Here is a 144,179-nt window from a genome sequence, read left to right on the forward strand (position 1 = left end):
AGCTAGCAGTGTAATTAAAAGTCTTATTGAAACAAGTTCTCAGAACAATATTTATTTCCCTTCAAATAACCTAGAATTTCCGATCTCAAAACGTTATTAAAAACGTCCCAGGAAAACTTTCAGGGAAAAATAATAAAACATTCTTATAACCTCCCAGCAACCTAAAATGTAAGGTTCCCAGAACAGGTGAAATTTTCATTTACGTTCTCAGAACATTCAGGTAACTTGTGGCTTCATTCCTAGAACCAATTGGAAACCAACTCCAAGGAACCAAATGTGCTATCTGGGAATAGATCTGAATAGTGGGAATTCAAATTATGTTTAATCTTTCTTTGTTGAGAGTCAATAGTTTAGGTGCTGTAGCTGGCTGCAGAACTCCCCATGCATGCCTGCGTTTACAGTGACTGAGGACCAAGGAAAAATGTCTGGAGTTCAACAGGTCAGAATAATTACATTTCTGAACCAATGGCTTAGATGCTGCGGTTGTCTGCAACATTCCCATAGAGTCCACACTGACTGAAGAGGAAGGATAGGTCCTGAAGCATTCAAACAATAGGTCCAACTGTAGGAATGCTCATTTATAATCTCTCTCAGAGACCAAACAACTAGAACATTGGATATGCATGGTACATTTATAATATTCATTTTGGAAGGAAAAAAATCTATGTTTTATATCCCTAATGCAGGGGAGTTAGTGTGAGTGTTGGCCGGTGGTGTTTGTCTCCCTCCCTCCCCCTCCTTCCCAGCCGCCTCTCGCAGAGGAAGGAAATGTGAGCGTGAAATAAGGCCGGCTTTGATCTTCCCTAATCCTCAGAGGAGAGGCCTACCTCAGCTCCCTTGGAGAAACGGGTGGACCAAACATTAGACTTTTGGAAAGATGTTGTGTGTGTGTGTGTGTGTGTGTGTGGTGGGCTGTAGGTACAGTGCCTTGCGAAAGTATTCGGCCCCTTGAACTTTGCGACCTTTTGCCACATTTCAGGCTTCAAACATAAAGATATAAAACTGTCTTTTTTGTGAAGAATCAACAACAAGTGGGACACAATCATGAAGTGGAACGACATTTATTGGATATTTCAAACTTTTTTAACAAATCAAAAACTGAAAAATTGGGCGTGCAAAATTATTCAGCCCCTTTACTTTCAGTGCAGCAAACTCTCTCCAGAAGTTCAGTGAGGATCTCTGAATGATCCAATGTTGACCTAAATGACTAATGATGATAAATACAATCCACCTGTGTGTAATCAAGTCTCCGTATAAATGCACCTGCACTGTGATAGTCTCAGAGGTCCGTTAAAAGCGCAGAGAGCATCATGAAGAACAAGGAACACACCAGGCAGGTCCGAGATACTGTTGTGAAGTTTAAAGCCGGATTTGGATACAAAAAGATTTCCCAAGCTTTAAACATCCCTAGGAGCACTGTGCAAGCGATAATATTGAAATGGAAGGAGTATCAGACCACTGCAAATCTACCAAGACCTGGCCGTCCCTCTAAACTTTCAGCTCATACAAGGAGAAGACTGATCAGAGATGCAGCCAAGAGGCCCATGATCACTCTGGATGAACTGCAGAGATCTACAGCTGAGGTGGGAGACTCTGTCCAAAGGACAACAATCAGTCGTATATTGCACAAATCTGGCCTTTATGGAAGAGTGGCAAGAAGAAAGCCATTTCTTAAAGATATCCATAAAAAGTGTTGTTTAAAGTTTGCCACAAGCCACCTGGGAGACACACCAAACATGTGGAAGAAGGTGCTCTGGTCAGATTAAACCAAAATTGAACTTTTTGGCAACAATGCAAAACGTTATGTTTGGCGTAAAAGCAACACAGCTCATCACCCTGAACACACCATCCCCACTGTCAAACATGGTGGTGGCAGCATCATGGTTTGGGCTTGCTTTTCTTCAGCAGGGACAGGGAAGATGGTTAAAATTGATGGGAAGATGGATGGAGCCAAATACAGGAAACCTGATGGAGTCTGCAAAAGACCTGAGACTGGGACGGAGATTTGTCTTCCAACAAGACAATGATCCAAAACATAAAGCAAAATCTACAATGGAATGGTTCAAAAATAAACATATCCAGGTGTTAGAATGGCCAAGTCAAAGTCCAGACCTGAATCCAATCGAGAATCTGTGGAAAGAACTGAAAACTGCTGTTCACAAATGCTCTCCATCCAACCTCACTGAGCTCGAGCTGTTTTGCAAGGAGGAATGGGAAAAAATGTCTCTCGATGTGCAAAACTGATAGAGACATACCCCAAGCGACTTACAGCTGTAATCGCAGCAAAAGGTGACGCTACAAAGTATTAACTTAAGGGGGCTGATAAATTTTGCGCGCCCAATTTTTCAGTTTTTGATTTGTTAAAAAAGTTTGAAATATCCAATAAATGTCGTTCCACTTCATGATTGTGTCCCACTTGTTGTTGATTCTTCACAAAAAAATACAGTTTTATATCTTTATGTTTGAAGCCTGAAATGTGGCAAAAGGTCGCAAAGTTCAAGGGGGCCGAATACTTTCGCAAGGCACTGTATATGCTCCAATCTACTCCAACATTTTCATGGGGCTACAAACTGCCACTGCAGTACAATAATAATCAGGCTGGATTTAGGATTGTGGAGGGGATACATGGTATAAAGAGGTGCATCAAACCCATCCACCAGAAGGTTTCATTGGGCCATAAACTGCCTGCCAGGGCATTTTAAAGACCACCACCAGTCAGCATTTCACATAAATGTCAGCCGGTGGCAGAGGAAGCTGGCCTCTCTCTTTGTTTCCATGCTGATCATTTAATTGAGAAAGTCTCATTAAATAGTGCTGCCAGTGGCAGCTAGTGCACAGATACATGCTGAGGCTGAACTTTCACCAGAAGAACAATTAACATGACAGGGCGCTCGTTTAATCAGAAGGGTGTTTTTTCATATCTTTATTAGAACCCATACATCATGGTTACAATCAGAGCCTGTTTGCTTCAATGTCGTTGCTTTGGTACTGAGGTGGCCACAGAGGAAATGCAGCACTCTAATTGGCTGTGATCTATGAACCAAAACACATATAATCAAATCTAGGGCCCTGAGTGTTTCTGACCATTTGACATCACCAGTCAGGGGGGGGGTCCTGTGGTCCGGAAAATATTCTGGCCCTATGGATAACCATTACAACAGAGACAGGAGACAGGAAGGAGGAGAGAAGGGTTTGTTACTTCTACACAGAGATGCACTCCCTTTTTGGTGCTCTTAACTTCTTTGCAACAGTGCTCTGAATACAGCGAGGCCTTAATTGAAGCGTAATGTGAATAAATAGAAATATGTCTCCAGTATTTCTCAGGGATGAACTGGTCATCTTTTCCTCTCCTCCTCAGTGGGCCAGATGAGATGAGTGGAGTGCGTCTGCATGCATATCTCCACCATCTGTTTGCCTGCTACGCTATCAGCCAACCAGGACCCTGTTTAGGTAGAGAGCAGCCCAGCACCAGGCTCATTAGAAACATTGTTAGAGAGTGAACTTTGCAAGAGGTTCCTGCTGTTGAAAGGGTGTGGGTGTGACTATGCCACCCACAGGCAAGGCTCAAAGAAGGACTGAAGAAATTGCAGAGCCCTGGGACACACACATTCACTCAGTCAGTCAAACTCATTCCCCAGGCATCCAGCACTCTGAGGGGTGTCACAAAATAGAAACAGATTAATTCCGTCACCCATAGACAAACCCTTATGGGCCTCTCTCTAGAAGAGACATTTCAAACAGAAAGCAGAAATTATTATGTGGTATGTCACCTTATAGTAAAGAGTGGAACAACATTTGGCCCTTCTGACATCACATGTATGATCTATATGTTTGTATTGAGAATACAGCCTTGAAGAGCAAAATCTCCTATTTCCCAACTAGCCCTGGGAAAGTCCTTATCATCCAGCACTGATGGCACATACAGCTCCCCCTTAAAAAGCTTCCCTACTCATAGTGTCCCCATTCTTTACTTTCACTCCCCACACTGGCAAACCACCACCCTTTCAAAGTTTATTTTGCTGTCATCTCCCTGTCTCTCGCTCCATCTCCTCCTCCCTCTCTCTCTCTTCCCAGAATGAGTCATTCTATGTCTAGACTGTTACCTCTGCCATTCCTCCAGCTCCTCACACCCTGCCTTCACACTGTCTGTCCCTCTCTCACTCACACCTAATACTTGTTTATTTCTGTTCCCTCTCTCTTTCTAACACTTTCTCAGTTTCAGTGCAAAAATACAGTCTCTACATACAGGCCTGCATGTACAGTGCCCTCTGGGACAGTGCATTTTTTTTCTTTTGGCTCTATACTCCAAACAAATTGAATTGAAATCAAACAATGACTATGAGGTTAAAGTGCAGACTGCCAGACTTAATTTGAGGGTATTTTCATCCATGTCGGGTGAACCGTTTCTAAATTACAGCACTTTATGTACATAGTTCCCCCATTTTAGGGAACGAAAAGTATTGGGACAAATTCACTTACATGTGTCTTAAAGTAGGAAACAGGGAAGTGTTTGTTCCCATATTCCTAGCACGCAATGATTACATCAAGCTTGTGACTCTACAAATTTGATGGATGCATTTGCTGCTTGTTTTGTTTGTGTTTCAGATTATTTTGTGCCCAATAGGAATGAAAGGTAAATAATGAATTGTGTTATTTTGGACACTCTTGTATTGTAAATTAGAATAGAACAGAGTAACTTCTACATTCATGTGAATGCTACCATGATTATGAATCATCCTGAATGAATCACGAATAATGATGAATGAGAAAGTTAGTCGCACAATATCATACCCCCACAAAAAACAAACCTGTTTGAGCGTCTAACTTTCTCTCTCATCATTATTTACAATTATTTCTGGATTATCAGTAATCATGGTAGCATCCACATTAATGTAGAAGTGTTTAGAAACATATTTTACTCTTATTTACAAAATTACACCATACATTATTTACCAATCATTTCTATTGGGCACAAAATAATCTTAAACACAACCAAAACATACAGCAAATGCATCCAACAAATTTGTAGAGTCACAAGCATGATGCAGTCATACACTCACATTTAAAATTGACAGTGTGCATTCATAGTCATTGTTTGATTTCCCAAAGAAATGCTTCACTTTCCCAATAACTACAGAGGGCAATGTATGTCCATGTAGTAGAATAGGCTAGTGGTTCACATTTGAGAAAGGTCATTTGTGGGATAACTTACAATCTTTTTCACAAAGATAAGCTGAAGCCTGATGGTAGGTCTAATACAGGTACAATGGTAGACAGTCAAAGGCCTAGGCAGTTTTTTAGATGTAAGAACTAGACCGGATAAATAGCTGTCTTCTGGACCATGTGGGGCTCCGGTCAAAACTAGTGCACTATATGAGACTGGGTATTGCTCTATATCAGGAATAATGTGTAGGGAGCACACACAACCATGGCCAGACTATGTATACAGTATATTTCCTGCCTGCATGCAGCTGTGCTTACCAAGGTGGATGGATTCATCAAGCCAGATGCAGATTGCTCAGCTCAGTGGGTGAATGCTTATCCATCAGTGGTTTGTTTACCAGAGTCTCTTCCTCAGTCATCCCAGCATCACTGTTGCTGCTCCTAGCAGAGAATCAGCAGTGGTTATCATAAGGACATCTACAGACATCTACATGTAAACGTTTTATCATCATCACCCAAATCCAATTAGGATCCACTTTTTTATCCGCCCGTCATCTTGATTAACCGGTTGCCATGGGAAGAGTCTGAGAGAAAGAGAGAGCAGAGTACCAGGATGATGTACAGTAGGAGTGAGTGGGTGGAGAGGCTCAAGGCCCGAAAATAATAATATATGACAGATAACAACAACAGGACAAGATCAACCCAAGGTGAGACAAGGGTGAGACAATGTTGGACACATGCTATTTCATTGCTCAGCATTTAGTTGACACTCATGATGCGCAAAATGACTGTGACAATTAAAATTTTCTAGAAAGCTTGATATTATACAGCTTGAAGTTTTATATTCCTGTATTTCAATCGGAAAGCCAATTGGAGCCACTCAACATGGAAAGACAATGACTGCATAATTTCAACTCTGTGAGATGGCATTTAAGTCTTAACAGGGTCATTATATCTTTGAAGTCACTTTAAAACCACTCCATTTCTGCTCACTTAGCAGATGCTCTTTACCAGTGTGACTGAGTATAATTCCATCCCCGTCATCCTGAATCTCAAGTAAGAGCAGAATGTTGAAGTGATTGAAAAACCCTCCTTCCCAAGTTTGTTTTATTCACTGCTTTAGTACACTCTGCCAACCCAGATGTCCTAGCCATGTCTGAATCCTGGCTTAGGGGGACCACCAAAAACAAACAGACTTCCATCCCTAACTATAACATTTTCCATTCTGCTCTTAGCCTGCAGAATTCTGTCACACTATCCAGGTCTGTGCCCAAAGAATTCGAGCTTCTAATTCTAAAAATACACCTTTCCAGATACAAGTCTCTCACCATTGCCACTTGCTATAGACCACCCTCTGCCTCCAGCTGTGCCCTGAACACCATATTGATATTGATTGCCCCCCATCTATCTTCAGAGCTCATGCTGCTAGGTGACCTAAACTGGGACAGGCTTAACACCCCGGCCAATCTACAATCTAAGCATGATGCATGATTATCAATGAACCTACCAGGTACAACCCCAAATCCGTAAACACGGGCACCCTCATAGATATCATCCTAACCAGCTTGCCCTCCAAATACAACTCTGCTGTCTTCAACCAAGATCTCAGAGATCACTGCCTCATTGCCTGCATCCGTAATGGGTCGGCGGTCAAACAACCACTTCTCATCACTGTCAAAAGTAGGCCTTTCTAATCGACCTGGCCCGGGTATCCTGGAAGGATATTGACCTCATCCGGTCAGTAGACGATGCCTGGTTATTATTTAAAAGTGATTTCCTCACCATTTTAAATAAGCATGCCCCATTCAAAAAATGTAGAACTAGGAACAGATATAGCCCTTGGTTCACTCCAGACCTGACTGCCCTTGACCAGCACAAAAACATCCTGTGCCATTCTGCATTAGCATCAAATAGCCCTCGTGATATGCAACTTTTCAGATTTCAGTGATATGGAACTTTTTAAGTTAGGAACCAATATACACAAGCAGTTAGGAAAGCTAAGGCTAGCTTTTTCAAACAGAAATTTGCATCCTGTAGCACAAACTCAAAAAAGTTCTGGGACACTGTAAAGTTCATGGAGAATAAGAGCACCTCCTCCCAGTTGCCCACTGCACTGAGGCTAGAAAACATTGTCTTCACTATAAATGACAATTTCAAGAAGCATTTTTCTACAGCGGGCCATGCTTTCCACCTGGCTACCACTACCCCGGTCAACTGCCCTGCACCCCCCACAGCAACTCGTCCAAGCCTCCCCCATTTCTCCTTTTCCCAAATCCATATACCTGATGTTCTGAAAGAGCTGCAAAATCTGGACCTCTACAAATCAGCCGAGCTAGACAATCTGGACCCTTTCTTTCTAAAATTATCTGCCAAAATTGTTGCAACCCCTATTACTAGCTTGTTCAACCTCTCTTGAGATATGAGATTCCCAAAGATTGGAAAGCCGCTGCAGTCATCCCCCTCTTCAAAGGGGGGGACACTCTTGACCCAAACTGCTACAGACCTATATATATCCTACCCTGCCTTTCTAAGGTCTTCGAAAGCCAAGTCAACAAACAGATTACCGACCATTTTGAATCCCACCGCACCTTCTCTGCTATGCATTCTGGTTTCAGAGCTGGTCATGGGTGCACCTCAGCCACGCTCAAGGTCCTAGACAACATCTTAACCGCCATGGATAAGAAACAATACTGTGCAGCCGTATTCATTGACCTGGCCAAGGCTTTCGACTCTGTCAATCACCACATCCTCATCAGTAGACTCGATACACTTGGTTTCTCAAATGATTGCCTCGTCTGGTTTACCAACTTCTGCTCTGATAGAGTTCAGTCTGTCAAATCGGAGGGACTGTTGTCCGGACCTCTGGCAGTCTCTATGGGGATGCCACAGGTTTCAATTCTCGGGCCGACTCTCTTCTCTGTATACATCAATGATGTCGCTCTTGCTGCTGGTGATTCCCTGATTCAGCGCTACGCAGACTGTTTACAGACAGATTATTTCACTTATAATTCACTGTATCTCAATTCCAGTGGGTCAGAAGTTTACATACACTAAGTTGACTGTGCCTTTAAAGAGCTTGGAAAACTCCAGAAAATTATGTCATGGCTTTAGAAGCTTTTGAAAGGCTAATTGACATCACTTGAGTCAATTGGAGGTGTACCTGTGGATGTATTTCAAAGCCTACCTTAAAAGCAGTGCCTCTTTGCTTGACATCAGGTGAAAATCAAAAGAAATCAGCCAAGAAAAATTGTGGACCTACAAAAATCTTGTTCCTCCTTGGGAGCAATTTCAAAACACCTGAAGGTACCACATTCATCTGTACAAACAATAGCGTGCAAGTACAAACACCATAGGACTATGCAGGCGTCATACCGCTCAGGAAGGAGACACATTCTGTCCCCTAGAGATGAACGTACTTTGGTCCAAAAAGTGCAAATCAATCCCACAACAGCAAAGGACCTTGTGAAGATGCTGGAGGAAACAAGTACAAAAGTATCTATATCCACAGTTAAATGGACATAACCTGAAAGGTCGCTCAGCAAGGAAGAAGCGACTGCTCCAAAACCGCCATAGAAAATGCCGGACTATGGTTTGCAACTGCACATGGAGACAAAGATCATACTTTTTGGAGAAATGTCCTCTGGTCTGATGAAACAAAAATAGAACTGTTTGGCCATAATGACCATTGTTATGTTTGGAGAAAAAAGGGGGACGGCTTGCAAGCCGAAGAACACCGTCCCAACCGTGAAACACGGGGGTGGCAGCATCATGTTGTGGACAGTGCTTTGCTTTCAGGAGGGACTGGTGCACACCACAAAATAGATGACATCATGAGGCAGGAAAATTACGTGGATATATTCAGGAAGTTAAAGCTTGTTCGCAAATAGGTCTTCCATATGGACAATGACCCCAAGGACACATCCAAAGTTGTGGCAAAATGGTTTAAGGACAACGAAGTCAACGTGTTGGAGTGGCCATCACAAAGCCCTGTCCTCAATCCTATAGAAAATGTGTGGGCAGAACTGAAAAAGTGTGTGCGAGCAAGAAGGCCTACACACCTGACTCCGTTACACCAGCTTTGTCAGGAGGAATGGGCCTCTTCCATTTAACCACAATACCGAACTGTTTCAATACGCAGAAGCAATATACCTAATCTTACCTGTTTCAATACGCAGAGGCAATATACCTGATCTTACCTGTTTCAATACGCAGAGGCAATATTCCTGATCTTACCTGTGCACATAGCGATCTCTTGCTTTTAGGTAGGTTATACATAATATGTCTCTCACACACAAATTCATCCTTAATCAAACAAAAGCTTCTCAATTTGGGTTTATGATTAATCTCCTCCCTCCATTTCTTTCATATTGTATGAACAGTTTAAAAATAATAATATCTATGTCTCCCTTAATTTGGTTTTCATACAGATGTTCACAGTCAGACTGTTGAAAAGGTCAAACATTTCAGTTGCCCAGGCTCCCCCTATAGATAGATCCCATTGAAAAACTTTTCTAGCTATTCTGGCAGTTGGCATATCCAACAATCTATTCCAGTCTCACCATACACACCTTCCATCTCACGTCACAGGATTCCCAGCCCATGTCCCCAGTTATTGCAAATATAGGTGCAAACTTGTGGACACTTTAAAAGTAATGTACTGCTCTGTTATGGACATGTTCATTTTTGAGATACCTCTTAGCACCCCACACTACTGCTGAATAGTCCAGGACAGGGCACACGCATGTCTGATACAGTTTGGAATATGTTGCATAACCAATATCTTTGAGTGTTTTTGTTTTTCCTTTAACTCCCCCAAGAGCTCTACTTGATGAGTCGGCCAGGTCAGATGTTGCGTATAGAAGGGTAATATGTTCATCAATAGAAAGACCCAAATATTTATAAATGCTAGTAAACTCAAGAATGTCTTCACCAAACTGAAAAACAGTTTCTGTGTTTTTGTCTGGTTAATGATGAGTCTCCATCTTTTACACCAATTTACTGCACATAATAACATGGTCTGCAGGTCTTGTTCAGTTTCTGCCATCAAAATAATATCAGCAGCATATAAAAGGATACTTAGCATTTCATCATATCTTACTCCAATATTTAACTGTTTAATTTATCTTGGTAAATAATTTATAAACAAAGCAAACAAAGTCGGTGATAAGGCTAAGGATAAGGGTTTTACACCCGAGGGTGTGGGAAACCAATCTGTACGATATTAATTAAAACACACACAAGCAATTGGTACTTTGTAAAGAGACTGGATTACGTGATAAAATTTCCCGCCAATCCCTGTTTTTAACAAACTACAGGCTAGAAGATCCCTATTTGCAAAATGAAAGCTTTCTGGAAATCAATGAAAGATGCAAAGTAGTCTTCTGTTCGTGTAATCTATTACTGATTACTGTACAGACCGAGAACATATGATCTATACAGGATCTGGATTTACCAAAACCAGAATGTTCTTCCACCAGAATGTTTTGGTCCTCCAAAAATGTAATTTGCCTATTGTTAAGGATGGATGAATATAATTTATAAAACGTAAACCTCTATAGTTCAGTGGCACTTTAGTGTAAATGTTTTTGAAGATTCGGGAATGGGATTAACTATAGACTTATAGCAAGTGCATGGCAGTACACTGTACTCAAAACAAATTTGGAGCAAATCATATAGAATGTAAATTTATTTAGGGTATTTTAAAACCTCATTAGGCAGTTCATCAATGCCAAATGCTTTCCCATGTTTTGCAGTGACAATCACCTTCTCAACTTCAGCCACAGACAGCTCCTCATTTAAATTGTATTTTGTGCATTGTATTTTCCATGTGCCACATTTTCGTTACCTGAGAACAAACTAGCAAACCCCTTCTCCCACTCCTTAAGTACCTGTGTAATATCAGTGTTCAGCCCCCCCTGCTCTTCCCTGACTTCCATTGCAATTTTCTTATGTTGTTTTGGTCCTAACTTGTTTATCTGGCTCCAAAACTGTTGAGTACCTCTTGTCTGAAACTCCTCAAGGTGTATTAACTGCCCTCTCTGATATCTCAGTTTAAATAGACGCAGTCCTTTCTCAAACACATGCTGTTTTTTCTTAAATTAATTCCAAAACACTGTTCTCTTGATTCTTATCTTTACACTGTAAAAATAAGTACTCAGCCTTGCGCATTACTGACCATAGATCCCTTAACTGATCATTCCAATAAGGCTCGTTCGGCTTGTACACTTTCCTGGACTAGGGGTGTATTCTTTATTCACATGTTTTCCCATTTCAGAATGCATAATATCAAAAAATGTTCATATCACAAATGTTGTTTCTTGGCATCTTTCCAGAGTTTCAATGAGTTCCACCAGAGCTCTACATGCCATTTCAGAACATAAAAAGTCATTTGGCACATTTATTTTCTTACATTTATGCCTATGCGGGATATGTATATTTTGCCCCGTGTGATGCACAGTAATACCTGGTTGAGAAAGTTTGTGGCCAACAGAAAAGATCATAAATAAAAGAGAATGGTCAGGGAGTCTACTTTTTTTTCCAATTAAGTCAAAACATCCATGCTCTTCAACCATCTGTGTAGGAGATAACACCTTCAATTCCAAACAAGTTTCTAGACAGTCGTGGAGGGTAACTATATGGTCCACCACAGCTTTTCATTTGTCAGATATGGATGTAAAGTTATTGATTAAGGGGCATATCCTTCCATTAATGAAACACATTACATAGTCCTGAGGATTTCTAACAGGGTTTCCCCATGATGATTAACAAAGCCATCCAAAGCAACACGCGATGGAATATCATCAACATCATTTATATAGTCATCTAATCTCCCAATTCCACTGTTAAGATCCCCGCATATGTAAATAGCATCTGCTTCTGTATATAGGTATACTTGACTTAACAAATGACAATAGAAGGAGGATGCATCTCTTCCCCATGTGGACTGTTCAGGTGGCAAATAGCATGAAAACACAACAAAACAATATTCTGACTCCCTATGTTCAAAGCGCAAACCTAATATGACTTTATCGATAATTTCAATTTTATATGCTTTCATCATATCAGACTTAACATATATTCCCACTTCTGCAGAGCCCCTGGGGGCTTTCACATGAGTGTTCCTGTTGGGTCCACACCATACATACCCTTCAATATCAATAGTTTCTTGCCGACACAAATGCATTTCATTTATTGAGATAATGTCTGGGTTTAAGGATTGTACTATTATTATTCGTAATTTATTGTTCAGTGTAGTCCATCCGTTAACATTCCAATTGAAATTGAATGTTGTAGGGATGGGAAGCCCCTCAGTATCTAGTAGGTCTGTCCACCCCATGTCCTTGTCTGCGTTGTCCTTCTGGTTGATCTCGTTTCATGACCCGTCCACTTCCCGTGACAAAATAGTAATTTCCTCCTGGTATTTCCCTCAGCAGCGTCTTGAAATTCAGTTCTATAAGGCGATCGGTGTGGGACTTGGCTGATCGAAGGAAGACTCGCAGCTTTTGCTTTGTACCGTAACAGAGCCACTTTCTCCTCCACGGACACTTCACCTTCACAACCCTTGGACCTTAACCTCTCGCCCTCATCCTCTCAACTGCAATCACCTCTGTTTCGCAGCCTAGGCCTACCGATATCAACTGGTTCACTTTGGAGATTAGGTTTAGGTCCTCGTTTTCATCAGCTATGATAGACACGTCTGGGTTGAACTTCGTTGTTTTGGCAGCGCCTATTCTCCCAGATTCTAGGAATTCTACACGGGACTCCAGACGTCCAACTTCAAGAGCTGCTTGTTATTATTCTCCAGTTGAGAGTAAAGCTGTATGATCATCCTGAATGACTTTCTCCAAAGATGCACGTACGCTGTCAACTTTACTATTCATTCCTTTTTCAATACTCAGCTTCATTTCGTCCATCTTTTTTTCCATTTTTGTATCTAGACTCCTTATCTCCGTCATGAGATTAGCCATGCTATTGGCACTTTCTTACTTTGATAAATTTCACCACTGCGTACATTTCTATCAGAATCCATATGTTTCAGCGGTTAAGTGTTTCTGTTATTGCTGTTTAAGGTAACGTTAGATAGCCAGCTGAATGTAACCTTATAGCTAGGCTAGCCAGATTACTCACCAAACAATCCCCAACAAGATATTGACTGTCGGGACTCACGGGATTCAGACTTCAGCTGCCTCCATTTACGATCCGATCGCTATGTTTAAAACTTTGAAAACGTTAAAATGAAAAAAGTTTGGACATAGTTTGGTCCCATAAAGAAAGAACAGAATGTAAAGTAAGAACAGAATGGTAAAGTATGGTAAAGTAAGAACAGAATGGTTTGAGTGACAGTTATAAGCATAGGTAGCAAACTGGCATACCTTGAGCTGACAGTCCTAACAAGGTATCTTAGGCCTTTAACTGTCCCTGAAAAGGAAGAAAGAACAACCTTTTCATGTCATCAAACAGAAAGCAGATGTGATGTGACAGAGGAGGGCAGGGCCTGGGGGCAGGACAGAGGCCATGTGGCATACCCTGAGCTGCCACGCTGCCCCCACACTACTAGACAGAGCAATTAGACCTGCTGACTCAAACACTGTCCTGTGTCGCCACCGCAATTAACAAGCTCTGGAGGAGCCTGGACAACAACAGAGTGACAGACCGCATATTCAGAGTGAGGGAAGAGAGGAAGGAGGGAGGAGGGAGAATGGAGAGAACACGTGCAGGAGGGTGGACATGCTGGGTTGCCAGGTTGTAGTGAACAGCTGGTGTAGGCGGGTGGCAGAATCCTCACAACAACCAGCGCTGTTCTCTTTCTGAGAAAAAGAAAAAAAAAGAAACATGTTTTAAATTCTGAGTCGGATGCTCAACTTTCTTCCTTGACACAAACATGATGCAACTGTTTTTGGGGTGAGCCTTTTCATGTACCACTTTGATGATGCAATCCAGAGTTCTATTGTTTTGCTGTTACCTGTACCTGTGGGATAACAGATAGAGAGAGAGAGTTTGAAGAGAGAGAGTTTGGAGGGAGAGAGTTTGGAGGGGAGAGAGAGAGCGATAGAGAGAGAATGTGCTACAGCTCCCAGATAGAACACCAGCAGGATGGGTAACTGCCGCAGGATCACATTTTATTCACACACACGTACCGTTTTCACCGACTGAGAAGGAATCAAGCATCTCTACACACACATACACGCTCCCAGTGACAGACAGACAGATTGAATGGGTTAACAGACCTGGCAGCAGACAGGCAGAGACAGACAAGTTCAATCAAATCAAATTTTATTTGTCACATACACATGGTTAGCAGATGTTAATGCGAGTGTAGCGAAATGCTTGTAGTGTAGCGAAATGCTTGTCTAGAGACACAAACTGATCCAGAGCCAGGGAGACCTAGACAGACCTACAGACAGATAGGTGGACGAGAGGTCACGTTGGCAGACCTGGGGACAAAGGAGTGATGAAGACAGTGGGAGATGGATTTCTGGGCCCTCTCATTTCCACACAGTCATTGTTCATCAGTGTGTGTTGCCTGACACCTGTCTGTCTGTGTCACACCTGACAGATGCCACCTGTCACTCAGTCTGGGATGGGCCAAAATCTCGGACACAGCTGTCCATCTTATTGTCTCACACACACAAGCGCACACACACACACACACACACACACACACACACACACACACACACACACAGACATTGGACACTGTTGTTACTGATGATTTAGGTATGAGCCTCCTTCTGCAATGGAGTACAGGCAGTTTCACTATTCATCCCGTCATCTTCAGATGATGATGTTGATGAGCCAAACCCAGTACCAAAAACCACCCTCTGATTCAGAGCTCAGACCACAAATAGGCATTTTAGTCCTCTGTGTTTTTAACTAGCCCAGGCAGGCACAGAACTAATCAATCTATTGAAGCTGTCCACTTCCAGGTTTTCACTTAGAAAACCACAGCATTAAGGAACATTGCCTTTTAAAGCTGCTCAATTAATACTAGGGCTGTCAAAGTGAAGGTGTTAAAAACATTTTAATGAGTTCAATTTTTTATTCCACACATGTTTTAGACACCATTAATTACATCTCAATGTATTTACTGCAGGGACCCTTTTTAAGCATATACAGTGTCTTCAAAAAATATTCAGACCCCTGGACTTTTTCCACATTTTGTTACATCACAGCCTTATTCTACAATTGATTAAATAGCTTTTTTCCCCATCATCAATCTACACACATTACCCAATAATGATAAAGCAAAAACATTTTGTGTTAAAAAAAAAGGAAATGTCACATGTACATAAGTATTCAGACCCTCTACTTATTACTTTGTTGAAGCGCCTTTGGATCTCTCTGTGCTTTGCTCCGTCCATCTTTGCCTCGATCCTGACTAGTCTCCCAGTCCTTGCCGCTGAAAAACATCCCCACAGCATGATGCTGCCACCACCATGCTTCACCGTCGGGATGGTGCCAGGTTTCCTCCGGATGTAACGCTTGGCATTCAGGCCAAAGAGTTCAGTCTTGGTTTCATCAGACCAGAAAATCTTTAGGTGCCTTTTGGCAAACTCCAAGCGGGCTGTCATGTGCCTTTTACTGAGGAGTGGCTTCCATCTGGCCATTCTACCATAAAAGCCTGATTGGTGGAGTCCTGTAGGGATGGCTGTCTTTCTGGATGGTTTTCCAATCTCCACAGAGGAACTTTAGAACTCTGCTTTTTGGTCACCTCCCCGACCAAGCGCAACACATAACACAGTGTGCACTTGATAGCAGCAGCTGTTATGTAGCTATGGAGTGAAATGTTGGCCATTCAGGTCTCATATGTTGCTTCATTACAATCTTTTATCATAATACATTAAATCTGTGTTCAGTTTATGTTTAACTGCTGAAAATGTTGACGTGGTGCGCATGCTTATTGATTAGGAGCAGGTTTACAGAAATCTATGCTAAGTCAATGGGACAAACAGGCTAATTTGGAAGCTAGCTAGCCAGCCATGTAGATTTTACATTGCACATTTGATTTTAGATCATTTTTTTGTATGTTTAACTAGCTGACTAGCTAGATGAATCCCATTTACACTCCCTCGTTTAGAATTGTGAAGTAAAACGTTTGCTAAATCTAGTTATCCTTATGTCTGCAATGCTATTGACTTAACAGGGCAGGGGCAACACCTCTTTGTTGCATCTCGTTTGTTAGCTGATCAATTCCAGTACAGATGTGTCAGTCAACAGGCTATAGGAGATAAGTAAATAAATGGGGAAATGTAGTTTAAAGTTGATGTTCCTCATTGCTCCAGGGTCTTATACCCCACCCCGTTGCTAGCAACATTGCTCTGCAATAATGCCCAAAAAATTGCAAGTGTATCATCAGTTTAATGATTTTAATTACAACAGGACATCCATTCCATTTAGCTACTTTTTTTTGTAGTAGCTTGTGACTAGTTCATCATGTTGAAGAACATGGATAAGTAGCCTAGGCTAGATCTAATCAGAAATTGGGAGAACTCAAATTTAGAATGCCTGAAGTTTTAAAACTTCTTCAGGATAGGGTCTATTTTTCTCTTTTTCCCCCTGACCGACGTGTCCAAAGTAAACTGCCTGTTGCTCAGGCCCTGATGCCAGGATATGCATATAATTGGTACCATTGGAAAGAAAAGACTGTGAAGTTTGTAGAAATGCTAAAATAATGTAGGAGACTATCACACAATAGATATGGTAGGAGAAAATCCAAAGAAAAACGAACCGGAAATGTTTTTTGAGAGCCCATGCTCTTCCAATGGAACGTATAGGTAAAACATGTAATCTAGCTCCCAGGATGCAATTCCTATTGGCGTCCACTGGATGTCAGTAGTCTTTGTTCCAGGTTTCAGGCTTGTTTCTTCCCAAACGAGGAAGAATAATGAGTTTTGATACAGGGACACAGACTTAGAAATCAGTGTATTTAGAGGACACGCACCTGCTAATATCGTTTTCCTATTGAACATACTTCTTTCCGTATGAAATGTTATAGTTTAATTACATTTTAGGGCATCTGAGGATTTAATAGAAACGTATTTTGACTTGTTTTAACAAGGTTTAGAGGTAGCTTTTGGAATCCTTTGTCTGCATGTTGAACGAGTGGATTACTCAAATTGATGGCGCCAACTAAATAGACTTTTAAGGATATAAAAAAAGTATTTTGATGTAGGGCGCTGTCCTCAAACAATCGCATGGCATGCTTTCACTGTAAAGCCTACTGTAAATCGGACAGTGCAGTTAGATTAATGGCTGTATTATAGTGACTTTTGTGTTGGTTATGATGAAAATGCTATTATAAACATTCTGATACAGAATGTTTTGTGTTTCTCTCCCTTACACTAAAAGCATAGTATGCCTGTAACTCAATGCACTGCTTTTTAAATTGATTAATTGTGATTAACTACAGAAAATCCTAAAATTAATCGCAATTAATTATTGTAATAGTTTGACAACCCTAATTCAAACTAATCACTATTGTATCCAAGCTTCTCAGTGATCAACAACACGTGAATAATGTTACTGTTTTGATATTCAGCCTCTTTTATTAAAAATGGTTGTTGCATTCTGAACAATTGGTGAATTGATGCAGTAGGAAAAAGGACTTCATTGTCTGTAGAAGCAGGGTTCAAGAGCCAAAGGAATGCAGGGTGGAATCCTGCTGTTGATCCTTATCTCCCGAGAATGTGTGTGTGTGTCTGCTCAAGGGGGCTGGGGAAAGGTGAATCGGAAAGTGCATTTACCCTGAGACAGGCAATACATTCCCTTCACCTGTGAGGCACTATGCAATCTAGGCAGAGGTGGGTCTCCTCAAATAAACGGCTCCTATCTTAGACAGGACATCACGCACGCGCAAACACAAATGTGCAGCCGCATATTGAAAAGTGCAGCCGTACAACCAGGTTTGAGCCTCTTGCAGTGTTTGGTCTAAACATTGAACATAATTACCATTTCCTCCTGCTACTCAAGGCTTGATGCCAATAAGCAGAATCATTAAAGCATGTCAAAGTGGGAAGGTGGGCGTCTGAGCTGCTCTGCTACTCTGAAACCACAGCCTACAGATTTTTTTTAATGACATAGAGAGACAAAGGGTCTATTAAAAACAGTAATTAAAGCCACCCACCACTAGCATCCCCGTCACGTAGCTAATTTAATCTTACAAAATAATTCATTATTGTCAATACAAACACACATATTCTCTATTTTGCCTGTCGGGAAGACAGAGGTCTAATGGATGTGTATGTGTTTGTGTGTGAATCTGTCCTGGTGTGTGTATCCGTGTGTGTGTTTGTGTGTGAATCTGTGCCGGTGTGTGTATCCGTGTGTGTGTTTGTGTGCAGGCATGCATGTTTAGCTAGGTGAGTCCAGCCTGGGAGAACAGGTGTAATTGGGTGTGGGAACCTTGTGGTCTCTCTCGCGAAATTAGATCAGACTATCTTCTCCTCTCCATTTCCTCCTCAGGCCTGTTATTATTGCTTTGATCACGTCGGAATCTACGATCGAGGAAACACGTATGACAGGCTAATGATTACGTGTTTGATAGCATGAAAACCCCTCTCCCTCTATGTGTTTTCTCTGGCCAAAATCTATTTAGCAGAGGAAAAACGTCCCCACTAAAAGGGTTTGAGTGCTTTGGTCCACTGACACTCAGCAGTGGTTTAGCCAGGCCTGGGGATCAATGCCTCCTACAGTGAGTCATTAAGGCCCATTATTTCTATAAAGGGAAACAGGTGAGGAGAGAGAATGCAGAACCGCATACACTCCAGCTCCAGCTAACCATAACCAATTGTTAAATGAGTTTCTAGCCGTCGACATCTCAAAGCAAAGACATTGGGAGGTCTGCTGAGACAGCAGCACCACACTTAATGGAGCGTTCCATCTCCGCTTGAAAGCAGGTGTGAATCCGCAGTGCGTGCTGCGCCCCGATTATGTGAAGGCATAAAAAGGAAAGTTGGGGGAGCGAAAGATGAGACAGTGTTTTTGATTACGGCTGTGAGGGGATGAGAGTGGTTCCTTCTTGGCGAGGTCTAAGGGAATCTCTCCCTGGCTGTTGACTGCATTTAAAAGGTGCTAGCAGCTAGAAGACAGAATTTAAGAGAACCTCTCCTTCTCCCATTTCCTCCATTCACCCAACCCTATCTGAATGAAACGGTGCCATGAATCTTGAAAAAGGAAAGACTCACCCAGCTCATCTACTCCTTCCTCTCTCCCTCCCAAAGTTTGCTTATCATGTGCGAGAAGGAATGGCCCTCACATATGCTGCAATAGTTTATGTGTCGGGGGGCTAGGGTCAGTCTGTTATATATGGAGTATTTTTCCTGTCTTATCCAGTGTCCTGGTAAATTTAAGTATGCTCCCTCTAATTCTCTCTCTCTCCCTCTCCCTCCCGGAGGACCTGAGCCCTGGGACCATGCCTCAGGACTACCTAGTCTGATGACTCCTTGCTGTCCCCAGTCCACCTGGTCATGCTGCTGTTACAATTTCAACTGTTCTGCCTGTGGCTATGGAACCCTGACCTGTTCACCGGACATGCTACCTTGTCCTGAACCTGATGTTCTCGACTCTCTCTACCGCACTTGCGGTCTCTAACTCCGAATGCTAGCCTATGAAAAGCCAACTAACATTTACTCCTGAGGTGCTGACCTGTTGCAGCCTCCACAACCACTGTGGTTATTATTATTTGACTCTGCTGGTCATCTATGAATGTTTGCCCATCTTGGCCATGTACTGTTATAATCTCCACCCAGCACAGCCAGAAGAGTACTGGCCACCCCTCAGAGCCTGGTACCTCGCTAGGTTTTGTCCTAGGTTCTTGCCTTTCTAGGGAGTTTTTCCTAGCCACCGTGCTTCTACATCTGCATTGCTTGCTGTTTGTGGTTTTAGGCTGGGTTTCTTTACAGCACTTTGTGACATCAGCTAAAAAGGGCTTTATAAATACATTTGATTGATATTGGACTGGAAGACACCTCTTCACAGGACTCAGCTTGCGTAACACATTACTAAGGGAGACAATAGGCTTCTGAAACCATTATATGTATTTCATTTATTCATTAATTTAAGGCAACAACAAAAATGTAATCATTTTAATGTCTTGACTATTTTCCTTTCACCCTCTTTACTCTTACCATTATTGCTGAATAGAAACAATCAATGCATCTTTTTCTATAAATCATTATATGACTGCTACAAAATAACATGATCCCATTGGGTAGGGCTGAGTCTTGTTCACAACTCAAGTCATATTGATTAGGTCAAAGGTCACCTTCTCCTTTCACATTAAGACTTGTCTCTAGATCACATCACAAACAAAACACACACACACACACACCCTCTGTATGTGAATATTGAAAGACATGATGGAGTAAGACAATACTGAGTGAAGTTAGTCATCAGGAGTCAGGACTGTACTGTCTGTGCAGATTGTCTCGGGTAATGAGGCATGGTATTAGAGAATGCTGACACTGCACAGAGGAATATTACTTACAGGCAAAATACACTTTGATTTTCACCTAGCATGTACTCTGAGGCTCTCACAAATTAATTATGTGTCAATGCTTCATCTGATTGATCTGACAAACACAAAGAATTTGTAGGAGAGGTAGAAGAAGAAGAGGAGAGGAGATGAGAGGTGAGTGCTAGCTTGTGTTTATACGTCAAGGAAGATTTTCGAGACACCTGTAATACATTTCCCTTTAGAGTATAAAACAGGAACACCCACCTTGTCCTGTACATTCTATATTTCTCCTCTGATCTAAGTCCTGTCACCAGTCAACTTTTCTATTTTCAAGGCTGCTTGTCAAAACAAAATATACAGAAGAAATTAAAGTAAAGCACAGCGTGTCACATTCAGGATTTCATGTTCTATTCAGTTGGGTTTTAGCAGGCACTCAGCCGCTATGCTTTCCTACCCACAGTCCTCTCTAAGCCAAGCTCACCAGCCAAGGATCTGATTGGGTGTGAAAACTGACTCTGATGGAAATTGATTGCATGGATATCATGCTCCTCAATTAAAATAGTTATTGTAGTTTTAAAAGTTCTGAAAGCAATAAGATCCATTTTGTTATACCACCAGCAGCCTTCTTCAAGGTCACTCCAACGTCAGCAGACATGCAGAGGAAAGGAGACTCTCTTCTAGTGTTGGTCTCCTGGACAGAGGTAGGAGGAGAGAGAGGTGTGGGAGTTGATTTGTCAGGGGGCGTGTCCCATTGAGGATCCGGACCTGCCCTCTCCGTAGTCCCTGGGGTCTCGTCTCGGCTCAGGGAGTCTGATGGAACAAGACACGCAAGAACATCTTCGTGAGAAGAAAATCTCTCTCTTTCTCACACACACACAAACACACACAGACGCACAAACTACATGTCACCAATCAAGTCTTAATTTTTACATTTTGTATAGAAATCTTTCTACTTAGTGGCTGTCGAGTGACGCAGATAAAGTGATTGCCAAATTGGTGGAGCCTGTAGTAATCAGAGAGAGTGTAATAGATTCCATTCCAATTGGGACAGGCTGCACTAATCATATCCCTTAATTGGACAATGTTCAGAGGGTGATAGAACGACAGAAACGAGAGAGAAGGGAGAGCAAAAATACTTAGTTCTCCCCTCCTGCTCTCATCCTTCTGCTCTCATCCCTCCTCTTACCTCTCCCTGTCCTCCCTGAGAGAGAGAAGACAAGAAACAGACATACTCCTCCTCACGTCTGCACACTTATCCTCCTCTTTTTCTCTCTATCCTTTCCTCCCTTCCTTCTAACCACTTCCTACTCCTACTCCCCTCAAACGTTCTATCTCCCCACTCTGCTAACTGATCTTTCTCTGTACTTCTAACCATTCTCTCTTCTTACCCCCTTTCCCCTCCCAAAGACCACATCTCTGCTGGCGCTTACTCTGTCTGAATCCAAACATCCCTCTCTCCCCTCTCTCTCCTATCCTCTCTTGTTGGGATCTGGTCAAAGAGCCTATCCCCTGTTCTCTCCTCTTTTAACGACCTGTACCACCCATTCCTCTGTCCTTCCTCACTCTCCTGCTCCCCAGTCTTAGACTGAGGTGCTGTCTCAGGCAGTAGAGCACCACATCCATTAACCAGGAGAAGGCATGCAGCTACCTCTGAGCCCTACTAAGCCCACCTGTGTGTGTGTGTGTGTGTGTGTGTTTGTTTGTTTTTCTCTGTAGTGAGTGTATGTATGTGTGAGTGCGCATGTGTGTATGCTCTGCAGTGTTTGTGTATGTTCTGTTATGTTTATGTGCATACTTCTCTTCTGGCTGCAGATATAAAGCCCTCTGGTGCTGCACCTCAACCCACCTCTCAGCCAACAAGGGCACATCATCAAAGAGTAGACACTCAAACAAACACACATATGCACACGCACACACAGACACACACACACCATTCCCTCATGTCAGACATGAGGGGAGAAGCTGAGTTAAGGGAGAAACTCAGAAAGGATTTTTTTTGTGTTAGGCAATTTCATCTTTTATCTCCAGTCAACCAAAAAGTCTCCCTGCTGTTTGACATAATTACAAATATATTTACATGGCTCCCCTACGTTGATAAATTAACTATTTCTATTGCAATTGTCCTGGCTCAACCCTAGGCGCCATGGATGTAATAACTTATACAGTATATTCTATCCGACCCGCAGGAGAGAGGCCATTTTGTCCAGAGAGAAAGAGAGGAAGCAGGGATAGAGTTAACATGGAAGAAATGTCAGAATAAAGAGATAAATATTCCCTACAAGGTTAGAATACCTCTTTCTTTTTACCTGTCTCTCCCTGTTTCTCTGGAAATGCACACATGCACATGCAAGCACACTTCCCCATCACCTCTCTGTCTCTCTCTCTCTTTCTCCACCACCTCTCCATCTCTCCATCTGCTCTGCCCTGGTTAGAACAGTCGAGTTGTGGGGAAGTGCTATCTTAAAGAGGACTTTCCGGGTTCTTACCAGCCATTTCTTATTTATGGGCTTTAATGTAGTCGATGCATTATTGATCACAACCAATCATTTCCTCCTCCCCTTGCTTGTGACCGTGGCCCATGGATAGGGGGCAGGTTGAGCTGAAAAGCCCAATGCGGAGCTCACTGCAGAGTGTGGGGTTGGGACAGTCCTGGGGCTCCTGGGTGATGGACGGAGAGATGAGGTCTAAATGGGTGGGGTCGGATGTGTATCTTGTGTGTGTGTGAGAGACAATGCTGAGAGAGAGAGTGCTGTAGGGGGAAAAAATAGCTGAAAGTGTCAAACGTCTCCAAATCATACTAATATCCACTGACTGGTTAAATTGGAAATGCCTAGCCAGTCACCCCTAAAATGAACCCATCACTAATTTTGGAAAACTTTAGGTGCCCCGCGAGGAACCAGAGAGGAGGATCAAGCACCATGTTGCCGACACACTTTTCTCTCTCTGTTCTTTTTCTGGCGTTGTTGCTGAGGTCTATAGAGACAGACAGAGAGGGAATGGGGGAGGGAGAGATGCAGAGAGGGAGGAGGGGAGCGAGCTGTGCCCTGATTGAGTTTGAATTCCCTGCTCTTGGCCTAGAAACCGCAGGGCTTCTAAGTCATCATCCGGAAATGCGCCCATCACGCTCCAGCCTTGCCTCCTCAATCTTGTCACAAGTGTAGAGAGAAGTAGGCAGGATGCAGTCGCAGGTTTAGAACTACTGAGATTTATTAAAGCACCATATAGAAAAGCGTGACGAAACCCAAAGTGCAAAATAATAAAGTACTCAGGAAAAACTAGGAGAGATTCCTCTCAGGAAAACAAGCAACATATACAATGACTGAGTATATATACAGTGATAGAGTGGGGATTGGAACCAGGTGCGTGTAATGATGACGAGACCAGTCTGGAGTTGATGACTGTAGGGCGTTTGCCAGCAACAGGTTCGGCAGCAGCTAGAAGGCCGGCGACGCTGAATGCTTGAGCTGGACAGGAGGGGCAGCCAAAGCGAAGGTTGGTGTGACAAATCTAGCCTTATTGCACCAGGCATAATCAATCAGAATGCGGTACTTCGGATGGTCTTAATGGGACGGGTGAAACAGCGATGAGGGGGGTTGAGACCGTGGCTGTGCCAGTTAGTGACCACTCTGCAGAACTGCCTCCAGAACAAGATTCATGATGAAAAATGCTAACCTGTGTGAGGGAACAGAGATGCAGAGGAAAGGCACTCATGGCAGTCATCCGTGGGTTAAATAAATATCGCCATTTGCATTTCCAAAAGGAAGGGCCGCCGACTGACCCTACTTGATAACTTTAGGCAGAGAGAGAGAGAGGCCCATTTCTCAGGGGCCCCAAAACCCTGCGAGGAGGGGGGGCGTAATGAGAGAGGATCCTTAACGGATATTGATAGGGCCCCCAGGACAGCCTCTTATCCTAACTCTCCAGTAAGCAGTGCACTCTGCCACGACTTAATTAAGTAAAACTTGTAGCTTCCCCGGGAGGATTTAACATCACAAACAGCTCTGAGACATGGACCGATCGAGAGGGTGAGTGGTAGAGGGAAGGAAGGAGAAAGGGGGAGAGAGAGAATGAGAGAAAGCATGAGTGATGAAGAATGAGTGCGGGTTATCAAGAGAACAAGAAAAGAAAGAGTTAGTCCACCCTCATAAAAAACTAAAGTTTACTATAGAATATTACAGTACTTACTATAAAATGTTGTAGTAAACTGTAGTATATTGTAGAATACTATACTACACACTGTAGTATCCCCCAATCATGTGTAGTATTTAGTATATAATTTTGTAGTATACTGTAGTAAATACTACAGAAATGTCCACAATAACACTACAGTCCGCAAAAACACTACATTTTTAAAAACTATAGTAAATACTACATTATTCAATTTGCATATACCCTGCCCATTCCCCTCCCCCATATCCCAATGTGTGCAACCCATAACTGAGAAACTTACATGCCAAGTATATGTCATATTGTGTTCCCTCGAGAAGCCCTGAACTCTCCATTCACAACCTAGTCCTAACTATAGGCTATGGAACAGTTGCTCTTTTAGTCTTTCTCCAGTAGGTTTCCTCAAGGAGAAAGCCCCCCACTTCTACATCAAAGATCATAAAACACTTTAGTAAATGTACCCCAAAACACTACAGTAAAAACGAAAGTCAGCAAAAACACTACAGTAAATCCTATCAGCGCTGCGGATTTTGCAACAAAAGAGAATCACGAGGTCACTTGTTTTGGTACTGCCCTTATGTAGCTTGTTTTTGGTCACAGGTTCAGGAATGACTGAAGAATTGCAACATTTACCTGGAGCTAACTCTGCAAATAGCACTCCTGGGTGTGTCTTAATCCATTATACAACAATCTTAGCAAAAATGTTTATCTGTAGAAACTATGAGAATAGAAAGGTTTTTTAAACTTTTCTAAAACATCACAGCACAGTTGAAAAAAGATGGCAATTAGAAATCAAAATTGGATGACCTTCAGAGATAAATGGGAGGGGTTGAGGATAGCTGAAGGGTGCGATTAAAAACAGTAAATTCAACAGTATACTGCAGTAAATACTACAGCATTCACTATTGTGTTTTTGCAGACTTCAGAGGCACTATAGTATTTTTTACATTGGGCAGATGGCGGTCCCTTGTGGAAAACGGAACCAGGGGTATGATGGGTAATATGTCTTATCACAGCGAATGCTCCACTGGGTCTAATTGACCATTGTCCTGCAGGACACCATCTCTCTTTTCCTCTCTCGGTCTCTTGATCTTCCTTTCTCTGTCTCTCTTTCCCTCTCCTTTCCGCTCTCTTCCACTCACCATCCCAATCTCTCTCTCTTTTCTGGTTAATGTCAGTAGATCAGTCCTCCACCATTCATCCGACAGCTGTTCTTTGGAAAATTTGTAATTTAGAAATGGCCCCTGCTCATCCACCTGTCCCTGGGAAACCCTGTGCCAGTCCCCAGCACTTTCTACTGCAATCATCCTGCCATGGAGAATCTCAGCTGGGGATGAAGTGTGATGTGAAGAAATGCAGAGTGGAAGGAGTGGATGGAGGGAGGGAAGGGAAGGATGTAGGGAATGAGAGAGAGACATCACTGCTTCACATGAACCCTGAGGAGGAAATGGATTCTCTGTCAGAGTGATTCAGAGGAAGCAGGAGGAACTGCTATGATGTCAATTGGAGATTGTGTGTGTGTCTGTGTCAGCGCGTAGAGTTTCATATGTTGAAAAGGAAGAGAGGATTTTGTAAATGTATGCTTCCACCACATCGCCTCTAGATAAGAGCTGTGAATAGCTATTCAGTAAGTGGATCTTTCTACATACAGCTGTTATTGACGTTAGAGTGTTTATTGTAAACTGAAGCGGCTTGCTGAGGCAACCTTCCCCGACCTGACAGGGAGTGAACACCTGCCGGCCAGTCCACTCACTCATCATCATCTCACTCTTCACTTCACAGCAGCCACCACACATACACATACTGTATGCACAGTACACACCCACCCACCCACGCACACACCCACTAAAATAGAGACAAAGACAGAACAGACGGCCTTAAACAAAGCCGCAGTGGGAAAAAAGACATGAGTAGAGTTACTATTCCATGATAAAGGAGATATCAGCGCAAACCATTCAGAGCGTTGCTTGACATAATTCCCAGAACATTATTTTCAACAATTCCTTTGATAAAGCTATCTGAAGACTGAGTTGCAGTAGAGAGAGAGAAAAAACAAAAAGCTGTCTAGCCACCAATCACATCCTGAATCTACAAGGAGTCTCAGAAACATGACCCTAGGCTTCAGTGGTGATTAGGGTCTGGTTTCAATGACGGACACTTTTGGCAACTTCAATAAGGGTAAAAAATACATCTGGGGTGGGCCCTCTTCAGACAAACAACTCTCCCAACAAATCATGAAGCAGACATGTCAGAACTTTGCGAAATGCAGTTATTAAAATACTAAGGTTGGAGCGAAAACCTAAAGGACGATAACTCTCCAGGAACAGGGTTGGGGAGCCATGCTCTATGCCAAACTGACGTTCTATTACTGTTCAGCCGGAACATTTGAACATTGTGGGAGGCAACCCAGATGGGAGCCTGTCATATGATGTAACACATACAGTATCAGTCAAAAGTTTGGACACACCTACTCATTCAAGGGTTTTTCTTTATTTTACTATTTCCTACATTTAGGAATAATAGTGAAGACATCAAAACCAGGAAATAACACATATGGAATCACATAGTAACCAAAAAAGTGTTAAACAACTAATACAACTTATATCTGAGAGTTTTACATTGATGACAGCTTCGCAGACTCTTGGCATTATCTCAACCATCTTCACGAGGTAGTCACCTGGAATGCATTTCAATTAACAGGTGTGCCTTGTTAAAAGTTAATTTGTGGAATTTCTCTCCTTCTTAATGTGTTTGAGCCAATCAGTTGTGTTGTGACAAGATAGGGGTGGTATACAGAAGATAGCCCGATTTGGTAAAAGACCAAGTCTATATTATGCCAAGAACAGCTCAAAAAAGCAAAGAGAAATGATAGTCTGCCATTACTTTAAGACATGAAGGTCAGTCAATGCAGTCGCAAAAACCATCAAGCATTATGATAAAACTGGCTCTCATGAGGACCGCCACAGGAAACGAAGACCCAGAGTTACCTCAGCTGCAGAAGATACGACCATTAGAATTACCAGGATCAAAAATTGCAGCCCAAATAAGTGATTCACAGAGTTCAGTAATGTTATATTTTAGATTTTTCAAAGTAGCTACCCTTTGCCTCGATGTCAGCTTTGGACACTCTTGGCATTCTCTCAACCAGCTTCATCTGGAATGGTTTTCCAACAGTCTTGAAAGAGTTCCCACATATGACGAGCACTTGTTGGCTGCTTTTCCTTCACTCTGCAGTCCAACTCACCCCAAACCATCTCAATTGGTTTGACATTGGGTGATTGTGGAGGCCAGGTCATCTGATGCAGCACTCAATCACTATCCTTCTTGGTCAAATAGCACAGCCTGGAGGTGATTTGGGTCATTGTCCTGTTGAAAAACAACTGATAGCCCAACTAAGCGCAAACCAAATGGGATGGCGTATCGCTGCAAAATACTGTGGTAGCCATGCTGGTTAAGTGTGCCTTGAATTCTGAATAACAGTGTCACCAGCAAATGACCCCCACACTATCACACCTCCTGCTCCATGCTTCACGGTGAGAACCACACATACAGAGATCATCCGTTCACCTACTCTGCGTCTCACAAAGACACAGCGGTTGGATCCAAAAATCTCAAATTGCTCGTGTTTCTTGGCCCAAGCATGTCTCTTCTTCTTATTGATGTCCTTTAGTAGTGGTTTCTTTGCAGCAATTCAACAATGAAGGCCTGATTCACGCAGTCTCTTCTGAACAGCTGATGTTGAGATGTGTCTGTTACTTGAAATCTTTGAAGCATTTATTTGGGCTGCAATCTCAAGTGCAGTTAACTCTAATGAACTTATCCTCTGCAGAAGAGGTAACTCTGGGTCTCCCTTTCCTGTGGCCGTCCTCATGAGAGTCAGTTTCATCATAGCGCTTGATGGTTTTTGTGACTGCACTTGAAGAAACTTTAAAAGTTCTTGAAATGTTCCATATTGACTGACCTTCATGTCTTAAAGTAATGATGGACTGTCATTTCTCTTTGCTTGTTCTTGACATAATATGGACTTGGTCTTTTACCAAATAGGGCTATCTTCTGTATACTGTACCACCCCGACCTTGCCACATCACAACTGATTGGCTCAAACGTATTAAGAAGAAAATAAATTCCACAAATTAACTTTTAACAAGGCACACCTGTTAATTGAAATGCATTCCAGGTGACCTCATGAAGCTGGTTGAGAGAATGCCAAGAGTGTGCAAAGCTGTCATCAAAGCAAAGGGTGGCTACTTCGAAGAATCTCAAATATACTTTGATTAGTTTTAACACTTTTTTGGTTACTACATGATTCCATATGTGTTATTTCATAGTTGTGATGTCTTCACTATTATTATACAATGTAGAACATAGTCAAAATAAATAAAAAAACCTTGAATGAGTAGGTGTGTCCAAACTTTTGACTGGTACTGTACACATATATACCAATCTATTTTACTAGCCATGTTATCACAGCAATATTGATACTGCATTCCCTCATACATACATGTATACAGTACTGTACTGTTAATGGTGACTGAAGTCTATTCCAGGAGAACATCTTCACATAGGTAAATAATGCACCTATGATTACACTGGCACGGTGCGTGTAAGATATAATCTGTTCGCTACAGGCAGAGAAGCAGAGGGAGCTGCTGCTTCTTATTACCTGTAGTTTACATTGCAAGTGATTGATGTGTGCAAAACGCGGCTCAGTATAGTAGGGAAAGAATCCATATCATTAGCTTACTGATCCACAGCCTCCAGCGGCCCTGATTCCAGCTCATGTTCATGCATGCCATTACGTAAAAATGTACATTATAAATGGATACTACCACTCACTTGCCCAAGAAGATATCCATGCAATCTACCCACCACATGTAGCATACAATAGCCTGAATATGCCTTTGTGTGCTACCGGCTCTAAACCACAACGCTGGAACACATAAGGTCAGTGATGTGTAATTAAATCAAGCTTAGTTGATGTTCATCCAATCTGAATATTCATTGCGGAGATAGATTGTGTGAAGCAGTGTTACAGCTGTTATCAACCAAGAGCCAATTTCCTGTGTGCGTCGACAATGTACGCACCTGCCTTAATCGTTTACAGGAATGAACAAAGAGATATTCTGATAAGAGTATTAATCATGGTAAAGAGTCAATCTGACATAGGTTCATTTAGTGCTTTATCAATCACTGTTGCCACAGGGGCAATTGAGGAATTAATTGAGGAGAGTTGCATCGAGAAATGCTGCCGCCTGCGTAGGGTGAAGAAATAAAATCGCTCATTAATTAGTAATGTGAAATAGAAATTGGGGCTAAACAGAACGACACAAAGCGGCCAAGCGGCTCAGCAGGGAGGGCTGTTTGTGTTGCATGTGTCACGTGGCTGATAATTCCCCCATAAAGCCATTCTTCACAGAGATGTAAATAGACGATAAACAATTAGAGTACATCCTGGGCTGAGCCTGCGCCTGCCTCCCATACCACCTCCAGAGTCGTTAAAATCCTATTTGCCGTCATTAGTTTCTAAAGAGCTTCCTATAGAAGAGCGGAGAGGGGAGAGAGAAAAACAACATAAAAGTGGAGGCCTAGGTATAGAAAGAGGAGGAGAAACAAGAGAGAGGAGAGAGAGAGAGAGAGAGAGAGAGAGAGAGAGAGTCTCTAATGGAAGTTGTGGAAGAGGCCTGAAAAGAAGATGAGATTCGTTTCATTCTCCACCATTATTCTATCTGGGGCCAGATGGAGAAATGGAGCATATCAGTGCCTACAGTATTGCTGTAGTTTAATGTAGGCCAATGTGCCGGGATCCCCCAAGCAAGCAGCCTGCAGAACACACCAGGCAGACAGGAAATAGGGAAGTGAAGGACCCATAACAACCAAGGCTTTGCATAGTACTGGAGCCCTCTGTGTTCACGATGCACTATAAAGACTTGTCCCCGGAGTGTGCAAAGCCATTTGGTCCTGGGTTTCATTGGGACTGCATATGGGAACAGGGCCTGGAGTAGTATGGTATTGTACCACTCACCACCTCCCAGACGATGACTGTAAGCTGCGTCCCAAATGGTACTCTATTCCCTATTTGGTGCACTACTTTTGACCAGAGCCTCATGGACCCAGGTCAAGAGTACTACACTATAAAGGGAATAGGGTACCATTTGGGACACAGCCGATGACTGTAGAGTGTAGAGTCCCACCCTGTGTCAGAGGGTAATAGAGCAGAGGCTATAACCAGCTTGGACAAGTCACTCTTATGGAACTGCTGGGAGGTCACAGAACGGTCACACTGGGTTCTGGAACATTGTGGAAATGATAAGCTGTAGCATGTGGTTGAATGGAGAAAAAGTTATTTGGAGTGACGAGGGGGTCATGGGAATTCCAATGTGACCAAGTGCCGGTGTCGCAGCCCAATGCTGCCAACTGTGTTGTAGTGTAACCATAGCATTTGATCATAACTTTAACCATTTAATTATAGCAGAGATGGACCTTGATTAGCTGAATCAGGTGTTTCGGAGAAGCACTGGAACAAAATCCTTCACACTCAGTTAGCGCTCCCTGAATGTGAGTGTTTGTGTGGGCAGCATACCTGAAATGGGTGGCAAAACGTGTCAGAAGAAAGTCTTATGCCAATCAGGAGTAAAATAAAGTATTTGGATCTTTCTGCGGTTAACTTTGACATTTCTCCCGAGGAGAGCAGAGTTTGGAGGAACCTTTGTCTTTTTTCTCCAGCTTCTTGCCAAGGATCCAAACTTTAAACCAGGTTTATTTTCCTCATCTCAGTTGAAAAAGCCTCTTTCTTCACCACTGCTCTAAATATATCTTAAACTTCTCTCCGAAAAGTTTCAGATTCAAGGACAGCAGAGAGAAAAACAGAATGGAGATAAACTTGTATCTATCCCTCTATTAAACCACACCTCTGTTGTGCTGAGAAATCAATAGCTAACAGGGGATAGATAACAGTAAAACCATCCCCCATCCCCACCCTCCCTCCTCTCTTGAATGCGCTTCTAAGAGCCATCAATCTTGCTCTACTAGAGGGGAACTCCCCCTGGTGTGATATGAATATCAGGCCCATGTGATGTATGTTATGAGATGTATAGGCGCCGGGCCATTATGAAGAGTGATTGGTCACAGCGTCCTCCCGCCCACAAACATGGTACGCACTTACTCACGCACTCACTCACGCACACACACACACAGAGAAAGGGGTAAGAAGACTGGCACATCTGCCTCCCTCCCTCCATCCTTCTCTAACGGCTGATCACTGGCGCCACCACCATTGAAGAATCACCCAGGTGCAGAGGCAAGCTGTCCGGGAATGCTTAGGAATGCTGTCTGAGTGGACTCTCTCGGCTCGATGTTATGGAAATCACTTTCTCACCTTCTCTCCCTTCGTCAGAGATGGAGAGATGGCAGAGGCACATATGGTTGCAGAAAAGGGAGAGGGAGAGAGTTAGAGAGAGAGTGTGGCGGAGAAGTGACAGCCTGGCTATTAGGCAAAGCCTTCTGTCATGTGAATACTCCCCCCATAGTCCTGTCATCCACACGTACATAGCCCTAGTCTGAAGGACACACAGGAAGCCTATACCATCTTCTCTGCCTGCCTGTGTGCTGCTGTCAAAATGTTCTTCTCCTGATAAATGTCCCCTGTCCCTCAGTGCCACATGTCCTCTCATAAATATATATTTTTAATCGACTGACAGAATTTGCCCTGAATACTAACCACTGGGGATATCATTGATTACATAACTTTTCATGTTTGAGCATACAATCCATGCCCTCATAATGAACCAGACAGAACAGAATAGAGCTGTGAGAATATGTATATGCCTGGTCCCAGTGTCTGTGGTTCCTGTAGTAGTAGCTGAGACAGGAACAGAAAGAGAAACATGCAGAGACACTGCCACTGGGACCTGACAGCTCCACAGTGTTAGCTGCTAGCTGGATGACTAATAAACTTTTATGTGTGCTAATGCATCTTGTAAAGCGTGTGTCATAAAAGCATGCCAACTCCTGCAGTTAACCCCCCCCCCCCCCCCCAATGATATTTCAGGATAGCACTGGACAGAATGCAATTGAAGTGTTTTGAGAAATCCAGTGGCCTGTCCATCCATGCCTGTTAATAAAAACACACCCCTACTACCAGGACACAACCACATAAATACCTTCAGTGGAGGCTAGGGGGGAAAGCAACCAGAAAACATTCACATCTACAGTATAAAAACTACCACGATAACAACCTCACCTCAAACATGTCATTCAAACAAAGAAAAACGAATCAGCAATCTGCCTCAACGGCCCTGCTCAATCCAAAGCGGGAAAAAAACAACACACAAAGTGAAAATAGTAAAAAAATAAAAAAGTTGTCTGGATGTTTGACTAGTGAGAGGATGTGTGCTATGTGGTGCGCATATTAACACACCCTCTATGGCAGGGTAATTAAGAACAGGCTCCCTCCACTCACTCTACTCCTCCCTGCCCCTACATTCCACTCAAGGTTGCCTTCTCCCTCCACCGCCGAATGCTGATGCTGAGGTGGGAGGCAACACAACGCCACGACAACACATAAATCGCCACTGTGACAGTGACTGTCGGGAGGCTGCTGAATTAAACATGCCATGACAATCGTCACGCTGTCCCTCTCTCTCTCTCTGGGTGGAGGGAGGGAGGAAAGGAGAGGAGGAACAGACGTCTTCTACCTTTTTACCTTGCTGAAGTGTGTGTTGTAATGCCACGTGATTCGGCGGGCCCCTGCCTGCAGTGGGACGGGAGTGGGGCTGCGGCTGGGGGATGAGGAGTTGTGATGTGGCACTGCGGTGGTGCTGGGTGATAATGTCGCTCTGCTGCTGCCGCGTTGACAGGTCATACGAGGGGCTGGAGTTTGATAAGCAGCTGATTCATCAGCCTTTGTTCAGCTCACCACTATCACCCTCCAGCATCTCCACTGAGCTGACACCAAACCTAGAACACTACCCCGGGGTGTCAAGGTTTGTTGCACTGTGTGTTTCGATCGGTCGCAGTGTGTGTATGTGTGAGTGAATGTGTGTGTGTGTGAGAGAGAGAGAGAGAGAGAGAGAAATCGAGAGAGAGAGAGAAATTGAGAGAGAGAGAGAGAGAAAGACAAAAAATGAGCATGAACACTCCTGTAGTGTTTGTGCATGTTGTGTTCAGTCTTTTGACTGTTTGCATGAATAATGTTTCTGTGTGCAGTAATTTCTAGAGTGTGTATGTGTGGGAGTACTCTCTACAGAGATACAGGGTGGAAATCTGCTTTGGGAAGCACACCGGCACTCAAAGAAAGAAAGGAGAGAGAGAGATTGTGCACTTGCTCTTTTCTGTATCTGTTTCTGTATGTGTGTGTTTCCACAGACAAAGGAGGAGGGAGTGTTATCCCCAGGTACCGAGTCCCAGTGCCCAGTTATTCCAACTTTAAAAAAACTCTCTGTCCCAGAAAACACCAAAGCAGACATCGACTGTCTTTTCACAACCAATAGGTCTGCCTTGTGTAAGACCCACAATTCTACCAGCCTGGAGACCGCTACATTGACCTTTAGCTGCTAGTTGAAATGGATGCCGTACGTCGCCAGTGCTCTGATAACCATCGTGGCCCATTACAGACCATTACATATTCTCCATTGCTACTGTGTCCGCTCCGTGACGATGATAACCCTGCCTGGTTTCGTCTCGCTGTAACAGAATGCTTCCCTCCAGATGTTGACTAGTCAAACTACACAGAGAATCACAACACGTCTGTGTTCTACGATACACTGCTCCCACCTTCTCCTGCTGTCTACCTCTCATATGGGTTCTCTCTCTCTGACACGCACATCCCTTTTCTGTCTCAAGCTTGCTCTTACTTTCCCACACTTTCTCTTTCTCTCCCTCCTCAACAATATGAGGTATATGTTTCCTCCAGGACAATTGTTTTAATTAGCATGTTGACTGTGTTATATACTGTACCTACTCATCTTTTCATCTAACACCTTTCTCTCTCTCTTCCTGGGGGGGGGCATGACAGGCCACAAGACCAAATTAATTGTTTAAACATATTTTAAATAGTCTACACACGACGCAAATGACAAAACACATTAACAATTGTTCAATTTGGTTTCATGGCCTGCCAGCAAACAAGAAAACGATCATTCAGTGGCGGCACTCCTAGTAGCCGGGGACTTTAATACAGGGAAACTTAAATCACCTTTAACCAAATTTCTATCAGCATGTTAAAAGTGCAAGCAGAGGAGAAAAAAACTCTGGACCCCCTTTACTCCACACACAAAGACGTATACAAAGCTCTCCCTCGCCCTCCATTTGACAAATCTGACCATAATTCTATCCTCCTGATTCCTGCATGCAAGCAAAAATTAAAGCAGGAAGCACCAGTGACTAGATCAATAAAAAAGGTGGTCAGATGAAGTAGATGCTAAGCTAAAGGACTGTTTTGCTATCACAGACTGGAATATGTTCCGGGGTTGCTCCGATGGCAATGAGGACTACACCACATCAGTCATTGGCTTCATCACTAAGGGCATCAATGACGTCGTCCCCACAGTGACCGTACGTACATACCCCAACCAGCAGCCATGGATTACAGGTAACATTCGCACTGAGCCAAAGGCTAGAGCTGCCGCTTTCAAGGAGCGGGACTTTAACCCGGAAGCTTATAAGAAATCCCGCTATGACCTCCGATGAACCATCAAACAGGCAAAGAGTCAATACAGGACTAAGATTGTATCATACTACACCGGCTGTGATGCTTGTCGGATGTGGTACGGCTTGCAAACCATTACAGACTACAAAGGGAAGCACAGCCAAGAGCTGCCCAGTGACACAAGCCTACCAGCCGAGCTAAACTACTTCTATGCTCACTTCGAGGAAAATAACACTGAAACATGCATGGGAGCACCAGCTGTTCCAGAAGACTGTGTGATCATGTAAGACCTTGAAACAGGTCAACATTCACAAGGCCGCAGGGCCAGATGGATTACCAAGATGTGTACTGCGAGCATGTGCTGACCAACTGGCAAGTGTCTTCACTGATATTTTCAACATCTCCCTGTACTAGTCTGTAATAACAACATGTTAAAGCAGACCACCATCATGCCTGTGCCCAAGAACACTAAGGTAACCATAGTGTCCTCAAAGCTCATCAATAAGCGAAGGACCCTGGGACTAAACACCTCCCTCTGCAGCTGTATCCTGGACTTCCTGATGGGTCAACCCATGTTGTAAGGTTAGGCAAAAACACATCTTCCACGCTGATCCTCAACACGGGGGCCCCTCAGTGGTGCGTGCTCAGTCCCCTCCTGTACTCCCTGTTCACTCATGACTGCACGGCCAGGCATTACCATCAATAAGTTTTCCGATGACACAACAGTGGTAGGCCTAATCACCGACAACGACAAGACAGCCTATAGGGAGGAGGTCAGAGACCCGGCCGTGTGGTGCCAGGACAACAACCTCTCCCTCGACATGATCAAGACAAAGGAGATGACTGTGGACTACAGGAAAAAGAGGGCCAAACACTCCCCAATTCTCATTGATGGGGCTGCAGTGGAGCATGTTGAGAGCTTCAAGTTCCTTGATGTCTACATCACCAACAAACTAACATAGTTTGCACACCAAGACAGTCGTGAAGAGGGCACAATGAAAACTATTCCCCCTCAGGAGACTGAAAAGATTTGGCATGGGTCCTCAGATCCTCAAAAGGTTCTACAGCTGCACCATCGAGAGCATCACTGCCTGGTATGGCAACTGCTCGGCCTCTGACCGCAAGGCACTACAGAGGGTAGTGCGTACGGCCCAGTACATTACTGGGGCCAAGCTTCCTGCCATCCAGGACCTCTATACCAGGCGGTGTCAGTGGAAGGCCCTAAAAATGGTCAATGTCTCCTGCCACCCTAGTCATAGACTGCTCTCTCTGCTACCGCATGGCAAGCGGTACCGGTGTACCAAGTGCGGGGGTGACAGTCTAGGTCCAAGAGGCTTCTAAACAGCTTCTACCCCCAAGCCATAAGACTCCTGAACACTTAAACAAAAGGATACCCAGACTATTGCCCGCTCTCCCCCTCTTTTACACCGCTGCTACTCTCTGTTAACTTCTATGCATAGTCACTTTAAAAACTCTGCCTACATGTACATATTACTTCAACTAAACGGTGCCTCCGCACATTGACTCTGTACCGGTACTCCCCTGTATATAGTCTCGCTATTGTTATTTTACTGCTGCTCTTTAATTACTTGTTACTTTTATTTCTTATTCTTATCCATATTTTTTTAAACTGCATTGTTGGTTAGGAGCTCGTAACTAAGCATTTCACTGTCAGGTTGTTGTATTCGGCGCATGTGACCAAATTGATTTCATTTGAGTCAAACAGTTGTACTGAGCTCACGAGGCCACAGTACAGTACATGGACTTGGTAGGAAGTATTGGTAAAATATTGGATACCACAAGATTATCAGCAAGAGCATCCCTGGAGGCAGATGCAACACAGGAGAAGATAGCAAACTGTTTATACCACCGTACACACTGAAGTTTGCTGTCAGACTAACCTATTGTTGTTGTTTTGTGCACTGGAGCCCTATGCGATACTGTATGATTCACTAGGCTTGCTCCCATTTTTCATTCCCTATTCTTCTATATTACTACATGCCCAGAAAGCTACAATCTCCCCCATTTTACCATCTCCCCTCTTTCCCTTCTCTGTTCTGAGTTAAACAGGATCTCATTTTTTTGAATACTTAAAGCGGTACCCTCTTGATTCCCTTGTTAGATAGTTGAAGTACATCCTCTCCTGGCTCCTTTTCAATGTCATCAGAAAATGCTGAGGATAACTGCTTTCAAATGAATGAGTAGGCAAACACAGTGTGTACATATACTTCACTGACAAACCGACACACACCGACAAACACACTCAGAAATAGACAAACCATTATTTACAGACACTATATGCGTATTTCATGTTATTTAACCAGGAAAGTTCACTCAGTACACTTCCTAAGATCACAGTCCTGGTACTACAGTATACTAGTCTGCGATTGGTACAGATGTATGATCTTAATTTGAGCCAGTTTGCTACAGCAGGAAAATAATCATTCAGCAACAGAAAATGTGAATTATTATGTGAATTATAATTAATGGACTTTTTTGTCTGGGTTAATACATTTTTCGTAAGGGAAATTACAAACTTCAGAAACCTTTTAAAACCTCAAATACACAATTAAATGTTAAGTTATCCTGCAACCGGTTGATCAAATTAAGATCCTACATCTGTACTGGGGGTGATGGTCAATGCAGAAAACAACACCAATATTGTCCAGTATTGACTCAAAACGTTGCTAGGCTGTGTGTTGTTGCAAGTCTTCCTACCTACAACTGAACTCAACCAGAGTAATCAGGCAGCTAGTCCACAGCAACATCCATTATAGAACCAGACACTGTCTGTTGCATCTTTTATGAAAAAACATTATCTTAGATCATTTTTTTGACGTGGGAGAACACATTTTTATGATTCAGATTGTGTCATTTCAGAAACTCTATTCATCTGAAAAGCTTTCATTTTGCAGCACTACCCTTTCCATTTAAAGGCCCACGTCTGTAGAGGGGAACAAAATACAAAACCACAATGTACGGGTTGCTATGGCAACTCCCAACATTAAATTGCGATGGTTATCAGAAGCTTTCTTGTTGTAAAATGACCTTTTATGTATTCCAGTGAATCCCTGAGAGATTAAAAAAAAAAACTGACCATTTGTCATCTTCTAAAGGAGCACATGAAAGATCACACACACATGCACACTTGCATAAGATATGTGTTGCTTAGGCTGCCTTGTTGATGTTTTTAGATAGTGGCCCTCAGAGTGAATACCGGTGACATGAGCCTTAAGAAGTGTGTGTGCGCTGTGTCTAGTACATGTGAGTTTTTCAATGAATAATGCAAGTTTATTTGTGGCGTGACATTCAATGAGTGGTGTTTGTGTGTGTGTGTGTGTATTTGTGCATGCACAGAGAACAAAAAGGTGTTATGCCAGTGTGCATGTTAGTGCACACATGCCAGTGTGTGTGTGTATGGTGTTAGCAGGATAGCGCAGAGTGTGAAGTAGAATGTGACACCCACAGTCCCACTGGAGTGTGAATAAGAGAGGAGAGGAGTGTGAGGTGGAGGAGAGACACATGATCCTCCATCACCAACCACAGCAGCTACCTGGGCCCATCTACACACACACACACACACACACACACACACACACACACACACACACACACACACACACACACACACACACACACACACACACACACACACACACACACACACACACACACACACACACACACACACACACACACACACACACACACACACACACACACACACACACACACACACACACACACACACACACACACACTAGCAGCACTTACTAAAACCCTGTTGGCTGATGTTATATAGCCTATAGCCACTTAAGTGAGGGCATGTTGATTATACCGCGGCATACAGCACACGTGATGAGGTGGGGAGAATGGAGGGATGAAGGAGGGGTGGGGGAGAGAGAGTGGGAGGCCGCAGTGCCTTTTCTTCTCTATGGGTAATGTAAATATTTCACTGTGTTTCCATCTCAGGGACAATCCCCTGTTCTTTACCATTTCACTCCTCTCTCACTCCTCCCTTTCTTCTCGTCCTCCACTGGTCTGTTTGACCATCTGAAGGGCAACTCATCTCAACACCAGACCCTTCCGTCTCCTGACCCTGGATGTGTTGACTGAACTGAACACCAGGAAGGTAACGCCAGAGAGCTCCAACTTCTTCTCCATGTACAGCCTCCATCCACAGAACCAGACCTCAACCAGAAAACTACCAACAAACCATCCATTCAACCAGAACACCACTAACTAACCATCCAATCAACCAGTACACCACTAACTAATCATCCAATCAACCACAACACCACTAAATAACCATCCATTCAACCAGAACACCACTAACTAATCATCCAATCAACCAGAACACCACTAACTAAGCACCCATTCAACCAGAACACCACTAACTAACCATCCATTCAACCAGAACACTACTAACTAACCATCAATTCAACCAGAACACTACTAACTAACCATCCAATCAACCAGTACACCACTAACTAATCATCCAATCAACCACAACACCACTAAATAACTATCCATTCAACCAGTACACCACTAACGAATCATCCAATCAACCAGAACACCACTAACTAACCATCCATTCAACCAGCACACCTCTTAACTAACCATCCATTCAACCAGAACACTACTAACTAACCATCAATTCAACCAGAACACTACTAACTAATCATCCATTCAACCAGAACACTAGTAACCATCCATTCAACCAGAACACCACTAACTAACCATCCATTCAACCAGAACACTACTAACTAACCATCAATTCAACCAGAACACTACTAACTAATCATCCATTCAACCAGAACACTAGTAACCATCCATTCAACCAGAACACTACTAACTAATCATCCATTCAACCAGAACACTACTAACTAATCATCCATTCAACCAGAACACCACTAACTAACCATCCATTCAACCAGAACACTACTAACTAACCATCCATTCAACCAGAACACCACTAACTAAGCACCCATTCAACCAGAACACTACTAACTAACCATCCATTCAATCAGAACACCACTAACTAAGCACCCATTCAACCAGAACACCCCTAACTAAGCACCCATTCAACCAGAACACCACTAACTAACCATCCATTCAACCAGAACACCACTAACTAATTATCCAATCAACCAAAACACCACTAACTTTTATTTTATTTTATTTTTTATTTAACCTTTATTTAACCAGGTAGGCAATTTGAGAACAAGTTCTCATTTACAATTGCGACCTTGCCAAGATAAAGCAAAGCAGTTCGACACATACAACGACACAGACACATGGAGTAAAACAAATGTACAGTAACTAATACAGTAGAAACAAGTCTATATACGATGTGAGTAAATGAGGTGAGATAAGGGAGGTAAAGGCAAAGTAAATACAATATAGCAAGTAAAACACTGGAATGGTAGATTTGCAGTGGAAGAATGTGCAAAATGGAAATAAAAATAATGGGGTGCAAAGGAGCAAAATAAATAAATAAATAAAATAAATACAGTAGGGAAAGAGGTACTTGTTTGGGCTAAATTATCGGTGGGCTATGTACAGGTGCAGTAATCTGTGAGCTGCACTGACAGCTAGTGCTTAAAGCTAGTGAGGGAGATAAGTGTTTCCAGTTTCAGAGATTTTTGTAGTTCGTTCCAGTCATTGGCAGCAGAGAACTGGAAGGAGAGGTGGCTAAAGAAATAATTGGTTTTGGGGGTGACCAGAGAGATATACCTGCTGGAGAGCGTGCTACAGGTGGGTGCTGCTATGGTGATCAGCACGCTGAGATAAGGGGGTCTTTACCTAGCAGGGTCTTGTAGATGACATGGAGCCAGTCGGTTTGGCGATGAGTATGAAGCGAGGGCCAGCCAACGAGAGCGTACAGGTCGCAATGGTGGGTAATATATTGGGCTTTGGTGACAAAACGGATGGCACTGTGATAGACTGCATCCAATTTGTTGAGTAGGGTATTGGAGGCTATTTTGTAAATGACATCGCCGAAGTCGAGGATTGGTAGGATGGTCAGTTTTACGAGGGTATGTTTGGCAGCATGAGTGAAGGATGCTTTGTTGCGAAATAGGAAGCCAATTCTAGATTTAACTTTGGAATGGAGATGTTTGATGTGGGTCTGGAAGGAGAGTTTACAGTCTAACCAGACACCTAGGCATTTGTAGTTGTCCACGTATTCTAAGTCAGAGCCGTCCAGAGTAGTGATGTTGGACAGGCGGGCAGGTGCAGGTAGCGATTGGTTGAAGAGCATGCATTTAGTTTTACTTGTATTTAAGAGCAATTGGAGGCCACGGAAGGAGAGTTGTATGGCATTGAAGCTTGCCTGGAGGGTTGTTAACACAGTGTCCAAAGATGGGCCAGAAGCATACAGAATGGTGTCATCTGCATAGAGGTGGATCAGAGACTCACCAGCAGCAAGAGCGACATCATTGATGTATACAGAGAAGCGAGTCGGTCCAAGAATTGAACCCTGTGGCACCCTCATAGAGACTGCCAGAGGTCCGGACAGCAGACCCTCCGATTTGACACACTGAACTCTATCAGAGAAGTAGTTGGTTAACCAGGCGAGGCAATCATTTGAGAAACCAAGGCTGTCGAGTCTGCCAATGAGGATGTGGTGATTGACAGAGTCGAAAGCCTTGGCCAGATCAATGAATATGGCTGCACAGTAATGTTTCTTATCGATGGCGGTTAAGATATCGCTTAGGACCTTGAGCGTGGCTGAGGTGCACCCATGACCAGCTCTGAAACCAGATCGCATAGCAGAGAGGTTATGGTGAGATTTGAAATGGTCGGTAATCTGTTTGTTGACTTGGCTTTCGAAGACCTTAGAAAGGCAGGGTAGGATAGATATAGGTCTGTAGCTAACCATCCATTAAATCAGAACACCACTAACTAATCATCCATTCAACCAGAACACAACCAGAACACCACTAACTAATCATCCATTAAACCAGAACATCCCTAAATAACCATCCATTCAACCAGAACACCACTAACTAACCATCCAATCAACCAGAACACCACTAACTAACCATCCATTCAACCAGAACACCACTAACTAACTAACCATCCATTCAACCAGAACACTAGTAACCATCCATTAAATCAGAACACCACTAACTAACCACCCATTCAACCAGCACACTACTGACTAAGAGAGAGAATTATCAAAACAACAACAAAATAGGTAGTTGGATGTGAGCCACTACAGCTCAGACTGTGTGTGTTTAAATACATGTCCTGCTGTTAGTGTGTGTGTGTTTGAGAGAGTGAGAGTGAGAGAGTGAGAGAGAGAGAGAGGGAAAGAAAGACAGAAAGAGAGTAGGAGAGAGAGATAGTGTTTGTGTTTAAAGGCTCTGGTGAGAGCAATAGCCCTTAGCCCTCTTATCGCTATTCTCTGAGGTAACGCTACTTCTCCTCAGGTCCCATGCATGATAAAACAGAGGTTGTGTGTGTGTCTGTAGGTCCCATGCATGATAAAACAGAGGTTGTGTGTGTCTGTAGGTCCCATGCATGATAAAACAGAGGTTGTGTGTGTCTGTAGTTCCCATGCATGATAAAACAGAGGTTGTGTGTGTGTGTGTGTGTGTGTGTGTGTGTGTGTGTGTGTGTGTGTGTGTGTGTGTGTAGGTCAGGGGATGTTTCATGGCTCCAGAGACAGGGACAGAGCAGAGAAACGTGACAGAGTGGAGGAATAAATGAAGGGACCTGCTATCATCATTAGAAGTGCCAGACACCCCAGAGTGCCTATCATATTAGTGTGATTACATTGCATGATTTATATCCCTGCCAAGCCTCCCCTGCTAAGCAGACTTTATGCACATCACAGTCCCGTAGCTCTTTGACACACATACTGTATGTCCTTTGTTCCTGGAGTGGTTGCTTAAATGGAGCAGTGTTTGCTAAACAAGGTGTGAGCCAACGCACTTTAAAAGCTCCACCACAGCAATGCCTTCTGGTAAATATATATATATATTTTTTATTTAACTACGCAAGACAATTAAAAACAAATTCTTATTTACAATGACGGCCTAGGAACAATGGGTTAACTGCCTTGTTCAGGGGCAGACAGACAGATTTCTACATTGTCAGCTCAGGGATTCGATCTACCAACCTTTCAGTTACAGGCCCAACGCTCTAACCACTAGGCTACCTGCCGTATATACAGTGTACAGTGCCTTCTGAAAGTATTCATACCCCTTGACTTATTCCACATTTTGTTGTGTTGCAGCCTGAATTCAACATTGATTCAATGTATTTTGTTTCTCACCCATTTACACACAATAACCCATAATGCCATAGTGAAAACATGATTTTTTGAAAATGAAATACAGAAATATCTCATTTACATAAGTATTCACACCCTTGAGTCAATACATGTTAGAATCACTTTTGGTAGCGATTACTGCTGTGAGTCTTTCTGGGTAAGTCTATAAGAGCTATGCACACTTGGATTGTATAATACTTGCACAATATTATTTAAAAAATTATTCAAGCTCTGTCAAGTTTGTTGTTGATCATTGCTAGACACCCATTTTCAAGTCTATTTACGTCAAAACTGTAACTAGGCCGTTATTAAGGAACATTCAATGTCTTCTTAGTAAGCAATTCCAATGTATATTTGGCCTTGTGTTTTAGGTTATTGTCCTGCTGAAAGGTGAATTTGTCTCCCAATGTCTGTTGGAAAGCAGACTGAACCAGGTTTTCCTCTAGGATTTTGCCTGTACTCAGCTGTATTCCTAAAAAACTCTGTAGACCTTGCCGATGAAAAGCATACACATAGCATGTAGCCACCACCATGCTGGAAAATATGAAGAGTTGTACTGAGTGATGTGTTGTGTTGGATTTGCCCCAAACATAATGCTTTGTATTCAGGACATACAGGTAATTTCTTTGCAGTTTTATTTTAGTGCCTTATTGCAAACAGGAGGCACACTCTGTCATCTAGGTTAGTATTGTGGAGTAACTACAATGTTGTTGATCCATCCTTAGTTTTCTCCTATCACAGCGATGAAACTCTAACTGTTTTAAAGTTACCATTAGCCTCATGGTGAAATCCCTGAGCAGGTTTCCTTCCTCTCCGGCAACTGAGTTAGGAAGGACGCCTGTGTCTTTGTCTGAGTGTATTGATACACCATCCAAAGTGTAATTAATAACGCCACGTTTCTCTAAGGGATATTTATTCAATGTCTGCTTCTTTTCTTTTTCCATTTATTTTATCTACCAATAGGTGCCCTTCTTTACGAAGCATTGGAAAACCTCCCTGGTGTTTGTGGTTGAATATAGGTTTGAAATTCACTGCTCGACTGAGGGACCTTAAAGATAATTGTATGTGTGGGGTACAGAGATGAGGTAGTCATTCAAAAATCATGTTAAACACTATTACTGCACACAGAATGATCCCATGCAACTTATTATGTGACATGTTGAGCAAATGTTTACTCCTGAACATATTTAGGCTTGCCATAATTAAGGAGTTGAATACTTATGGGTTATTGTGTTTAGGTCAGTGATACAAAATCGCAAATTAATCAATTTTAAATGTAGGCTGTTACAACAAAATGTGGAAAAAGTCAATGGGGTGTGAATACTTTCTGAAGGCACTCTTTGTAGAAGTACATTTCATCCCTCGGGGCCATCGCTCAGTGATGTCATTGACAGCTAAAAAGGGATACAGTGATATATAACCCAGAAAAAAAGAAAAAGAGATGCTATAAGTAGCACAACTGCAATGGAAGACACAACTGCCAACCCAACCCTGTAAAACAACACATTTCCCTGACAATAAAACGTCTTATCTTATTCAAATTAGAAAACTTTTCCAAATCTTATATTGGATAAAGCTGGTATATTCTTTGACCGGATCTCATTGTTTTCTCTTCTCTTTATTTATAGACTATCTGATTGAACTTTTGATATGGAAAGACACCACACAGAACAGGGGGTGGAGAAAGATGAACGGACAGAAAGAGAGCACGATTATAACATGAAACGGGGCCAGCTTGTGACGCAAGTGTTCCTGATCCTCTGCAGCCTTGATCGAGGAAAAGCTCAAGATTTTTGAATAATCCCAGAATATTCTATTAGGGCATTCTTATTCCAAAACTCTGAATGGGGACATCTCAACTACTGAATAGAGGGAGCCAAAGAGAGAAAGCTGAAAGCATTCCATAGGCCTCAGTGAATGTCCTGCCTCTGTCTTTATCAGAAAACTAACAGAAACCATATCCAAAAGGACTGACTCCCTAAACGCCTGTCTATCATCACTTGCAACTCATACAGGATGAAAAACATCTTAAAAAGACAAGCAATTATCAACTTTTAGAGACAGAGAGACTCGATTGATTGGGATTTTTATTTTATTTTTTATCTCCTTTCTTTCTTTCTTACTCCCTCTCCTCTCTCTCCCTCTCCCTCTCCCTCTCCCTCTCCCTCTCCCTCTCCCTCTCCCTCTCCTCCCTCTCCCTAGGTCGTGGAATTGATCACTTCTCCCGACTATTTGCACTGGACTCTTGGATGAAGTCAGGACTCAGAAAAAGCATTGGATTGGTTTCGGGAGCAACCACAGTTCCTAAAAAGTGATGACCTGCACCCGAACAGGAGAGGAGTTTGGATGCTGAGTGCTTACATCGAAAGGGTACTAAAAAAGTGATCGGATATCAGTCCTTGTCCGCAACAGGTAACACATTGATTCTTGTTTTAATCCATGTCCTAGTTTGAGGCATAGACAAAATGGCACAGTTCTAAGCAATCTTTTATCTACTGTACTGTATACCATTTCAAGACAACCCCATGGCTATTTGATATAGAGGGTTATCTACTGATCATAGCATGTTTGTATTAGAGACTCAGTCTGATCTGAAATACCACATCTGTGGCCTTGGACCGATTCATGTAAATGTTAGAAGTTTGATTTAGAAAATGGATCTTATTGTAATTCTGGCTTCTCAGACCAAAGCATACATTTTTATAATTACTGAGTCTTGGTAAAAAAAAAAGTCTGTGCCAGACTCTGATGTGTCTCTGAATGGATATAATGTATCTGACAGAGCTGGCAGAGGTGGGGGTGTCACCATTTCATAAAGAACAACTTGAATATTGCTGTGTGTATTACCAACCTCTGTCCCCAAGCAATTTGAATGTTTGTTCTAAATGTGTGCCTTGGTAATAATGGACCAACGAACGTTAGTGGGAGTTTATCATCCTCCCTCAGCCCTCCCAATTGCTCTTAGAAAATAGCCTGACTTGATGTTTAACTATGCTAAATCCGAATGATTAATATTCGATGGTCTTTACCTGGATTGATTCAGATAGACTGAAAGATATTTGTACTGAGCTAAATTTAACTAAACCAACCAGTCCCAACTAAACCAGCCTGAAAAATATACTATTTTGGAAATCATTCTGACAAACGCCCCTGTTTGCTAACAAGCTCAGTGACCAGTGACCATTGTCCCATTGCCGGTAAGATATCCTAAATCATGTCGCCGCATTTTTGTTATTTTTGGTTCAATGAGCAACTATCCCTGTGTCATGACGTTGGCTTGGGGGATAGGTTTATGACAGTCATAAATACCTCTTCCCCCCTTTTTCCTCTCTCTAACCTACTGAGGTTACATAAAAAAAAACCTTGGTTAACATAGAGATTCTGGGAACATCAGTAGGTAGGGGGAAATGAACTATATTCTGAACAATTGAACATATGTGGTGGTACTTAATGAATATGATGTCAGTTCGGTTGTCATCTGAGACATTCTCATCAATGATAGGTTGACATAAACTCTACAGTGGAAAGTCTACACATCAGAGTTATCGGATTCACATGGAATTGTTGTTCAATTTAAATGTTTGAATATGAAATTATTTGTGATGGGATGAAATGTGATTTTAGCTTCTAAAATGTGAGATGTGGGTTTTCATAAGTTAGGGCTGCTCACTCAGTGGCCCGCCTCTGTGAAGGGACATGGGCTATAAAACTTTTCAAACACGCCCTCTTCTCCCTTCCTATATAAAGCCTTGACGACAACAGAACTTCCTGTTCCGAGGATATGAGGACGTCAGAATGGTTCAGATAATAACTACAGAACGAAGCTAATATCAGCATGAGCTTTGGTTGCGAATGGTATGAACTTTTGAACTCTTATTCACTACAGAAGTGATACCTGCTAGAGAGTACATTTTTATTGCATTTTCCTTTTCCAAATGGGCGGTAATTTAGAATGCATAAGATGCTGTATTTACGATAGCACAGCTTTTTCCCTTTGTTCCACAGTCTCCCGCTCTTTCACTCAACCTAGCCCCTTTTCCTTTGTGTAACAAGCTGTCATATCTGTTCCGCTCACTAGGGACGTTTTCCTTTATGACGTAATTTGTAATCAAGTTATGATTAATTGTGTGTATGTGAATTCTGTGTGATTAGTTAGGTATTTAGTAAATAAATAATTAAACCTTTTTTCAATTCCTTTATTCAATGTGTTTCTATGGGTTATAATATTAAACGCCAAATTAAATATTTTATAAAATAATTGTTATACCTGAAGGATCCTATAACTCACAATCAAATAGCTAAATGATACATGGTATGACCATCTTAAAACAATTCCTCTCTCTAAACATCAGGAAGCAGGTTGTAAAGGCAACCTTTCTGCCAGCTCTTGATTATTGTGACACCATTTATAAGAAAGCAGCAACCACTACTCTAAAACCCTTGGATATAGTGTACCATAGCGTGCTTCACTTTTTCACAGGTGACAGGTTTAATACTCATCACTGCATCCTTTATCAGAAGGTCGGCTGGATTACTCTAAATTCCCGTAGATCACTTAATTTCTCCCTTTTTGTTTCCAAAGCTCTGCTGCACCAGCTTCCAACATATCTCACTTCTCTGTTAAAGTATAGAAATATGAGGCACCAAACCTGCTCATAGGGTTGGTTAACTCTTGAGGTCCCTCATACCTCTACCAACCTAGGTAAATCAGCCTTTAGTTTTAATGCCCCCCCATAATATACAAATCCCTGGTGCCAATAGGGCAGTTTAGAACGCTGATGAGGAAGGAATTCACTGAGGTTTGCGAGTGTTTTGGTTGAATGTAAGAATTGATTTGTGTTGTTGAATTGTAATGCATCTGTAACTGCTGCATCTGTCATTTCTCTTTTGCTGTTTTATTGAATTATAACGTTGTTTTGTGAATTGTTTCTTCTCAGGGCACCATTGAGAATGAGATTCTGGTCTTAATTGGATTCCCCTGAATAAATAAAAGTTAATACATAAATACAAATCTTTCTCTCCCATTCCTCCTCCAATTAATTTTCTCCTCTCCACTGCCTCAATCCCCATCTTCCCAAGCTTGTAAACTAACCCTTCAGACAATAAAAATACTTGCATTCCCTCCTCTCTCCCAGTCACATTCCTCCCTTCATCCCTCTCTCGTCCCTCTATCCTCGTCCTTCTTGTATGATGAGTTCATTATGTTTTATACCAGTCATTATCTGATGTCTTTATCCAGGCAGGGAGCTGGGCTGGATTCTGCAACCTAGGAGTTTTATGAAGATGGGGAAAGGTGGTGTGTGTGCGTTCATGTGTGTCTGCGCATACTTTTATGTGTATGTGTGTATGTCTGTGTGTGTATGTGTGTGTGTTAACCTTGACCAAGGGCATTGCAGAAGCGTTATGCCACCCTGGGGTCCCAAATTGCAGCCATCTGGTCTGGAGTAGAGAGTAGTGGATTGTGCTTGGGTCTCAGTATTACCATTGGCAGGTTAAAGCTCCTACAGCCCCTGAGATGGCAGTTATACTGGGCTTCTCCATGACTGGGTCATGGCCGTTAAAAACAAAACACTAGAATCTGCAAATATCTACAAATACAGTATATTCCTCCAAAATAAATACTCAAACTCCTATATTTATTTGTTACACTGGCTTTTTCAATTTTTCAGGAGTGTAGCAGAGCAAGGCAATGCAGTTTCCCCGTCATAGCTGTTATTTGGTTATTTGTGTTATCACTTATACATATGTTCTGAAAATCCAACAACATTCCAAAGATAAAACACTGAGCACTCTGTTCTTTTTTCAAACTTTTAGCTTAAAGCTTGTAGGTGTCTGTCTTATCAGACAGGTTCTCCTTTAACCATTATTCACCCAGATAGTACCTTTCAGATAAAGCATTTCTTTCCCACCCGAGATGCTGAGGCTGACATTTGCACAGCTCAGACAGGCAGACAGGGAGGCTCTGCCTGTGTCTCAGACCATTACTGTGTGTGTGTATGTGTGTGTGTGTTAGAGATGTGGTGAGGTGGGAAGCCTGACATCAAGGCCTGGAGAGACACACACCATAGGGACACAGCAGGGGGTGATGGGAAGGCAGCTGCTCCGGGCGAGTGACTCCTGAAAGCCATGTCAGTGTCAGGGGATCAATATGTGTGTGACTGGCTAAAGGCTATCTGTTACACCTACTGTTTTACACACTGTCTCACAAACCAATCTACACACACCGTCTCACACACTAACCTACACACCTCTACAAGTGAGACAGACAAAATCACAGTCAGACAAATGAACTAGAGGATGAACAGATGGACAGAGATACAGACAAGTAGACAGGCATTCAGGCAGACAAGCAGGTAGGCAGGCAAGCAGACAAGACACAGACCTTTCACACGACTACCTTCTAGACAAGCTTAGTACAACACAGTGCTGCCTAAGCACGATTGTTCCACCAGAGGGCTTGGGTTGACCCCAATAATCAAACTACAGCTTGACCACACACTAGTGGACAGTGTGTCTCTCCATTTGCCCAGCCTGGCCCGGCTTGGCCCAGTGACCAGTGGAGCGGCGTGGCCGTGTGATTGGAGCAGGGAGATCTTCACAACTCTGAGCGTTACATTCCAGCGGGCATAGAGATTAGAGCAGCTAAATGCTGGCTGGGCCATGGATGTGACACACATAAGTTGCATTCATAATGCCCCTTAGCCCTGGGCTAAGGAAGATTTTTAAATTTTTACTCCATATACAAACGTATACATACAAACAACAAATTACAGACGCACACAAACCATGACTACATCTCATCTGCCCAGACCCGCATGCTCACACCCCCATCCTTAGTGCCTGCGTTATTGTTTGCCACAGATTTTTTCATTGTGTTAATTAATGGTCGGATTAAATTATTTCCACGTTTTTAGTATACGTTTTAGCAAGATGAGTGATGAGAAAAGAATAGTCCAGCCCATTGGATATCTCACTACTCCCCCATATGCCATGTCTTGAAATATGCAGACCGACGGATTAAAAGTATGTTTACATTGCAATACTTCAGACAGCCAACTTTCTAGGTTCCAATAGTTTATTTTTTGCACATTCTAAAGTGGGCTAGTGCCAACCTTAGCCCAGTGCTGTCTGGCCCTGCCTTGGAGCAGGGTTAGCACCAAATTTTCGAGGTTAACCCAAAAAACATGGTGCCAAAATAGCCAGTGTAAAACGGGGTCTAGAACAACACCTAGAATGCTCACAGTCCAAATCACAAAAGCTGCATTGTCACTTAATTTACATATACTTGTGATGCTTATAATTATTATGCACGTTATTTTGATAGCCAAATTCATACTATTTCATCCTTCCATCTGAGGACAAAAATCAAAATACTGTAATCAGTATGCCTAACAAAAATGGCTGCTATGCCGGCTGGCTAACGTCTTCTCATGTAGCCAACTAAAGCTTCAAACTCTACAGCTGGAAGGGCAGCAAACACTCCATTTTCATCTGTTTTCATAGCTTTTGTAATAACATTTATTTGGATATATCCATGATAATAATAGTTTTGCATGATTTCACCTAGATCAGAAAAGTTTGTTCATTGACAGTTTTCTCTGTACAGGGGCGAGATTGTATTTCAAAGTGAAACATTGTTTCCGAGGCTATGAAAAATCCACCTTCCAGAAACAAGTCTCTCACCATTGCTGCTTGCTATAGACCACCCTCAGCCCCCAGCGGTGCCCTGGACACCATATGTGAATTGATTGCCCCCCCATCTATCTTCAGAGCTCGGCTGCTAGGTGACCTAAACTGGGACATGCTTAACACCCCAGCCATCCCACAATCTAAGCTTGAAGCTCTCAATCTCACACAAATCATTAACAAACCTACTAGGTACAACCCCAAATTCGTAAACACGGGCACCCTCATAGATACAGTATCATCCTAACCAACTTGCCCTCCAAATACACCTCTGCTGTTTTCAACCAAGATCTCAGCGATCACTGCCTCACTGCCTGCATCCGTAATTGGTCTGTGGTCAAACAACCACCCCTCATCACTGTCAAACGCTCCCTAAAACACTTCAGTGAGCATGCCTTTCTAATCGACCTGGCCCGGGTATCCTGGAAGGATATTGACCCCATCCCGTCAGTAGAGGATGCCTGGTTATTCTTTACAAGTGCCTCCCTCAACATTTTAAATAAGCATGCCCCATTCAAAAAATGTAGAACCAGGAACAGATATAGCCCTTGGTTCACTCCAGACCTGACTGCCCTTGACCAGCACAAAAACATATTGTGGCGTTCTGCATTACCATTGAATAGCCCCTGTGATATGCAACTATCAGGAAAGTTAGGAACCAATATACACAGGCAGTTAGGAAAGCTATGGATAGCTTTTTCAAACAGAAATTTGCATCCTGTAGCACAAACTCAAAAAAGTTCTGGGACACTGAAGTCCATGGAGAAAAAGAGCACCTCCTCCCAGCTTCCCACTGCACTGAGGCTAGGAAACATTGTCACTACCAAAAAATCCGCTATAAATGAGAATTTCAATAAGCATTTTTCTACAGCGGGCCATGCTTTCCACCTGGCTACCACTACCCCGGTCAACTGCCCTGCACCCCCCACCGCAATTATCCAAGTCTCCCCCATTTCTCCTTCACCCAAATCCAGATAGCTGATGTTCTGAAAGAGCTACAAAATCTGGACCCCTACAAATCAGCCGGGCTATAAAGTCTGGACCTTCTCTTTCTAAAATTATTTCCCGAAATTGTTGCAACCCCTATTACTAGCCTCTACAAGCTCTCTTTCGTATCGTCTGAGATTCCCAAAGATTGGAAAGTAGCTGTGATCATCCCCCTCTTCAAAGGGGGAGACACTCTAGACCCAAACTGCTGCAGACCTATATCTATCCTACCCTGCCTTTCTAAGGTCTTCGAAAGCCAAGTTAACAAACAGATTACCGGCCATATCGAATCCCACCGTACCTTCTCCGCTATGCAATCTGGTTTCAGAGCTGGTCATGGGTGCACCTCAGCCACTCTCAAGGTCCTAAACGATATCATAACCGCCATCGATAAGAGACAGTACTGTGCAGCCGTATTCATACACCTAGCCAAGGCTTTCGACTCTGTCAATCACCACATTCTTATCGGCAGACTCAACAGCCTTGGTTTCTCAAATGACTGCCTCGCCTGGTTCACCAACTACTTCTCTGATAGAGTTCAGTGTGTCAAATTGGAAGGCCTGTTGTCCGGACCTCTGGCAGTCTCTATGGGGATGCCTCAGGGTTCAATTCTCTGTATATATCAATGATGTCGCTCTTGCTGCTGTTGATTCTCTGATCCACCTCTACGCAGACGACACCATTCTGTATAATTCTGGCCCTTCTCCAACTGCTCTTAAATGCAAGTAAAACTAAATGCATGCTCTTCAACCGATTGCTGCCCGTACCTGCCCGCAAGTCAAGCATCACTACTCTGGACGGTTCTGACTTAGAATATGTGGACAACAACAAATACCTAGGTGTCTGGTTAGACTGTAAACCCTCCTTCCAGGCTCACATTAAGCATCTCCAATCAAAAATGAAATCTAGAATCAGCTTCTTATTTCGCAACAAAGCATCCTTCACTCATGCTGCCAAACATACCCTCGTAAAACTGACCATCCTACCGATCCTCATATTCGGAGATGTCATCTATAAAATAGCCTCCAACACTCTACTCAACAAATTGGATGCAGTCTATCACAGTGCCATCCGTTTTGTCACCAAAGCCCCATATACAACCCACCACGGCGACCTGTACGCTCTCGTTGGCTGGCCCTCGCTTCATACTCGTCGCCAAACCCACTGGCTCCAGGTCATCTACAAGTCTCTGCTAGGTAAAGCCCTGCCTTATCTCAGCTCACTGGTCACTATAGCAGCACCCACCCGTAGCACGCACTCCAGCAGGTATATCTCACTGGTCACCCGCATAGCCAATTCCTCCTTTGGCCGCCTTTCCTCCCAGTTCTCTGCTGCCAATGACTGGAACGAACTGCAAAAATCACTGAAGCTGGAGACTCCTATCTCCCTCACTAGCTTTAATCACCAGCTGTCAGAGCAGCTCACATATCACTGCACCTGCACCTGTACATAGCCCATCTGTAAATAGCCCATCCAACTACCTCACCTTTGCACCCCAGTATCTCTACTTGCACATTCATCTTCTGCACATCAATCACTCCAGTGTTTAATTGCTATATTGTAATTATTTTGCCACTATGGCCTATTTTATTGCCTTACCTCCCTTAACTTACCTCATTTGCACACCCTGTATATAGACTTTTTCTACTGTATAATTGACTGTATGTTTGTTTATTCCATGTGTAACTCTGTGTTGTTGTATATTTCGAACTCCTTTGCTTTATCTTGGTCAGGTCGCAGTTATAAATGAGAACTTGTTCTCAACTAGCCTACCTGGTTAAATAAAGGTGAAACAATAATATTAAATTTTTTTTTAAATAAAAAAGGTCAGACAGGCAAACATCAAGGTTTGTAAGGTTTATACAAACCATCACTGTTGGAAATCAAATGCTAGGCTCGAAGCTAGAGGAACTAATGTGTTAATTAATGTATTGTTTATAACATTGGTGGCGTGGTGAGATAGAATGTTGGTTGCATGTTGTGTTTGTCCGTTAGCCCAGGGCTTTGGAATACAAGTATGACTAAAGCTTAGCCCAGGGATAAAAAATGCTTGTTTGAACACAGGCTGATCTATCCCATGGCTAAGAACAGTGCAGTGTGAAAAGGTCTATACAGGACTACAGGGGAGGAGGAGAGGAGATACTATGTGCAAGGGCTGGAGAGAGAAGTGTATATGTGTGTGTGTGTGTGTGTGTGTGTGTGTGTGTGTGTGTGTGTGTGTGTGTGTGTGTGTGTGTGTGTGTGTGTGTGTGTGTGTGTGTGTGTGTGTGTGTGTGTGTGTGTGTGTGTGTGTGAAAGAGAGAGCATGCACGTTTACTGTACATGTGGGTGTCAGCATGGATGTGTGTGGTATTTCTCTCTCCCTGTAAACCCACTGTAAAACCACCTGAATGTGGGGATTTTAAAATGTATTTTTTCTCCCTGCTCTGCTAGATGCTCAGAATGTTATTAATCAGACTTACCTTGGCCTGGCCTCAATGTTGCGCTGCTGAAAAAGAAAAGGGAGACAGTAGTTTTAATACAGGGGCCAATAACACAGAGGTGCTGTAGCTACACAGCTGGCATGCCTTCACAAATCAAAAGCTATTCAGACACTTAGCAGTTCTTTAATACATTCACACTGTAGGAATTATTATTTACTTACTATATCACTACCTGTAGATGACGTGTACTACCCAAGGATAAAAAAGGGCTTAAGAAAGTGTCTGAGAATGATTGTCTGTGTGATACTGGCTTTGAGACAGTGCCTTAATGACAGCTTTACAGTGTGACTTAGTAAGCGTGTGACCGTGTTACTGAGTGACTGTGAGTGTGAGACAGTGGCTTTCACATATCATTGTGTCACATGAGAGGAGAGTAAATGAATAAAGCGGTGGAGCTCTACTCTGACAGTAGACACTGTTCACACTTTAATTAGCAGCCACCAGCCCAGACAGCAGCTAGTGGAGGACCACAGAGACTAACTATACAGCACTGTACTGTATCTTCCCTCAAAGGACCCTGAGCCGCTAACGCCATCTCTCTGCTTTTCATTAAAACAAGACAACAGAATACTGCCATAGTTCTTCCCACTTAGTTCCCACATCTCATTGGAATTGGTGCAGAATTCAAATGAATTCAAAAGGTGAATGTAAAAATAAGAACATATTGTGAGGCCGGGTGGTGTTTAGTTTACCATTAAACAACGGGTGGGTCTAATCCTGAATACTAATTTGTTAAAAATGCATTCCAGTCAGTGTCTATTCGAAAGTTACCACCGGCTAAATCTATGACGTTAAAATGCCTATTTACTCTGTTCCATCTGACTGCATAATCCACTGTCTCATCAGCCCAGCCAGGCATCTCCACTATAAATAGCATCTAGACATTATCTCACATTTCTATTTAGACTAACATTTCATTTTCAACAGTGGAGATTTGTATTAATCTTGCTGCTTGTCTCTCCAACATTTGCAACAGTGTTTCAATATTCAAATGCGATCTATAGCTGTCCCATAGTAATGAGTTGGGATGAGACAGACAGGCAGGCAGCCTTTCTCAGCCAGTCGAAATCATGAATCAGCATAATTTTTGTGGATATATACAAAGAACTGTCAATAGAAAACAGGTCAAATGAAACGAAGTGTAGCTAGTTTGCTGTCTTTCCAGCTTCAGATTGAAGTGATTGTGTTATCTGTGTTGTTGGGTAGCTCCTCTGAACAACAGTGTTCTGACGATAAAGCACATTTTAACAACAGGCGATATCGCGAATCATTAGCTCATTGTTATGGATGTATCCAAATAAATGTCACTAGAAAACAGCTTAAACAAATGCAGCTAGTTTGCTGTTATTCTGGCTGCACTGTTTGACGTGACTGTAAATTAGCCGTAGTTGGCTAGCTAGAAAGCAAGTGATTAGAACAGTGTCTCGGGCCTAACAAAACCTGTACCAATATATCCTCCAAACACCGGCTTCTCTGGCATTATCACTTAATTGTAACCCAGGTCCGATGTAGGTGAAAACATACTGTAGAATGAGTGGTCTACAGTGATGGCAGTAATTGTTCAGTCACTATGAGCTTTACTTTCTAGACTATTGGTTGTCTAAGATCAGCCCCTCTGCCCCTCACTGTGAACCAGGTCAGGACCATGTTAGGTCTGGTTCACGACCAGGTCAGGACCAGGTTAGATTTGGTTCAGGACCAGGTTAGGTCTGATTCAGGACCAGGTTAGGTACAGTTCAGGCCTGGGTCAACACAGTCCGCACACCTGGAATTTAATGATTGACTTCTGATTTCTTTGTGTATTGATGCACTGGGGCATGTGAAAAAGTCAGTGTGCATGACTGTCTATCTGTATGGGTGGAGGCATTCCTTCCTGTCTGTGTCACTCTTGGAATACGTGTGAGTGTGACAAAAATGTGTATTTCAGAAAGTCTAATCAGTGTCTGTGTCAACACGATTATGTGCACTGTACACACATAGAGCAAATACATTTTGGTACTTTCCTGGCAGTTTTTACAGTACAACATAAGCATAGGTAAATGAGTGTGCTCGCCCGGATTTATTCTGCTATGTGTGTGTGTTCTCTGACTATTTGTGTATGCTACGTGAGGTGATGTGTGTGCGTGTGTTCTGTGAGACAGCCTGAGAGATGGTTTCCTCTGGGGTGACAGATAAGTGCTCAGTAATCATGGTGTGTGGTGATTGGAGGGTAAACACAGCGGCGTACGTCTGTACAGCTGCTTACCTACTGCCCGCACCGCTCTTTATTGATTTAATGACAGATCTGTAGATTACACTGGAAAACAGGAGCCCATGCATTTCTGTAATACATAACAAATGGCCCATTCTTTATCAGTCTTGCCTCTAGTTAGACTAACTGCTTAGCGAGCACACACACACACACACACACACACACACACACACACACACAGAACTGAAACTCGCTGGAGAATGATTAGATTGTGTGTATAAGTTGGTGTTAAGGGCTTCTTTCCATCTCATTCTCCATTTCGTATCTCTTGCAAACACACAGAGATATAAATGCATGCACACACACCCTTTTTATTTGTACCTCATCATGCACACACACACAATAAAATATTTTACATCAGCAGATGTCACAAAGTGCTTATACAGAAACCGAGCCTAAAATCCCAAAGAGCAAACAATGCAGATGTAGAAGCACGGTGGCACACACACCTAAGTGCCACTGTAGGAGCTCAGACAGTCTCTCTCTCGCTGTCTCTCTCTCTCCTCGATGTCTCTAAGTCACAGCAGGCATTACTCACTGCAGCAATGACTTCCAGAAGAGAACAAACAGGGCAACCATCACCATCCAATTAGGGCCTTAATGAACTCGGGCCTACCACTGGCCCATTTCTCAAACCAGGAAACCAATCGGCAGGCCGACCACAGCCATTAATACAGCCTACCTTCCCTCTCTCCCTGACTGCCTGACTGGGAGCCTGAAGTAGTTTTAACTATAGCAGGTGAGTAATGGGCCAGCAGGATCTTTAATTTAACCCTGTAAGTAATGAGAGCTTTCTCTTAACTAGTATGAGGGAGGAGGAGTGTGTGGAGAAGGGGTGTGTGTGCATGTGGGAGAGAATACATGCACAGTACCAGTCAAAAGTTTGGACACCTACTCATTCAAGGGTTGTTCTTTATTTTTACTATTTTATACATTGTAGATGTCACGACTTCTGCCGAAGACAGCCCCTCTCCTTGTTCGGGTGACGTTCGGGGATCGACGTCACCGTCTGTCTAGCCATCGATGCTCCATTTTTCGTATATCTATTTGTCTTGTCTTGTTTCCATACACACCTGGTTTACATTTCCCCAATTAAGCTACTTGTATTTAACCCTCTGTTTCCCATCATGTGGTGTGTGTAATTATTTTCATGTTAGGTAGTGTTAGTTTACGCGCTCCACTTTTATGTTCCGTTTTTTTGAGCGCGTTTGTTTCATGTAGTGCTCTCGTTTTTGGAACTATAATAAAAGTGCGCCTGTTCATTGTATCTGCTCTCCTGCACTTGACTTCGCCTCCAATACACCATCCTGACAGTAGAATAATAGTGACGACATCGGAACTATTAAATAACTCATGGAATCATGTAGTAACCAAAAAAGTGTTAAGCAAATCTAAATATATTTGATGACAGCTTTGCAAACTCTTGGCATTCTCTCAACCAGCTTCATGGAAGTAGTCACCTGGAATGTATTTCAATTAACAGGTGTGCCTTGTTAAAAGTTCATTTGTGGAATTTCTTTCCTTCTTAACGCGTTTGAGCCAATCAGTTGTGTTGTGACAAGGTAGGGATGGTATACAGAAGATAGCCCGATTTGGTAAAAGACCAAGTCCACATTATGGCAAGAACAGCTCAAATTAGCAAAGAGAAATTACAGTCCATCATTCCTTTAAGACATGAAGGTCAGACAAAAACCATCAATATGAAACTGGCTCTCAAGAGGACCGCCACAGGATGGAAGACCCAGAGTTACCTCTGCTGCAGAGGATACATTCATTGGAGTTACAGGCGTCAGAAATTGCAGCCCAAATAAATGCTTCACAGAGTTCAGTAACAGACACATCTCAACATCAACTGTTCAGAGGAGACTGCGTGACTCAGGCCTGCTTCAAAGAAACCACTACTAAAGGACACCAATAACAAGAAGAGATTTGCTTGGGCCAAGAAACACGAGCAATGGACATTAGACCGGTGGAGATCTGTCCTTTGGTCTGATAAGTCCAAATGTGAGATTTTTTGGTTCCAACTGCTGTGTCTTTGTGAGATGCAGAGTAGGTGAACGGATGATCTCCCCATGGTGGGGTCCCACCATGAAGCATGGAGCAGGAGGTGTGATGGTGTTGGGGTGCTTTACTGGTGACACTGTCTGATTAATTTAGATTTCAAGGCATAATTAACCAGCATGGCTACCACAGCATACTGCAGAAATACGCCATCCCATCTAGTTTGCGCTTAGTGGGAATAATATTTGTTTTTCAACAGGACAATGACTGAACACACCTCCTGGCTGTGTAAGGGTTATTTGACCAATAAGGAGAGTGATGGAGTGCTGCATCAGATGACCTGGCCTCCACAATCACCCGACCTCAACCCAATTGAGATAGTTTGAGATGAGTTGGACCGCAGAGTGAAGGAAAAGCAGCCAACAAGTGCTCAGCACATATGAGAACTCCTTCTAGACTGTTGGAAAAGCATTCCAGGTGAAGCTGGTTGAGAGAATGCCAAGAGCGTGCAAAGCTGTCATCAAGGCAAAGGGTGGCGACTTTGAAAAACCTAAACATCTAAATCACATTTTGATTTGTTTAACACTTTTGTGGTTACTACATGATTCCATATGTCTTATTTCATAGTTTTGAGTGTCCAAACCTTTGACTGATATTGTATGTATGTCTTTGGTTCGCAGTTGAACAAAACAATCTGAAAAATTTCCAAAATGTTAGCTTATTCCAAACATTTGACTGGTACTGTACATTACATGACCCAACGTATGTGGACACCTGCTCGTGGAACATCTCAATCCAAAATGATGGGCATTAATACGTAGTTGGTCCCCCCCTTTGCTGCTATAACAGCCTCCACTCTTCTGAGAAGGCTTTCCACTAGATGTTGGAACATTGCTACGGGACTTTTTCCATTCAGCCACAAGAGCATTAGTGAGGTCGGGCCCCGATGTTGGCCGATTAGGCCTGACTCGCAGTGGGCGTTCCAATTCATCCCAAAGATGTTTGATGGGGTTGAGGTCAGGGCTTTGTGCAGGCCAGTCTAGTTCTTCCACACCGATCTCGACAAACCATTTCTGTATGGACCTCGCCTTGTCCACAGGGACATGCTGTCATGCTGAAATAGGAAAGTGCCTTCGCCAAACTGTTGCCACAATATTGGAAGCATAGAATCGTCTATTATGTCATTGTATGCTGTAGCCTTAAGATTTCCCTTCACTGGAACTAAAAGGCATAGCCCGAACCATGAAAAACAGCCCCAGACCATTATTCCTCCTGCACCAAACTGCATTCGGGCAGTTAGCGTTCTCCTGGCATCCGCCAAACCCAGATTCGTACGTCGGGCTGACAGATGATGAAGCGTGATTCATCACTCCAGAAAAAGACATTCCACTACTCCAGAGTCCAATGGTGGCGAGCTTTACACCACTCCAGCCGATGCTTGCCATTGCGCATGGTGATCTTAGGCTTGTGTGCGGCTGCTCGGCCATGGAAATCCATTTCATGAAGCTTCCGACGAATAGTTGTTGTGCTGACATTGCTTCCAGAGGCAGTTTGGAACTTGGAGTGTTGCAACCGAGGATGATATCTACGTGCTTCAGCACTCGGCGGCTGAGCCATTGGCTGAGCCGTTGTCTCGCCTAGACATTTCCACTTCACAATAACAGCATTTACAGTTGACCGGGGCAGGTCTAGCAGGGCAGAAATTTTACAAACTGACTTGTTATAAAGGTGGCATCCTATGACGGTGCCACGTTGAAAGTCACTAAGCTCTTCAGACCATTCCACTGCCAATGTTTGTCTATGGAGATTACATAACTGTGTGCTCGATTCTATACACCTGCCAGCAACAGGTGTGGCGCCAAATCCACTCTTTTGAAGGAGTGTCCACATACTTTTGTATAAATAGTGTGCATACTGTAAAAAATATAAACGCAACATTTAAAGTGTTGGTCCCATGTTTCATGAGCTGAAATAGAAGATCCCAGAAATGTTTAATACGCACATAAAGCTTATTTCTTTCAAATTTTGTGCACAAATTTGTTTACATCCCTGTTAGTGAGCATTTCTCACTTGACAAGATAATCCATGCACCTGACAGGTGTGGCATATCAAGAATCTGATTTAACAGTATGATCATTAAACAGGTGTACCTTGTGCTGGGGAAAATAAAAGGCCACTCTAAAATGTACCGTTTTGTAACACAACACAGTGCCACAGATGTATTTTGAGGGACCATGCAATTGGCATGCGGACTGCAGGAATGTCCACCAGAGCTGTTGCAATATAATTAAATGTTCATTTCTTCACAATAAACCGCCTCCAACGTCGTTTTAGAGAATTTGGCCCTATGTCCAACCGGTCTCAAAATTGCAGACCACGTGTAATCTCACCAGCTCACGACCTCTACATCCGGCTTCTTAACCTGCAGGATTGTCTGACACCAGCCACCCGGACAGTTTATGAAACTGAGGAGTATTTCTGTCTTTAATAAAGTATTTTTGTGGGGACAAACTCATTCTGATTGGCAGGTCCTGGCTCCTCAGTGGGTGGGCCTGGCTCCCAAGAGGCCTATCCCCTCCCAGGCCCACCCATGGCTTCGCCCCTGCCCAGTCATGTGAAATCCATAGATTAGGGCCTAATTAATTTAATTTAATTGACTTATTTCCTTATATGAACTCAGTAAAATCATTGTGAGAAAACATGTCTGTGTATATTTGTGCATTTGAGTAATGGTGTGGGCATGTGAGAACATAACCTTGGTAGAGATTGGTATGTAGAATAGGTGGTAGAGTATTTCCAGCTGTTGTGTGTGTGTGTGTGTGTGTGGGTGCATACGTGTGTGCAGTCAGAGGACATACACAGCTACACTTAAGCCCTTGGCTATGCAGTGCAAAACATGTTTACATCTAAGAACCCACCATAGTTTTACACACGCTGCTTTCCAATAAAAAAAAGCTTGTATAAAGTCATTTTTATTCCTGTACACTTCATACCAATCAACATGAAGCTGCCTGCTATGCCTTTCATATATCCTAGTGTGATGGGTCAAATATAAAGTCTTTGCTGCTTTAAACAGATCCAAGATCAGTAACATCTACCTTGACCATGGTGGTGTATAAGGGAGAGATGCCTCACCACTGGTCTGGGGCTCGGGCCAGGTGCTCCTGCCTGGACTAGGGCTGCTATTGCTGCCCCAGGCTGTGCCCCAGCCTGGTCCAGCTGGCCCAGTTGCTGTGTGATGCAGGCCATCTCCTCCTGGAGCCGCTTGGTGTGGATGGTGATCTCAGCGATATTCTCAGCGGCGGCGGCAGTCAGGAAGGCTTCCTTCAGGTCAACCAGGTGGAGGGTCCTCTTCTCCTCCAGACGAACCAGCCGGTAGAGGTCATCAAACTGATTGTTGACATACGCCTCCAACTGCTCTGTAGACATCTGAAGAGACAGAGGGAATGAGAAAGAGAGAGAGATATAGTAAATATTTCAGTTCAACTACTTTTGGAGAGAGATGGAAGGAGAATGTGAAGAAATTAGAGGAAGAAGCGGAGGATGAGAGGGACTACAGACACACGTCTACAGACACACGCCCCGTATTATAAATTAATGTTGTTTTTGTCAACAACACTTTCCGCATTCAACTGGTCTATAGACATGTTATTAGACGGACTATAAACCAGCCTTAAGATGGAAACGAAGGTGAGAGGGAGAGAGTGTGTTAGGAAGATGAAGAAGGTCAAATATGGAGAAGAACGTGAAGAAAGTGAGAGAGAGTTCAGTAAGGTGAGGAGATACATTACTGTCATTTCAAATGAACTTGAATGAACTACCTTTGTAGGATATAAATTATTGAGATATAGACCTAAAACAGGGAAAAGAGACGGAGAAGTAGAGAGCCAGTGCATAATTGTAGAAGTAAAAGAGAGACGAGGAGATTATAAAATAACAGAGGATGATGGGGTAAAAGACTAGAGCAACAAGGTGACAGAGAGAAGGAGGAACGGAGAGCGACAGAAAGATGAAGAGAGAGAGAGATAGAGAGACAAAGATTTCACTTTTTTAAATTATCTATTTCACTTGCTTTGGCAATGTAAACATATGTTTCCCATGCCAATAAAGCCCTTTGAATTGATTTGAATTGAGAGAGAGTGAGTGAGAGTGAAAAGGGGATGGGGCCTCAACCTCCTCTTTTTCTCTGTTTCACGCTTTCGGAGTGTCAAATTAATGATCTTCCTCTCTCTCTGTGCAGGGCCGGTTCAAGGCATAAGCGACATAAGCGGTCGTTTAGGGCCCCCGGTCACTAAGGGTCTCAACTTACTGTTGAGAGTAAGAATAGTAGAATACACATGGTGCAATTTCAAAATGTGGTTGTGCATCAGCAGTTTTTCTCTTGTTATGTCAGTCAGTGACAGTCACTCAATTAGTCATGTCAGCTATCACTTTTTAGATTGGTAGTTAGTCTAGTCAGCTATCTAAACTTGTAGTAACCATGGCCGAATACCAACGTTTTTCATAATGAATCTTGTTCTAGAGACAGCTCTGCAGAATGGTCACTAGCTGGTACAGCCACAAAGTCATAAAAATCTGTTTTTAAACCTTAACCACACTGCTAACCATAATGCCTAACTAACCTTAAACTAAGACCAAAAATCTCAATGTTGGCTTTCATGAATTTTTACAATATAGCCAAGTTGGATTTTGCAGGTGGTCTATCTCAGGGGAAATCACTCAGTTATGACAATAAGCACGTGACCAAGGGCCCTTACCTCCAGGAGGCTCCTATTGACTTTGTTAATCATTCTTCTTCAGATATCATATTAACATGGCATAAGTCATTGCAAAATGTGTAGAATTGCAGTAAATTAGCTGTAAAACTGCAAGTAGTTTATCTCTGCCCCATGGTAAAATCAGTAGAATTGCATGAAATGTGTTATACAACAGCGACATTTTCTCTTCGCCCCTCTTCGTGTACTAGAATTGTAGAATACTTCCTTTAGAATTACTATATTTTCTCTCCACCCCAAGGCAAAATGTGTAGAATTGCAAGAAAATAACTAAACATTTTCTCTTCACCTTGAAGAGAGGGGCCCCCAAAATGTTTTGCCACTAGATGGGGGGGGGGGGGGGGGGGGGGGTCTCCCAACCAAATCTCGCTTAGGGCCCCCAAAAGCCTAGAGCCAGTCCTGTGTCTGTGCCATGTGGTTGCTACCTGGTTGCAGCCTGGCATGGTGCATCTCCTCCCCAGGCCCTCCTCCATGGCTCCAGTCTGCAGATAGAGTCTTCAGAGCCCCTCTGCCATGCCATCTGTTTGGCTTTCAGGGCAATTGAACTGCTTACTGAGACTCCCTGTAATCCATTTCCCATCTCCCAATGCCGCCGAGCTCTCTTTAGCTATGACTCATTAGAATATGACACCTCCACTAGCAGGCCCCTCACTGGGATGCCTCTGCCTCTGCCTCCAACACAACACAACATTTGATTTGACAACGTAGATGGTGAAGCGTTGAGGAGCACCGCACAGCCCCCTGTCAAGGTCCCCTGACACCCCCTATGCCCTCACGTCATCTCACTTCCCTCCCACATCTACCCTCACCTCCACTCATCCTTCCCCTCCCCATAACTGCTCAAGTGGAGCTGTTTCAAAGAAGTTGCCAAAGCTGGGGGCATTGGGGACCAAAGTCTTGTCAGTTATTGGCATCTCTGCACAAGCAATCAGATTCTCCAAATTACTCCCTAACTCAACAAAGAGATGTAACATTTTTGATTTACTTCCTTCATATGGGGGAGTTGAAAAATGTCTGTCCTTCATTCTGATTCCAGGTGATCGAATCACAGCAAATTAGTAGTCACAGAACCAGTGTACTGATTCTAGAAGTGATTTTTTCTGTCCCATTTCACCTATTGGCGGGTAATTCCACGGCAATGGAATTACGCTTTGGCTCTGATTTTTCACTTCGGCATACATTTTAAACAAAAACCATTGATTTCAAAGTTTAACAAACTATAAAACTCTATATGGGTTCCCGAGTGGCGCAGAGGTCTAAGGCACTTCATTCTAACTGAGTTGTGGGTGAAAAAAAGGTACAATTGTTGGCTATACTATCTGTGGCTGGATTCCAATAAGAATGCTATACCACTTTGCAAGCCAGAAAAATGTGACTTGACAATGTGGCCTGCAAACAATGAGATTCAGACCGGTGTGTTAGGTTAAAACGAGTCTGTTAAAGTATGGTATTGTAAAACAAAGTAATGTATAGTCATAAATAATTACATTTTATGATAAAATATTGACTTAGGCACTCACTTGTTGAAGGCTACAAGACTGAAAGCCATCAAATGCAACAATCATGTCTCTGTCACTAGCAAACACAATCGTGGGTGGTACGGGTACCTAAGAGATAAATATGGAAATAAGGCTTTACACCTTAGTGTTAAAACAATAACCCAAAACGAGTCACTAATTGCCTAACACTGAGAAAGTGTAACAGCATCAGCTCTAAGGAAGTGTTAAAGGAGAAGTGTTTTCTAAAAACAAATCTCTATTTGTTATGTAATTGGCATGTTATAGAAGGGTCCCTTTTGTATATTGAAATCACGGGGTGCTTTCACACACTTGTAAAATATATGCCATGGTGTACTGAAGTTGTTCTGGCAGCTCGTGGAGGTCCAACACACTATTAAGACATGTTGGTGTTTCCTTTATTTGGTAGTTACCTGTAGCAGCAGGCATACATGGAGAATGGAGAAGCTGGATAGGGGAATCGGCTTGAGTCGAGCAAAACGGAATATAACATTGCAGATACAGTTTGGAATGACACAATTTAATGTGTACAACATCTAAAGACCTGCATCACTATACTGAGAGCTTTGCTGTTTCTAAAATGACGTATTTGGGTGTTTTGGGAGCCTTTGTTCATGTTTTTTTCAGGACCCCATGCTACTTAACAAGGTTTCTCAAAAATGTGAAATCACAAAAAAGGTTTCTAGACCCTTCCGTAACATACCATTTACATAAAATATAGAGATCTGGTTGTAGAAAATGTAAGTTCTCCTGTAATTAAAGTCGGAATACGTTACACCCATGTAAGTTTATCAACACTTAGAAAACTATTCGTTTAAAACTATTTGAGATGGTCAAATATACTTTCAAAGAAAGTTTTCAAATTTAACACTGTGTGGTGAAATTCCGATCTCAAATTTGCTGTGTTCATGTCATCAATCTGACACGGTGACACATTTTCTCACCACCTCTACTATCCTCCAGGGCCTCCAGTGAACCCCCATGCCCTCTGCTGCTGGGTCCCTACAACTCCTGCACCAGAGCGGATGGTGCGCGCTCCTACCACTGGCCCTCTGTTTATGGAGCATGGCCCTCTGCCCTTGGACCTCTCTCCCTGGTAGTCCTGATAGTGAGAGGGGAAGCAGCCATGCGTGCTAATCTTAATTTACACTGGAGCAGACTGAGGCCTCCAACTGGGGCCACCGGAGAGAGAGAGAGAGGGTACAGGGCTCAACAAGGGGAGGGGGGAGGGAAAGAGATAGAGAGGGCACTGGCAAGTGTTTGTACATTGGGCCACTGTGCCTCTGAGGCTACACGAAGACAGACAACGACTGTTTGGTATCAAAATGTTAAAGAGAAGAGTTGTGATCTGTGTTTGACTAAATATAGCAAATTTCTTAAACATTGGTCATGAGAGAGAGAGTGCTGTGCACATGACTGCAGAAGTCTATACAGTGTACACTCCAATGAAATTGACAACGGACAGTGGCTCCTTTGGGGTTGGAGATTCAGAACGTGGTGCTACCAATTAGTACTGATAGAGAATGCTAACAGAGCCAACACTCAGAAATAGACCAAAGCAACGGTCACAACCAGCTAATCAAGTCATTTATAAGAAACAGGAAAACATTACCTACTTAGCTCCAAAACAGCTAAAGCCTGTATGTGTTTACAATTTTCTTTAACGATCACTTGAACTCATAGTCATGCATACATTTGAAATCTTTAGCATACATATGCCCTAACGGCTACGGAAGATTAGAAAACATCTTGGGCTTGGCCATTAGGGATAGGGATATCCTTGTCGGTAGGGATAGGGATATCGGTAGGTAGGGATATCCTTGTCTCATTGCACACCAGCGACTCCTGTGGTGGGCCGGGCGCAGTGCACGCTAACAAAGGTTGCCAGGTGCACGGTGTTTCCTCCGACACATTGGTGCGGCTGGCTTCCGGGTTGGATGCGCGCTGTGTTAAGAAGCAGTGCGGCTTGGTTGGGTTGTTGTTAATGTAATTTCATAATTCCAATATGTTTTCATTAATTGAATTCACTTAGTCTATTTTATGAGAATTTGTAAGATTCTTATTTGCATAAAATAGACAGAGACCAGTCTTATCAAAATTAGATAATAGTATTTATTCTCGGAGCGCGCTCCCATGTAACCACGAACAACAGTTTATATACAAAATATGACATCATAGGTTATAAAATGTTTTTCCTCCTATCACCCAGGACCCAACAAAGTTGAAAAGTTTATTCCCACCCACTAGCTCGCTCACTCCAGACACACACTTATCTATTAACTTCTGGAATCTTCACCTTCATCCATCACTATTTAGAAGACAGTTTCAGATAATGGAAAACCCAGGAAAACACCTTATCTAAACATCCCAGAGCTAAGTTATGTTGGTTCAACCATAGGTTAACGACCCTTTTTGCTTACTTAAAAACCCACAATTCCAGTCTTCTCCAACCTGGCTGGAATGGTATTTATTTTATTTAATAACTCCCTGTTTCATGCTACACAATCCCTTCCTTATGAATTAATATTATTAATCAGATATAATAAAACAGAGCATAAGTTTCATTAGTTATAGTTCTATTTAAAATGTAGATATTGTTTAGTCATTATTCATAAAATTCCTAACAGTTGTGTATCGGAGGACGCATGACTTTCAACCTTCGTCTCTCCCGATCCCGTACGGGAGTTGTAGCGATGAGACAAGATAGTAGCTACTAACAATTGCATACCACAAAATTGGGAGAAAAAAAGGGGGTAAAATTCAACAACAAAAAAAATACAAAATACTTGTATTTTGAAATGTATTTAATTAAAATATATGTATTTTAAAATATAGGAATTTATTTTCAAGTAGCCGGCCCTAGCAGCAACATTCTCAGTAACGGCTACAGAAATGTTTTACTAGCCAGGACTGCGATATGTTGTTGTTTATCAACCTTTGTTGCACTGTAAGTCACTCTGGATAAGAGTGTCTGCTAAATGACCAAAATGTTAATGTATATGTGAAAATGAACATACCAAAATGAACTACAAAGCACACTGGGTATTATTATTGGCCTTGTTTCAGGGTCATGTCTAGATGAGATACAGCTTAATTCTCTTAACCTGCTATGTTCAGTCTCCTAATCTGCTGCGTAAATTCCCCTAAATCTGCCAAGAAAAGTACATTTTTACAAAAGCTATATCCCTTCTAGGCAAAACCTTGTTTCAGGGCGGAGCTCATAAGAATAATACTCTGCATGCTTTGCGATTGTCCATTTTTACATACGCATTAAGTCAATTTAGCAGATGCAGCTTACTGATCACTGCACCTGTACACAGCCCATCTGTAAATAGCCCACCCAACTACCCCATCCCCATATTGTTTTTTAGTTTTTTTGCACCTAAGTTTCTCTACTTGCACATCATCATCTGCACATCTATCACTCCACTGTTAATGCTAAATTGTAATTATTTCGCCACTATGGCCTATTTATTGCCTTCTACATTTGCACACCCTGTATATAGATTTTTCTATTGTGTTATTGACTGTATGTTTGTTTATCCCATGTGTAACTCTGTGCTGTTGTGTTTGTCACACTGCTTTACTTTATCTAGGCCAGGTGGCAGTTGTAAATGAGAACTTCTTCTCAACTGGCCGACCTGGTAAAATAAAGGTGAAATAAAATAAAACAAAAAAAATACCACAACATAGTGCCATCAGACTTCTGATACCAATGCAAAGTGAAAGGGGGCCAAAAAATGGTGAACCACTATAAAACAAGTGATATAGAAAAGTATTTGGTATTTTGAAAATACTAATTAGAGTTCTCGAAAGTATCTTGTTACAAAATACATTGGAGTGTAGTTCAGCCCAGCGTAATACAAATTATATAATACTCAGAAGTACAGAAGTAACTGAAATGCATATTTAAAATACATACTGCGCATCTCTGTGTACACTTGTTATGAAACTTTCTGTGAAGGTCATTTCCTCCCATATAGGTCCTGCTGGTGCTCATCCCCAGTCCCAGGGTATCTGTAATGTTTTTAAAAGGGCTAAAAAGCATTAATGGAACATTAGGAGCAAATGACTTTGAACGGTCAGTCCCTCCCTCTGGCAACAATGGCCCCACTCCAAATTAACACTTTTCCAGGGAGATCCAAAGCCCCATTCTGCGCTCTCGCTCTCTCCGTTATCGGCGTTTCTCTGCCAACAATCAAATTTTCCAAATTCTCCACTAACTCAACAGAGGAGAGGTAACATGTTTTATTTACTATCAGTGGCCTGTATTCATGGATGCCAAAGGAAGCCAGACTTCCCCAAACAATTGACTGTGTTTCATAGGCTGAATGTATCTCACTGGAGAAAGCATCCAAGCGAGCGAGAAATTGCCACTCTCTGTATGTGTAAATCATCTATCTGATGCTGTCTGGTCAAAAGTAATATGACATTGTTGTCTCCCATAGCATTGAATGCAAGGGAAGCCAGCGAGCACTTTGCCTCCCTTGATAAAAAAAAAGTATAAATAGCAAATCAGCGTTGAGCTAAACTAAGTGAGCTCAACTGTGAATGGTCCTGGCGAACCCCAAAAAAAGTGTCAAGGGAAGCCAGTTTGGATTTGGCTTCACTCCAATCACATCACATTGAGTGAAAAGAAAAATCTGATTCTGATCCAACCATAAATTCTTACATTGTGCCCCTGGCATGAGAGGATGGTAAAAAATGTAGCTAGATGTAATATGCTAATGTTTACTAACTGGCCTGACGCATTGTTGTCCATGAAAGAAATGTAGGTTTGCGAGCAAGAATTTTAGCCAGGTAGCCTAGGACAACAAAAAATAAAAGCGTGTACTGTATGACAGAGTCATAGACCGTTTTGTCAACATGAACGTGCGGAGGATGGCGTTTCTATACAAGTAGGGTGAGTCAACATGTTTTTCCACCTGCAAAAATGCACAAATACACACACGCACGCACACACACGCACACACACACACACACACACACACACACACACACACACACACACACACACACACACACACACACACACACACACACACACACACACACACACACACACACACACACACACACACACACACACACACACACACACACACACAGAAATCAGAACCATGGACAGCCACATCATAGTTAGCTTATATTGATTGGACTAAATCGTTTTTGGTATCTTTTAGGTGATTTAATGATTGTGAAGTTGAAAATGGGTCTGGCATAGTCAAGGCAGCTCCTGTTTTCTTTGCGACTTGCGGTAACGTCCCGTGGTTCTAACAATAGTAGTTTAGTAGTCCGGAAATGTCAGAAACATTAACTTGCTTGACCATGCTATAGGTCATGTAACTGTTTGTTACATTGACAGAGGTTACTCTCCAGTTTTGTGATGAAACAAAGGCGTGGTTGAATTTATTCTGCCACTGTGTCTTCTTATTGTCTTGGTGTTAGGCCTATATATCACGGTCGCAAGGCATATGAACTAACAGGATATAGAGCAAACAAGGCAATTATCACAACACATAGGTTGTAGATTGGCTTTTTTTCTGGCTTGGCTCCCCAGTGATTTTACTCACGCACTGCTGCTGTTTACTTTCACCCTTTTTTACTCTAAAGTAATGTAAAAATGGGGAAAGCAAGGGAGGGAAAGAGAGGGCCTGTGGCATTCTAACGGCAGGAGTTTCAATGCCCTGCGCCTTTCACGGTTGTGAAGGAAAGTCAGGTACAGTGAGCTCCTGGGCAATGATACATACGGTAATTAAATTAAAATGCTGTGAAAGGAGAGAGAGAAGGACAAAGGGAGGGAGAGGCAGAGAGAGAGAGAAAGATTGAAAGAGCAGGAGAAAGAAAGAAATAGGCCAACAGCTTAGTTTTTCCCATGCATTTCTGTCTGTTCCTCGCATCCCTGTGACAGCTTTAATGTGTACTTTTCTAGATTTTCTGAAGCAGGGAAAAGGGATGGAGCAGGAAGGTGTGTTTGTGTGTGTTCGGTGCTCCTAATATGGGCCATGTCTGAAGCGAGCGAGCGAGAGGCAGCCAGCAGCACCACCCCAGCAGGCATTGTGCCACTGACTGCATTATGCAGAGGAAACAGTAAATAAAATATGAGACAGAGGTAAATATGCTGACTACCTGCTGCCTTGATCCCCCCGGTTAACACACTGTTTGTTACCTGCTCTCAGAGACAGACACGCAAGCACGCACGCGCGCACACACACACACACACACACACAATGTGCGTGCTTGTGCGTGTGTGTGTGCATGCAAGGAGGTGAGTGGATATAAAAGTTGAACCCTAACTGTTGTTTACTTAAATTAAATTCCCTCTACTTAATTGTGTACTCTGCCTCAGGTATGGGGATTTGAATCTGCATGTCTCTGAGCCCATATCTCCATGCGCCACAGGGGGATGGTACTGCACACACACACACACACACACCCCCCCCCTCCCCACACACACACACACACACACACACACACACACACACACACCTCTTCTCTGGCTAGACTCACTTTACCATGCTAAAGTTACATATTTTCCAACTTCCCCATCGCACCCACCCCTCCTTCTGCCACCGGTTGACTGCACTGTGTCAGCTTGCAGTCTTGTATAATGAGAAGCTGTGACATTTGAGAGCGTGGAGAGGACACAGCGACAAATCCACCTAATGGTTCCTGACACGTCAGCCTGTGAATAAGGAGGGAAGTGGATTTTCCTGAACAATGCCACACCTCTCTGGTGATAGTACAGAAGACAAAAGGTCCAGGAAGGCCTGGGGCAGCAGGAAGGCCTGGGGGCAGTGTTGATATTTCAGTATGATAAATTGCCGGGGCTGGGGCTGCCCATAAGAGTATTACCTTTTCAAAGGGTGTTCAAATGAACCTGCTAGATTATGGTGCATAGCTGCAGGTCAGCTCTCAGTGGGAGACAGAGTTATGTAACGACACAGCAGAGCGTTAGGCCTGCAGGGTTCGCTGGGAGGCCAGGTACAACACTGTCTATGGTAAATAAATTAGACCTGGCTGGTTAGCACTGACCCAACTCCCAGACCTGCACGCACGCACACCATTTGATTTCCAGTGACTGTGTCCCCACACTAACCTATCTGGGCAGGAATTACAGCTATCCTTTCCAAGGTCGACCTGGAATAGTGAAAGTCTATTTCAGTTGTTGTCTATTTTAAATTGGTCTACCTGAGGTAGCTTGCCGAGAGGGATAACAACTTTCTACTAATATCACTCTATTAACAGAACCCCTGCCAAATAACCTACTCCATGTCAAAAATGCATGTTCAATAACTTCACTAAACAATAAACTACCTAGAGGAATACCTACAGTCACTAGCACTGTATGAAAGCAATCCAGGACTCTGTACTATGTCTCAGCAGTAAACAAGGATGTTGTGACGATATCTTGTCTATAGTCCTGCTCAACAGAGCCATGTATGTGTGTCTGGGAGGAGATGAAGACAGATTTAGGTGGTGATGTCATAAATCTCTAGGTTCTTAGACAGGGAGCCAAATGGAAGCCCTCCCAGTGAAAGGAACACAGTGAATAGATGGGAATAATTGGCTCCCATGTATACCCCCGCTGTCTCATTTAGGATGTAATCTCTGTGTAATCCATCTTTAGCTCACAATATGTCATACTGCCACTGACGGGATTCGTTGTTATAGAACTTGAAGGAAAATAATCATCATCAGACGTTCTCATTCAAAGCAATGTTCCGAGGTAGGAACACCATCGGCCATATTGGAATTTTAGTTGTAACAGTTTTGTTGTACTGACCTCAGGGTTGGTCCACTTGGTCTTGATGTGGTCAGCCATGTTCTGTGTGCAGCCCAGCAGGTCGTAACCCTCCCTGCTCTGGAGGAGAAAAAAGACACCACAGAGACACAGTCAAACCATTTGAAGTTGGTTTTTAAACTTTGTCAAATTCCATCACTCCTCAGCTTAATCTTTTATCATTCTAAATATTCCTCAGAGGAAAAATTCTGACAACGATTATCACACTTGATTCATGACTAATTGGTACTACAATGATAATGTGTTAATTCAATATATATATATATATATACTGCTCAAAAAAATAAAGGGAACACTTAAACAACACAATGTAACTCCAAGTCAATCACACTTCTGTGAAATCAAACTGTCCACTTAGGAAGCAACACTGATTGACAATAAATTTCATATGCTGTTGTGCAAATGGAATAGACAACAGGTTGAAATTATAGGCCATTAGCAAGACACCCCCAATAAAGGAGTGGTTCTGCAGGTGGTGACCACAGACCACTTCTCAGTTTCTATACTTCCTGGCTGATGTTTTGGTCACTTTTGCTGGCGGTGCTTTCACTCTAGTGGTAGCATGAGACGGAGTCTACAACCCACACAAGTGGCTCAGGTAGTGCAGCTCATCCAGGATGGCACATCAATGCGAGCTGTGGCAAGAAGGTTTGCTGTGTCTGTCAGCGTAGTGTCCAGAGCATGGAGGCGCTACCAGGAGACAGGCCAATACATCAGGAGAAGTGGAGGAAGCCATAGGAGGGCAACAACCCAGCAGCAGGACCACTACCTCCGCCTTTGTGCAAGGAGGAGCAGGAGGAGCAATGCCAGAGCCCTGCAAAATTACCTCCAGCACGCCACAAATGTGCATGTGTCTGCTCAAACGGTCAGAAACAGACTCCATGAGGGTGGTATGAGGGCCCGACGTCCATAGCTGGGGGTTGTGCTTACAACCCAACACCGTGCAGGACGTTTGGAATTTGCCAGAGAACACCAAGATTGGCAAATTCGCCACTGGCGCCCTGTGCTCTTCACAGATGAAAGCAGGTTCACACTGAGCACATGTGACAGACGTAACAGAGTCTGGAGACACCGTGGAGAACGTTCTGCTGCCTGCAACATCCTCCAGCATGACCGGTTTGGCGGTGGGTCAGTCATGGTGTGGGGTGGCATTTCTTTGGGGGGGCCGCACAGCCCTCCTCAGGTAGCCTGACTGTCATTAGGTACCGAGATGAGATCCTCAGACCCCTTGTGAGACCATATGCTGGTGCGGTTGGCCCTGGGTTCCTCCCAATGCAAGACAATGCTAGACCTCATGTGGCTGGAGTGTGTCAGCAGTTCCTGCAAGAGGAAGGCATTGATGCTATGGACTGGCCCGCCCGTTCCCCAGACCTGAATCCTATTGAGCACGTCTGGGACATCATGTCTTGCTTCATCCACCAAGCACCACAGACTGTCCAGGAGTTGGCGAATGCTTTCGTCCAGGTCTGGGAGGAGATCCCTCAGGAGACCATCCGCCACCTCATCAGGAGCATGCCCAGGCGTTGTAGGGAGGTCATACAGGCACGTGGAGGCCCCACACACTACTGAGCCTCATTTTGACTTGTTTTAAGGACATTACATCAAAGTTGGATCAGCCTGTAGTGTGGTTTTCAACTTTAATTTTGAGTGTGACTCCAAATCCAGACCTCCATGGGTTGATAAATTTGATTTCCATTGATAATTTTTGTGTGATTTTGTTGTCAGCACATTCAACTATGTAAAGAAAAAAGCATTTAATAAGAATATTTCATTCATTCAGATCTAGGATGTGTTATTTTAGTGTTCCCTTTATTTTTTTGAGCAGTGTATATATTTTTAAAATTGTAATTTAGCAGATGCTCTTATCCAGAGCGACTGACAGTAGTGAGTGTATACAATTCTGTACTTAATCATCATTGTCCTGATAATATCCTGCTAATGTCATGATAATTTAATGATAAAGTCTTGATAATGTCCTACTAATGTCTTGATAATGTCCTGCTAATGTCATGATAATTTCCTGATAATGTATGCCTGAGTGTAAATGTGGCAGTGATAATGTCCTTAACGGTCATCAAAATTGTTAAAAGATTTTAAAAACAATTCTGATAAACGCAATAGTTGGACAATGGATGAAGATAATTCAAACTTTTAGAATGTTTTAAATCCATCAGATATTGAACAAATTATAGCACATAAAACATTTTGCTGGCACAGACAAATAATTAATGGAGTTTAGGGATTATGATGAAAATTCAGGTATTCAATGTATTGTCAAATTTGATTTATTATTAATGCACTCATATATAAATGTTGTAATGGTATCAGGTATTTGTTACAATATGTTGTGTTAGAATATAGAACAGTATATGTGCCTAGTTAGCATAAATACAATGGGTTCATTTGAATATATTAATAAAGTAACATAAACAGGTGGAACAGGGCTGCAACCACCAACACTTGCTCTGTCTAGGACTACCTGCACTGTCTAGACTGCCTCATTAAACAGTTCAATGGGATTGAAAATGTAAATCGGTATAATCCCCATAATCGGCACAAAATGTATTATTTTTCATGAAAGGGCCATAAACAATAACTAGTAATGTTGCATACTCAAAGAAAGGTTGCTTTCTCACCTTTCTGGTAAAATGTTTTATAAATTGCTGAGGTGTAGTCACTTTTAAGGACATAAGTTCAAGTACACAGTACAAATATGATGTAGAGTATGATGTATTTCCTATTCAACAAAACTATGAATAAGGCTTGAATTTACTTATAAGCTTTCTAAATATAGCATAATCAAATTTTAAAATTATGATCTACAAGATTTCACCTTCCTTATAATTGTAAAATACATATTTGTATTAGAGCATATTTTCTAAAGGTCTCTCTTGATCAAAACATCAGCCGCCGTTGATGTGAAAGTCTCACAGAGCTCTAGCTTGGCTTCCTCGTTAGGAACTGTCCTTTCATCTCATATTAGCTTAGATGTAAGGTCCTCTATTTAGGGGACCTGCGTGGTTCTGGTACCGGTTCCAACTGACATTTTCGTTTATAGATTGAAATGTTTTGCATTGAGCGATAGCCCTGGATCCCATGAAAGCAGTGTTATTTCTGAGACTGTGTGACATAAGATGTGAAATCTGAAACCACTTGAAGCTGGGATGTCCCGCCTACCATTTCATTCACTTTTCCGACTGTCCATCAACTCCTGGCTGAACTCTACCTCGCAGCCACCGACATAGATTTATAGCGATTTATCTAAAATAATTCAGATTTGAAATAAAATAGACATTCTGTTTGTCATAGACGACAAGACTAAAAGCTCTGACGAAGAGACCAATAAACACTTTGTGAGAAAACAGAAATCCACTTTGAGTAAAAATAAAATAAAAAACACTTACATTCTCAAAGATGTAGCCTACACAATAGTTGTGATCATTTTAAGGAGAACAAAAATAACTTAGCCTACATTTGAACACCAACACAGAAGCTTCAGGCATTTTCCCAATTGAGTCGCCTAGTTTTGTTGTTGGCTACTTGAAGAGAACTAGGGCCCATCCTTCACAGCCCACCTCTTCCAATGCAATGTGGAAAAGTGTGCATGTAATTCTACTAGATGAAGAGCTGGAAAGAGTATAACATCCTGGCATTTAAACCATACTCGATTTTCGAAATGTTGCATACTATTAAACATTCTATTTTCGCATACTGAGAATATGTCATGTGTAATTGCGTTGTTTCCCACTATTCGTTGATTACGGTAGCACATCCCCATATCTAATTGATCAGCTGTGGTCAAAGCCAAAATGAGTATGACATGTGGGAATTTAAAGTATACTCAATTTAAAAACATGATTTATTTTCTCATCCTCAAACGGGACACTATTTAGGACAAGAGTATGGGTATTCATTGACCCTGAGAAACACCCACTCTTTGACTGGAAAGAGAAATATTTCTACGCTGCAGGAGCTGTATTTACTACGCTGTCTTCCGGGACAATGTGGACCAACCAGAGTTCCAATGCCACAATTGTTTACTTGCAGAGGACTATAGAGAAGAAGTGGCTACTCTTAGCAAACACATTAAGAATTTACACAATCTATTGGGAAAAGCACTCCCGCCTACCTTCTCCTTGTCTACTCCCCAGACTGGACACCATTACGATGTGCTGAGAGTATCACCACCATGTCAACTCTCTTTGACTGAATGGCCAATGCCTTCCAGGGACCCCTCCCAGAAGAAGTCTCCCACTTTAAAAAAAATGGAGCAGGACCATCGCTTCTGATGGATTTAGGCTTGTTGAGAACAAGTTCTCATTTGCAACTGTGGCCTGGCCAAGATAGAGCAAAGCAGCTCGACACATACAACACAGAGTTACTCGTGGAATAAACAAACATACAATCAATAATACAGTAGATAAAGTATATAAACAGCATGTGCAAATGAGGTAGGATAAGAGAGGTAAGGCAATAAATAGACCATGGTGGCAAAGGAATTACAATATAACAATTAAACACTGGAATGGTAGGATCTGCAGAATATGAATGTGCAAGAAGAGATACTGGGGTGCAAAGGAGGAAGATAAATAAATAAATAAATACAGTATCGAGATGAGGTAGATTGGATGGGCTATTTACAGATGAGCTATGTACAGGTGCAGTGATCTGTGAGCTGCGCTGACAGCTGGTGCTTAAAGCTAGTGAGGGAGGTAAGAGTCCCCAGCTTCAGAGATTTTTGCAGTTCGTTCCAGTCATTGACAGCAGAGAACTGGAAGGGTAGGCAGGCAAAAGGAAGAATTGGATTTGGGGGTGACCAGTGAGATATACCTGCTGGAACGCGAGCTACGGGTGGGTGCTGCTATATTGACAAGTGAGCTGAGATAAGGCGGGGCTTTACCTATCAGAGACTTGTAGATGACCTGGAGTCAGTATGAAGCGAGGGCCAGCCAACGAGAGCATACAGGTCGCAGTGGTGGGTAGTATATGGGGCTTTGGTGACAAAACGGATGGCACTTTAATAGACCGCATCCAAATTGCTGAGTAGAGTGTTGAAGGCTTCGCCGAAGTCGAGGATTGGTAGGCTGGTCAGTTTTACGAGGGTATATTTGGCAGCATGAGTGAAGGATGCTTTGTTGCGAAATAGGAAGCCGATTCTAGATGTAATTTTGGAATGGAGATGTTTAATGTGAGTCTGGAAGGAGAGTTTACAGTCTAACCAGACACATAGGTATTTGTAGTTGTCCATATATTCTAAGTCAGAACCGTCCAGAGTAGTGATGCTGGACGGGCAGTCAGGTGCAGGCAGCGATTGATTGAAGAGCATGCATTTAGTTTTACTTGCATTTAAGAGCAGTTGCAGGCCACTGCAGGAGAGTTGTATGGCATTGAAACTCATCTGAGGTTAGTTAACACAGTGTCCAAAGAAGGGCCAGCGGTATACAGATTGTGTCGTCTGCGTAGAGGTGGATCAAAGAATTACCAGCAGCAAGAGCGACATCATTGATGTATACAGAGAAGAGAGTCGGACCGAGAATTGAACCCAGTTGGCACCCCATAGAGACTGCTAGAGGTCCAGACAACAGGCCCTCCGATTTGACATAATGAACTCTATCAGAGAAGTAGTTGGTGAACCAGGCAAGGAAATCATTTGAGAAACCAAGGCTGTTGAGTCTGGCAATAAGAATGTTGTGATTGACAGAGTCGAAAGCCTTAGCTAGGTTGATGAATACGGCTGCACAGTAATGTCTCTTATTGATGGTGGTTATGATATCATTTAGGACCTTGATCGTGGCTGAGGTGCACCCATGACCAGCTCTGAAACCAGATTCCGTAGCGGAGAAGGTACGGTGAGATTCAAAATTTTTGGTAATCCATTTGTTTACATGGCTTTCAAAGACCTTAGAAAGGAAGTGTAGAATAGATATAGGTCAGTAGCAGTTTGAGTCTCCCCCTTTGAAGAGGGCAGCTTTCCAATCTTTGGGAATCTCAGACGATTCGAAAGAGAGGTTGAACAGGCTAGTAATAGGCGTTTCAACAATTTCTGCAGGACATTTTAGAAAGAGAGGGTCTAGATTGTCTAGCCCAGCTGATTTGTAGAGGTTCAGATTTTGCAACTCTTTCAGAATATCAGCTATCTGGATTTTGGTGAAGGAGAAGTGGGGGAGGCTTGGGCGAGTTGCTGTGGGGAGCACAGGGCTGTTGACCGGGGTAGGGGTAGCCAGGTAGAAAGCATGGCCAGCCGTAGAAAAATGCTTACTGAAATTCTCAATTTTTGTGAATTTATCGGTGGTAACAGTGTTTCCTAGCCTCAGTGTAGTGGGCAGTTGGGAGGAGGTGCTCTTACTCTCCATGGACTTTACAGTGTCCCATAACTTTTTAGAGTTTGTGCTACAGGATGCAAATTTCTGCATGAAAAAGCTAGCCTTAGCTTTCCTGTGTATATTTTTTCCTTACTTCCCTGAAAAGTTGCATTTCACGGGGGCTGTTCGATGCTAATGCAGAAACGCCACAGGATGTTTTTGTGCTGGTCAAGGGCAGTGAATGATACTGTCACCATCCCTACTGCCGAACCATGGAAGCGCGCCACCTGTCGTAGAGCTAATGGAGGGAAGCAGCCTGTGGTGAGTGGGGCTTCTTTGGCATTGGGAATGCTGACCCAAATCCAGTTGTTGAACAGCTTTGCCCTCCTGGCTTTGGATGTTCCAGCTATCCTGAATCCTTCCCAGGGCGATTCTGCATCGGATTCTTCCATGGACTCGGATCACCAGACCTCGAGGGTGTCTGACGCACTGGCTCCTCAGTCAGCCACAATGGGGTTTTTCTACGTTGTAATCGGCATCTCTATGGTGAGAAACATATTGGTTCCTTAGGCAAAAACGTTTTGTTTTCCTGGGGCTCGGGTACAGGACTTTACTAGGCTGCTTCCTACCATTTTACGACAGAACATCGGGGCTGTCGCTGTCATAATCCATGTGGGATTTAATTACTTTAGGATAGCTAGCTTGGAATGTCTGAAACTGGATTTGATAGAACTGATTGGAACTCTAAAAGACTCCAATAAACATCCAATTATCTGAGTCATGGCAGCAAAAGATTCAGCAGGTTGCTGGCACTACAATACTGGCTACGCGTCTACTGTAGCTCTGTTGACACCTTTTGGAAACAGAAGATGTTTTACAGAAAGGATGGGGTCCATCCAAATGATCTTGGTGTCTGCACCCTGTCTTCACATTTCAAGGTTGTGCTGAGACATTGATTTATTAACACCAAGTCCCGCTTAGGTAATCCCAATCATAAATTATCGTCATACTGCTGATCCTTCTGACTTAGATAACTACCGTCCAATAAACAAATGATCTTGCATTTACAAAGTTTTAGAATCCATGACTAACTTTTCCTGTCTAGCTAAGACATTACTTCTCACTCTATTTGTAACGTGCACCAATCTGGTTTTAGACCTGGACATAGCACAGTTTTAGCTGCTACACTTGTTTTATATGATGTGTTAAATTGCTTGGATCATAAAAATAATTGTGCTGCTGTCACGACTTCCGCCGAAGTCGATCCCTCTCCTTGTTCGGGCGGCGTTCGGCGGTCGGCGTCGCCGATCCACCTTTCATTTTCCATTTGTTTTGTCTTGTCTTCCCACACACCTGGTTCCAATTCCATAATTACATGTTGTGGATTTAACCCTTTGTTTCCCTCATGTCCTTGTCCAGAATTGTTTATTGTAAGAGTTTGTGCACGTTATGTCTGGCGTGCAAAGGGTTATTGTCCCATTGTATATATTTATTATTTTTGTTCACTGTGAGTTTTATTATTAAACTGCACCGTTCTAACAGTCTTTTCTCTCCTGCGCCTGACTTCTCTGCCGCCAGTACGCACTCATTACAGCTGCCTTATTTATAGACCTTTCCAAGGCCTTCGATACCATTGACCCTCACATTCAAAAGTTGAGTATAGGCCTGGATCAGGCTTCTTGCAAGTGGTTTGAAAATGATCTGTCAGATAGGACTCAATGTGTGATCTCTGATGGTGTTACGTCTAGTTGCCTGGATATTACAGAAAGTGTACCGCAGGGGTCGGTACTGGGACCTGCTCTCTTTACAACTTATATATTGGTCTATTTGCTAAAACTTGTAATATTAATCTGTATGCAAATTACACTGTTATGTATATCATTGCCCCAACTGTTGACCAGGCTATGTTAGAGCTGCAATCTGACCTTATTACCTTACAGAAAGCTCTGGTTGGTTTAATACTTGTTGATAGATGAGAAGCAGGTACAGGGAGTGAACATTTAATAGCAACTGACATGGAACAGGACAGGATAGCGTCTGGACATGAACACACAACTACATTAATGCTGACACAGGGAACAAACAGGGGAGCGGACAGTCATAGACGGGGCAATCAACAAAGGGAAGGAGTCCAGGTGAGTCCAATGAGCGCTACAGCGCTTAATGATGGTGACAGGTGTGCGTAATGAAGGGCAGCCTGGCACCCTCAAGCGCCAGAGAGGGAGAGCGGGAGCAGGTGTGACACTTGTACATAATGCAGGCAAGACTAAATACACGTTGTCCTTTTGAGAACTATGGCGAACGTTTCAGATGGACAACATATTTATTAATTGGATGGTTCTCCCATTGATCAGGTTCCCGACCACAAATATGTATGTATTTGGATTGACAAGACCTAATGTTTAAAAAACATACAGATAAGCTAGTTAAAAAGCTAAGATTTAAAGTGGGCTTCTTTTTTTAGAAATAGATCTTGCCTCTCCCTAAATAGCAGGAAGCAGATCGTACAGTCAACCTTCCTGTCAGTTCTTGTCTATGGTGATTCGATTTATCGGATTGCAGCAGCCTCTACTCTTAAACCTTTGGATGCCGTCTACCATAACACCCTTCGCTTTATCACTGGTGACAGTTTTAATACACATCACTGCATCCTGTATCAAAGGGTTGGCTGGTCCTCATAAATTCACGTAGGTCACTTCATTACTCCCTCTTTATTCACAAAGCTCTACTGCACAAGTTTCCAACATACCTCACTTTGTTGTTGAAGTATGAATACATGAGTTACAAAACATGTTTGCATGGTTGGTTAACTATTGAGGTTCCTCGGGTCTGCACCGAATTGGGTAGATCCGGTTTTTGTTTTAATGTGCCCAACTGCTGGAAAAATATGCAGATCTCATTGAAATTGGATGTTCTAGTGCCGCTCAGACAGTTTAGAGTATTGATAGAAGATCTGGAAGCTGAGAGATGTAGATGATATCTATGATTGTATTTTGTATTTTAACTGTCGCTTGTATTCTGTAGAATGTGTAAAATGCAGGGCACCCTGTTGAAATAAAGTAAAATAAAATAAAGAATTCGGACACGGCCTATGTATTCCATTGAGCCCATTTCAGCCATTACCGGGTTGTTTGACAGGTCATTACAAAAATGTCCGCGGTTAGAACGTTAATGGGAAAAAACGACAGACACAAGCAAGAGTATGAAAGAGTCGCAGGAGTAAAATGAAAGCAATCAATCCAGCAAGACGTGACAAGTGGATTTTGCATAACTCAAACGCAGGAAATAGATGGCTGAAAAAGACAGTTCCTCAGGTGGGTGGGACATTCACGTTGCTAATGTCATCTCTACTCCCTCCATAGTCAAGATGATGATGTGTCATTCTCGCTCCATGATATCTCCTCTGCCCACAGAGAGCGGTTAGTTAGTCGGTGAGTCACGGGACGGGAGGGGACGGGCTGTAAAACTTCTGCATTAAAAAGCCATCTGGAAAGGAAGCCATGACGCAGGAAGGAATTGATCCCTAGCCAAACGGACACTGGAATATATTCCAAACACATCCATAATAGGGCTGGATAATTGATAGGATTTGTCATGATGTCATTGTAGCTGTCCCATGATGGCATACATTATTATTATTTTTTTAATTATTATTATTAATACATGACATCATTATGTGTTAAACATATGGATATACTCTGCTCTACTCTTCTAAAGCCCTAGTGTGTTGACTTGAAGTGCTGTATGAGTGCCTCAGCTCTATTAGTGTACTACTATCATTTGATATTCAGCTCCATTAGTGCAATACTATCCTTTGATATTCAGCTCTATTAGTGTACTACTATCATTTGTGATTCCTTAGCTTTATTAGTGTACTACTATCATTTGATATTTCAGATACATAAACATTATTGATTGTATCATTTCTCCTAAACTGTAGGGGATGTGTTGTGATGTTATGTAGATCATACACAGTAGAGGGCACAGAAGGAGTCACATACAGGCTCTGTCACTGTGCTGTATGCTCTCTCACCACGAAGAATACCTTTGCAGTTCAGCTACTCAATGACAGAGGTGGCTTAGATATCTCACTCCCTTTACAATGGAATGTAAGTTTAGAACTAATATGTTTAATTTTTTATGCCATGACTGTTCTTATATGTTATATATGGTGGGAATGTGCTTATATCTATGTCATACATGGTGGGACTGTGCTTATGTCTATGTTATAAACGGTGGGACTGCTTATATCTATGTTAGCGCCTTCAGAAAGTATTGATACCAATGCACTGCACAACACGTCAGTTGAACACGGAACGCTCTGTTCCATATTAGGTCTATCTCTGATCAGCTACCCAGGAAAGGGATGAAAATAGCCCATATGTAACCTTAGAAATAAGGTTAATGAAATCAATAACTTGCTAACATCAGATAACATTAATATATTAGCTATTTCTGAGACTCACTTAGATAATTAATTAGATAATACAGCAGTAGCAAAACAAGAATATCGCTGTATGTATTCAGAGCCATATGCTTCTAATGCGTAGAGAAGATCTCATGTAAAAGTGTTTTTTAAGTGTTGTGGTTCCAGCTTCACTTGGCACATCTAAAGCCCTTTCTTTTGGGGTGTTGCTATAGGCCACCAAGTGCAAACAGTCAGTATCTAAATAATATGTGTGAAATAGTTGATAGTGTATGTGATGTAAACAGAGAGGTCGACCTTCTTGAGGACCTGACTATTGACTGGTTTTCATCAAGCTGTCCACTCAAGAGGAAGCTTCTCACTGTAACCAGTGCCTTTAGTCTGGTTCAGGTTATTAATCAACCTACCAGGGTGTTTACAAACACTACAGGAACAAGATCATCCACATTTTTACTAATACTTTAGATATTTGTTCCAAAGCTGTAGTCATACCCATTGGATGCAGTGATCACAATAGTTGTTATATCTAAGAAAGCCAAAGTTCCAAAAGCTGGGCATAAAATAGTGTACAGTATAAGAGATCACACAAAATATTTTACTGAGACTTTGATGTGGATGATGTTAAAAATATTTGTTGGTCTGATGTGATTAATCAGGTGCATCCAGACCCTGCACTTGATGAATTTATGAAATTGCTTCTTCAAATTATTGATAAACATGCACCTTTTAAGAAACTGACTTTCAGAACTGTTAAGGCTCCATGGATTGATGATGAATTGAAAATCTGTATAGTTGAAAGGAGTGGCTAATAAGACTGGCTGACTTACTGCAACTTGAGAAATTAAGACTACACTCAACAAAAAGAAGAAGAAACTGTATTATGAAGCAAAGATAAATTACATAAAAAAATCTTTAATTTAAACTACGGGCAGGAAGACATTCAACTCCACCTTTCATTGGATCACATGGCTTATTCATCACAATAGCATTTGATGTTGCCAATTTTTTTAATGATTATTTCATTGGCAAAGTGGGCAAACTTAGGCAGGAAATGCCAACAACGAACAGTGAGCAATCGTACTCATGCATAAAAAAATGAATAATGAAAGAAAAGCATTGCAAGTTAGAATTTTGTAAAGTTAGTGGGGAGAGGTGGAAAAATGTTTTGTAATCAATCAATAATGACAAACCTCCTGGCATTGAAAATTTAGATGAAAAGCTATTGAGGATGGTAGCTGACTCTAGCTACTCCTATCGGTCATTTCTTTAATCTAAGCCTAGAGGAACGTTTTTGTCCTCAGGCCTGGAGGAAAGCAAAAGTAATTTCGCTACCCAAAAGTGGTAAAGCCACCTTTACTGTTTCTAACAGCAGACCTATCAGCTTGCTGCCAGATCTTAGCAAACTGTATACATATGCATATACATATGAGATGAGTAATGTAGGGTATGTAAACATTATGTAACATGGCATTGTTTAAAGTGACTAGTGATAAATTGGATGTAATAAATGTTTCATTATTAAAGAGGCTAGAGATTTGAGTCACTATGTCGGCAGCAGCCACTCAATGTTAGTGATGGCTGTTTAACAGTCTGATGGCCTTGAGATAGAAGCTGTTTTTCAGTCTCTCGGTCCCAGATTTGATGCACCTGTACTGACCTCGACTTCTGGATGATAGCGGGGTGAACCGGCAGTGGCTCGGGTGGTTGTTGTACTTGTACTTTTTGGCCTTCCTGTGACATCGGATGGTGTAGGTGTCCTGGAGCGCAAGTAGTTTGCCCCCGGTGATGCGTTGTGCAGACTGCACTACCCTCTGGAGAGCCTTACGGTTGTGGGCGGAGCAGTTGCCGTACCAGGCGGTGATACAGCCCGACAGGATGCTCTCGATTGTGCATCTGTAAAAGTTTGTGAGTGTTTTCGGTGACAGGCCAAATTTCTTCAGCCTCCTGAGGTTGAAGAGGCACTGTTGCGCCTCTTCACCACGCTGTCGCTGTCTGTGTGGGTGGACCATTTCAGATTGTCCGTGATGTGTACGCCGAGCAACTTAAAACTTTCCACCTTCCCCACTACTGTCCCATCGATGTGGATAGGGGGGTGCTCCCTCTGCAGTTTCTTGAAGTCCACGATCATCTCCTTTGTTTGGTTGACTGAGTGTGAGGTTATTTTCCTGACACCACACTCCGAGGGCCCTCACCTCCTCCCTGTAGGCCGTCTCGTTGTTGTTGGTATTCCAGCCTACCACTGTAGTGATGTCTGCAAACTTGTTGATTGAGTTGGAGGCGTGCATGGCTATGCAGTCATGGGTGAACAGGGAGTACAGGAGAGGACTGAGAACACACCCTTGTGGGGACCCAGTGTTGAGGATCAACAGGGTGGAGATGTTGTCTCCTACCCTCACCACCTGGGGGTGGCCTGTCAGAAAGTCCAGTACCCAGTTGCACAGGGCGGGGTCGAGACCCAGGGGCTCAAGCTTAATAATGAGTTTGGAGGGTTAAATGCTGAGCTGTAATCAATGAATAGCATTCGATGAACAGCAATAGGTTGTCCAGATGGGTTAGGGCAGTGTGCAGTGTGGACCTATTGGGGCGGTAAGCAAATTGGAGTGGGTCTAGCGTATCAGGTAGGGTGGAGGTGATATTTTTTTTTTTTTTTTTTACCCATTTTTCTCCCCAATTTTGTGGTTTCCAATTGGTAGTAGTTACAGTCTTCTTGTCTCATCGCTGCAACTCCCGTACGTACTCAAGAAAGGCGAAGGCCAAGCGCCATGCGTCCTCCGAAACACGACCCAACCAAGCCGCAATGCTTCTTGACACATCCAACCTGGAAGCCGCACCAATGTGTCGGAGGAAACACAGTACACTGGCCCGCCACAGGAGTCGATAGTGCGTGATGATACAAAGATATCCCTGCCGGCCAAACCCTCCCTTCCAAGGAACGACGCTGGGTCAATTGTGCGCAGCCCCATGGGCCTCCCGGTCGCGGCCGGCTGCGACAGAGCCTGGGCTCGAACCCAGAATCTCTGGTGGCACAGCTGCGATGCAGTGCCTTAGACCACTGCGTCACCCGGGAGGCTCGGGTGGAGGTTTTATGATCCTTGTCTCTCAAACACTTCATGATGATGGAAGTGAGTGCTACAGGGCGATAGTCGTTTAGCTCAGTTAACTTAGCTTCCTTGGGAACAGGAACAATGGTGGCCCTCTTGAAGCATGTGAGAACAGCAGACTGGGATAGGGATTGAATGAATATGTCCGTAAACACACCAGCCAGCTGGTCTGCGCATGCTCTGAGGACGTGGCTAGGGTTGCCGTCCCGGCCGGCAGCCTTCCTCGGTTTAACACGTTTAAATGTTTTACTCACGTTGGCCGCGGTGAAGGAGAGCCAGCAGGTTTTGGTAGCGGGCCATGTCAGTGGCACTGTATTGTCCTTGAGCGAGCAAATAAGTAGTTTAATTTGTCTGGGAGCAAGACATCGGTGTCCGCGACTGGGCTGGTTTTCTTTTTGTAATCCGTGATTGACTGTAGACACTGCCACATACGGGAGGGAGCATGGAGTCGTAATCAGATTTGCTAAGGAGGGCGAGCTTTGTATGCATCGCAGAAGTAGCAATCATCCAGAACACTGCCAGCCCGGGTTGCGCATTCGATATGCTGATAAAATTTAGGGAGCCTTGTTTTCAGATTAGCTTTGTTAAAATCCCCAGCTACAATGAATGCAGCCTCAGGATATATGGTTTCCAGTTTACATAGAGTCCAATGAAGTTCTTTCAGGTGGGTCGAGGTGTCTGCTTGGGAAGGGGGGGGGGGGGGGGGATATTCACGATTGTGATTATAATCGAAGAGAATTCTCGTGGTAGATAATGTGGTCGGCATTTTATTGTAAGGAATTCTAGTTTAGGTGAACAAAATGACTTGAGTTCCTGTATGTTGTTATGATCACACCATGACTCGTTAATCATAAGGCATACACCCCCGCCCTTATTCTTACCAGAGAGATGTTTGTTTCTGTCGGCGCGATGCGTAAAGAAACAGGGTGGCTGTACCGACTCGGATAACTGGTGAAGTGGCGTGACGTAGAGACTGTTGTCCTTCTGGCAGATTCTCACATCTCAGCCCAGGAACTGAACAGAACTGTAGTTCTGTCAGAGTGGTCATTGAGTTCGTGGTCACTGCCCTGACCAAGGTCCTTCTTGCCCGGTTGCTCAGTTTGGTCGGAAGGCCAGCTCTAGGCAGAGTCTGGGGATATTTTTCACTGTGCTCTTGGAAACTTTCAACACTCTAGAAATTGTTTTATACCCTTCCCCAGATATATGCCTCATCACAATTCCTTCTTTGGACTTCATGGTATAGTTTTCGTTCTGAAATGCACTGTCAACTGTGGGACCTTATATAATTGGCCAATCAAGTTGTAGTGACATCTCAGGGATGATCAAAGGAAATTGGATGCACCTGAGCTCAATATGCTTTGTCATAGCAAAGGGGTGTGAATACTTATGTAAATGAGATATTTCTGCATTTTAATTTCACTAAATTTCCAAATAAAATCTAAAAACATGTTTTCTCTTCATCATTATGGGTTATTGTGTGTAGATGGGTGAGATTGTTTTATATTCATTTTTAATTCAACAAAATGTTGAATAAGTCGAGTGTTATGAATACTTTCTGAAGACACTGAATGCGTGAAGGATGTGCAACTCACCTTCTGCCAGACGTAGGCCTCGCGCAGGGTGATGATCTCATGTTCGCGGTGCTCCCCCTGCACGGCACACACCACACAGATGACCTTCTCGTCAGCCTTGCAATAGAGAGTGCCCTCCTGGCCATGCTCCTTACAGCGCAGCCTCTCCACTGTCACTGTGTCTCTCTTACTAACCCCCTCTAGAGCCGCCACTGCCTCTTCATCATCAACCTTCCCCTTCCCCTGGTCTCTCTCTCCTCCACACACACCGTTCTCTTGTATCCCAGCCCCACCGCATGCCCAATTTTCCACCACCCCTGGCTCTGCCGCAGGCCTCATTCCCTGTACCCTTTCCTCCCCTGCCCCCTCCCTTGTGTATCTGTCCCTGCCCAGCCGTTGGGACTGCGTCTGCAACACTTCCTGGCCGTAGGGCATCAGCTGGTGTCGTGTGCTGCAGGCGTGTTTCTCGGCATGGGCAGGGCAGAAGGCGAAGCTGCAGGTGTGGCACACCTGGGTCGCCGGCTGGGCCTCATCAGGCTCACACGCATCACATGACCCATCCATTTGCGGTAGCTCGTCCTCATCAGGTCCTCCACTTCCTCTCCAGGGTTCCCTTTCGTCTGTCATTGTAGTGGGTCTGAGTAGAGTGAGTAGGGGGGTAAGTGAAGGACACCCTGTGGGAGAGATGAGTAGTAGAGGACAGGGTATATAAATAGGTATAAACAAGGTGTAGGGACTACTGTCAGAGGGAAAACAAAAACATCCCTTTCAAAGGTACTGTACCTGCCAAAGTTTACTGCTTTTGTCTGCAAACACACCCCTCTTTGTTTGCATACTTTTCCCCACATACACACACTGTAGATACACACACAACTGGTGATAGTGCAAACTTGCATTATCTAATGCAACTGGTGAGAGTGCATACCTGCATTATCTAATGCATACACGCTCTTTCTCTCCAAGCTCCTCCTCTTCCTGTCCAGTATCAGGGCCAGACCATTTAACGCTTCAATAATTTTGTTTTTCTCTCTTCTCCCTCCCCCTTTCATTTATTTCACTCTACGGGAGAGCATTTTAAGAATGGAGGCTACCCACGCTGCCTGCCTGACACACACAGCAGGGCCTGAGCTGCATACAAAAGTATGTTTTGTGCTCTCTCTCTCTTTTCCTCTCTCACTCCGTGGGGGCCTACCTCTCCTGAGCACAGCTCGGCTATTCTCTCTCCTTTCTGACACAAACAACCACCAACTGGGCCTCACTGCACATAAAACTCCCCCTACTCTTCAGTTCTCTTCTCCACTCTGCTATCTCCGTTTCTCTGACTCTTTCACACACCGACACACACTCTCTCTCTCCCCCCTATGGGCCAACCCGTGTGAAGCTTGGTTCCCAATGTGTACTCACTGGTATATCTGTGAGGCAGGCTCTGCAGTTTTGTTCGCTTTCTGTCACTCTTTGTTTCTCTCTCTGCTGCGGAGAGCACAGCCAGTGATGATGTTAGCTAGCTAGCACTTCCTTAGCACAGCTGCCCTGCTCTCTGTGCTCTAACCTGCTCCTTTCACTTCACAGTTGACGCTCAGGCCCTGGCTATATTCACTTCCTTGTTTTCCTCAGCTGCTGGGTATTTTTTTCTCTCTTTCTCTCTTTACTTCCTGGTTCTCTAGTGGCAACAGGAGAGAGAGACACACAGAGGTGGGAGAGAGAAACTGGCTTGACAACCACAACAAAGGCAGAGAGAGCAGCCTGCTAGCAAACACAGACAATGCAGCAGGATTAGTAGGCTTGAGAGGGAGAGGAAACAAACTCTTCCACTGTTCTCCTCCTTAGAGAGAGCTAAGAGGCTATTGAGCTGAGCTCCACATAAGCAGCAGTGTTTGGTGTTTGGCCAGTGAGTGCTGCCTTCTACTTTATGGTGAAACATAAATACGTTTTACAGTCTAAGCTGTAATCACAGTCTGGGTCTCATTGGATGCGGATGAAGATGTTTTGCCAATTGAGCAGCTGAAAGACCAATTGAATTGACTGTAATAAAAAAACACTTCACGTTCTCATATAAAAGTACACAGCTGGACAAGCCTCTCTGCAAGAGAATAAACAGCAGAGACAAAATAACAAAACAACAAAAATGTAGTACATTGACTTCATTCTAATTACAATATACCCCAAACACAATTACACAATGAGCCCAAATTATACCCATTGTCCAAATCTTTGGCAATTTGCACTGGAAAATAAAGAACAATCAATGGTTAAAAAAAAGGGTTTGATTTCAAAGAAGGTAAAACATGGTAAAAGGTAAAACACTCTCTCCCAGAGAGAGTGAAACTATGCAGAGGGGTTAGTCAGAGCTTTAATTGATATGACAAGACCACCTACTCACTAAACCCTGATCAGATTATTCCATTATTTTTCTTGACCCATTGAGCCACGTTGTTTGGAGAGAGATGGAATCTGGAGTCAATATAAGGTTGGGTGGGCATCTGATACTGAGCGGGGTTTGGCCGTTGACTTAGGAATGCGATATGTTACAGAACAATAGCTACCTTTACTGATCACTCACGTGGAAATTGTTATTTTTCAGGTCAATACATGACAATACTTTATAGCGACAAATTCACAATATATAAGCTCGTCAACAAACGTACACAAATCAACAGATTTCGGGATCATGCATTACATCTGTCATTGGTTCCACCCAAACCTTGATGCAGCTAGAGTGAGCAGTGCTGTTCCAATGAGGTAATTACCATCAGCCCATGCTAAATAGTTTCTGGCCAATTAGAGGGGCCATTGACTTGATTATAATTACAATATACCCAAAATACAATTACACAATGAGCCCAAAGGCAAATGTGAAACAAACAAGTGTTTTTTATGTTTCACACTTGTTGTGGTTCACAGTTGTATAATGAAAGTAAATCCAGTTATACAATACTATACTGCAGTTTAGTAAAGTAAAGTTCCAATAATAAAGATTCAAGCACACAAAGACCAAGAATGAGTGGGATGTTTTGGCCGACAGACAGAGATGGACAAGACAGACAGAAAACATTTACCTACTGCGTCATCTGTAACATTGTGGTATTGGCATGAAAGATCAGAATCTGTCTTGGGCAGAGAATACCAAACAGCATCGCTTTCAGGAAAACAAACACTTCTAGCTTCTTCTTCTTCTCTCTCAATGTCTGTCCCTCTCCTTTTCTCTCTCTCTCTCGTCTCTCTCTCTTTCAGAGTCACAATATCTCTCAAATCAGGTCGATAGTTAATAATAAAGAAGCATTTCTTCCACGTCCATTGTCCTCTAAGAGCGGTTGTAATGTACAACCTAGTTTGTTCTCCTGTTCATGCATCTTGGTTGAACTGAGAGGTAGAAAATAAACGTTTCTTTCTCTCTCATCTCAAAGCAGGTCAGTTCCTGGGCTGCTCTCTTTCAGCACAGTGCACCCTGCGTCTGTTATAACACGATGTCAAATCAAAAAGAAGAATCAATATGGTTTCAGAAAGAAACTCAGTGTCTGGACTGGTGGTGATCAGCTGGGTCTGTGTGGAGGGAGAGAGGGACTGCTGTCTGATCAGAGATAAATTGAGAGGGGGAGATGGTGAGAGACAAGGGGACAGGGGGGATGAATGAGAACTGGAAGAAGGAGAGACATATAGAGAGGAGAGGAGAGAGATATTGATGCATAGCGGGAGACATACAGTTTTAGATAAAAGGTTTCCAAAATGGTTATTTGAGTAGGGGTAGGGTTCTACCAAGAACGTTTTTGATCAGAATAACCCTTTTTAGAAGACATGGGTTCTTTGTAAGGCAAAGGGTTCTACCTAGAACCTTTAACATCCAAATAACCGTTTTTGAAAGATAGGGTTCTTTGATGATTCTTTGGAAGTCAAGAAGGATTGTTTGGAAGGCAAGAAAGGTTTACATAGAACCATATATAATATTTCCCAACATGCTCTATTGCAGGAAGATTTTCTAAATTGTTTGTTATACTGTAATATCTGTGGTTTTGCATTGATTGGTTGATTAATTTGACACTATGCAAAAATTAATCTAATCTGTTAGTAATTGGATTTATTGCACCCGTTAGTTAGATGGTTGTTTCAGTTTTGATGATTGAGGTAGTTTCAGTATTCAATCTTCCCTACCCTGGCAGTCGTACTGAATGCAGGTTGCGGGTGATTAACAATTCCGCTTGTTGGATATCCTAACTCTGGCTGGATTCCAAAAGGAATTACACATCACTTTGGAGGCCAGAATAATGTAGCTTGCAGGCCTGATGTGGCCTGTAAATCAGGAGATTCCTAACACCCCTGTGTTAGGGTTTAACTAGGCCTTCAAAGAAAGGCCTTACAATATAATGTATTGTCTTAAGTAATTACATTTGAACGGCTAATAAGGTTGGTGGAACTGTTCATTGAGGGTTCTATGAAGAACACTCCAAAGATAAAAAGGTTATTGATAGAAATCTTCATAGACAGTTCTAGGAAGAACCGTTAGATGATAAAATGGTTCTTAGTAGAACCCTTATTGAGGGTTCTAAGTAGAACCATATACATGGGGTTATTTGAAGAACCCTATGAAGAGGGTTCTACATAGAACCCTCCGCAAATTATTCTACCTAGCACCAAAAAGGGTTCCCCAAGGGGACAAACCGAAGAACCCTGTATGGTTCTACTAAGCACCTTTTTAACTGAGTGTAGAGGAGACAGAGATGGAAAAAGAGAAGGACAGACAGAAAGAGACAGAAAGAGAGAAAGAGAGAGAGATTATAATGCCAAAGGGGGACATCGGCTTGTGACGCAAGTGCTCCTGATCGAAGAAAAGCTCAAGGTTTCAGAATCATCCCAGAATATTCTATTAGGGCATTCTCCATCCAAAACTCTGAACCAATTTTCTGCTGAATCAAACATTACTCAAACCCCCTAATGTACAATGTTCAATATTCAAATACAGTGCCTTGCAAAAGAATTCACCCTCTTTGGAGTTTCCTATTCTGTTGTATTACAACCTGTAATTTAAATGGATTTTTATTTTGGTTTCATGTAATAGACATACCCAAAATAGTCCAAACTGGGGAAGTGAAATGAAAAAAATAACTTGTTTCAAAAACAAGGGGCACCACCAAGCAAGCGGCACTGTTAAGACCTAGGAGCTCTCCAAACAGGTCAGGGACAAAGTTGTGGAGAACTACAGATCAGGGTTGGGTTATAAAAAATAACAGACACTTTGAGCACCATTAAATCCATTATTAAAAAATTGAAAGAATATGGCACCACAACTAACCTGCCAAGAGAGGGCCGCCCACCAAAACTGATGGACCAGGCACGGAGGGCATTAATCAGATAGGCAACAAAGAGACCAAAAATAACCCAGAAGGAGCTGCAAAGCTCCACAGCGGAGACTGGAGTATCTGTCCATAGGACCACTTTAAGCCGTACACTGAGAGCTGGGCTTTACGGAAGAGTGGCCAGAAAAAAACAAGCAAACATGTTTGGTGTTCGCCAAAAGGCATGTGGTAGACGGTACTCTGGTCAGATGAGACTAAAATGTAGCTTATTGGCCATCAAGGAAAACGCTATGTCTGGCGAAAACCAAACACCTCTCATCACCCCGAGAACACCATCCCTACAGTGAAGCATGGTAGTGGCAGCATCATGCTGGGACTGGGAAACTAGTCAGAATTGAAGGAATGATGGATGGCGCTAAATACAGAGAAATTCTTGAGGGAAACCTGTTTGTCTTCCAGAGATTTGAGCCTGGGACGGAGGTTCACCTTCCAGCAGGACAATGACACTAAGTATACTGCTAAAGCAACACTTGAGTGGTTTAAGGGGAAACATTTAAATGTCTTGGAATGGCCTAGTCAAATCCCAGACTTCAATCCAATTGAGAATCTGTGGTATGACTTAAAGATTGCTGTTCACAAGCGGAACTCTTCCAAATTGAAGGAGCTGGAGCAGTTTTGCCTTGGAGAATGGGCAAAAATCCCAGTAGCTAGATGTGCCAAGCTTATAGTGTCACGATTCTTCAAAGTCGAACCCAGAAGCAGACCAGGACAAGGAGAGTAGGAAAAAGGTGAGTATTTATTTACAAGTGAATGGGTAGATATATCCAGGTGGTGTAGCGGGTAGCTGTGATGAGTTGATGGGAGTAAATAGGTGGATCCAATGGGGAAGCGGAATCTTCTGACGACCAGGCGGGAATGGGGTAAATGATCCGGGTGAGTAACTGAAGACAGAACAAACAGAGGTAAGTTCAAGGCAAGCAATACGTAACAAACAACAAAACAACTTCTATCCAACTTGAGGCTGATACTCTGGCACAACATACTGTTCATGGCTAACGATCCGGCAGGGAATGGATGTCAGGTCCGGGCTTATAAAGAGGAGAGATGATAATCAGGACCAGGTGTGCAGATAGCTGATGGGATACAGGTGCGGGTAATCAGAAACCCCAACTGGCTACATTGCCCGGCAACCAGACAGGGTGCGTTCTAGGACGCCGGAAAAACTCTCCAGGACAGAACATAGACAAAAACAGACTCAGGAAACGGGATTCGTGACAGTACCCCCCCTCCGACGAACGCCACCGGGCGGACTACCCGGAGCGCCAGGGTGGAGGCGGTAAAAGTCACGAAGCAGGTCATCGTCAAGGATCTGACGCCGAGGAATCCAACTGCTCTCCTCAGGACCATATCCTTCCCAATCCACTAAATACTGGAATCCTCGACCCCGCCGTCTGGAGTCCATGATGCGGCGCACCGTGTAGACAGGACCACCTCCGATCATGCGAGGACGGGGAGGACGAGGAGGAGGGGGCAACAGAGGACTGAGGTGAACCGGCTTGAGGCAGGAGACATGAAAGGTGGGGTGTACTCGAAGCGTTGCCGGCAATTTTAGTCGAACCACAGCAGGGTTAATGATTCTCTCCACCACGAACGGACCAATGAACTTTGGTGACAGTTTCCTCGACTCAGTCCGTAGAGGAAGATCCCGTGTAGCCAACCACACCTTATCTCCGATGGTATAAGCGGGAGCAGGAATACGGCGACGATTCACCTGGATCTGATACCGGTCAGAAACTCTAAGGAGAACCTTCCTGGCCCGATGCCAGGTCCGGTGGCAACGACGAATGTGGGCCTGGACAGAAGGGACCGAAAGATCCCTTTCCTGAGAAGGAAACAAGGGAGGTTGGTATCCGTACAGGCATTGGAAGGGGGACATCCGAGTGGCAGATGAAGGAAGGGTATTATGGGCATACTCGACCCAGGGTAATTGAGATGACCAAGAGGTGGGATCAGAGGAGACAAGACAACGCAGCGTGGACTCCATCTTCTGGTTGGCTCTCTCCGCCTGACCATTAGATTGGGGGTGAAATCCAGATGTGAGACTGACTGTAGCTCCAATGGCCAAACAGAAGGATTTCCAGACAGCAGAGGTAAACTGAGGACCACGGTCAGAAACAATGTCACAGGGCAACCCGTGGACCCTGAACACCTCCCTAACCAGTATCTCGGACGTCTCAGTGGCAGAAGGCAGCTTGGAGAGGGGAACAAAGTGGGCAAACTTGCTGAATCTATCCACAATGGTCAGAATAACCGTGTTACCAACAGAAGAGGGCAACCCCGTGACAAAATCCAGGGCCAGATGCGACCAAGGTCGTCGGGGAATAGGTAGGGGGTGAAGAAGCCCAGAGCTGGCCCGATTGGTACTCTTATTCTGCGCACAAACAGGACAAGCGGCAACAAACCTCCGGGTATCTTCTCCCATGGCAGGCCACCAAAATCGTCTGCGCAGTAGCGCCATAGTCCGAGCAACACCAGGGTGACAAGCTATCTTGCTGGCGTGGGACCATTGAAGGACAGCAGAACGAACCGACTCAGGCACGAACAACCGACCGGGTGGACCGTTACCGGGCCCGGGCTGTGTCCGAAGAGCCGCCATCACCTCCTCCTCAATCCTCCATGTAACGGCTCCCACGACAACGTTCTGGGGAAGAATCGTCTCAGTCTTGGCCTCACTCTCCTCCGTCTTGGAGAACATCCGGGACAGGGCGTCCGCCTTCCCGTTCTTCGACCCAGGTCGGAACGTCAGGGAAAAATTGAAGCGTCCAAAAAACAAAGCCCACCGGGCCTGACGAGAGTTGAGACGTTTAGCCGATTGCACGTAAGCCAGATTCTTGTGGTCAGTCCAGACCACAAACGGTTGCTCCGCTCCCTCCAACCAGTGACGCCACTCCTCCAAGGCAAGCTTCACAGCGAGAAGCTCCCGGTTACCCACATCGTAGTTTCTTTCAGCTGGAGAAAGACGACAAGAGTAGAAGGCGCAGGGATGGAGTTTACCGTCAGTGGAGCTACGCTGGGACAGGATGGCGCCCACCCCCACATCAGACGCATCCACCTCCACAACGAACTGACGGGAAGTGTCAGGTTGAGAGAGAATCGGGGCGTTGGTGAATCGGCTCTTCAAATCTAGAAATGCTCGGTCTGCCTCAGGAGACCAACAGAATTTTCTGGTGCAAGACGTCAGTACAGTTAAAGGAGCGGCCACCCGGCTGTAATCACGGATAAACCTCCGATAAAAATTTGCAAACCCCAGGAATCTCTGGAGCTGCAATCTCGAACCGGGCTGGACCCAATCCCGAACCGCCCGAACCTTCTCTTGGTCCATCTTGAGCTCTCCCCTGGAGATGATGTAACCGAGGAAGGACGTCGTGTGGGTGTGAAAATCACACTTCTCAGCCTTCACGAACAGACGGTTCTCCAATAACCGCTGCAGGACCTGCTTGACATGCTGAACGTGGCTAGAAAGCTCCTTCGAGAAGATGAGGATATCATCCAGGTAAACAAACACAAAAATACCAATCATATCTCTCAGAACGTCATTCACCATACTTTGGAACACAGCAGGAGCGTTGGTCAGTCCAAACGGCATTACCTGGTACTCGAAATGTCCCATCGGAGTATTGAACCCAGTCAACCACTCGTCTCCCTCCTTGATCCGAACCAAATGATAAGCATTACGCAAATCAAGCTTCGTAAAAACCGTAGCACCCTGTAAAGAATCGAAAGCCGAGCTCATCAAGGGCAGGGGATACTTGTTCTTGACCGTAATATCATTCAAACCCCGATAATCAATACACGGTCGAAGAGAGCCATCCTTCTTGCTCACAAAAAAAAATCCTGCTCCCAGAGGTGATGACGAGGGCCGAATGAGACCTGCAGCTAGAGACTCCTTGATGTAGGTCTCCAAGGCCTCACATTCAGGTCGAGAGATACTGTATAACCGTCCCTTGGGTAAGGAAGCTCCAGGAAACAGATTAATCGCACAGTCATAAGGTCGGTGGGGAGGAAGGGACTGAGCCTTCTGTTTACTGAATACTTCACCCAACTCGTGATATGTTTCTGGAACCAGGGACAAATCAGGAGGAACAGAGTCACTGATCTGACTGGAAATGGCAGGAGAACAGGCAGTCCTAAGACAGTTAGCATGACAATCAATGCTCCAACTAGTTACCTTACCCGTCACCCAATCAAACGAGGGATTGTGTTCCTTCAGCCAGTGGTAACCAATAACCAGAGGAACATGGGGTGAGGACAGAATGAAGAAGGAGATAAACTCTGAATGATTCCCCGACAACATCTTAACCGGTTCAGTCCTCATAGTGATCCGTGCCAGACTACTGCCGTTCAGAGTGGTTGCTTCAATGGCTTCCGGCAATTGCTCCTTAGAAAGCCCCAGCTGTTCCACCAAGTCGGCATCAATAAAGCTGCCATCGGCACCTGAATCGATAAAAGCGTTAATCTCTAAGCTCTGATCCTTATTCATAAGGGTCGCAGGAAAACGGGGTCTGACAGGATTCTGGAGAGGTTGAATCTGGCTCGCTAAAATTCCTCCCAAAACTAGCGAGCCGGGCAGTTTAACGAGCACTGTGGACAAGTGGAGATGTAATGTCCTGAGCTACCACAGTAGAAACAGCTGTTGGTCTCACGTCTACGTTGGCGCTCCTCCTTAGTTAGCCCGTGTCGCCCCACTTGCATTGGTTCAGGATCTGGTGGCAAGACCCCTCCACTAATCCCGTGTGGGGAATAACGATCAATACGTTCTGGTTGACTTCCTGAACCGAATTGTAACCGAGTTGCTGATTGATTGGATGGGCCCCACTGCTTCTCCCTCCTTCTCTCTCGGACTCTATTATCTACCCGAATAGATAAAGTGACCAAGCTGTCTAGATCACTAGGCTCTGGATAGGATATCAGCTCGTCCTTGAGTTGCTCCGACAACCCCTGGTAAAAAGCCGCTTGTAGTGACTCCTCATTCCAACCACTCTCCACAGACAATGTCCTGAACTCGATCATAAAGTCTGCCACACTGCGAGCTCCTTGGCGAAAAGTGAACAAACGTTTAGCTGCGTCCTTACCTCGGACTGGATGATCAAAAAGCCTTCTCAGCTCTCCCGTGAATTCCTGGTATGAAGACATGCAGGTCCCCTGTCGTTCCCAAACGGCTGAAGCCCATTCCAGAGCTCTTCCACGCAGCAGTTCAATAACAAAGGCTATCCTAGCCTTGTCAGTGGCGTAAGAATGGGGCTGCAGATCAAACACTAACCCACACTGCATAAGAAACGAACGGCATCTTCCCAAATCCCCTTCATATTTATCAGGCGTCGGTACCTTGGGTTCACGGAAGGAAAACGCATCAGGCACGGCAGGTAAGATGGGTGAAATAGGTGGTGAATGAATCGCCAGCAAACTGAGCTGATCCTGGATCTGTGTCAAGCTAGCAGATAATTTCTGGATTGCAACCGCTATCTCCTGTAGCTCCGTCTTGTGTTGTCCCAATGTCCTCCCCTGCTGGGTAATGGCATGGCAAACGGAATCCAGGTCCGCTGGGTTCATTCTTGGCCGGATCGTTCTGTCACGATTCTTCAAAGTCGAACCCAGAAGCAGACCAGGACAAGGAGAGTAGGAAAAAGGTGAGTATTTATTTACAAGTGAATGGGTAGATATATCCAGGTGGTGTAGCGGGTAGCGGTGATGAGTTGATGGGAGTAAATAGGTGGATCCAATGGGGAAGCGGAATCTTCTGACGACCAGGCGGGAATGGGGTAAATTATCCGGGTGAGTAACTGAAGACAGAACAAACAGAGGTAAGTTCAAGGCAAGCAATACGTAACAAACAACAAAACAACTTCTATCCAACTTGAGGCTGATACTCTGGCACAGCATACTGTTCATAGCTAACGATCCGGCAGGGAATGGATGTCAGGTCCGGGCTTATAAAGAGGAGAGATGATGATCAGGACCAGGTGTGCAGATAGCTGATGGGATACAGGTGCGGGTAATCAGAAACCCCAACTGGCTACATTGCCCGGCAACCAGACAGGGTGCGTTCCAGGACGCCGGAAAAACTCTCCAGGACAGAACATAGACAAAAACAGACTCAGGAAACGGGATTCGTGACATATAGAGACATACCCCCAGAGACTTGCAGCTGTAATTGCTGCAAAAGGTGGCTCTACAAAGTATTGACTTTGGGGGGTGAATAGTTATGCACACTCAGGTTCTGTTTTTTGTCTTATTTCTCGTTTGTTTCACAATAAAAAATGTTTTGCATTATCAAAGTGGTAGGCATGTTGTGTAAATCAAATTATACAAACCTCCAAAAAATATATTTTAATTCCAGGTTGTAAGGCAAAAAAATTGGAAAAATGCCATGTATATTGCTTATGCAGTGAGAGTGAAATCCAAATACTCTACATACTTATGGCCTATAGCACATTAATGAATTGCTGTACTGCTTTGATGTACAGGGAGAAATTGTGAGAACTCTGCACACACACTATCTATTTATCTCACTCTTTCCATCTCCATCCCTCTCCACTCTCCTCAGCTATACCGTCCCTCACAGCATAGGCTATAGAAACACAATGAGCAATGCTAAGAGTGCTCTCTTTTGAAAATAAAATACCTCCTACTTGTGACTCTATTCATCGCACACAAAAGCCCCTGATGCGAGGCTGGAGAGGAGACGAGGTGGAGAGAGAGTGTCTGCTTTATACAATGATGGAGAGGCAACACACAGTGTATGTGGGCATGTGTATGTGTGTGTGTTGGTAGTGTCAGGTACAATCTGGATGCAGCTTCCAGCTCTGACGTTATTATTAGTAATGTTGGTGATTTCACATCACCAAAACTCTTCACTAACAGCTCTCAGGCTACTTCATAAGACTGAGAAAGCTTTCATCTAATAATTTCTTCATTCCTTTTCTTATAGTATAACAGGATCGATGCCCAGGTTTAGTGCATGCTTTCTCTCAATAAGTCATCTTCTAAGCCAGGGCTGTAGCATGTATGTTATCATAACCCTAGGCCTGCCCTGGACCTGATTGCTTCTACAGGTTGTCGGATCTTAACTGCATCACCCTTTTATCTTTAAAATGGTGTATAATACTTGTATGTTTGAGGAATTTTAATTATGAGATTTCTGTTGTTTGAATTTGGTGCCCTGCACTTTCACTGGATGTGGGCCAAGCACAGAAAGCAGCTTTTTCAGTAGTTTTGTTGGAATAGGGTCCAGTATGCAGCTTGAAGGTTTAGAGGCCATGATTATTTTCATCAGTGTGTCAGGAGATATAGTACTAAAACACTTGAGTGTCTCCCTTGATCCTAGGTCCTGACAGTTGTGCAGACTCAAGACAACTGAGCTTTGGAGGAATACGCAGATTTAAAGAGGAGTCCGTAATTTGCTTTCTAGTGATTATGATCTTTTCCTTAAAGAAGTTCATACATTTTTTTAACTGCTAATGTGAAAGCCATCCTCTCTTGGGGAATGCTGCTTTTTAGTTAGCTTTGCGACAGTTTCAAAAATAAATGTAGGATTTTTCTTATTTTCCTCAATTAAGTTGGAAAAATAGGATGATCGAGCAGCAGTGAGGGCTCTTCGATACTGCACGGTACTGTCTTTCCAAGCTAGTCGGAAGACTTCCAGTTTGGTGTGGCGCCATTTCCGTTCCAATTTTCTGGAAGCTTGCTTCAGAGCTTGGGTTTTTTCTGTATACCAGGGAGCTAGTTTCTTATGACAAATGTTATTAGTTGTTAGGGGTGCAACTGCATATAGGGTATAACGCAAGCTTAAATTGAGTTCCTCAGTTAGGTGGTTAACTGATTTTTGTCCTCTGACGTCCTTGGGTAGGCAGAGGGAGTCTGGAAGGGAATCAAGGAATCTTTAAGTTGTCTGAGAATTTATAGCACAACTTTTGATGCTCCTTGGTTGGGGTCTGAGCAGATTATTTGTTGCGATTGCAAATGTAATAAAATGGTGGTCCAATAGTCTAGGATTATGAGAAAAAACATTAATATCCACAACATTTATTCCATGGGACAAAACTAAGTCCAAAGTATGACTGTGGCAGTGAGTAGGTCCAGAGACATGTTGGACAAAACCCACTGAGTCGATGATGGCTCCGAAAGCCTTTTGGAGTGGGTCTGTGGACTTTTCCATGTGAATATTACAGTCACCAAAAATTGGAATATTATCTGCTATGACTACAAGGTCCGATAGGAATTCCGGGAACTCAGTAAGGAATGCTGTATATGGCCCAGGAGGCCTGTAAACAGTAGCTATAAAAAATGATTGGGTAGGCTGCATAGATTTCATGACTAGAAGCTCAAAAGATGAAAACGTCTTTTTTTTGGTGTAAATTTAAATTTGCTATCGTAATTGTCAGCAATCATCCCGCCTTTGCGGGATGCACGGGGACATGGTCACTAGTGTAACCAGGAGGTGAGGCCTCTTTTAACACAGTAAATTCATCAGGCTTAAGCCATGTTTCAGTCAGGCCAATCACATCAAGATTATGATAAGTTATTAGTTAATTGACTATAACTGCCTTTGAAGTGAGGGATCTAACATTAAGTAGCACTATTTTGAGATGTGATGTATCATGATCTCTTTCAATAATGTCAGGAATGGAGGAGGTCTTTATTCTAGTGAGATTGCTAAGGCGAACACCACCATGTTTAGTTTTGCCCAACCTAAGTCGAGGCACAGACACGGCCTCAATGGGGATAGCTGAGCTGACTACACTGACTGTGCTAGTGGCAGACTCCACTAAGCTGGCAAGCTGGCTAACAGCCTGCTGCCTGGCCTGCACCCTATTTCATTGTGGAGCTAGGGGAGTTTGAACCCTGTCTATGTTCGTAGATAAGAAGAGAGCACCCCTCCAGCTAGGATGGAGTCCGTCACTCCTCAACAGGCCAGGCTTCATCCTGTTTGTGGGTGAGTCCCAGAAAGAGGACCAATTATCTACAAATTATATCATTTGGGAGGGGCAGAATACCAGCGATTGATTTCAACCAGCGATTGAATTGTGAGACTCTGCTGTAGAACTCATCACTCCCCCAACTGGGAGGGGGCCAGAGACAATTACTCGATGCCGACACATCTTTCTAGATGATTTACACGCTGAAGCTATGTTACGCTTGGTGACCTCTGACTGTTTCATCCTAACATCGTTGGTGCCGACGTGGATCACAATATCTCTACATTCACCAGTTTTAGCTTTAGCCAGCACCATCTTCATATTAGCTTCAACGTCGGTAGTCCTGCCCCCTGGTAAACAGTGTATGATCGTTGGATGATTTGTTTTAAGTCGAATACTGCGGGTAATGGAGTCGCCAATGACTAGGGTTTTCAATTTGTCAGAAATAATGGTGGGACGCTTTGGCGTCTCAGACCCCGTAACGGGAGGAGTAGAGACCAGAGAAGGCTCAGCCTCCGACTCCGACTCACTGCTTAATGGGGAGAACCGATTGAAAGTTTCTGTCGGCTGAATGAGCGACACCGGTTGAGGATTTCTACAGCACTTCCCTCCAGAAGCCATGAGAAAGTTGTCTGGCTGCGGGGACCGTGCGAGGGGATTTTATACTCATGTTGCTATCTGTACTATCTGGTGGCACAGATTCTTTCATCCTTTCCTACATTGAAATTACCCTTGCCTAACGATTGCGTCTGAAGCTGGGCTTGCAGCACGGCTATCCTCACCGTAAGGCGATCATTCTCCTGTATATTATGAGTACAGCGACCGCAATTAGAAGACATCATGTTAATGTTACTACTTAGCTTCGGCTGTTGGAAGTCCTGACGAACCATGTCCAGATAAAACATCCGGCGTGAAAAGGTTGAATGAAAAAAAGTTGAGTGAGGGAAAAACTAAAAATATAAACGGTAATTAAAAAGTTAAAACCTTAAAGTTGTCAGGTAGCAAAGTAAGGTTGGCAACAAAATGCACAGCAACACGTAAACAAGTCAAAACGCACAAATAACTTAATCCCCGATTGACTTAATATAGTTACATATTTACAATATGGACATTCCAATGTTATTTTACCCCAGATCTAAATAAGAAATTATCATAACAGACACTTTTGGATAACATAAATAGGAAACAAATAACAAAATATATCAGTCATCAGGATACACCAACATTAGTTTTCATTCAAAGAAACCTGGTCTCAGAGCATTTTGTATTATTCTGAACGTAAATCCGAGACAACCCATTTAGTTTGATATGTTACGTTTCGTATGGTATGTATTAATTTGTGGATGTCCATCACCCATATCGTGTGATATGTTACGTATTACAATTCGTATTGTATGTTACAAATTTGCTAAATGTACAATATGTGAAGAATTTGCAAAACGTATGGTATGTTACGGATTCTAGCTTGGTGGCTAACGTTAGCTAGCTGGCTAACTTTAGCTAAAATGGGGTTAGGGGTAAGGCTTAGGAGTTAGGTTAAAGAGTTAAGGTTAGGGTTAGCTAAAGGGGTTAGGGGAGGCTTAGCAAACATGCTAGGTAGTTGCAAAGCAGCTACAAAGTAGTTGTAAAGTTGCTGATTAGCTAAAATGCTAAAGTTTTTTTGGGGGGGTAGGTTGCTTTCTAAATGTAATCCGTTACAGTTCCTAGTTACCGGTCAAATTGTAATCAGTAACGTAACTTTTGGATTACCCAAAAATGTGTGTTACCAATTGAACGATATTATTGCAGGATAAATCAATGTTGAAGTTTACATAGCTGGCCATATATGGATGTTAAATTTTACTTTATTGGTTGGTTATGTAGGCTTCTTCTAATCCATCGCTTTCTACCACATATGATAATAATAATAATACAATTAAATTATATATTTACATTAAAAACCAAAGTCTATCAGAATTACAGTCATTCCAATACATTTAATACCCCTTGATCTTCAGGAATAGGACTTGGAAATATGGAAGTATAGATTAGTCAAATTGTTTTATCTGATCATAATCACAAAACTAAGGATTTATTAGCCATCCCTAATCTGTTGTTTATGAATTTGTTATCATGGAGGATTGATTGGGCTCATTGATTCAAGTTCAAAAATAAATGCTGTGCTCATGGAATGGCATGCTTTGAGCATACTGAAAAGTGCTATTTACATTTGAAAAATTAATGCCATATGCTGCATTTACGATAGGCCTATTGTTGACCTTTTTGTTGGAGACACTTTGATATTGTCACATCTACTCCTGCTCCTCCTCTCTGGCGCTCGTCGTTGCCAGTTGTCTCACCATAATACACACCTGCCAACATCGTTACGCTCACCTGTGCCTCATAACACTCACCTGGACTCCATCACCTTCCTGATTACCTCCCCTATATCTGTCACTCCCTTCGGTTCTTTCCCCAGGCATTAGTATTTATGTATTTCTCTTTCATGTCTGTACGCTTTTCGTGTTTCTTGTTTTGTACTGTTCTCCAGACTTGCTTCCCGACAGATATCTTAAAGGGCAAATCCACAGATGAAACAATAACAAAATGGTCACCCCTCCTCTGTATTGGTAGAAAGCTGAGGTATGGGCCTGGAGAAATGTAACCACTCTCAGATTAATAGACAGAGCTATGGATGAAAGGACTGACCATCCATTGTATCAAAATTATTGTTTTAACTATGTTATGAGGCTATACAGTGTGTTTACAAACATTGGAGGAAAAACAAGCTTATATTTAGGGTTTTCATGGAGTGTGACATTTGAACTAAGCTCATGAGGCATTCATAAATTATATTCTTCAATAATCAACGGATATATATACAGTACCAGTCAAAAGTTTGGATACACCTATTCATTCAAGGGTTTTTCTTTCTTTTTACTATTTTCTACATTGTGGAATAATAGAAGACATCATAACTATGAAATAACAAGGAATCATGTAGTAACTGAAAAAGTGTTAAACAAATCAAAATATATTGTATATTTGAGATTATTCAAAGTAGGCACCCTTTGCATTCTTTCAACCAGCTTAATGAAGAATGCTTTTCCAACAGTTGAAGGGGTTCCTACCTATGCTGAGCCCTTGTTGACTGCTTATTCTTCATTCTGCGGTCCAACTCATCCCAAACCATCTCAAATGGGTTGAGGTCGGTGATTGTGGAGGCCAGGTCATCTGATGCAGCACTCCATCACTCTCCTTCTTGGTCAAATACCGCTTGTACAGCCTGGAGGTGTGTTTTGGGTCATTGTCTTTTTGTTGAAAAACAAATAAGAGTCCTAACAAGTGCAAACCAGATGGGATGGCATATCGCTGCAGAATGCTGTGGTAGCCATGCTGGTTAAATGTGCCTTGAATTCTAAATAAATCAGACTGTGTCACCAGCAAAGCACCCGCACACCATCACACCTCCTCCGCCATGCTTCACGGTGGGAACCACACATGCGGAGATCATCCGTTCACCTACTCTGCGTCTAACAAAGACACGATGGTAGGAACCAAATTTGGAGTCCAATGCTCGTGTGTTCGTGTTTCTTGGCCCAAGCAAGTATCTTCTTCTTCTTGGTGTCCTTTAGAGATGGTTTCTTTGCAGCAATTTGACCATGAAGGACTGATTCATGCAGTCTCCTGTGAAACAGTTGATGTTGAGATTTGTCTGTTACTTGGACTCTGTGAAGTATTTGGGCTGCAATCTGAGGTGCAGTTAACTCTAATTAATTTATCCTCTGCAGCAGAGGTAACTCTAGAGCTTCCTTTCCTGTGGCGGTCCTCATGAGAGCCAGTTTCATCAGAGTGCTTGATGGTATTTGCGAGTACACTTCAAGAAACTTCCAAAGTTCTTGACATTTTCCAGATTGACTGACCTTCATGTCTTAAAGTAATGATGGACTGTTGTTTCTCTGCTTTTTTGAGCTGTTCTTGCCATAATATGGAATTGGTATTTTACCTGTATACCACCCCTACCTTGTCTCAACTGATTGGCCCAAATACATTAAGAAGGAAAGAAAGTCAATAGAATTAACTTTTAACAAGGCAAACCTGTTAATTGAAATGCATTCCAGGTGCCAAGAGTGTGCAAATCTGTCATCTATTCTGAGTGGCTAGTTTGAAGAATCTCAAATTTAAACTCTATTTTGATTTGTATAACACTTTTTCGGTTACTACATGATTCCATATTTCTTATTTAATTGTTTTGATGTCTTATACTTATAATTTATAAGTCCAAAAATTAATGTAGGAATTACAAATTGCCTCTTTAAGTCTATCAAGTGTGAGTTTGAGCATGTGTCCATTAGATTAGGCCTATGAATTAAAAAAAAATCAGATTATATTAGATTGAGCAATAAAATACCCACTTTTATTCCATAGGCTGGGATTCACACTTTGCAGCTGTTGCAAGAGCACATTTTTCCCTGGCTATCCATTGGTTTCAAAAACAATGATCCAATCAAACTGTATTTGTTATATGCGCCGAATACAAGAAGTGTAGACCTTACCGTGAAATGCTTACTTACAAGCCCTTAACAAACAGTGCAGTTCAAGAAGAGTTAAGAAATTTGTCATCAAAAAAACTAAAGTATAAAATTACAAAAAGTAACACAATAAAATAACAATAACGAGGCTATACACAGGGGGTACCGGTACTGAGTCAGTATGCGGTGGTACAGGTCAGGTGATGTAATTTGTACATGTGGGTAGGGGTGAAGTGACTATGCATAGAAAACAAACAGCTGGTAGCAGCAGTGTACAAAACAAATGGAGGGGGAGGTCAATGTAAATCATCTGGTGGCCATTTGATTAATTGTTCAGCAGTCTTATAGCTTGGGAGTAGAAGCAATTAAAGAGCCTTTGGGACCTAGACTTAGCCCTCCGGTACCACTTGCCGTGTGGTAGAAGAGAAAACAGTCTTAGACTTGGGTGACTGGAGTCTCTGACAATTTTATGGGCTTTCCTCTAACACCGCCTATTATATAGGTCCTGGATGTCAGGAAGCTTGGCCACAGTGATGTACTGGGCCGTACCGTACGCACTACCCTCTGTAGCACCTTACGGTCAGAACTTTTTGAGGATCTGGGAACCTATGCCAAATCTTTTCAGTCTCCTGAGGGGGAATAGATTTTGTCGTGCCCTCTTCACAACTGTCTTGGTGTGTTTGGACCATGATAGTTTGTTGGTGATGTGGACACCAAGGATCTTGAAACTCTCGACCCGTTCCACTACAGCCAATGTTAATGGGGGCCTGTTCGGCCCGCCTTTTCATGTAGTCCACGATCAGCTCCTCTGTCTTGCTCACATTGAGGGAGAGGTTGTTGTCCTGGCACCACACTGACAGTTCTCTGATCTCCTCCCTATAGGCTGTCTCGTCATTGTCGGTGATCAGGCCTACCACTGTTGTGTCGTCAGCAAACTTCATGATGGTGTTGGGAGTCTTGTTTGGCCACGCAGATGTGGGTGAAATAGGAGTACAGGAGGGGACTAAGTACACACCCCTGAGGGGCCCCAGTGTTGAGGATCAGCGTGGCAGACGTGTTGTTGCCTACCCTTACCACCTGGGGGCGGCCCGTCAGGAAGTCCAGGATCCAGTTTCAGAAGGAGGTGTTTAGTCCCGGGGTCCTTAGCTTAGCAATGAGCATCGTGGGTACTATGGTGTTGAACGCTGAGCTGTAGTCAATGAACAGCATTCTCACACATTAATTTTGTCCAGGTGGGAAAGGGCAGTGTAGTGCAATAGAGATTGCATCATCTGTGTATCTGTTGAGGCGGTATACAAATTGGAGTGGGTCTAGGGCAGGGCTGTCCAACACTCTTCCTGGAGATCTACCATCCTGTGGGTTTCAGTCCAACCCTAATTTAACACACCTGATTCAACTATTTAGCTGTTCACAAGACCTTAACTAGCTGAATCAGATATGCTAAATTAGGGTTAGACAGTAGATCTCCAGGAAGAGGGTTGGTCTAGGGTATCAGGGAGGATGCTGTTGATGTGAGCCATGACCAGCCTTTCAGAGCACTTCTTGGCTACCGAAGTGAGTGCTACGGGGAGGTAATAATTTAGGCAGGTTACCTTCGCTTCCTTGGGCACAGGGACTATGGTGATCTGTTTGAAACATGTAGGTATTACAGACTTGGTCAGGAAGTGGTTGAAAATGTCAGTGAAGACACTTGCCAGTTGGTCCACGCATGCTTTGAGGACACGCCCTGGTAATCTGTCTGGCCCTGCGGCTTTGTGAATGTTGACCATTTTAAAGGTCTTGCTCACATCGGCTACCGAAAGTGTTATCACACAGTCATCCAGAACAGCTGGGGCTCTCGTTCATGCTTCAGTGTTGCTTGCATTGAAGCGAGCATAAAAGGCATTTAGCGTCACCGGGCAGTCTGGGTTTCCCTTTGTAGTGCGTAATGGTGTTCATGCCCTGCCACATCTGACGAGCGTCAGAGCCGATGTAGTAGGATTCAATCTTAATCCTGTATTGACGATTTGCTTGTTTGATGGTTCATCTGAGGACATAGAAGGATTTCTTATTAGTGTCTGGATTAGTGTCCCGCTCCTTGAAAGTGGCAGCTCTAGCCTTTAGCTCGATGCGGATGTTGCCTGTAATCCATGGCTTCTGGTTGGGATATGTACATACGATCTCTGTGGGGACGACGTCGTCGATGCACTTATTGATGAAGCCGATGACTGAGGTGGTATACTCCTCAATGCCATTAGATTAAGCCCAGAACATATTCCAGTCTGTGCTAGCAAAACAGTCAGGTAGCGTAGCATCCGTGTCATCTGACCACTTCCGTATTGAGAGCTTTGTATGCATATCTGTGTGTGGAGTAAAGGTGGTCTCAAGTTTTTTTTCCTTTGGTTGCACATGTGCCATGCTGGTAAAAATGTGGGAGAACTGATTTAAATTTGCCTGCATTAAAGTCCCCGGCCACTAGGAGCGCCTCTTCTGGATGAGCATTTTCTTGTTTGCTTATGGCCTTATGGAGTTGGTCGAGTGCGGTCTTAGTGCCAGCATCAGTCAGTGGTGGTAAATAGATGGCTACAAATAATATAGATCGATAGGCAGCTTAAACTTGTTGAATTCAACCATTATTGGGTTCAAATGCACATTTAGATTTATGAACAGCCATCCACAACAAACACAATCTGTAATGCGCAAATAGCTAAATGAGAGAGCAGCAGTGTGATTCACATCAATGTGCTATGTAGATATCATCAATAAGTGATGTCTGTATCGCCATAGACTACATCACTGCTGTCATCCTTACCTCTAAGCGTTTATTCAAGTTGCATAATCTTTGGATGTCAACAGCAGTCACAGCATTGGAAGACATAACTTGGACTGTAGCCTACAAAAGCGTATTTCTCCTCTTTTCCCGCAATCCATCAAACCCATTTGGTGTGTCAACATTGTGGTCTCTGACTTGTGGTCAGACTCGCTCAGGTGGAGAAATTTTAACTTGCGCCTTTTTTCAATTATGATTTTTGAATGTCATTAAGAAAACAGAGAAGTGTCAAAGTTTATTTTTCTGAATTTAAAAGTAATCATTGAAGTAAACATCTAGTTTTTCAAAAGTATCTGTAATCTGATTACAATATTTTTGCTGGTATCATAACGGATTACAGTTACTATTTTTTACATGTAATCCGTTACTCCCCAACCCTGACAATACTTGTCAAATAGATAAATCGCCCTTAGTCTGTTCAAATCAAATGTTATTTGTCACATGCGCCGAATACAACAGGTATTCCTTAACCAACAATGCAGTTTTAAGAAAAATAAGTATTAAGTAAAAAAATACATAAATAAAAAATATTAAAAGAGCAGCAATAAAAAAACAGTAGCGATGCTATATACAGGTGGCACCGGTACAGAGTCAATGTGTGGGGGCACCAGCTAGTCGAGGTAATTGAGGTAATATGTGCATGTAGGTAGAGTTAAAGTGACTATGCATAGATAATAAACAGGGAGGGGGGCAATGCAAATAGTCTGGGTAGCCATTTGATTAGCTGTTCAGGAGTCTTGGGGGTAGAAACTGTTAAGAAGCTTTTTGGACCTAGACTTGGCTCTCTGATATCGCTTGCCATGCGGTAGCAGAGAGAACAGTCTATGACTAGGGACTCAAGGAAGGAAAAAAAGGACTAAGTTGTTGTGATGAACAGAGGGCGAACATATCTTGAAAGACAATGGTTGCAGCATCTTTTAGGGAGTGGTAAAGAGGTGACCAATAATGGTTGCAATAGATGGTTTAATGAGACATCAGCTGGTTGTAATAAGGATGCTGCCTTTTGAGGCAACATTTGTAGGCAGAATGTCCAAATTGGCATTTTCCAATCCCATGTATGCTTCGCCGGGGAAGCTCTCCCATAACACCTTGCAGTGCAGGCAATTTTTTTTTAAAGAATTAACGGTGGACAGTAGTCCCTGATTGGGATAACATTTTCCAGAAAAATAAGGAATAACTTTGAGAAATGTATAAGGTTTATTTATTCACTAAATTATGCTAAAATGTTTTACTTTCATATTAAATGTGAATTCAAACCTTGAGTAAATGGTGTTTATCAGCCCGTTACCAAGCTAGCTAGCTAGCAAGCAATCTCATCATGCTTTTTGGCTGTTAAGAGATGAACAACAAATCATAGGTTCATCCATGTGTAAATTGTGAAGACCCAGACAGTTTTTAAATCATGAATTGGTGAATTTGCTAGCCAACATTTAGCAAACTGTTTTTTCCCATTTGTTTTCAGGGACTAAAACGGGCAGCTGATCGTGTTCCAGGTTGAAGGACATCTCACCCTGACACCCTGCAGATGTAAAGAACTTGTTGTGAACCTCCCAGCCACAAGGATAATCATGATATCCCAGGATATTATTCAGGATTGTGCAACATCACAATGTTTGATAACAATGTTATCATGCAGATTTGTCAGGACATTGTAATTTATGAAATTATTTCTGTCCCAGGGGATTGCACTGTGTGCAAGTATTCAATTTAGACCACAATTAGTTGAATTAGGTGTTAGTGAAGGGCTGAAACCAAATATGTAAACTACTGTCCTGTGTATAAAAACATCTGTGGTTGTCATGTCTAAATTGCCGTCATGTAATGAGCAAGTTCATGAATGTTGGAGGTTAATCTCCTTGAGATGTCCCTCACTTGGGAATGACTTATTTTGAACAATGGACTATGTTTTAAGGACTCATGCACAGATAAAGGAAAAACAATAAAAACGTTAACAGTTATTCAGAATTACAAGAGGTGATGTCTCCATGTGTTTCTGGTTTTGAGGCTTAGGCATCCGGTGACTGCAGTTCATAAGTCAAATCCCCTGCAAGGAGAGAGAAATACATCAATATTATTACAACTCTGTATTCATTTCATTATATATTCTTGTTTGATATGCATTTATATAATCATATTGGACATATTATCCTTTATCACATGCCACTATTAGGATGAAGTAGCCTAGGCCTTCTAATCTAGATAGATTGCATCATATCACCTTTCAATATTAGTTATCAACAAATATGAAACCATGTTTTTTTAAACATCGGTGTCATTTAATGCACGGGTGGGATAGTTGTATGAATGAATCACAATGCAAGCCTACTCAATAGGAAAAAAACAGCAGCTCTAATGCAATATTAGCTTCACAGTGAAACTCCACTATTCTCAGCCTGGTCTCATAGACTAGACGTAACATAGTAAATGTAAATCTGGAACACTCAAATTAAATCAAATCAAAGTTTATTGGTATGATATGTTACATTTGGTATGTTTACATGAGACAGAAGGTTACTTAAGGCAAAAACGAAAGTAGAGTAGTTGGTAGGCGTATAACACAAAGGTTAACATTTTTACATTTTAACAACCATTTACTACTTTTTAACTACTTTAAAATGATTTAGCATGTTAGTTAACCCTTCCCCTAACCTATCTCCTAACCCTAACCCCTAGCTTCGCTAACGTTGGCCACCTAGCTAATGTTAGCCACAACAAATTGCAATTCGCAACATATCATAAGAATTGTAATTCGCAACATATCATACAATTGTAATTCGTAACATATCATACGAAATGAATGATGGACATCCACAAATACCGTAACATTATGTCTACCCCTGAGTCTAGGTTGCTATTCTGGCTATTATTAATTCTTAAACTTATTTATACATAAACAAAATTGTAGCCTATATGATATCATGCATGCAATCTTACCTGTCATGTCCACAACGACGGAGCAGCAGACCAAGCAATATGCAAAAGGGGGACCCTATACCGTAGGATAATTATTCTGGTCGGTGTCAACTTCATTCATTAACAGGTAATGAGGAGATCGATTCTGTTACTTGTTTACTTGTTATTTGTGTCAGATATTTCCATTTTGGGGTAGTTTTTCATTGAATTGCCAGCACTAGTTGCTCACGCTGCTAAAGTGGCTACAATGTAAACAAACGTCTGGCGCTCGGTGGAATGTGAATGCGTTATCACACGATGCTGCCTTCAAATCCCGTTCCAAATGGCAATAACCTACTGGGAAAATGCTGCAAACTAAGGTAGGTGCCTTTGGAGGCAGATAGGCCGCAGCCTTTGGATTGGTTAAATAAAACAGTATGCTACACCAACAATAGTTTACATTCATACAAAGTGTCAAAATGATTGCCCAGTACTGGGAGCGAATAAATCATGTCCAGAGAAAAAGCAAGCTGCTCAGACCACTGCACTATGTCAGTTCACAATGCTCTATTAAGCCATGAGAATACATGATGATACTTAATGATATGAGCTTGGTTGGATTGCAGAGCCTTCCCCAAACCATAGCCCCTAGGTACTGTAATGCATTGTATAGCCTACAAACATTGCTTCCAGCTGTCCCATGGCGGCGATTATACATTTGAAATATTTATTCAAATCCTCCTGCTGCAGGATTATTTTCCTCTAAAATGGTTCATATTAAGATCTGACATCTGTAGCAGATGGGAAGACTAGTAGTCACAGTGAATTGGTGTGAGAGTGCTGCTTGGCAAAAAGTTCCAAGTCTTTTTTTTATTTAAAATTTTACTAGGCAAGTCAGTTAAGAACAAATTCTTATTTTCAATGACAGCCTAGGAACATCGGGTTAACTGCCTGTTCAGGAGCAGAATGACAGATTTGTACCTTGTCAGCTCAGGGATTTGAACTTGCTACCTTTTGGTTACTAGTCCAACACTCTAAACACTAGGCTACCCTGCCACCCCATGTCTGAACCTACTTACTAAGACACAGCGCCATCATATTCTCCTGCACATTTACAAAAGTTAGTCGCAACCCTCAAAATAATATAAAATAACATCCCAAATCACTAACAATATCCTCTGTTAATCTGTTTAAAAATGTATATTTTGAGAGTATGTATGGTACAGTAAAACAATATACTACAGTGAATCGGTTGACACTGGCATCTATTTGATTGACGACACGATTGAGACAATCAAAAAACTGTTGGAATGAAACTGTATTTATTCACGGTGATTCATTGAGTATCTACAGTACAATAATATAGACAATAGCTCCTGTCACTCTGTAGCTCAGCTGAAAAGCATTTCCTAGATGCTGTCAAAGCTTGACACCTAGCCAGCTGTCTGAAAACTGAAACTGAAAGGAGATGTAAGCTGGTAAACATCACCACTGTCATCAGCCTTATCAAAGCGGCTTTATATCAATCACTTTCCCTATCAAAGCTAATCAACTGGTCTCCTGGTCCCAGCTCAGAACATCCGTCAAGACAGGGAACAAACACAGACTCATTTGTCCACTAAGGCCAATATTTGATGTTTTCTCTGCTCAGAAAGGTCGAAAACAAACCAGTCATCCAAAGGTTGAAAGTGTGCCCTGTTTTCCAATGACGTCAGAGCATAATATTTTCCCCCTCTGTTACATCTCTCATGCTCTTGGCTCCAGCTGAGCTCCGCTGAGCTGCAAACGAGATGCTAGCGATTGATTCATCTACGGTTCAGATCCAGTGCCACGTCAGACAGTCAGACAGACAGACACGTAAATAATCAGATACATCAGTGACGCACCGTCAGAGCCCTGGCGAACGCAGTCCTGTCCCGCGGCCTCGTTCCATCCCGCTGGATTTAAACGGCTACCTCTTATCAGCCCCCTGCACACAGGCCGTCCCCACGGTAACCGTCTTCCACCACCAATCCCAGGGCAGCGATGTGCATCCACCGGTTTATAGCCGGGTCGGCGCTGGCCTGGTTTTGCTCACTGCTGCAGAACTGGCCTCTATCTATATGGGGAAACAAGAGAGAGTTATTTAGAGCCAAACAACCCACTCAGCTAATATTATGACATTTGTTCTGCCCTCTAATATCTGCTTGTTTTGGATTTCCGTTTGTGTTCGATCTCAAGAGATACTGTCAAGTTACAATGCCAATCCGCTTAACTTCAAAACACTTATTTGAACAGAAACGTAGGTTAGCAAGGTTCAAACAGATATTGTCCTTAATAGATGATGTTGGCTATTTTTTAACAGAATACTTCCCAAAAGAAATGTGAAGTTACAGTTAGTTTACTGTAGCCTCTGGACTTGTTAAGGCCTTATGCTCCACAGGGAGCAAAGAGGAGTAGCTCTAAGTAAGAAAATACTGTTTCCTATGTTGTCAAGCACAATTCTGTCCTAACACAACTTTTAATCCTGTTAAGATCAGCAGAATAGAGACAGAAACACTGTGACTGCCAGGAAAGCAGGGTATAAAAGTCCTAACCCGAACACAATGGGGATTTGTCTGAGACTGTCACATCTTGGCAAAGTGTACAACGCTGGAGGCATCCGCTGCTATAGTGTATCAGTGATTCATCTGAGGCGGGCAAGTCTCTGCCTGTTCCTTCCCTGAGTGCTGCTCTAGTCATCCCTCATACTTACTTACTCTCCCTTCTCCACTGAGCCTGTGCTATGAATGCCTCCACTCACAGTGCACATATTAGGGCACGATTAGCAGACTGTTTGTTCCATTCTCACGTTGTTACACCACATCTGGAATGCTCACAGCGATGACATCATAGCAGATGACACAGAACAGATCCATGGCCTCCTCCTAACAATAACACCCAGTGTTCCCCTCTCACCAGGGTCTTAACAGTGGGTGCAGGGCCCAAAATTGCCCTCTGAGTGCCTACTACCCTGACGTATGCCATTCTGGCTTTGTTGTGGCCCTGGGGGGCTCCAAGGACAGACTGTCCAGCCAATCGGCCCCAGAGCCAGAGCCAGACCTTGCCAAAGCCACCGCTGGCCTCTCTCCTCCAGGCCTGCCTCCTTTCCCTCCCTCCCTCCCTCCCTCCCTCCTCTTATCCTTCTCTTTTCATACTGTATCTAACCTTCAAACTTGTCCACATTTCAGCACTCTGTTCAGCTTGGTGTGAAGCTCAGAGAAGCTTCTCTTAATAACTGTCAATCAGAGGTCAGCAGCATCAAAATATGTTATGTTCTCTATAAGCAGGGGGTTCGGAGGGGTGGAGGGGGGTTGCTAACATTTGGTACAATTGTTCAGGTAATTACAGTACCAGTCAAAAGTTTGGACACACCTACTCATTCAAGGGTTTTTCTTTACTTTTACTATTTTCTACATTGTAGAATAATAGTGAGGACATCAAAACTAATAAATAACACATATGGAATCATGTAGTATCCAAAACAAGTGTTAAACAAATAAAAATATATTTTAGACTCTTCAAAGTAGCCACCCTTTGCCTTGATGAGAGCTTTGCACACTCTTGGCATTCTCTCAACCAGCTTCACCTGGAATGTTTTTCCAACAGTCTTGAAGGAGTTCCCACATATGATGAGCAGTTGTTGGCTGCTTTCCTTCACTCTGCGGTCCAACTCATCCCAAACCTTCTCAATTGGGTTGAGGTCGTGTGATTGTGGAGGCAAGGTCTTCTGATGCAGTACTCCATCACTCTCTTTCTTAGTCAAATAGCCCTTACACAGCCTGGAGGTGTGTTGGGTCACCGTCCTGTTGAAACACAAATGATAGTCCCACTAAGTGCAAATGAGATGGGATGGCATTTAGCTGCAGAATGCAATGAACACAACAAATAAATCAGACAGTGTCAACAGAAAAGCACCATCACACCTCCTCTTCCCTCATTCATGGTGGGAACCCCACATGCGGAGATCCTCCGTTCACCTACTCTGTGTCTCACAAAGACACAGTGGTTGGAACCAAAAATCTCACATTTGGACACATTAGACCAAAGGACAGATTTCCACTGGTCTAATGTCCATTGCTCATGTTTCTTGGCCCAAGCAACTCTCTTCTTATTATTGGTGTTCTTTAGTAGTGGCTTATTTGCCGCAATTCGACCAGCCTGATTCACAGTCTCCTCTGAACAGTTTATATTGAGATATGTCTGTTACTTGAAGTCTGTGATGCATTTATTTGGGCTGCAATTTCTGAGGCTGTTAACTAATGAACTTATCCTCTGTAGCAGAGGTAACTCTGGGTCTTCCTTTTCTGTGGTGGTCCTCATGAGAGCCCGTTTCATCAAAGCGCTTGATGGTTTTTGCGACTGCACTTGAAGAAACTTTAAAAGTTCTTGAAATTGTCCGGATTGACTGACCTTCATGTCTTAAAGTAATGACAGAATATCATTTCTCTTTGCTTTTTTGAGCTGTTCTTGCAATAATATGGACTTGGTCTTTTACCAAATAGGGCTATCTTCTGTATACCACCCCTACATTGTCACAACACAACTGATTGGCTCAAATGCATTAAGGAGAGAAATTCCACAAAGTAACTTTTAACAACGCACATCTGCTAATTGAAATGCATTCCAGGTGACTACCTCATGAACCCGGTTGAGCGAATGCCAAAAGTGTGCAAAGCTGTCATCAAGGTGGCTACTTTGAAGAATCTCAAATCTCAAATCTATTTTTCATTGTTTAACACTATTTTGGTTACTATGTGATTCCATATGTGTTATTTCATAGTTTTGATGTCCACTATTATTCTACAATGTAGAAAATAATACAAATAAAGAAAAACCCTTGAATGAGTAGGTGTGTCCAAACTTTTGACTGGAACCCTATATATTTGAAGGTGAAAGAGAATAACATAATGTCCACTCAAACAACACAACGCAGCCTCAAGCAAATCCAACAGAAGAGAAGGGAGGATAGAGGGATGTGACTGATGGGGAGAGAGAGAAAGAGTCAGAAGGGAATGGGAAGGTGAGTGAAAGAGAAAGGAAACAGGATGAGAGAATATGGGGTAGCGATAAAAAAAGTAAGGGGTGAGTAGAAAAAGAAAGAGTGAAAGGAGGAAAATTCAATTTTCGTTGTGTCTCTCTCTCTCTACAGCTGTCTCTCTGTCTCCCTGTGTCAGTGTCCAATATCAACTTCTAAAACAATTATTGAACTGCCGTAGGAGGAGCAGAGAGCACAGTCAGCAAACAGACCTGGGAAGAGTTCCTGTCACAGAGAAAAAGGGAAGAGTGTAGAGAGGGGTGAAAGAAAGGGTAGGAGGAGGGGGAGGGGGAGGGGGAGGGGGAGGGGGAGGAGGGAGAACTGAAGAATCATCATAAAAATGTAGATTTAATGAAAGTTAAACCTCGTATTGATTCGGCTAACAGTTCACGTATGAATGTTGTGTGTGAGAGAGCGAGTGTATGAATGTGTGGGAGAGAGAGAATGTAAGCGTGTTTGTGTGTGTTCTCTAGCTGTTTCTCGGGCGTCTTCGGAAGAAGACAAAACTACTCAGGGCGAAAGCAGATTATGAGATTAAATATAAATAAATAACTATGTAAATGAATGCACTAGTAAAATGGGTTGGAAATAATTTCGCTTAAGCTTGTTAAAAGACTGTGTGTGGACTTGCATCCCATCAGTGTGTGTGTGTGTGTGTGTGTGTGTGTGTGTGTGTGTGTGTGTGTGTGTGTGTGTGAGATGATGACGACTTTGTAATGGCAGCTCTGAGGTGGGAAATGAATCTCCTAATCAGTGCACGGCGCGTTAGCTTAGCAATGGCCTCTAGGTGGGGAATTACCTGCAGAGCGTCTCTGCCCCCAATGACTTTGCATTTTTCCTCTCATTTACTGTAGCTGAGCAATGACTGGACTGCCCTGCCTAAGACTGCATGGCCAGGCAGCGGTCAAACCAATCTCGGATAATACAGTATAGTAAATCTCCCATGCACGCTATTATTTTAGAGTAACACTGAAAGTAACATCAGCAATGGTATAATCATATAGGAGTATAGGTCTTGTTTTGTTATGAGACTGCTCTTATTTAAATGGCAGGAGAAAGGTATTGTGGTACTTTTAAAAGTTTTATTTCACTGTTTAAAATATATGGAAGCAACATACTGTATGCATTGCAGACTTGGTGTGTATGAGTGTGTGTGCATGTGTGTTTGTGTTTACTATATGTGGAAATACTAAGGAGCACTCAACACCCAACATCTGGCAGCAGATGTGAGAGGGTGTTTTGAGTGTGTGTGAGAGAGAGAGAGGTTTATAGGCACCCAGCACTTTGCACAGCAGATGTCACATTCTGTCTGGCACAATGATCTGTGGGGCTGCTCTAGTTATATCCTCCTCTCTGTCACCACACTAGAGGTCGACCGATTAATCAGAATGGCCAATTAATTAGGGCCGATTTCAAGTTTTCATAACAATCGGAAATCAGTATTTTTGGGGGCCGATTTCCCAATTTAAAAAAATTAAAAATGTATAGCTTTATTTAACTAGGCAAGTCAGTTCAGAACACATTCTTATTTTCAATGACGTCCTAGGATCGGTGGGTTAACTGCCTTGTTCAGGGGCAGAACGACAGATTTTCACCTTGTCAGCTCGGGGGATCCAATCTTGCAACCTTACAGTTAACTAGTCCAACGCAATAACGACCTGCCTCTCTTTCGTTGCACTCCACAAGGAGACTGCCTGTTACGCGAATGCAGTAAGCCAAGGTAAGTTGTTAGCTAGCATTAAACTTACCTACATTACTCATCTCATACTGTATGTATATATTGTACTCTATATCATCTACTGCATCTACTGTATATTTATGTAATACATGTAATACATGTATCATTAGCCACTTAAACTATGCCACTTTGTTTACATACCCTACATTACTCATCTCATATGTATATTCTCTACTCGATACCATCTACTGCATCTTGCCTATGCCGTTCTGTACCATCACTCATTCATATATCTTTATGTACATATTCTTTATCCTTTTACACTTGTGTGTATAAGGTAGTAGTTTTGTAATTGTTAGGTTAGATTACTCGTTGGTTATTACTGCAATGTCGGAACTAGAAGCACAAGCATTTCGCTACACTCGCATTAACATCTGCTAACCATGTGTATGTGACAAATAAATTGGATTTGATTTGATAAAAAACAATCAATCATAATCACTAGTTACAGTGTAACTACACATGGTTGATGATATTACTAGATATTATCTAGCGTGTCCTGCGTTGCATATAATCTGACTGAGCATACAAGCATACAACTATCTAAGTATCTGAATGAGCGGTGGTAGGCAGAAGCAGGCGCGTAAACATTCATTCAAACAGCACTTTCGTGCGTTTTGCCAGCAGCTCTTCGTTGTGCATCAAGCATTGCGCTGTTTATGACTTCAAGCCTATCAACTCCCGAGATGAGGCTGGTGTAACCGAAGTGAGATGGCTAGCTAGTTAGTGCGCGCTAATAGCGTTTCAAACGTCACTCGCTCTGAGCCTTCTAGTAGTTATTCCCCTTGCTCTGAATGGGTAACACTGCTTCGATGGTGGCTGTTGTCGTTGTGTTGCTGGCTCGAGCCCAGGGAGGAGCGAGGAGAGGGACGGAAGCTATACAGTTACATTGGCAATACTAAAGTGCCTATAAGAACATCCAATAGTCAAAGGTTAATGAAATACAAATGGTGTAGAGGTAAATAGTCCTATAATTCCTACAACCTAAAACTTCTTACCTGGGAATATTGAAGACTCATGTTAAAAGGAACCCCCAGCTTTCATATGTTCTCATGTTCTGAGCAAGGAACTGAAACGTTAGCTTTCTTACATAGCACATATTGCACTTTTACTTTCTTCTCCAACACTTTGTTTTTGCATTATTTAAACCAAATTGAACATGTTTCATTATTTACTTGAGGCTAAATTGATTTTATTGATGTATTATATTAAGTTAAAATAAGTGTTCATTCAGTATTGTTATGATTGTCATTATTACAAATAAATAAATAAAAATCGGCCGATTAATCGGTATCGGCTTTTTTGGTCCTCCAATAATCGGTATCAGCTTTTTTGGGCGTTGAAAAATCATAATCGGTCGACCTCTACACCACACACAAACACAAAGTCCATGAGTCTGCTCTCCAACACAGAGGAGGATGCTGGGGCTCGCAACAGGAGAGAGAGAGCTGTGAAAACTAGAGCAAGACAGGTAGAAAGAGAGAATAAGAGACATGTCGAGCTGGGGGGGGGGGGGGGGGGGGGGGGGACAGGTTCCCAAGTAAGCAGAAAGGATACAGGAAGAGGTGAGGTTGTTGGTTTACAAACTCAGGGATATGGTTAACTAAAGCTAGGGTCACAAATAGAAAAACTAGGGGTTAACTAAAATTGGAAAGAGGGGGTTTACAAACCAAAGCTGGGAGAGGGTTCTCAGTACAACTCAAACACAGCAAATGCCTGCCTGGTCTCAGGGCTGGAAGGCCAGACTGGCGCTTTGAGAGAGAGAAAGAAGTGACTGTGTTAGAGAGAGGAGTGAACAAACAGAGTAGGGACACGGGGACGGGGGCTGTGCCTTTTGGAGCCCCAGCTAGTGAGACTTGCAGCCATTTTACATCAGCTTGTTCCCTTCCACTTTAACGACAACAAGAGCTGGGAACAGGAGGAGGAAAGGAAAGTCTAAACAAACGGGTGTTGATAATGAGAGAGGAGCAGATAGAGAAAGAGTGTGAAGAAGTGTGATGAGAAAGTAATGGCACAGCAACGAATGTTTCATTTCTCCACTCACGTGGACAAAGACATTGTAGTAGTTAATTTGTTAAGAGCCATACCATCAGATAGGAACAGATACTGTAGGGATGAGGATGCAATGGAAGGCAGCATGGAGCCTTGACTTGGACTGCTCTTCTTATGTGAGTGGAACAAGAGCCTGATTACAAAAGCTCTTTTGATTTAACAAGATGCACAATGTGGCCAAGAGGATTGTGGGGATTTTCTCTACCTCTCTTTATCTCGCTCGCTCGCTCTCTATTTCTTTCTTTCTTTGATTATTTCTCTCTCTCCCTCTCTGTCTGTCTCTGTCTCACTCTCGGTCTTTCCTCTCTGAATCTGTGTCGCAGTCTTAACGGTCGGGCAACCACTGCATGTTAAACGCTCTTTGTTTGTAATCAATCAGCACAACATTTTATAAGAGCAGAACAGGGTTTATTATAGCAGCGGCTCAGAAGAATGACACCAGTCTGCACATCCATCAACTTCACACCACAGGGCCCTGCAAAATAACACTCCCTATTCACCAACCATGGCACATATAATGGGCGTGGGTGTCCTATAACATGACAGGCAAAGTCATGCAAAACAAATTCAAATATCAGTGGAGAAGACAGTTGTCTAAGAGCAGGTTGAATACCTTATGCAGGTGGAATAGAAGACTCTAGAAAGGCAATCGGTGAAACATTACCTCTTCTGTCATTTCAAAAAGCTAAGTCCCCATTTTAGATAACTGCTAAGCTCTGTCACAAGCATTCGTCTGAGTAACAAACCAATTTCAGTAGGACATGTTATCCCCATGATTTGGGGCCTGGCCATACCACAGTGAAACATGCTGAGACCAAAGAGAAGAAGAGCATGTGTGTGAACACTCCAGCTATCAGACAGAGAGAGAGAGAGAGAGAGAGAGAGAGAGAGAGAGAGAGAGAGAGAGAGAGAGAGAGAGAGAGAGAGAGAGAGAGAGAGAGAGAGAGAGAGAGAGAGAGAGAGAGAGAATGAAAGAAAAAAAACAAGAGGCTTGCTTGACTTTGAAGTGGCCCTTATCACCTTCCCTGCCTCCTCCTTCACCCATCATCCTGTCCTCCACCCTTCTCCCTCCCCATCCTCAGTGAGTCATATATCTGTCTCCTCACTGTCAGGATGCCTCTGAAGTTTAGGAATGTCTTCCCTGGATCTGAGGCCCTGTGAGTTATGGGAACACCTGGAAGGGGGGAAAGAAATGGAGAAGAGAGAAAAAGCAAGGGTGAGGGAGGGTTAAGGTTAATCCCCTCATCCTAACACCTATCTAGGGCACTTTGTTGACAGAGAAGGAGCCTGATGGATTGGTTCTGGTATTCATCCGTGTCTAGTTTGGGAGAAAAGCGTTCGAACTCTAGCATGAGTGTAGAAATTTGGCCCTGTCCAGCAGTGACATCAGAGGCGGAAGGGGCGCGAGGTTGAGTGACGGGAGGGGCGGGTTTTAGGGGAGTGGGGGTTTAAAAACAGAACATGGGTGAGGTCGCACCCTGTCCTAGCTACAGTATATCGTTCCTGCACAGCCAAGCCTGCATTCCTCAAGTCTGCATGCTCCACAGTCATCCATCTGCCTGCCTCCTCCAGCCCACGGCAGGCAGTCTGTCAGCATCAAAACACACCAGGCAGATGTGTACGTGAGTATGTCTGTTTGTGCGTGCGTGTGTGAGTGAGAAAGAGTGAGAGAGAATGACAGTTGCTAACAGAGGGAAAGAGATACTGTATGTTTGTGTGTTAGTGCAAATGCTTGTGTCTGTGTTTATTTTTGTGTTGTAGCATGGTGCATGTGTATGTGTGGTATACTGTAGGTGAGTCTATTTGTGCTTTAGGGTCTGAAGTGAAGCCATGAGGATGTCATGGCCACTGAGCACTGTTGCTCTGCAGAGCCACTATGACAGCAGAGTGGAGTGGACATAAATCAATGGGTGAATGGATAGATCACATTTACTGCTGTATTTGTCCTTGCAGGGGATGTCTGTTTCCCTTCTCCCTGTCTTGCACTGCCTAACTGTATGCCATCCCCTTCCTGATGAGAGAATACAAAACAATTGGCTCTGATATTCAATCTCCAGGTCATAAATTCTCACTCCCAGGGCACCATTAAATATTTTTTTCCTCCCGGTAGAAAGAAGAGAAATTTGAATGTCGAAAGCGAGAAAAATGTACAAAATTGAATGAAACCAAATGAGGTAAAATGGAGGGAATTCATCCAGCTAGCAGAGAATGTCAGGACCACCGCACATGTAGAGAACGAGTAAGTGGTAAGACTGATTTAGATTCAGTTTCAGTGGCATTGATTTTGCAGGAAGGTGTCTCTGTAGCCAGCCTGCACGATTAGTCCCCCCAATCAATGGCTCCACAGAGAATCTCTTACTGGCAATATTTCCAAAGGCCAAACGAGCCTAGGAAATTAGAATGAAGAGAGATAGAGAGAAAAATGAGAGATAGTAAAGAAGAGACAGAGAGAGAGAAAGAGAGGATAAAGAGCGGGAGAGAGAAAGAGAAGAGAGACAGAAAATGAGAGGGAGCTATAGAGACACAGCGTCCCATGAAACAGAGAGATAAGGACATGGTCCCATAAAAGAACACCACTTATAGGTATTGTCTGCCAGCCAACACGCCTGCATTGTTTGTTTGCTATAATGACTGGCCTGCTGTAATTCTCTGGGTGACACTCCCTGTCCCTGTCCCTGTCCCTGCACCTCTGTTTGGACATTCTGAGTGTTCAATTTAGTCAAGAGGAAAAAACCTACACTTTCCCCCCTCTTCAACAGTTTTTGTTGTAGTGTGGGTGTTACATGGAGGATTCACTCAAGCTACAAAAGTGTATATCACCAGGAAAACGTCCACATTTTCCCCTCTCTTGTGTTGGGGTAATGTGAGGGTGTTCTGATGTGAAGTGTTCTGAGTAGGCAGATAGGACGGAGAACTGAGCCCTATAATTGTCTCAAACAGTGATTCCTGTGGCTCAGGGTGTGGGAGACCTCAGCCTGGATGTCAGAACTATGATTTGAGGTGATTCAGAGTCATGGATCAGGGTTTATTGCAGGTGTGCAAGGTTTGGAATGCATGCAGAGAGAAACCTGATGTTGAGGCTTTACATGTCTGGCCAACAGTTGGCTAGCTTCAGAGCTATATACATGTATTTCCTGTTGTAGAGGTAGAAAGGATGTTCTAGATCTATGGAAGTATAGTCTTGCAATATACAACACTATTCCCTCACCTTCATGTTTTATGGTTTGCTCTTTCACTGTATATCAATATCTCCTTATGCATCTATCTCTTCTTCAGTATGTTGTGTTGCTGTGACCTGGGCACCCTTGAGAATGAGACCCTGGTCTCAATGGGTTTTCCCTGAACAAATAAAGAATACGTTTAAAAAACAAAGAACGATGGCATGTCCCTGCATGCTGTAAGGCACTGATACTGACACAGACACAGCCCATAATGCTTCACTCCTGTCTCTGTACAATAAGCTGATCCCCTTGGTTCCCTTCCAAAAGGTATTGGATCTCAACCTGACTGACGGACTGACTGGTCAGCTATGCAAAGCTTTAATCATCTCAATGTAACACTGCGCCATCACTGGCCCAGGCGAGCCGGAGCATGTGTAGGCTACAACAGCCTAGTACGGCACAAAGCCCGATTTACATAGAAATGACCAAATTACCAAGCACAGGCCCCAGCAAATGGCTCCATCGTTCAAAGTGACTGAAAAATAGTAATGACACACACACCTCTAATACGCTAAAAGCCGTGAGCCAACACTAACATTCAGAAAGGCCATGGAGCTATGAAGGGAGGAGAGGGAAAGTGCTGAATCAGCGATGTGCTGGTATTTTGTCATCAAGTGCCACATATCCCCTTGCCCTTCTCTGTATCGATTCTCTCAGTACTCGGCAGTGATGTGGACAAAGCTCTGATGTCACAGTCAGGGCACACATAATCCCGAGTCCCGCTAATCATACTCAAATGTTGTTGGCATGAACAATGGCAATTTATTTTCCATTTCCATGCCTCTGAGCGCCGTCCACCTCCATGGTCTTATTGTGTATGGGGTGGTTGTGTTTCTGTATTTCGAAAACGTCAGGCATAAGGCGAGTACAGGTTTGTAGTGTGTGGTGTTACGGCTGCAGATGCGCTGCCTGTTGTATATAGAAAGGTCACAGCCTCCCCGGTGTTATGCAAGCAGAACCATATGTCCGTCCAGCTCATTCAGACCGGCCAACATCTAGAACGCTGCATCACTTGCCTTGCACCATGCAAATCCTAAACTCACACTGCACTGCATTAGCATAGACATATCTTGATTAAGAACACACGGCCACAACACAGCCCAGGTGGGTCTGAAGGAGCCTCACTCAAAAGCCAAATGATAGATTATCTCTATGAATGCGATCAGTTATTCTTCCCCCTCTGAAAAACAGTAATTTCCATAAGCCTACTAATTCACATTTACATAGAGATGAAGCCTTATGCTAATGACCAAACTCAGTGTGCTTGAAACAGGCCTCTGTAGAGGCTGCACTGAGGCTTCAACAAGCTTCACCCAGAAGATTACACAAATCTGTCAGCCACGTTATTCAGGAGCCAGGGTGGGTTTTCACTCAATGAGAAGGAAAAGAAGAGAAAAGAAAGAGGGAAATGCTGGGACAGCACCTAGTCCTGACATGGAGGAGCTAATGTCATGCTTGGCTGCATCAGGGAAGCAGATAAACAGGACAGGATGTTAATACACAGGAGATGAGTAATTGCAAGGCTTGCAAATGTAAAATTAACGTGTGACCTTTCTCTAACTTTCTCTCTCTATCTTTTCAGTGAAAGAGAGGAGTTTGTACACAGAAAGCCACCCAGCTATTGGCACCAGTGTTAATTTGCTAGATATTAGTAGAGAGAGAGAGAGAGAGAGAGAGAGAGAGAGAGAGAGAGAGAGAGAGAGAGAGAGAGAGAGGCTACAACCAGCACATAAAGTAGTGATAAACTACAGATATATACTCGCATCTTGTCCAATGAAAACCACATAATGTATTGGCTATTATTTGAATAATGTATAACACCCAGTGCTTAATTTATAAATCGGGAGGTCCCGGAACACATAGTGTGAGAGAGAAAGGGGAGGGGAGGAGGGGCGGAGATTATTGGGGTCCCGGAAAAAAACACAACGCAAACAGCGCAGCAGACAGAGTAAACTGCCAAGTAGCCTACTATATTTGGTGTTGAAACGGACAGCACTCTCCAAGGTGCTGATTAATTCAAAGCATTTTAGACGTCACTTGCAGTATGCCCACATACTTTAGTATAGCTGCGGGGCTTATAAAAGTTTTTCTAGACATCAATGTACACGACTTTGCAGAACACCCGTCATATAAATATGCACACATACTCAGCTATGGGGTTTACAAGACCCGAATTTCATATAATTTTCAAGAAATCAATGTAGCAGTAGAACAAATTGTACAATATCGGAATATAACTTCAAATAAAATAAATCAATGTAGGCTAGAACAGAACACACATATGAGAATATATAGGCCTCCTGCCTATGTGATAATATGAAGCACATATTCAGATTACCTTGACAGTACAACAAAAAGTTTGTAAAGAAAAACGATTTCCTACCTTAGATTTCAAAACCTCCCACAATGGGTGCGGCAGGTAGCCTAGTGGTTAGAGCGTTGGGCCAGTTAGCATAAGGTTGCTGGATTAAATCTCAGAGTTGACGAGATATGAATCTTGTACACGGAAAGCCATTCTCGTCCATTCTATTTAACTCCTGCGAGTCAATTTCTTGCTCAAAGCCATGAGCGGGCTGTGACGTTTAGCCGTTCTGCTGTTCTGAAGACTGTCTGTAGTGTATATGTTTTACTCATTTTGAGTGTTAACTATGAGGCCTACTAAATAGTGTAGTGGTGTAGCCGGTGGTGATGCTGAACTGGTGAGATTAGCAGCGCTGCTAGCTAAAGCATCGCCATCAGGAGCAGTTTGACCCTCAACCCTCCCCTCCGGCACTGACAGTTCTCTGGCTCGTTCTGGGTTCGATTCACCAACTTTCTCTGGATTTTTTTACTTGAAAAACGTAATCAAACTCGATTGCCTTTTCATATACATTTTTTATTTGGTTTTCCCACGAATCAAATCCAGTAAGGAGATGACTAGACTAGGCTACGTAACGTGATTAAGTATGGCCTCTTCACCAGCTGACCACCACTACCAAGACCTGTGTCAAGATCAGTTATTTACCCCACCGGCCCTCCCATAATATTTATGTACAAATAAGAGAGCAGGTCTGGAATCAGAGTGGCAGGATAGGATGATTACAGGGAAGGATCGCCGCGGTTTAACATTATGGTTTTTCTGAGAGGCGGGAGAAATAGCGGGGAGGAATCTTAATTTAACGCTGATCGATTTAATTAGAATGTGTACAGTGCGTACCGTGAAACAATTCATAAATCATGCCGCGAGAGGTACCAGATCTGGTCAAACAGATGCAGGGACAAATAAAGTCAAATCTGAGAGGTGCCGGATCCTGTTCCCGGGATCTAGATCAAATTAAGCACTAATAACACCCAAATGCTATTCAACTGTAAATGATTCATCAAATTTAAAATCTGGATTTTCTGCAGGCTGTTTACAGTTTATACATTTCTCTGTAAGCGATGTACTGTCTGTAGCCCTGTGTATTACATGTTTTATTTGTCAAAACAATGCATTTACCTGTATGTAGCACATTACATAACAAATAGACTGGAATCTGCACGTGAAAGGCTTGAGGTTTCATTTGTAAAGTAGGCCTTTTATCTGACAGATATAAAGCTGGGAGGACATATCCTATTATCTGACCTACAGTATATAAAGGTGAGAGGACATATCCTATTATCTGACCTACAGTATATAAAGGTGAGAGGACATATACTATTATCTGACCTACAGTATATAAAGGTGGGAGGACATATTGATTATCTGACCTACAGTATATAAAGGTGAGAGGACATATCTATTATCTGACCTACAGTATATAAAGGTGAGAGGACATATCGATTATCTGACCTACAGTATATAAAGGTGAGAGGACATATATATTATCTGACCTACAGTATATAAAGGTGAGAGGACATATCTATTATCTGACCTACAGTATATAAAGGTGAGAGGACATATCTATTATCTGACCTACAGTATATTAAGGTGAGAGGACATATCTATTATCTGACCTACAGTATATAAAAATGGGAGGACATATATATTATCTTACCTACAGTATATAAAGCTGGGAGGACATATATATTATCTGACCTACAGTATATAAAGGTGCGAGGACATTTCCTGTTATCTGACCGACAGTATATAAAGGTGAGAGGACATATCTATTATCTGACCTATATAAATGTGAGAGGACATATCTATTATCTGACCTACAGTATATAAAGGTGAGAGGACATATCCTGTTATCTGACCGACAGTATATAAAGGTGAGAGGACATATCTATTATCTGACCTATATAAAGGTGAGAGGACATATCGATTATCTGACCTACAGTATATAAACGTGAGAGGACATATCCTATTATCTGACCTACAGTATATAAAGGTGAGAGGACATATCCTATTATCTGACCTACAGTATATAAAGGTGGGAGGACATATCGATTATCTGACCTACAGTATATAAAGGTGAGAGGACATATCTATTATCTGACCTACAGTATATAAAGGTGAGAGGACATATCGATTATCTGACCTATAGTATATAAAGGTGAGAGGACAAATATATTATCTGACCTACAGTATATAAAGGTGAGAGGACATATCTATTATCTGACCTACAGTATATAAAGGTGAGAGGACATATCTATTATCTGACCTACAGTATATAAAGGTGAGAGGACATATCTATTATCTGACCTACAGTATATAAAGGTGAGAGGACATATCTATTATCTGACCTATATAAATGTGAGAGGACATATCTATTATCTGACCTACAGTATATAAAGGTGAGAGGACATATCCTGTTATCTGACCGACAGTATATAAAGGTGAGAGGACATATCTATTATCTGACCTATATAAAGGTGAGAGGACATATCGATTATCTGACCTACAGTATATAAAGGTGAGAGGACATATATATTATCTGACCTACAGTATATAAAGGTGAGAGGACATATCTATTATCTGACCGATATAAAGCTTTTGTGGACATATATATTATCTGACCTACAGTATATAAAGGTGAGAGGACATATCTATTATCTGACCTACAGTATATAAAGGTGAGAGGACATATATATTATCTGACCTACAGTATATAAAGGTGAGAGGACATATCTATTATCTGACCTACAGTATATAAAGGTGAGAGGACATATCGATTATCTGACCGATATAAAGCAGGGAGAACATATCCTATTATCTGACCGATATAAAGCAGGGAGGACATATCCTATTATCCGACCGATATAAAGCAGGGAGAACATATCCTATTATCTGACCTACAGTATATAAAGCTGGGAGGACATATCTATTATCTGACCGATACAAAGCTAGGAGGACATATATATTATCTGACTGATATGAAGCTGGGAGGACATATCCTATTATCTGACCTACAGTATATAAAGCTGGGAGGACATATCTATTATCTGACCGATACAAAGCTAGGAGGACATATATATTATCTGACTGATATTAAGCTGGGAGGACATATCTATTATCTGACCGATATAAAGCAGGGAGAACATATCCTATTATCTGACCGATATAAAGCTGGGAGGACATATCTATTATCTCACCTACAGGTTATAAAGCTGGGAGGACATATCTATTATCTGACCTATATAAAGCAGGGAGAACATATCCTATTATCTGACCTATATAAAGCAGGGAGGACATATCTATTATCTGACCTATATAAAGCAGGGAGGACATATCCTATTATCTGACCGATATAAAGCAGGGAGAACATATCCTATTATCTGACCGATATAAAGCTGGGAGGACATATATATTATCTGACCTACAGTATATAAAGCTGGGAGGACATATATATTGTCTGACCGATATAAAGCTGGGAGAACATATCCTATTATCTGACCGATATAAAGCAGGGAGGACATATCCTATTATCTGACCTACAGTATATAAAGCTGGGAGGACATACAGTGCCTTGCGAAAGTATTCAGCCCCCTTGAACTTTGCGACCTTTTGCCACATTTCAGGCTTCAAACATAAAGATATAAAACTGTATTTTTTTGTGAAGAATCAACAACAAGTAGGACACAATCATGAAGTGGAATGACATTTATTGGATATTTCAAACTTTTTTAACAAATCAAAAACTGAAAAATTGGGCGTGCAAAATTATTCAGCCCCCTTAAGTTAATACTTTGTAGCGCCACCTTTTGCTGCGATTACAGCTGTAAGTCGCTTGGGGTATGTCTCTATCAGTTTTGCACATCGAGAGACTGACATTTTTTCCCATTCCTCCTTGCAAAACAGCTCGAACTCAGTGAGGTTGGATGGAGAGCATTTGTGAACAGCAGTTTTCAGTTCTTTCCACAGATTCTCGATTGGATTCAGGCCTGGACTTTGACTTGGCCATTCTAACACCTGGATATGTTTATTTTTGAACCATTCCATTGTAGATTTTGCTTTATGTTTTGGATCATTGTCTTGTTGGAAGACAAATCTCCGTCCCAGTCTCAGGTCTTTTGCAGACTCCATCAGGTTTTCTTCCAGAATGGTCCTGTATTTGGCTCCATCCATCTTCCCATCAATTTTAACCATCTTCCCTGTCCCTGCTGAAGAAAAGCAGGCCCAAACCATGATGCTGCCACCACCATGTTTGACAGTGGGGATGGTGTGTTCAGGGTGATGAGCTGTGTTGCTTTTACGCCAAACATAACGTTTTGCATTGTTGCCAAAAAGTTCAATTTTGGTTTCATCTGACCAGAGCACCTTCTTCCACATGTTTGGTGTGTCTCCCCGGTGGCTTGTGGCAAACTTTAAACAACACTTTTTATGGATATCTTTAAGAAATGGCTTTCTTCTTGCCACTCTTCCATAAAGGCCAGATTTGTGCAATATACGACTGATTGTTGTCCTATGGACAGAGTCTCCCACCTCAGCTGTAGATCTCTGCAGTTCATCCAGAGTGATCATGGGCCTCTTGGCTGCATCTCTGGCTGTCTTCTCCTTGTATGAGCTGAAAGTTTAGAGGGACGGCCAGGTCTTGGTAGATTTGCAGTGGTCTGATACTCCTTCCATTTCAATATTATCGTTTGCACAGTGCTCCTTGGGATGTTTAAAGCTTGGGAAATCTTTTTGTATCCAAATCCGGCTTTAAACTTCTTCACAACAGTATCTCGGACCTGCCTGGTGTGTTCCTTGTTCTTCATGATGCTCTATGCGCTTTTAACGGACCTCTGAGACTATCACAGTGCAGGTGCATTTATACGGAGACTTGATTACACACAGGTGGATTGTATTTATCATCATTAGTCATTTAGGTCAACATTGGATCATTCAGAGATCCTCACTGAACTTCTGGAGAGAGTTTGCTGCACTGAAAGTAAAGGGGCTGAATAATTTTGCACGGCCAATTTTTCAGTTTTTGATTTTTTTAAAAAGTTTGAAATATCCAATAAATGTCGTTCCACTTCATGATTGTGTCCCACTTGTTGTTGATTCTTCACAAAAAAATACAGTTTTATATCTTCATGTTTGAAGCCTGAAATGTGGCAAAAGGTCGCAAAGTTCAAGGGGGCCGAATACTTTCGCAAGGCACTGTATCTATTATCTGACCGATATAAAGCTGGGAGGACATCTCCTACAGGAATGTGTTTATCCTTCTTTACTGTACAATGTTTAATTTACAGTACCAGTCAAAAGTTTGGACACACCTACTCATTCAAGGGTTTTTATTTGTTTTTGCTATTTTCTACATTGTAGAATAATAGAGAAGACATCAAAACTATGTAATAACACATATGGAATTATATAGTAAGCAAAGAAGTGTTAAACAAATCAAAATATATTTTATATTTGAGATTCTTCAAAGTAGCCACCCTTTGCCTTGATGACAGCTTTGCACACTCTTGGTATTCTCTCAACCAGCTTCATGAGGTAGTCACCTGGAATGCATTTGAAATAACAGGTGTGACTTAATTTGTGGAATTTCTTTCCTTCCTAATGCATTTGAGCCAATCAGTTGTGTTGTGACAAGGTATGGATGGGGTGGTATACAGAAGATAGCCCTATTTGGTAAAAGACCAAGTCCATATTATGGCAAGAACAGCTCAAATAAGGAAAGAGAAACGACAGTCCATCATAACTTTAAGACATGAAGGTCAGTCAATCTGGAAAATATCAAGAACATTGAAAGTTTCTTCAAGTGCAGTTACAAAAACCATCAAGTGCTATGATGACCAAGTGCTAATACCTATTTTTTACTCTAATACTTATTTTTACTTACAAATTGCACTGTTGGTTAGGGCCTGTAAGTAAGCATTTCACTGTAAGGTCTACTGTTGTATTTGGCGCAAATGACAAATACACTTTGATTTGATTTGACAAAACTGGCTCTCATGAGGACTGCCACAGGAAAGAAAGACCCAGAGTCATCTCTGCTGCAGAGGATAAGTTCATTAGAGTTGCCAGCCTAAGAAATTGAAGCCAAAATAAATGTTTCACAGACTTCAAGTAACAGACACAGCTCAAAATTAACTGTTCAGAGGAGACTGCGTAAATCAGGCCTTCATGGTCAAATTGCTGCAAAGAAACCACCACTAAATAAGAATAAGGCTTGGGCCAAGAAACACGAGCAATGTATATTAGACCAGTAGAAATCTGTCCTTTGGTCTGATGAGTCTAAATTAGACATGTTTTATTTCAACCACCTTGTCTTTGAGAGATGCAGAGTAGGCGAATGGATGATCTCTGCATGTGTGCTTCCCACTGTGAAGCATGGAGGAGGAAGTGTGATGGTGTGGGGGTGCTTTGCTGGTGACACTGTCAGTGATTTATTTAGAATTCAAGGCACACTTAACCAGCATGGCTACCACAACATTCTGCAGTGATACGCCATCCCATCTGGTTTACTCTTAGTCCCACTATCATTTGCTTTTCAACAGGACAATGACCCAACACACCTCAAGGCTGTATAAGGACTATTTGACCAAGAAGGAGCGTGATGGAGTGCAGCATCAGATCACCTGGCCTCCACAATCACCCGACATTAACCCAATTGAGATGGTTGGACTGCAGAGTGAAGGAAAAGCAACCAAGTGCTCATCATTTGTGGGAACTTCTTCAAGATTGTTATAAAATCATTCCAGGTGAAGCTGGTTGAGAGAATGCCAAGAGTGTGCAGAACTGTCATCAAGGCAAAGGGTGGCTACTTTGAAGAATCTAAAATATTTATATTTTTTAACACTTTTTTGGTTAATACATTGTTCCATGTGTTATTTCATAGTTGAATGAGTAGGTGTGTCTAAACTTTTGACTGGTACTGTACATTAAAAACACAAAAAACTTTGATTTAAAAACAGGATATGTCCCATGTTAAATGGAATATGTGAGAAAATACCGGTTGACACATTTTCCATGATACATATCACCACCAAAATCAGTCCGTCTTGACTGCATATTTCCTATAGAAGTTTTCTCATGAAATACCAGTGGAGGCTACTGAGGGGAGGAAGGCTCATAATAATGACTGGAACGGAGCAAATAGAATGCCGTCAAATTATGTGTTTGATGTATTTGATACCATTCCACCTATTCGGCACCAGCCATTACCACAAGCCCGTCCTCCCCAATTAAGGTGCCACCAACCTCCTGTGTTGGATACAATCTCTTTTTCAATAGACACCTGGTCCAGGATGATTGAACGAAAGAATGCTCTAGTATTAAATGGTGAGAGAATATAGACTAGTTGTTTCAGCCATGATTGAATGAGAAGATGCTGGGGTACAATGAGAGCAGCAGACCAGTGTTATGGAAGATTACAGGGCGGATGTAATCTTTTCCATAATTGCTGAGTGCAGCAGGTTGGCCAGGCACTGAAAGAATGGACAACAGCTGGAGAGCTGTATTAGTGCTCCCCAGTGAATGATTTACTCTGACAGAGCCCTGCACAAACCAATTCCCCCACTCCACTCAACTCCACCACACAACTGTGCCGAGCCGCACGGCCATCAGATCTTAGGGAAATATGCTCTGCTCAAGAGGACCTCTTTTATAGGTTTTTATATTTTAACACACATGCAGTACACACACTGGCAACATCTGCCTATCTCTCTCCCTGTCTTTCTATTGCTCTCTCTCTCTATCTCTCTATCACATTCACAATCATGCAGAGAAATGTGAAAGCAGAACCAGCCTCTATAGATTAATGCAGTTGTGGGGATATACAGTAGATACATACAGTACAGATGCATATAAAAACAGATAACCCTCTGGGATAAAAAATAATCATATAAAAATGTCCCCCCTTTTACACAATTATCCCTCTACCAGTCACGTAATCACATTCTATAAACGGCATAACCAAAACTCTATAATTATATGCAACTGTATGTGTTTTGAGTTCAATCTATTGTAAATTCATTTAAATTAGGAAATTAAATAGGTCTAGCTACCTCTCCATCTTCCTGCGTGCCTTCCTACCTCTGTCTCTGCATGGAGGGTTAAACAGGGTAACCCTGCTCTGACCGAACCAGGCATAATGCCAGCTTGCCTGCCTGGTTGGCACACCACACAGTTCTCTCCCTTCCCTTCCTCTAGCCCCCCATTCTCCGTGCCAGCCTGTGCCATCCCAGGTCCTGCTCTACACCCCCCCCACTCACTGCCCCTAAATTACCTTGTCCCCCAGCCTTGGCCGTGCTGCCCAGTCCATACCCTCCTCTAGCCCACCAATCCCCTAATACCCTTGCACCTCTCCAGCTCCCCAACCTTGATCTGTGTCCCCATTACCTGGCCTCCATCCCCCAGTCTAAGCCCCATGATTTCCGCTAAGTCCTCGCACCCTCCGGGTACCCCAGCATGTGCTCTCCTACCCCACAGTCCGAGCCCCTTGATGTACCTCAGTCCCCTTTCCCTCCAGTCCCCAGTCCGTGCTCTCCAGTCCCTCAATACCCCTGCCATGGCCTTCAGCCAGTCACAGCTTTATAATGAAGTCACTCACTGATGCAAACAGACAGGAAGTGCCATGCACTGTGCAGCCATGGAATGACAGTTATGGAATGCCACTTATGTCCGTCCACTAGCCCAAGATGTGCACATGGCCACCTCTCTAAAGCAAGCCAGGCTTGATAGTCCCCTGGGATCTGGCAACTGAGGCCCGGTTGTTGCTCTGTGATGTTTTGTTGAGATGATTTTTGTGGAGGCTATTTACACTGAGTTGACATTCAGAACTATGACATCTTTATTGAAGGGAATGCAAAACAATATTGTTTGGTAGAAATTGCATTAAGTGAATATAGAACCATTTATACTCTATTTATATATCAAATAAATGAGTATCCCTGTTTTCAAATGACAACCTGACCTGTTGAAAAACAAAGAACAATAACAGCTGAGCTTCAATACACAGCTGTGTCTCACCAGCTCGCAGGATTCTGGGTTGTGTGAGTGTGTGTGTGTTTATGGGGGTTCAACCTAGCTTCCTCAGGTGTGTCTGCATTGTAGGAGCCTCTGGAATGCAGACCAGATAGAGAAGATCTGTGTTTTTACCTATTCTCTCTATAGGCTCAGGCTCCATCCAGAAAAAAACAACCCTAGCTCCTACCCCCAAAGCACTTTATGTAGATCTGAAAATATTAGATAGCTAGGTATAAGAAATATGGTGGTAGCTTGCCCTAGGTTAGGAGGAAGGTTTGGCATTTTGGATATAGTAGCTTCCAATCCAATACTTTCAAATCCAAGTGTAGGATGTAGGGCTAGTGGTTGTTTTGGATAGAGCCTCGGGACTACAGAGAGCAGAGCCTCTGCCAGCTTATAGTACACAACTGCCTGTGCCTGCCTGGCTCCCTGGCCGCCATGTGACACAAACAGAGCATGAACAGGCCCAGAGGACGGCCATAGATGCTTGGCCCCTGCACCCTGCATGGCTAACTAGCACACACGTCCAGATAGATTTAATTTAAAAAACGCTGCCATTACCAGTGGCCAATGAGGAGTTGCCATAATGAGGCCATGTCACATAGGGGGCTTGGAGAGTTCACTGCCTCAGTGTGGACAGTGGGATGGTGGTGGGATAGAGGGGAGGGGGCGGTAAGTTTTGTGAGGTTTGTGGCCAGTTGACACAAGCCAGACATTGAGTAAGAGGACGAACATGTGATCTGTTAGGAGCGGTTCTGACAAAAGGCTTTGATATATGCCGCTAGTGTTATATAAATCCAATCCATTAGAAGTGACATGAGCCCTGGTGCAAAGAAAATACGTTAAAAAAACAATTGAGAAAATACCACTTTTGTTTTCCATTTAGCTAACCACTGTAGACAGATGCTAGGCAGGGACATGGGTGGAGAAGGGAGAGGGGTGGATGGAATGATGTTGGGGTGCAAGTGTAGTTTAGGCATGCAGACCTAGGCTTAGTATTGATAGTAATCCCTCGTGTCTGTAGCCCGTCGTAAATCTGCTGGAAGGTTGGCCCTTATCTCTCCCATATAGCCCTTTGACTCCCTCTTCCCCAGAACACTGTTAAAATGACCTGTTTTCCCCCTCCACAGCAGTCAGTGCACTTACTGATCCCCAAATCCCTATTACAGGACCGGCAAGCAGGCAGACATGCAAAGGCAGGCACCAGGGAGGCAGCTAGCCCTGCTAAAGCCTCCAGCTCCAGATGCTCAAACCCCAGCCGCGTCTCAGGCCGCTAATCGCTCCCTAATAGGGAGAAACACAGATCGATGACAGTGACACGCGTAGTGGACACCATGGGTTGTGTTTTCATAGAAGTCAAGATAAGGCACCTCATAGTGCATAAACCCTTCTCATTGTTAAAGTGAGGCTCTTTCCTAAGGCCCCCTCCTCTCCCCTCCCTAACCCTACATCTACCAGGAACAGGATTAAATGTTCTGGAGCGCCCTGCAGCTAGCTATCAACAAAAGGTGTAAAAGGGAACCAGATGAGATCAGGGATAGAAGGAGGAGATGGAGGGATAGAAAACCATTAGCTGGAAACCATTAGCCCTTCAAACATTTATCACTGACACCCCTATGATGTGCCTCCAGCATGTCTTGATAAGGAGATAACAGTAACCTGAAAGGTCACTGTGGAACTAATGAGAAAGAGACTCACTTTAGTTTGAGAAATCAAATAAATAGTGTGCTTCCAAGATGTAGCAGTTTATGTAACAATAACAAAAAAGGGGCCTCAGGTTAGCAGATGGATTTGGTCAATGCCTTCACCCTGTCTGATGATAAAATTAACCCTTCAAAATAAATTAATGAGGTGTCCATTTGTATCAAATAAATGCTGTGGCTCCATGATGTAATGGTCTAGGGAACAATAACAAAAAGGACTCAGGGAAATAGATGGGTTAGGAACAGTGGAGGCTGTTAAGGGGAGGACGGCTCATAATAATGGCTGGAACGGAGCAAATGGAAATGCATAAACCCATGTTAAGGTGCCACCAACCTCATGTGGTTAGGAACAGCGAAGTCAAATTGTTTGTCTTACAATAAAATGAAACATTTAACAACCCTTTTAAAAACTTTTACATGAGGCTGAATTCAAATAGTGAAGTCATCACCAGTAGTAGTTTTGTTAATATATTTGTCACGGATCCCTCTGGAACTTTCGTTGCGCACACCTGGCCCCTATTCCCACTGATTGTATATGTATACAGTTGAAGTCGGAAGTTTACATACACTCAGGTTGGAGTCATTAAAACTCGTTTTTCAACCACTCCACAATTTTTTTGTTAACAAACTAGTTTTTGCAAGTTGGTGAGCATGACACAAGTAATTTTTCAAACAAATATTTACAGACAGATTATAGGACTTATTATTCACTGTATCACAATTCCAGTAGGTCAGAGTTTACATACACTAAGTTGACTGTGCCTTTAAACAGCTTGGAAATTTCCAGATAATTATGTCATGGCTTTAGAAGCTTCTGATAGGCTAATTGGCATCATTTGAGTCAATTGGAGGTGTACCTGTGGATGTATTTCAAGGCCTACCTTCAAACTCAGTGCCTCTTTGCTTTACATCATGGAAAAATCAAAAGATATCAGCCAAGACCTCTGAAAAACAATTGTAGACCTCCACAAGTCTGGTTCATCCTTGGGAGCAATTTCCAAATTCCCGACGGTTCCACGTTCACCTGAACAAACAATAGTATGCAAGTATAAACACCATGGGACCACGCAGCCGTCATACTGCTCAGGAAGGAGACGCGTTCAGTCTCCTTTAGATGAACGTACTTTGGTGCGAAAAGTGCAAATCAATCATAGAACAACAGCAAAGGACCTTGTGAAGATGCTGGAGGAAACAGGTACAAAAGTATCTATATCCACAGTAAAACGAGTCCTATATTGACATAACCTGAAAGGCCGCTCAGCAAGGAAGAAGCCACTGCTCCAAAACCGCCATAAAAAGCCAGACTACGGTTTGCAACTGCACATGGGAACAAACATCGTACTTTTTGGATGAAATTTTTCATTTTTCTGATGAAACAAAAATAGAACTGTTTGGCCATAATGACCATTATTATGTTTGGAGGAACAACTGGGAGGCTTGCAAGCCAAAAAACACCATCCCAACCGTGATGCACGGGGTGGCAGCATCATGTTGTGGAGGTGCTTTGCTGCAGGAGGGATTGGTGCACTTCCCAAAATAGATGGCATCATGAGGAGATATTATGGAGTAGAAGAAGCAACATCTCGAGACATCAATCAGGAAGTTAAAGCTTGATTGCAAATGGGTCTTCCAAATGGACAATGACCCCAAGCATACTTCCAAAGTTGTGGCAAAATGGCTTAAGGACAACAAAGTCAAGGTATTGGAGTGGCAATCACAAAGCCCTGACCTCAATCCTATAGAAAATTTGTGGGACAGAACTGAAAAAGCATGTGCGAGCAAGGAGGCCTACAAATCCGATTCAGTTACACTAGCTCCTTCAGGAGGAATGGGACAAATTTCACCCATCTTATTGTGGGAAGTTTGTGGAAGGCTACCTGAAATGTTTGACCCAAGTTACAATTTAAAGGCAATGCTACCAAATACTAATTGAGTGTATGTAAACTTGTGGCCCACTGGGAATGTGATGAAAGAACTAAAAGCTGAAATAAATCATTCTCTCTACTATTATTCTGACAGTTCACATTCTTAAAATTAAGTGGTGATCCTAACAGGGAATCTTTACTAGGATTAAATATCAGGAATTGTGAAAAACTGAGTTTAAATGTATTTGGCTAAGGTGTATGTAATCTTCTGTCTTCAACTGAAAATGTGCCCTTTATTCACCATGGTGCTGTTGATTATTGTTACAATGTCCGTTGGTGTGTGTAAGTACCTGTGCGTTTTGGCTTTCGTGCCATTGTGGATCGCGCAGATGATTATGGGTCTCATCCCGTGTAATAATCATTGTGAGTTTGTGTATTTATTCGAGGTACTGCTCGCTCTTTTGTTTTGGGTTTCAACCCTGTGTTTTTGTTATGTGTTTGCTTGGTCTTCGTCCCCGTGCCTTTAAACATCATGCCGTAATTTGGGCTAAATAACAAACCCTATTACTCATTCCTGCGTCTGTCTCCCGAATCCATTATGAAAACTTGACAACACTTACCACAAGTGACTGTTAAAATAGCACCACCAAGACAAACCATTAATATTTGCACGTTATGATAATGTAAGATAGTTCTAATAAGCTAATGATACATTTCTCTGTTAAATTAATATTGAAGAAAAAAAGTATTACTTAAAATGACCATGAACAGCAGAAAATGTCCCAGATTGTGCCTTTAAAGAGAGTAGGATAAGGGCGGGGGGGGGGGGGGGGTAGAGCTTTCAGCTTTCAGCCATGCCTAACGGTCTGCCTGTCAGAGAGAGACTCAGAGTTCCCTGGTAACAGGCTCTGAGGGCATGGCATTTCAACAGTACAATGGGTGCACTGTAGTGGACAGGGATGGGACAGGGCCCTTTATATGAAAACCCCAGGACTGCACACACAGAACAGGCACATTTTTGACCCATCATTGTACCCTGCTGAAGAAGAATTGAACATGAAAAACATGGTCTGACAACTTAAATTACAATATATTTAACAAAAAGACAGGAAGATTGGAATGTTACAATGCACATTGAATTAGTGAAGTAGATTGCAATTGTGAATGTCAAAAACTGGTTAACAGATACAGTATTCACATACTTACAGCGTGTACAACAAATATGACTGGGTCATGAAATTAAGACTATAGATACAATCATAAGACAACCAAATACATGAAAACAAGTGTTTGCTTTGAAAGTTGATTGTACAGTAGCCTAGAGCTTCTATAAAAGGATGAGACAGGTGACAAATTGTACATCACAAATTCATGTGTCAACAAATACTAAACTATTTAGGAGTAATCTATTAAGGCTTGGTTCTCATGATCAAGCAGTCACTTTCTTATTGTACATATTAAAGACAATGCACCCTGACACCACAATAGTTGATTCCTATTAATAAACACAACTGTGTATCAAAATGGAACAATTGAAGGCTGACCATTAAACCTAAATAGGTACAAAGATGCATTGGCTCTCATCCAGTGGAGGCTGCTGAGGGGAGGATGGCTCATAATAATGGCTGGAACGGAGCAAATGGAATGGAATCAAACCATGTGTTCGATGTATTTTATACAATTCCACCTATTCTGCTCCAGCCTTTGCCATGAGCCAGTCCTCCCCAATTAAGGTGCCACCAACCTCCTGTGCTCTCATCATGTTTTTCTATTGCAGTTATCTTTTGAGGCTGGGTGAAAATAAATTATGGCATATCCTGCAAGAAGCCCAAAAACAACATCAATATTTTATCCTGACAAATAAAGTAGGCAAAACATTGGTTCACACAAGAGGTAGTTCATTAAAATATTCAAAAACATTTCAACTGATGCACGTTAATCTGGTACAGGTGTGTGGTTACTGGGCTGGGTTACTGATTAGCAGCACACGTCATTCTGTGTGGCAGGTGCGTAACACAGAACCATATATGAGAGGAATCAGAAACACGCTCACAGCTGGTGGTATTTCTCCTTGCAATGCGATATGTGTTTGTATAATCTGTCTATTCGGTTCTGTAGTACATCCGCGTGTTCATAGGAGAGAAAACCTAATTCCGGAGATAAAGGTTCGCTGTCTCTGTACAGCTCGAGAAGCCGAGTCCTGGTGTCCCTGCGTCGGTGCAGTTCTATCACTCGCTGCGCTGTCCTCTTTCTGAACACAGACACGGAGCCCAAGACCGTGCTGTGGTACTTCTCCCACATATCAAGCACCCGGTATCCATGTACAAGCCCTGCCTCGTTGTCTATGAATACCAGGTCACCGCGGGGCGTTCTGAGCAGGTTGTTGGTCTCCCTCTCCATCACGCGCGAGTCCCACTGCAGGCTAAAGAGGTTGCTAACGAGCCTGTCGAAGTTAGCAGACAGGTAGTCCAATATTATCAGGTCGGTCCACTGCATTAGCTCGAGCAACTCCGCAGTCGTTTTGTTCCCCAGCTCCCCTTGCAGAGGACGCAGCCCCTTGCTCTCCTGGCGCAGCGGAGCAGGTGTGACTACCCCGGTCAGGTTGGCGACCCACTCGGTGAGTGAAACAACCGCCCGCTCACTCCACTGTAAACCGCCAATTCTTCTCCTAACAGAAGCCCATTGTTCACTGTCAACGTTCAACTGGGCAAGGATGAGAGGTGGTAGATTTGTAATACCTAGCAAATTAGCCAGGTAATAAGTCAGCGTTTCCCCCTGCACCTGGTCCGCGTTTATTCCATAACGCACGCAAGCTTTGGCTCCGTCCGAAAAAGTGGCCAGCTGATTGGATATTCTACCACAGCCCGGCTCCAGTCTGACTATGCGGTGTCCCCGGGCTCTCTCTCTCCAAGCCCGGGCATGTTCCTCACTGAAGCTGGCGGGAAGCTGAGCCTCCAGCCATTCACTCCAAAAAATACCCTCAACGAGCGAGCCAAATTTGGCCGGGACCTCCCTCTGTACTGACCCCTTGTTATCTACATTCATATGGTAATCTCTGCTTCCTAAAGAGCCAATTTGATCCCTAACACCAGTAACGTTGCGGACATCGAGTCTGCCCCCCAAGTGCAGTCTCTGTGCCACTGGAACAGCGAGCAAAGCACGGAAAGTTTTAGCGGAGATGTCCGGTGATGGCCCAACGTGAAAGGACCTCGGTAACTGTAGCCCCCGTTTGTATCTCTCCAGCCGACTCTCCAGCCTGCTCCAGACGTAGAATACACAGGCACAAGTGCAGAGAAAAAGCAGTGCAAGTAAGTTCGCCGACACAGCCCTCATGTTTACTGACAGCCGCCCTTCCCTTTGTTGCGCAGAGACAACTCGCACAACCCCAACGGTAATGCGGTTCGCATATCTGTTCCGCTTGGGTGAAATAAAATCCTTATCCGTCGATATGAGTTTTATTTATCGGACGAGCTTTTTTTCATAATAGCTGGTTTCCGACCGCGAACGGCTTTCTCTCTGCGTCTCCATCTCTCCGGTCTCCACTGGGTGAGGCTGGTTTAGTTTGATTTGTGTAGCTACTAGCTTCGGCTCAGATACTAGGATGAGGAACACGTGACTCAGGTTGCGAGCTGGTAGGCGTATCATGGGAAGTGGTGGGTCCTATGGAAGCGGTACTTTGGAGAGCTACACATCCAGAGGAAGTGCGGCTAGGCAACATGGGCACCCGATGGTGCACGATTCTGTCAGAATCAGACAGCACTTTATTTAATTGTATCAGGGTTGGAAATAATTAATTCCAATTGTTCACGTGAAACGTATAATTACTAAAGAGTGCTCCTGAAACAAGTTTCAGGGACTTGATCCATGCAGTCCACTTAAATATCCTAAACCAAAAACATAATATAGGCTATCATATAAAGGTCCACTGCAACCATTTTTTCAATATCAATATCAAATAATTTCTGGGTAACAATTAAGTACTTTACTGTGATTAACTCAAAATGATAAAAGAAAATAAACAAATAGCTTCTTGTCAAAGAGTAATTTCTCAAGCAAAAATTTTGCTGGGCTGTTTTAGTGGGGGGGGCTG

At 42.9% G+C, this 144,179-nt stretch overlaps 2 protein-coding genes and 1 non-coding gene across 6 annotated transcripts; 1 reads left to right on the forward strand and 2 right to left on the reverse strand.

The window, feature by feature from the left end:
* Positions 1–20,177: 20,177 nt before the first annotated feature.
* On the reverse strand, positions 20,178–91,989 carry LOC110497088 (tripartite motif-containing protein 44). 4 transcript variants are annotated; one of them, XM_021573099.2, is made up of 6 exons: positions 91,675–91,989; positions 88,636–89,288; positions 73,197–73,274; positions 62,254–62,547; positions 54,846–54,871; positions 20,178–21,427 (listed from the first exon to the last, which is right to left on the reverse strand). In XM_021573099.2, exons 2-6 carry the CDS (start codon positions 89,239–89,241, stop codon positions 21,352–21,354), a joined length of 1,080 nt encoding a protein of 359 aa, XP_021428774.2. In that variant the 5' UTR covers positions 89,242–89,288; positions 91,675–91,989; the 3' UTR covers positions 20,178–21,351. The 4 variants fall into 4 exon arrangements, with proteins under 4 accessions (XP_021428774.2, XP_021428769.2, XP_021428779.2 ...); XM_021573094.2 differs by having other exon boundaries at positions 91,671–91,989; XM_021573104.2 differs by lacking the exon at positions 91,675–91,989 and adding an exon at positions 90,019–90,235 and having other exon boundaries at positions 54,846–54,868.
* On the forward strand, positions 25,150–25,203 carry LOC118944149. Its single transcript, XR_005039456.1, has one exon. It is a non-coding gene; the product is annotated as a U7 small nuclear RNA (small nuclear RNA).
* Positions 91,990–141,158: 49,169 nt separating the features above from the next.
* LOC110497116 (four-jointed box kinase 1) lies at positions 141,159–143,689 on the reverse strand. The gene has a single exon (XM_021573105.2). It carries the CDS (start codon positions 143,420–143,422, stop codon positions 142,139–142,141), a length of 1,284 nt encoding a protein of 427 aa, XP_021428780.1. The 5' UTR covers positions 143,423–143,689; the 3' UTR covers positions 141,159–142,138.
* Between the last annotated feature and the right edge of the window lie 490 nt (positions 143,690–144,179).

Source organism: Oncorhynchus mykiss, chromosome 2 (genome assembly GCF_013265735.2).
Source record: "Oncorhynchus mykiss isolate Arlee chromosome 2, USDA_OmykA_1.1, whole genome shotgun sequence".
Classification (NCBI taxonomy): Eukaryota; Metazoa; Chordata; class Actinopteri; order Salmoniformes; family Salmonidae; genus Oncorhynchus; species Oncorhynchus mykiss.

Coding starts and splice junctions, on each gene's coding strand:
- LOC110497088 (XM_021573099.2), bottom strand. CDS start 89,241: ATGACAGACGAAAGGGAACCCTGGAGAGGAAGTGGAGGACCTGATGAG. Junction 62,548..73,196: donor CCAAGTGGACCAACCCTGAG/GTCAGTACAACA, acceptor CTGTCTCTTCAG/ATGTCTACAGAGCAGTTGGA. Junction 21,428..54,845: donor AACATTGAGGCCAGGCCAAG/GTAAGTCTGATT, acceptor TTGTTCCATCAG/ACTCCCTGAGCCGAGACGAG.
- LOC110497116 (XM_021573105.2), bottom strand. CDS start 143,422: ATGAGGGCTGTGTCGGCGAACTTACTTGCACTGCTTTTTCTCTGCACT.